Below are 125,020 nucleotides of genomic sequence, written 5' to 3' on the forward strand. Positions count from 1 at the left end.
GCTGCTATTCTGCCTCTACCGAGACTCTTTCGGCTCTTTCCGAAAGATTTTGGACTTAAAGCAAGGACTATTGAAAAACTATACGGTCCACTGCACCAAGTAAGCATTGTCGGAGCCAACTAAATCTCCACGTCTCGATGTTTTAAAACTCAGACTCGACCTTCCCGTTACTAGGATACTAAAGCCGATGGCAAGAAGGGGGAAAGGCAGTCCGAAGCAAGCCGCGTCCGTGAGCGGCGGCCCTTGAGCCTGTTGCGCTTGCGCAGGCTCTCCTGGGGGGAGGCGGTCTAAAAGCAGCTTCAGCCTTTCGGAGCCGAACCCGATACTCCCGCGCAGTTGTTGACAAGAGGCGCGCGCTTGTGGAAAGAAACGAAAGGCGCTTGCGCGGAGAGGCCCAAAACCAGGCAGGAGGGTGGGGAGGAGGAGCGGCGGTCTCGCGTTCGTCGCTTTCTTTGCTCCCTCCTCCCTGCTCAGCGGCGCTAGGGAAGGAGAAAGTAGGACGGGGGTCCCCGTTGGGCTGGGCGCTTTCGGGGGCTGCGCTTGGGAGGGCTGGAGCCGCGGCCGGGAGGGAGGGATCTGAGAAGGAGTTGTTGCTTTCGCCGACGCTGACGCCTCCTCGGTGAAGCGCCTTCTGTATTTCCGCCCGGGACGAGTCCATTGGTTACAAAATGGCGGACGGGGAGCTGAATGTGGACAGTCTTATCACCAGGCTTCTAGAAGGTGAGTGTTGGCGGTTCGGAGGGAACGCCGAAGGGTGGGCTGGGATCCGGTTCTCTGGCTTGAAAGACGAAGGGGCATTTTTTTTTGAAGCGCAGGGAGCGAAGTTCTTCCTCGAGGGTCGAAGCGAGGCGGGGAAGCCTGGCGAAGGGCAGTGCGGGTGCGGTATGCTTATAAGCGGACACATGTACTCTGCCTCCGGGGGCGAGAAGATGGTCGGATGGCCTTGTTCCCCTTGTGAATGAGCTCTGGTAGAAGCCTCTCTAGAACCTCCCGCCGCTTTGCTCGAGCGCGGATGGGAGCCTAGCTCTTCCTTACCTCGAAGGGGCCTTTACCGCCCACCCGAAGCGAGGCTGGGGGCGCAGAATCTCCCAAATAGGCAAGATTCCCCACCTCCTCAGCCAGCTTTTCTGGATAGCAGCCTTCGCGCTCTCCTCCAACCGCCACTACTACTGCTACCTCTCAGTTCTTCAATTACTACGATGAGTTAATTAGAAAAGCGCAATGTAGGGAAAAGTAGGAGCCGCTGCTTAAAATAAAATGGAATTAAAGAATCGTCAGTTTCTATCTCGCCACACCCCGTTAGCTGTTGCCGACTTTAAGTAATATGTAGGCCGTGGTAGAGAGGAGTTACCCTTTAAAATAATTCAGACGGCTATACACTAATCCCCAAAGAATGGGTGGTATTATCTGGCATCCAGCACGTGAAATGGACCTCAGTGCATGAAAGCTGAGGCTATAATCTCGGGTGCTATATAGTACCATATATATACTACAATACCATTACAGTTCTGCAGTACAGTATTGGTAACATTATTATTCATACTTTTTTCTGTTGGTAGTGTGTAACTGCTACCTAAGAGTTTCTATGGTTATCCAATATTTTACTGTGCTGAGAATTTGTATTAACTTTTTACAACTTTGCAGCTACTAAGTATATTTACAAATATCTCTGACCCTTTTTTACATGCCATGCGTGCATTTTTCTAGTTCTGTCTTCCTGGAAATTTCCTTTATTTCTTCGCAATTCACCTAAAAAATCATATTTTTGCTTAGATGCTTTTTAAATTGGATAAAATACTTAGAGGATTGTACAACATAGAATAAAATGGGGTAATTTGAATTTCAACCATAATGTTTAAAGCAATTTGTACAGTAAAAATAAATTTCCATTTCAGTAAAAAAAAACTATGATAGTCACTTTTATTTATTGCATGATATGCTGGAAACTTTAGTGCAATTTAAAGCATAGCATAACTATATTTTAGAATTTTTGTTGCCTTTCTAGTTAATCTTTGTTATCTCCCAGCTGTTGTGAGCACAGCCTGTCAGAAAAGGCTTTCATGCATGAGTCTGCTGTAATAGAAAGTTAGCAACCTGCTTTGCAGATGCAATTTTCTATGCTCTGTGAGTGAAATATTTGATATTGAGGAGGAGGTAACTTTAGCACCACCTATATTTTGTTATTCTAAATAGTGTTGTTTAGAAGCTTAATTCAGCTGTTCTGGGGTTATAGATAGGGATAAGATGCCATCTACTGAGTATAGGCATCACATAGCACATGATTTAGACATGAGTAGACTAAGGGAAGCTGAAAAACAGAAACCATGACAGCTTTCCACAGATGTGAGAGAAAACTGACTATTATCAGGCAGGCAGCATAAGGATTTTGGATTGATGCAATAAAATGTGTGTTTAGGATACTAGTTATATTTTTTGGATGAAAGGTAATGTGTCTGTTTAAAATAAAATGTAGGTTGTGAGTAATTACTGCTAACTGAAGATACTTAACAGCAAGATATTTTACCTAATAAAAGATGTTATTGTAAGATTGACTTTGATAAATAATTTATTTTTTTAACTTTTTAGAACAGTTGAATCTACTTATTTTTTATATTTTATTACTATTCACATTCATGGCTGAATTTATTTGTTGGAAGATGCAGTCTGAGAAATTGGGAAACTTTTTTTCATGGAACTGTAAGGAAAACCAATGGCACTCTGATTTGATATTTATTAGTGGTACTGCATTAAGATAAGTTATATCGGGAAAATGACTTCAATATTTTTTGTTTTACAGTTTTGATTGCCTTTTCTGCTCTTCCAAAATAGGGCAATCAAAATGTATGAGAGACTGAAACATCACTTGTCTAACTGAAGGGTAACTGAAGAATGGAGTGTTATAATTAGAAAAAAAAACTTGCAGATAATAGGGAAGAGCATAATAACTATATCCAGAGGGGATTCTCTCATAATTTTAAACTTGAAATACCATGGGATTGTTTAAAAGAAAAAAGTAGGGAAAAATTGCTTCATAGTTCGCAATGCATGTTGATAATGACTTAAAAGAATTAAATTCCTAGAGGGTAATTTTTTTTAACAGCTATTAACTATAATGGGTATGTGTAGTTTTTCTTTTCACAGTCAGTGTTCTTTTGGCCATCATAACAAGACAAAGCTGTCTTCCCAGACCCATTTAATTGATAACCATAAAACACCACATGTTGAGCTAGGGAGATTTCTGGTTTGATTCAGCAGGGTTATTTTTAAATATATGCCAGATATAACATATGCACTGTCCTATAGCAGCTTTGCTTTTTTAAAAATAGTTTTAGGCATAACTGCAACAATTGTGTTTAAGGAAAATAAAATGGGGGGGGGGATATTCTTCCATTATGTTTTATAGGCTAAATAGCTCAGATATATTATGCTGTTTTTCTAAGTCAGAATATGTGGTGTTTAAATTTTGGTTAGTTTGGTTCGTGAGAGGGGAAATAGAAGGAATGGTGCCTCCCTTGAGTTGGTCTAGCTAGATGGCTGTATATTTTATACAGAAAGCAAAAGAACAAGTTTGCTTTCAAGTTCAATATTAGTGGTTAGACTCTGCTGGTATTTTTTAAAGTTAGTCTTTCTACTTTCAGAAATTTGTCTCAATTTCATATCAGCAAATAGTTAAGAACATTGGTTAGGGTTCAAATTAGATGTAATATTGATTTCTAAAATTATGAGTTATAAATTATTTCATAGTGACTATTGGACTTTTTGAAAGCTTTATTGCCACTTTGTTAAGAACTAAAATCTTGTTTCTAATAAGTGGTAAAGTTTGTACAACCTATTGAGTTAATTTAAGAACTAAAATATCAACAAGGGCAATTCATTGAAGTTTTTAGGAAGCAATAGTTACTGCGGGACTCCAAATGCAACATAATTTTCTGTCTAGCTTTCATTACATTCATTATCCCCACTATTAAGAGGAAATAAAACATGCTTTTTGCAGAAAAGACATGGTTAAATGTTGTGTACAAATCCAATGATTATCTGAAATATTCTAATACATAGTTTTGTAAACTTAATCTGAAATCTGTTTTCATCAACATTTGCATGTATTTCCTGATATGTGAGAAATTAGCTTTGAAAGTCAATTCATATTAATACAATTGTTTATACTTTCAAGGATACACTTCATAACTCATGTTCTCTATAGCTTGTAGTATTGTAAATATTTAAATGCTGTGCATAAAAAAACAAATATGCTTTTATGCATATTGAAAATGGCAAAACTTTACATAAACTTTGAAAATAATCAAAACAAGTGCTGGATTCTAGTTTAGAAATATTTAGAGGCATTTTTGCTGTGACTTCATAATATAATTGATTCACCATTTAAAAAAAGAAAATCTCATATTGGGAAAAGAGTAGGTGTTATGTTTTCTGAATGTTTGGACTTGGTCTTCCAGTCTCATCTGGCATGATCGGCGGAAAGGGTTAGAATGGTATTTAGGAGCATCTGGAAGTTATTACACATAGTATTCTGTCTTAAACTAGCGTGAGCAAGGCAGTTGCTTGTTCAGGTTTCCTGTCCCTATAAATTCTCTTAATGGTACTTAACAAGTAAGTGTTGTCTTTGTCTTAACTCTTCTGAAATACTGGGTTTGTAATAAAATAACTGATTCTTGTAAAAGTGAACATATACAGTACAATGAATCTTTTTTAAAAGAAGCCAATTGGTGGGTTTTTTTTAATCTGCAGAAGAATATTCTGTTCAATATTCTATTATCGTATCTGACTATTCCTGCCCAATGTGTTGGCCCTGTTAGGCTGGTGCAAGACTGGTACTTTTTTGGATAAAAGATAAAAATACTATCCTTAATGCCACATAGTTCAGGATCCTCATCTTGCTGTACTCCCCTGAGAGGGTTTTATTTCTTTACTCACACTTCAGAATATATTAATTTTGGAATATTTCAGGTTTTTATTTTAGGACTAGTGGACAGAATGTTGCTTACAAAGCAGCTTTTTGGCTTATTTTCACTTTTCTCTATAGCTAATAGTTTCAATTCAAAAATTAGTATTTGTGCTGTATCTGAAACAAAAGAATTAAACTGCTGTATTAAACTGCAAGGGATGCAGTGGCTCAGTGGCTGAGCTTGTCATTCAGAAGGTTGGCAGTTCGGTGGTTCGAATTCCTAGTGTCATGTAATGGAGTGAGCTCCTGTTACTTGTCCCAGCTTCTGCCAACCTAGCAGTTCAAAAGCATGTAAAAATGCAAGTAGAAAAATAAGGACCACCTTTGGGAAGGCAACAGCATTCCATGTGCCTTCGGCGTTTAGTCATGCAAGCCACATGACCATCTTCAACTTTGAAATGGAGATGACCACCGCCCCCTAGAGTTGGGAACAACTAGCACATATGTGCAAGGAGAACCTTTACCTTTATTAAACTGTAATTATGAATGGCAATAAAATATGCCCTCATCAATATATGTATTTACGAAAAGGGCTAGATATTGTTTAGCAACAAGAACTTTATTGTGAGTGTCCTATAGGTAGTACATTAATAATGACAGCTTTTGCTGAAGTAGTTTTTCTTAGGTAGATTGGGAGGATGAGTTGGAGATAATAAGTAATAGTTCATAGATATAAAACTTTTATTTGAGTATAACTTTTTTATTTCAACCATTGTATAAATAAGATGATTTTTCTGTTGACTGCTGCAAACTTTATTTTGATGGGCAAGATTTCATTCATGTAAAAACTAACAATAAGTCCAATTAAATTAAGTGAAGTTTTCTGATAACCCTATGATGTCTTTATGTTTATTTTTCTAACTTTTTGTATATGTACGGCAATATTTCTGTATGCTTTATTTAATCCCGTTGGATTCCAGAGTTTTATAGAAATAGTTTAAAGATTTTTCTCCTGGAGGTTGAAGAATAGTGTTGAAGCTTTTTTTGTTTTTGTTTTACTCTTGTAATTAGATTTTAAACTTTGAAATAGGTCACATGTTTTTGAGGTATAACTTCCATTTACTTTCATGTTAAGATACAGTATATAGAACTAGCATGATAAGTTTGACTAGGATCAGAGACAACCATGAAACTTATTTGTTAATTTTGGACCAGTTATTTTCTCCCAACCCTTTTTACAAATTTAATGTTGAAAATGAATAAAGCATAAAATAAATAAGGTCACTGTGTAAAAACTGCATTAACCTCTGGGAGGAAAGTTAGGACAAAAATCTAAGAAATAAATACATAAGTAAAAATAAGTATGGAATAGTTTCTTTACATCTGGGATTATTTAGCCAATGAAATATCATCAGTCACATAGGCGTCCAAACATTTTTGTTGGCTATTAGTTTTTAAAGAATAGAGATAGTCCTTGACTTAAAACCACAATTGGGACCAGAATTTTCTTTGCTAAGCAAGATGTTGTTAAGTGAGTCACACCTGATTTTACAACTTTATTTGCCAGGGCTGTTAAGCGATTCACTACGTGTTAAATGAATCATGCAGTTGTTAGGCAAGTCTGGCTTCCCCCATTTGCTTGTCAGAGACTGCCTGGGAAGGTGCAAATGGTGATGACATGATCCTGGGATATTACAATTGTTGCCAAGCATTTGAATTTTAATTATGTGACCATAGGGATGCTGCAGTGGTTGTAAGTGCGAAGACCACTTGTACGTTACTTCTAATGTAGTAAGCATTTCATCTGACAAATGTCTTTTCTTTTTCAGAAGTATTAAGTTCTTTAATTCTGCTATCACATTTAACTTCATAGGCAGAGTAGTTTTTAACATATCTCTGTTGATAATTTATCAAGGTCAAATTTCTTATCTGGCTGACTGCAAAAACATATCATTACTGTTAGTAAACTATGACCACTGGAAGATTTTTGGAGGTGGGGAAATCTCCCTATATACTATGTACTTGAAAAAGGGAGTAACTAGTAAATGCTTAGCTATACTGTGTCATATTTTCTTGAGGTACTCTTTTTATCTCCAAAATCAGTTATTGCCTTACTGTCAATGAAACATACACCTTATGTTCATAGTTTCTTACTTTTAAAAAAAATGTGTATGTTCATAATTTTGGATTGGCATTAAAATATAAAATACACTATTCTCCAAAGTTGGTGGAGACAGCATCCAGAGTGGGTTAACTCCGTCCAGCATCCAATGGAACAACTATGATGTTACACCTCCTGTGTAGCTCCTCCCAGTTTTAGACTTCGTCGATCCAGGACTGAAAAACTTTTCAGTCTTATCAGATAGATATCAGTCTCCTCTTGAAAACCTAAAATGGAAACAAGTACCCTTCCAGGATATAAGAATTATACAAGATATAAGAATACATTACAGATAAACTAGAGACGCTATTATGAAAGAATTCCACTGACTCTTGTGTATAAATGCAAGTCCTGTTTATAGTGAAATCAATGTTCTTGCCTCTGTTTCTCCTGTCCACACTATGTAACAGTTTAAAAACCAGGGTGAGGGAGCAGGAGAGATGGCTTTCACCTGGCTCTTCTCCTCTGTTTTGATAGTGGAGTAATCTAGTATTAGGTTGTTTATTTATGACATCTGAGAACTGTTTCTGAAGAAAATAAAATGAATAAAAAGAATGGGAAAATTACTTTTATATCAGTTCAGACTCCCATGAGGCAATAGCTTTATTTAAAAATTTTGATACATTTTGGATGCTCTCATAAATATCTGCTCTGACGTGTTCTGCATAAAGAATCTTTCCCAAATCAATTTTCCAGCTTATAAATTGGCAAGATTTAAAGAAAAATAAATTGTCTAAGTATTTAATGTGAAGCAGAGAAGGGTATGAGTTCCAAAATAGAAAACACTATGGATCCTATAGTATTATATTTCTTCTGCTGTTTTGCATAAGACACATTTTGTTTAGATACTGGGTAGTAGCAGAAATGGGACCTCTGCTATATAATCTTGTATAATTGATCACTTGTATAATTGAACTATATCCACATCAATATGATTTGTCAATAGTACTAGCATTATTTCACATGCAGTTTCATGCTTTAAGAAAGTGGTCCATTCCATAGTAAAAACCATTGGATTTGTATTCTTTTCCATGGCTTGCTGTTAATACACTAATTTTATGGGATTTACGTTGATTCCTCTTTTCCTTTTTCCCATACCAGAAGAAGTAGGGAACTCCTCTTTGGTCTTCTGTGGTTGAATTAAAAGAAATGGTAGCTTTGGCCAGAAAAAAAATGTCATGGATTTATCTGGAAACACGAGACAATTTTAAACAGCATAAAATTAAACAGACATTACAAAGGGTTGTTTTTTTAATCTTGGTTTAAAAATAGTATGATTTCTGCAGAATTGTATTTCCTTCAGCCCAGTAAATCAGTATTTTATACCCAAATAGTTTGGAGTTCTGGAACATCTGAATTAGATTAACATCTGAGGCATAGGGATTATAACAAAATGGAATTAACATTTTTTTTCAAAATTTGGGTTGTGAGATTTGAAATCAAGTATTTTTCCTAATTTTTATTTGTGGGAGGCCTCATAATTTTATAATGAAAGTGTGACAGATGTCAAAAGCTTTTCTTTTAAAAATTGAACAGTCTTTTTGTCTATAGTAGCAGTTTCTGCATTCTGGCAACCCTCTGAATGCTATATTTGCACTTCTCCCAAACACCATAATCAGGTTGAAGATAGTATCACTATTTGGAGCAATACAAAAGAAGAATTAACTCAGTGATTGCAGTAGTTGCAGATTCAAGGAATCTTGATTAAAATAAAATTATAGAAACCCCTACATTGGGGTGATATGGTTTCTGAACGGACTTAAAAACCTCATTATTTCTACATCCATATGCCTCTGGAAAAGTAAAGAACATAGGCATAACTACCTTGTTAAGCAGGGAAGTTTGATTTCTAGGCAGTCCACAGATGAAGAACCTCTAAATTAAAAACAATTTCTAGCTATGAAGACGCTGCCTATTACTAAAAAATTCAGTTTGAGTTCTTCTTAAGCTGACAAAGTACTGAAGATGTTCAGTGCTTTCAAGAGCCACTGAAGCTATTGGATTTTTTTTTACACAAGGCCTGTTTTCAAGGGTTCCTAAAAACATTGTGTGTCTTCAGTGCTTCATCCACTTGAGAGAAGTCAGTGTGATCCACCATTTTTAGTAATACGCAACGTTTGTAAGAAGTTCCAACTTAAATAACCAATTTGGGTTAAAAACAGGAAACAAATCGTTCTTAACCGAGGAACTGCATTTTTTCCTTGACATTTTAAGAGATTCAGAATTTTAATGTTTTAATTCTTCGACTTGCAGTGCGAGGATGTCGCCCTGGAAAGATTGTACAGATGACAGAAGCTGAAGTTCGGGGTTTGTGTATAAAATCACGAGAAATTTTTCTTAGCCAGCCCATTCTCTTGGAGCTAGAAGCACCACTGAAGATCTGTGGTATGTGCTGATTTCTTTTATGTTTTTAAAAAAACTTCAACTTGTATGACAAAATTTCTCAATATTGATGATGGATTTAAGTTATATAAAAAACACAGCAAAACATTCCAATCTGAAAGGATGATTGGCTAAGTAATCACTTAGTTTTAAAATTAAATAGTCATTGGAATGGGAATTAAAGGGTAAACTAAGAACTAAAATGTGTAGCATTCTGTGCAGTTATTTTGTATCTATATGTTTGGGATCCTCTGAATATACTCTAAAGAAGTGTTTTGTCTTTTGAGCTAAACATCAAGAATGGCAGATGGTTTTGAGACTTTGAAGGAGTAGCAGAATGTCATTATAATAACTCACAATAATCTTCATTTTCCAAAATTAATAGGTAGTACAGAGAAATCTGTTATTTACATTCGTTTTTTCTAGTGGTCAGAATGATTGTCATGTAGACTGACATGGTACAAATAAAAATGGAAAGTAGAAAATATGTAATCTTAAATGGTATTTAAAATGTTTGGGTTTACTGGGCTTGAATTTTTGTTAGGTGTAACCAAATGCTAATACAATAAAAAGAGATTTACTACCTTTTTTGAATTATGTAATATTAATTTTAAAACTTCTGTTATGTATTTATATTAAAAAATGTAGAGTTTAGAAAAAAACTTGGAAAAAAAGAGGTCCCTTAAATATCATCAGATCTTTAAATCTCCATTCCTTTAAAAAAAACTACTTATGAAGAAAAATAGGAAGGCCTCAAGGCTTTCAATAAATCTTTTTCAAAGTTTATTAAGGACTTTTTAAAAATAAAATTTATAACATCAAGAGGATATGACCCCAATCAGCTGGGTGAGGTCAAACAGTAAAGATTCATGTTCCAGAACTTGACTCACAAGGAAGCTGGAAAAAGAGGGCAAATCTTGCAGCCCTTTTCTCTACTCTCACATCTTTTTTAATCTTTACCTCCCTTCTGGGATAATTAGCAAGTGGAAATCGATGTTTGTATTTGAAAGGAAGAAAGTAGAAAAAGTAAGCATACACAATAAGGAATAGACATTGAAATAAATGCCTTGATACCTTGTTTGTGGCTGCTTAGGATATAAAAGAAAACTTTGGGGTGAAATTGATTAAGATCATAGTGACCTGACTGCTAATCAAGGTTGCAGAGCGGAGCTAACTTTCTGTTAGCACCTTTCAGGGAAGTGCAGCCTGTCTGGCAAAGAGAAGTAATTTAGAAAGCAAGAGCTTTTCCAAGCAATCTCTGTCCTCTGCAAGAGAGGAAATTCTGGGAATGGGAAAATGGGGACCCTAAAAAAAAACAGTTTAGGCAATTAGGTGGGGACACAGGCTCCTTGAATTACTTATTAGACTTTTATCCTGTCTTTATATTTATAAGTAAATAATCACCAGGAGTCCACTCTGACTCAAAGGCACAAATAAAAAAGGAAGGATGAAATTTATTTTGTTTGCAGAATGAAGTTTTAATGGCATCATAATCATTGCTGCTGAGGAAGATTGAAGGATTAATCCAATTTAGATGAAATCCTAGTGTCCTTAGTATTTATAGCCATCTGCTGGCCTCCCCTATTTTTTCATCCTGTTATGAGAAACAAAATGAGAAGAATTTGCTTTTATTTCCACATATTCATGTCCAAACTAAATTATGATTTTTATATGGGTTATCTTAACTATCCAGGATGTGAACCATAGTGTGAAGCTGATGTGCTTCAACACATCGTAGTTCAACATACAGTATATTGTCCAAGTTCTGTTATAGTAGTAATTGTAGTTGAGTAAAAAATAAAATACTTTCAAAGCATAGATAAACATTATTTTATATTCTTGTATACATCTGCCAATAAAAATACATGGGCAGCTGTATACAATAATATAAAATATCAAAGTTAGTATATCCTTATGATATGATTAAGAACAATTATAAAATGTCAAATGCTAAATAAAGTATGAAAATGCCCTAGCAAAAGGACTGCCTATAATTGTTTATCTGAAGAACGTGATATGAATGTGGGAGACTCATCAAATTGAAAATCAATTATGGTTCGCTCATGTCCATAAATAGATTCTATTTATAATTTACATGTGTAATAATATCACAGTTTTGATTACGTAGATTTGATTATGTGCTGGTATTGCTAAAGGAAAATTGGCACATATCTTATGCATATGGTTGATGTTAACTGATTAGCAATTATAAACAACTGAACATTTAATACTCTTTATGAACGCTTCCATAAAAGGGACAAGGAAGATGTTCTATGTTAATAATTTAGTAAACTTGTATGGTGCCCAGCTCTCAAGACTCTGAGAGGTTCACAACAAATTATAATAAACCAATAAGACATCAAATAATGATAAAAGAAGTTTAGTTGAAGCAATGAGTATTGCTTTCCCTCACAAAAGGGCTTGGTAAAAGCCAGATCTTTACAGCTGTTGTAAACAGAAAGTAGGGCCATTCAGATCTTGGGGGAAGCCTCATTCCATATTCAGTCTAATGGGCAAAACAATTTTGAAATTATTTGCAAGATAAAAATTCAGATAGACAGAATCTTGAATCACCCTTGATGTTTGCTATATTAATTATTGGAGAACTTGAGAAGCAAAATTCTGTTTTTTATTTCCAGTTGTTTAGATAGTTGTAAACTGATATAAGCCTCATGATACTTGTAATACAACTTTTCTTAATTATTTTAGGTGACATTCATGGCCAGTATACAGATTTACTTCGATTATTTGAATATGGAGGATTTCCACCAGAAGCTAACTATCTTTTTCTGGGAGATTATGTGGACAGAGGCAAACAATCCTTGGAAACTATCTGCTTGTTACTTGCGTATAAAATAAAATATCCTGAGAATTTTTTTCTCTTGAGAGGAAATCATGAGTGTGCTAGTATAAATCGCATCTACGGATTCTATGATGAATGTAAGTAAAATTTTCTGTAAATGATTCTCTTTTATGAAATGACTGCAATATTTTGAAATGCTTAATACATTTATAGTATTTATATCTTCAAGTTTGTAATGCATCCTCTTGCAACAAGAAGTTAGTGAAATTGTTGAGCAATTCATGTCATATAACTTTGGTCATTCTACAGTGTAAATATTATTCCAATTTTATTAGGTAAACGAAGATTTAATATCAAACTCTGGAAGACATTTACAGATTGCTTTAATTGTCTGCCTATTGCAGCAATAGTAGATGAGAAGATTTTCTGCTGCCATGGAGGTAAGGAAAAGTCAATTTTTATATTGATGAAATTATTTCTTTGTTGAAAGTTAAATAAAAATATACAGAAACATTTGATTTCTTTTCAAACAAAAGGTGAACCATATGATCAGCCTATCCTCTAGAATACCAATATTTTCCAAGAACCTGTCCAAGAATACGTGATAAATCAAATTCAGCTTCCTCAGGAGGAAACAAAAGCTTGCAAACAGGGCATGGTAGTTTAATTCATTTTCTTAGTTGTGAAGAAAGACAGAGGTTATCAATACAATACAATAGCAGAGTTGGAAGGGACCTTGGAGGTCTTCTAGTCCAACCCCCGGCCTAGGTAGGGAAACCTATACCTTTTCAGACAAATGGCTATCCAACATCTTCTTAAAGACTTCCAGTGTTGGGGCATTCACATCTTCTGGAGGCAAGCTATTCCACTGATTAATTGTTCTGTCAGGAAATTTCTCCTCAGTTCTAAGTTACTTCTCTCCTTGATTAGTTTCCACCCATTGCTTCTTCATCTACCCTCAGGTGCCTTGGAAAATAGTTTGACTCCCTCTTTTTTGTGGCAACTCCTGAGATATTGGAACACTGCTACCATGTCTCCCCCAGTCCTTCTTTCTATTAAACTAGACATACCCAGTTCCTGCAACCGTTCTTCATATGTTTTAGTCTCCAGTCCCCTAATCATCTTTGTTGCTCTTCTCTGCACTCTCTCTAGAGTTTCCACCCATTGCTTCTTGTTCTACCCTCAGGTGCCTTGGAGAATAGTTTGACTCCCTCTTCTTTGTGAGATATTGGAACAATGTTATCATGTCTCCCCTAGTCCTTCTTTTCACTAAACTAGACATACCCAGTTCCTGCAACCGTTCTTCATATGTTTTAGTCTCCAGTTCCCTAATCACCTTTGTTGCTCTTCTCTGCACTCTTTCTAGAGTCTTCACATCTTTTCTACATCGTGGCGACCAAAACTTAATGCTGTATTCCAAGTGTGGCCTTACCAAGGCATTATAAAGTGGTATTAACACTTTATACCCAAAGGACTCCGGGCGGCTTACATACTGAATATAAAAAACATAAAAACAATACAATTTAAAACAACAATCATCCCTCATAAATTCATTCTAGTCGGGGCCGGACCTCAATAGTGAGGTCAACAGCGCCAGGCCTGCTGGAACAGCCAACAGCCATCAGAGTGGCCTTCAGGATCACTTCATGTGATCTTGATTCTATCCCTCTGTTTATGTAGCCTAGAACTGTGTTGGCTTTTTGGGCAGCTGCTGCACACTGTGGCTCATATTTAAATAGTTGTCTACTAGGATTCCAAGATCCCTCTCACAGTTACTACTATTGAGGAAGGTACCACCTTTACTGTACCTGTGCATTCCGTTTTTCTTGCCTAAATGTAGAACCTTACTCTTTTTACCATTGAATTTCATTTTATTAGATAGTGCCCAGTGTTCAAGTTTGTCAAGATCCTTCTGTATCTTAAGCCTGTCTTCTGGAGTGTTGGCTATTCCTGCCAGCTTGGTGTCGTCTGCAAATTTGATGAGTTCCCCATTTATTCCCTCATCCAAATCATTGATGAAGATGTTGAAGAGTAGTGGGCCTAAAACAGAGCCTTGGGGTACTCCACTGCATACTTTCTTCCGTGTAGATGCAGTTCCATTGAGCACTACATGTTGAGCGCGGTTCGAATCCATCTGGTGGTGATGCTGTCCAACCCACATTCTTCTACTTTATCTAGTAGTATATTATCCAATGCCTTACTGAAGTCCAAGTAAACTATATTGACGGCATTCCTCTGGTTCACTAATTTTGTCTCTTTGTCAAAGAATACAATAGGATTAGTCTGGCATGATCTGTTTTTGACAAACCCATGTTGGCTTTTGGCTATTACTTTGTTTACTTCTAGGTGTTCGCTAATTTGTTGCTTGATTATCTTTTTCAGAATCTTTCCTGGTATTGAGGTCAGGCTGATAGGTCTATAGTTTCCTCGATCTATTTTTTTTCCTTTTTTGAAGATGGGAACCACATCAGCTCTTTTCCAGTCCTCTGGCACTTCCCTGGTGCTCCAGGATCTCTGAAAGATATAGTTCAGTGGTTCTGAGATCTCATCTGCCAGTTCCTTCAGAACCCTGGGGTGTAATCCTTCCAGTCCTGGTAATTTGAACTTGTCTAGGGTAGACAGGTGCTCACTTACCATTTTCTTCCCTATTTCAATTTGTGTTCCTAATCTGATTTTTGTGGTACTGTTTTTGATAGGTTGGACTGTTTTATCCTGTTGTGTAAAGACGGATGCAAAAAAATGAGTTCTGCTTTCTCTCTGTTGCTTGTCACCTTCTTGCCACTTTCTCTCAGCAACGGACCAATTGTTTCCTTAACCTTTTTCTTGTTTTTAACATGTTGGAAGAAGCTTTTTTTGTTATTTTTTACTTTTGTGGCAAGCCTTTCTTCATTGTGAGCCTTAGCTTTCCTTACTCATCTCTACAGGCTCGGGCTGTTTGTTGATATTCTTCCTTAGTTATGTCCGCCTCTTTCTACTTTTCATACTTAACTTTTTTGTCTTTCAATTATCAGAGAGTTCTTTATGCAGCCATACTGGTTTATTTTGTGAGCTGTTATTTTTCTTCTTCATTGGTATTGTGCTAGACTGAAGAATCTGAAGAATCAAATTGATTTGTTGAACTATAAGATTGCACTCTTAATTTTTGCTAGATCCATTTACTATTTATTATTTTATTATCCTTTAAGCCACTTCGCAAATATTGTAGCTAGGACTTGTAAGCAAAAGGGTATACATGATGCCTGTGTTTCAGAAATCACCAAAGTGTATGTTAGTTGAGATGATCTAGAAATCCTAGGACAGCATAACTTTTGGTGTGAGCTGAAATTTAAATTATCTAATCCCATCTTAATAACTGTACTGTTCTGATGATATTGCCAGTTTTATTGAATGCTTCTGTAATTCAATAAGGAGGAGCATTTGCTAGGCTAGATCAAGTCTGGTATGCTGAGATAACATATTTGTTCAACTTTATGACTCCTTGAAGAATACAGATAGAGTGCCTAAAATCTTTCTGGAAGGGTAGGTAGACCTCAGTAGGGAGACTATGAACCTCCAGAACCATCCACATTTCTCATGGGATGCTAAGCACATTTCTTCGAGTCATTCACAGTAGAAGTCTGAATTTAAAGCACTTGGCTCAGTGGTAAATGAATATGAAGAAATAGATCATAACCTAATATTTTAAATTAAAACAAGCAGGTTCCAAATAAGCTTATCCTTAAATAGCTTCATCAAAATTCCAGCTTATGATACATAAGTAGCTTGATGTGAATTTGTCTCAGAGTTGGTGCCCAGCAAATGAGCTTTAACTACTAACATTTCTTAACACTGGCCTTAACTGGATAAGAAATTGTAGATGAAGTTCATATATATGAACATGCAACTAATATATTGTATAATAACAATTTCATAAAAGATGCAATCTTAAAAAAATCACCAAAGATTGGTACAATTATTTCACACAATATAAACTAGTTAAAACAAAATCCTACACTTTCAAAGATCTTATGAATACTTTAAAAAAAAACCCAAATCTTTCTCTGGAATTAAAATGATCATTAAAACACAGTTACAAGGAATGCATTTGTTTAACAATATTTTTTGTTAAAGATAGTTTGTTGGAGAAAAATCAGATTTCATAAATACTTGGGGGGGGGAGGAGTTCCTAGTGTCTTGCATTTAGTTCAGGAACTTAAAACGTTCCAGTGAACTGTCATCCTGCACGACCAACTGGAAATATATGGACTGTTTTTTCAAAGGATATGTTAATATACCAAATGGAGGGTTATTAGAACATCTATCATAATGAGGCTACATCCAGCCTACAGATTTCCATTTAGCTTCTGATGACAAACAGCGACCAGTAGATATTTGAAATAGCTGTTTTGTTTCTATGTCTACCCATAGAAGACTCATTCTAGCTTACAGTAACAGCAAAAGAATGGGAAAGTGTAATCATGATAATGTCGACACAGTTTTATAAAGTGTTAATGAGATAACTTAGAAAACTTGTCCTGCTTAAGTGGTACAGCAGCAAGCACTTGTTCTACCCACCTACACTTTCCTATCTGAAGAAAAAAGCTTGCACATGTACTCAGGAAGATAAAAACTATCTTTAAGATACCATATAGTTACTTTGTTTTATGTTAAAGAACTGAATTTGGAATAAATATATGGAAGACAGCATTTGTCGGGAAAATGAAAATATCAGATTAGTTTCTGATCTAGAACAGTGTTTTTCAACCTTTTTTGTGCAAAGGCACACTTTTTTCATGAAAAAAATCACGAGGCACACCACCATTAGAAAATGTTAAAAAAATTTAACTCTGTGCCTATATTGACTATATATAAAGTGTTTTTCCCACGGCACACCTTACACTATGTCACGGCACACTAGTGTGCCGCGGCACAGTGGTTGAAAAACACTGATCTAGAACATGTATTTGTATAGGCATAGAATTGTATACAGTGGTCTTATTTCATGAATGGAATGCAGACAGATCAAATTCTTCATCTTGTACATCCTCCCTATCCTTCAGACCTATGCTATATAATTAAGAAATTCCATAGAACTAGGTCCAGGCTTATTTGCTTTGCACTTGAAAAAGTCTATTAGCATATTTGGGTATAGTTTAATTCCTTGTGCAAATTCTTTCTAGTATGTCCAATGAATAATTTATCTGCTACTTTCCTATTCTAGTAAATTTTCTTGTTCTATAAATCTATGTATGTAGTATGTTACTTGGGACTATGCTAGTCATTTTTAAAAGAGTTAGGATTTGCCTTTTGACAATTGGGAAGTAGTGTTTTGTATCCAAAGTACTATTCAGGGTGATTTAGAAATAGTGATGGTTTTTTTTAAAGTAGAAGTCATACAATCCATTACTGCATTTCCCTCCATAAGTATATTTGTTGAGAAGCTAGATTCCTGTAGCATTTTAACTTTTTATTTATTGATTCTTGTTCTTAATTCCTTCGATTATAGGAAATTGTATGTTTTAGAGTGATCTGTGCATTTTTTGAATAACAAAATGTTTCATTTGTATCATGTCTTTATTATTTTCACGAATAACTCAAGGCGGCAAACATATCCACCTTTGTCCACCTATTTTCCTCACAATAACAACCCTGTGAAGTGATTTGGACTGAGAGAGCAATTGGCCCAAGGTCACCCACCTGGCTTCCATGGCCAAGGCATGGCTAGAACTCATAGTCTCTATCCCATTGCTTTTAAAAAAGTTTTAGAGTTGACATTTTTCTAGGAAAATATAACTCCAACCAAGCATATTCATTTGAATTGTTTTATGGAGGAAACTGCCTAAAATTTTAGTTTATTCAGAATAAATTCTTAGATTTTCTGTGCTCAGCATTTTTCCCACCTAGAAAATAGTCATTATGTGGAGATGACTGTAAGTTTTTTTAAAAAAATGTGGCATACATTTTCAGTGTGTTGCAGGTACATAGATCTGTTTCAAGACATGCAAGACATACCAAAGTATCAGAAAAGCTTGAAATAAAATAAAATATGTGTAGTCTAACCCTATGCTTGCTTACTATTTGTACTCCCTCCCTTGAATTACTTACTTGTTTTTCTATACTGTTTTGAAATGATGCTGCTACAGCTGCATACCAGATCTAAACCATCAGAGACAACCTTTTACTTACTAGTGAAGTTTGAATGGTGGCAATAACTCGTGTCTAGTCACAGGAGTTCCTTGCAGCAGTACAAGTCCTTTCTGAGATCCAGAATGCCGCCTGCAGCTTAACTCTGTTTCCTCAAGATCACCTCACACAATGTAAGCAGATAGTAGCAGAAAATAACCCTGCTGCTGTATAGTGGCACAGAAAGAAAATTTAAAATAGCATTCTGGTCCCGTTGCACAGAACACTTAACCGTACAGTTCAAAAAGGCTGCGATTGTTAAAAGTGTTTGCCAAAAACACAGTTCTTAAAATGCCTGTTCTTTGGTTTTGAGCATAGAATACTTACATGTTCTGAGTTTTAAAATGTTGAATGGTTTTATATATGCTTAATCAAAAAAAATAATAATAATCAAATTCCTACTCTTATGCCAGTTCATTGAACTATAACTGTTCTCTATCAAGAGTTTCATCTTATATTTATCTGTAAAGTATTGGAAATGGATCAGTTAAGAATTCCTTTCCTGTTATTCAGACATGCAAAAATGGTAGTGCTGCTCTACTTAAAAGTATCAGCATTAGTAACACTAGTTACAAAAGTTACTTCAAAAATCCTATGGCTAATTAACTTGACTGTGTTTAACTGAAAAGTATAGAAAATACATTTTTTACAGTAAACTTAAAATCTTTGTTGTCATAGGATTGTCACCAGATCTGCAGTCAATGGAACAGATCCGAAGAATTATGAGACCCACAGATGTTCCTGACACAGGTGAAGTTTTTTAAGGATTAAGAATATGCTTCTGCAACTGCCGTTTTTAGGAGCATATTCTCAAAATACTTAATAATCTGGTCCTAAAACTGTAATATTTAGACATTAACATACACCACCTAGAATCTTATGGCAAGGGGACTAAAAAGTGTTATTAAAGTTAAAGTTTTAAAAGTTAATTATAGAAAATGCACTGTAGACATTTTCTAGTTATTAATGCTGTGGCTTGACAATGGGAATTTTGTCCCACTGGGTTTAGTGAGTACTAACTATGACATAGTCCCTCTCTATATATTAAATTGCTGTTTAGATTTTAAAGAAGTAGCCTATTTGTATAAGAAATGTAGTCAAACATTGTTTATCAATTTGGATTCTCAGGGTTGTTGTGTCTTAACTATTAAATTATATTACTTTTTAGAAAGTGAAACCAGTGAGTTATAAACTAGTGCTTAGTGATTGTAGCCTTGGGAATTAAAAATACGTTTATGCTACATATATATAAATAAATTTAAATACAATAACCGCAATAATCAAAAATTGCATGACACAATATTGACAAAATTTCCATCTGCCAATAACAAATCTTACTGATTCACACATACATGTCAATACATTAGAACAGGGGTGTAAAACTATTTCATTAAGGTTGTGTTTGACTTCAGGGGGCCGGGATGGGTGTGGTGTCCCAAGTGCTCTGCCAGCGAAAACGGCCTCCTGAGCTCAGTTTTTGGCTGTGACGGCCTCCTGCAATCCTTTCAGCGAAAACGGGAGGCTGGGAGGGTAACCCACGGCTCTCCCAAGCTCCATTTTTGCTGGCAGAGGCACTGTGGGCCAGTCCGTCACCGTTTCCAGGGCCAGATCTAAGCATTCCACAGGCCGGGTCTGTCCTCTGGGCCTTGAGTTTGACCCCTGCATTAGAATATCGTAGGTTCTTGGGAAGAACTTGATGCAAATGAAAGCCAACACCAACTAAAGAAATGGCAGCTATGAGTTCATATTGTGGCATGTGTAATGTTGTTTGTAAGTCTTAATGAATGTATACTTTTTTTCTTTTTAAGGCTTGCTTTGTGATCTGTTGTGGTCTGATCCTGACAAGGATGTGCAAGGCTGGGGCGAAAATGACCGTGGAGTTTCCTTTACTTTTGGAGCTGATGTGGTCAGCAAATTCTTGAACAGACATGATTTGGATTTGATTTGTCGAGCTCATCAGGTATGAAAACATTACTGCTAAAAAGATTGCATTTTTTATTCTCAGAATTTATGCTTTGGCACGTGTTTATTTTTTTGCATTCAGTGTATTCTGGCATGTAGATGAGCCAGTGTAAATTGGATTGCAGATAACTATCACTTCTGTTAATACAAATACACTGTCACACCCAAAATGTTCCTGTGAAATTACGGTACAGGACCATAATCATTGATATACTATATTCTCATGTATGCCTTCATTTAAAATGCATTATAAAATGTAGCACTTTTGTATAGGTGGTCTTGCTTACACATGCATACATACTCATTTTCTTTTATTCTTTTCATTGTTTTGCTATCTAAATTTTAAAATTAAAAATCCTGATTTTTAATAAGTTTTCAGCTGTTTTTAGACAAAATATTTTTTAACAAGCAATCTCAAATTATAGATATATTTACAATTATATTGATAATGGTTTCTGTTCTTCTCACTGGCAGGTGGTTGAAGATGGCTATGAATTCTTTGCTAAACGACAGCTGGTTACTCTATTTTCTGCTCCTAATTACTGTGGAGAATTTGACAATGCTGGTGGCATGATGAGTGTGGATGAAACTTTAATGTGTTCTTTTCAGGTAGGTGTTTTTGATATTAACCATAAGTTATAAATTTAAAAGCATTACTATGTGCCTAAAACTAGAATAGCAAAACTTAATTGGAATCACTAAAGATAATATTTAATTGAATCTTGATTGAAGATTAGGATTTTGGATTATAAAAGCTAAGCTCTAATTGGAAGCACTAATTATTATGTCCATTATATCAAACCAAAATAAAAGGCCTGAAGATGTGAATCCAAGCTTGAGCTCTGTCAATGGAATCTTTTGATAATGTAGGTAAAATAATACCCTAATTAGTGCAAAGCACAAACGGGATTTGGTGTTATGTTCAGAGATAGTCATTTACAAAACGCTGAGCTCCCATCTCTTTCTGATACAGCAATCAATAAATGCAATTATTTTTTAAAATTTCAGTTTAGCAATAACATTGGCAGTTATAGAAATTGAATGAATGAATGGGTATTTGTAAACCTCACTATTACAAAATGTTTTGCACTATAGTTTTATTGTATGCAGCTCATGTATAAGAGAGAAAAATATACTACTACTCTGTTGCTGGTCGTGGTGTATTAGAGCATGGATAAAATCAACCTGATTTGTTCCGAACTCCAGATAAATTTCCAAAATGCTTGATGTTTTTTCTACAGTCAAAAACTTAGCGCCCAGAAATTGTTCTGTTTTGTTTAACAAATCGGAAATATTCTTAAATAATAGTTTGTGGATAATGACAACTCAAAATCCTTTTAAGCAAAGCTGAATTCTTGTTTGGTATTTCTTTAATTTTATATCTAATGGACAAGGAAATAACATGTAACAAGTTTTGTAACATCTCGGGCCTTGTGAACATATCAGGGAGTCAGTCTACAGTTAGTCATCACTTAACAACCATTCATTCAGTGACTGTTTAAAATTATAGTGGTGCTGAATGAATAATGCTCAACTCTCCTATCTCTTGCCATCCCTGTTCGTTTGGCTACCCTGTGTTCTCTTGCTACCCCCACTGCAGCCAGCCCTGGCCCACTTGTGCACCCTCTGCCTCCAAGCAACAGCCATCTCTGATCCTGCCACTGGCTGCAGCAGTCCCATGCTTCTCTGCTGACCTGCTTGCAAGTGCCCAGGACTTGAAAGTTCCTGCCATTTTCTCAATTGACTTTGATTGTTGAAAACAAGCTGGAATTCATGAGGAGGTCCTCACTTAAAGACAGCAATGGGATTACTGTCACTAAGCAATGTGGTCATGTAACACCAGTCGTGCTTTATGACTTCATTACTTAGCACTGAAAATTCTATTCCCAATTATTGCATTATCAAAGGACTCTACCTGTAGTATTTTGAAGGGATATATGTGTTTCTGAGCACCACTGTCTGCAAAATGACTTCTGCAGAGTAGAATAAATAATTGTTGCAGATCTGGTAGTCATAATTTTGCAAGACATAAGCTGTACAAGGTGACAGAAAACAGTCTAAGATTATATAATCCTAATTAAGGTCATATCAATTCAAAATAATGGGCTTCTATTCAAGTCATTGTCCTCCTTTTGCTATGGATTTGTGATCTTGGGCAAGTTATTTGTTTCTATTCTTTTCAGTTTCCTAAGTGAAGATAGGTATAGCTAGTTCAGTCATGGCAGCCATTTTATAGTGACATAAAATGATTTTTTGACATGCAAAATATTTCCCAGCTCATAAAGACTGAACTCTTTTTTCTCTTAAGATTCTGAAACCTTCTGAAAAGAAAGCAAAGTACCAGTATGGTGGACTGAATTCTGGACGTCCAGTTACTCCACCTCGCACAGCTAATCCACCGAAGAAGAGGTGAAGAAAGGAATACAGTAGAAAATCATCAGATCTGTAAAGGACAAAACTCCATATATACAGTATATAATAAGTGTGCACTGTAAACCATCCAGCCATTTGACACCTTTATGATGTCACATCTTTAACTTAAAGAGACGGGTAAAGGATCCTTAATATTTTCTAGTTGACAGATGTGCAACACTGTATTGTAATAAGTATACACCAAGTTCCAGTAATCAACATAAAGTAAATCAGATCTAAACAAATTATTTTGGTTGCATACATGTCAGTTTTAAAGTTGACCAACATCCCACTTTAAGCTTAATGTAATAGTTAAATCAGATGAGAGCATGACGTTTCATTTGTGTAATGTGGTCTTACTGTTGCTTGATTGCTTTTATTTCTATTTTGTAGCTAGAATGATGGCAAGGTATCTTAGTAATGTTCCCTGGCTAAAAATGAACTGTGGAAGGGATTTGAATAGCCAGCTGTTGCTGTTCATTCTCTTCCAGTAATCTTGCTGACTAAGTGTTTCCCCCTCTAATAGGAGTCTGGTGATTAAAGACAAACCAAGCTCAAGCTAGTTCTTACAGTAATGTTCCTTTTCCAAAGAGACTAGAAATCAGTGTTTTTTCATAACACAAAACTTGTTATTTAGTCTGCCACTTTGTGCACTGCACCATTTTAAACTAACATACTCATAACAGCACTCATTCAACTAAAATAGGTCAAAAGTTGTATTCTTTGTTGGTCATGGAATATCTTGCATTAGATTTTATTAGCATGAAACATTTTTCAGCATGCTTGGCTTCTTGATAATGCCACACTTGCATTAAAGTACATTCTGCATTTCTCAGAAGACGTGAAGATTCTTCTCCGACAGCCTTGGAAGTGCTATTTCTCTTCCCTTTTCTTCCCTGCCAACACTCCAGGAGGGTTATTTAAATGTATATTGATAAATAAACAGTAAGGAAACTAAAGCTAATGGTGGTTGAACTGTCTAATATATCTACATGATTGTAAGGCTTATCTTACAAAGAACGATATCTTCTGGATTTTCATGATCAAAATTCATATTCATGTAGAGATTTCTGCTTTGTAGTGTACATATAGTAGCAATAATTTCTGTACATGATCAAGAGTTGATGCAGTATTTCTTTTCCTGCTTTCCTTTTTAAGGATTCATATTACTGATAAGTGTAAGGTCATGTGTAAAGTTTGTAAGACAATAAAAATTGAAAGGTAAAGATTTCATTGAATAGGATTACAACCTTTTATTGGACACTGAAAAACTTGTAAGATTTAAGAGGTAAGGTTACAGTTTGTACCATTCTGTGCGCAACAATAAATGTAAAACTTTAATTTTGCCTTTGCAAATGTTACACTGAGGATTTGAATCTTGCATTTTATAAATAGCACGTATTATGCAAGTGATTTCTGCTAAGTGAAGTTCTTTAAATTTAAGCCTCTTTTCTAATTCCATTTTGTTTTAAACATTAAATGTAGTTTTTTTTCATTTAGTAAGTTGTTTAATTCATTTGAAGTCTGACTGTTTATTCCAATCCTTTTAAATAATTCATTAGCTTTTAATGGCATGCATTAATTGCTATGTGGGTAAAAGGTTGATACTAATGCTAATATAAACATTCAATAAGGGTATTTAAAAACAGTGCTATTTTTCTGTTTTAAAATCACAGAACTCAGTAATAAGAATGGTGCAGTGCCAAGTTGCTGAACAAATGTCACTTCCAGAACAATGGCTAATTTTCAGTTGCAGTTATCCAGCACAGTGATAAAAAGTTCTCATCTGACTTCAGACAGGTGAACTTGAGTCATTAGCTAGATGAGAAATTCATGACAATAACCTCAGTAGGAATGAGAAAATGGAAGCAAAGCTTACATAGCTGCTGGTCCAATAATGATCCTTTTTACTTATTTAAGTGTTTTAGAACATTAATTTGTACATCTGAGTTTAAACATTATTTTTTTGGGAGAAAATGCTGTTACATCACTGCTTATCTAAGTATGCAAAAAATTATTGAAAGATGGTAACTTTTTACTTATCAGTATCCTGTAACAGAAATCTCTCTTGTCATTAATATCTGGTAACAGCACAATTCTAGTATCTGTGCAACAAATAATATAATCACTAAAATCACCACTTATCATCTTTTTCTTGCAACATTTCTGAAAGAATAATTTATTGGAAGCGCTTAAGGGCAAATCATGTTCAGTACATAGAACTGGTTCATGAATATGAAATCCCCATTGATATATGAGCTCTGACATGCCATAAGTTCAGTTTAAAGATCAGTAATGTGTCATTTCCTTTAAAAATATTTTGGACATGGGTGCATATCCTTTCTGTATAACCAGAATGGAAGTTGTAATGTATTAAGCATGATTTTAAATATTATTTTATTGTCTGTCTCTCCCCCCCCCCTTTTCATTCATTGCTTGCGTAAAAGGAACACAGTTCCTTTTTCTGCAATCTTTCTGTAAAGCTGGTGTCACTTTCTAGTAGCGTTTTTCCACAGTTTTATTTCTAAGTAGATTCTACTTACTGTGTGGAGTTTTCTTTCCTGCTATTGTTCCATCAAACTGTCATATAAGCAATTTGCTTAAAGACAATCTTGTGCAATGTGGATGGACTGTTAGAAGATTCCAATATGAAAGTAGTTCACAGGATAGTTTTTGAACAAACTGTGTAAAAGACTTTTTTCCACACGTGTGAATGGACATTGTTTAAAACCCATCTTGTGGATGCAAAATATCATATCTAAGCTGGTTGTGTCCTGCCAACTTGGAGGAATATTGAGTTTTAGGATAAATACAACTAAACCTCTTGATTCTGTATTCATGTCTCTTATTTGCACATTAATGCGTTTCAGTTGTACACGTTGTCTCAAATGTATCTGCTGTTAAATTTTACAGACATGATGTTTTGGAAAGGAAGAACACCTCTTTAAATGCCACTAACTTTGTTAATCCAAAGGCAAGATAATCATAGAATCCAGTTAAGTTCCAGCTTCACTAGAATAGATTGGTTAACTTTCCGTGCAACATCCCATATCTGCTGAATGTTGGTACTAACCAATATCCATATTTCATAGTGGTCAGTATTGAAGAGATAAGATTAGACAATTAAAAAGGCAAAAGAAAGAAGTGTTTCCATGCAGTGCAGATGCTAACACATATCCAAACATTTAAGAAATATGGAAACACACAAAAGTACATTATCTTTTGGGTGACCAAAAAACATGAAATGTACAAGTGATCCTCCCCTGCAGATAGAAACTTTATAGAAATATTAAAATATATTCACATTGCAGATTTAAAAAATCCTAAGTTATTTTGTAGATACCCATCTTATGTAGACACAAAAGATTGGGGGAAATTTGTTTGCAATACTTCTAGCAGCTATATAGTCCAATATCTTTCTGCAATTAACCAAATACTTTGGAAAATAAAGCACAAGGCTTTCCATCCTTGAACATGAGTTTATATTGTTTATATATGAATCAGATTCATTTCTCTGTTTGCAGAATTTTCTTTTACTTTGCACTTGCTCACAAATGTATTAAGAAAATGGACATACATATTTTTGGTTGCTTTAGTGTCTGCCAGGACTCGAGGACATCCAGAGTCTCATCTAACCCATCGTTCAATTACTTTTTTGGAAGCCTGGTAGAAACCCCACATGTTGTTTAGACATTTCCTTCGCCCCCACAAATACAGATTTGCTGGGATTGCCAATACCAATATTTAGAAAGGTGTGAAATTAAAATTGTGGAATTACCGGTAAGTAACATCAGTTAAGTCATTAATATTATTACTTCTTGATTTGGAAGACACTAAAGTATGTGCAAGCTACCAGTTTCAAATATGCATATTGAGAGAGTGCTCTGATTTTTGTTATTTACTTACTACATAGAGCTATTTTGTATTTTAGGTGGAGAAGAAAGATATAGAAAAGGACCAGATGCAGACCAGTAGCTGGAAAATTGTAATTAATTGTAAGTCACCAGGGTTAAGAATATGAGATGGGAAAAAAAGAAAGGAAAAGTAATGTTGAAAAAAAAATCCCCAGTGCATCAGTATGGAAGAAACAGCTGGAAAGCTACTCAAAATCTTGGCAACTACTGCAATTTAAGCTGTTCACTTCTCTAAAAAGAGTGTATGCAGCCTGCTCCCTGTTTTTTCATCTGCATGTTCATATAAAAATATGACCACTGCTAAAGTAAAAAAGTACTAACCTTAGAAACTGTCCTGCCTGTTTTTTCTACCTTGTTTTACAACCATAGTGAAATAGACAGGTTCATGCATCACATGTAATTTAAAACTTGAGAGGAATGAGGTACCTCTCTGAATTACTGAAATGTAAATTCAGCCAATTGTGAACAATTCAAACTTTGAACAAACCATGATTTAAAATGAGCCATGTACTGTCTCTTATTACTAAAAACCTTTCACCAAATAAAAGTATAATAGAAAGCAACCATGCACAAATAAGAAATGCAACATATAAAAACAGATTTAAAATTTATAGCACTTCTATAACTAATTCATATCAGCACCAAGCAACCGTAGTGCTTTTAAAAAATAAATTTCCTGTTAATGACTTGCTGGTTAAAAAAATTCTAATTGTTTTACAGCAATAGGCAAAAAAGGTATACTGGATTATTTAATTTACCAGTTTTTCAGTGAAACTGGAAATAAAAGTTAAGCCTATCTAAACACTCCAGTAATTCTTAGCAAGAGTTTTCATACTAGATTCCCAACTGAAAAAAATACTGGGGTGATGAACTATATCTTCTCCTCTCATCTTAATGAGCAATATCAACAACTATTATGATATATTTATCATTTAGATGGATTGATTATATGGCAATTCTGTCTTTCAATTTTTTTGGCATTACAGACTTCTCAAAATTCAGCTTTTAACAATGAAGATTTCCTTGTCTGTTTTCCTTTGAACAAGTACCTGATGATGCACTGGAATAATAATCTAAAATTCTTATGCTTATTCAAGATACAACCTACCAATTATGGATTCTGACCATAGAAAGTCAAACCTTTAGGTCCAATACTATTGCACATCTTTGAATTCCAATGTATAATAGGCCAATAAAAGAAATCAGCATGCACAGATGATGAAATTTTCCTGAATCTCAGTCTATAATATATAACGCCATGATGGTGAACCTATGGCACGCATGCCCAAGGTGGCATGAAGATACCTCTGCGGGGATGTGCACTGTCACCAGCTGCTCTTCCGGGTTCCAGTGCATGCATGAAGACCAGCTGGCTGGTGTGCATGCACATGCCAGAACCCAGAGGAGAGCAGCTGGCCTGTATTCATGTGTGTGATGGGACCTGGAAGAGCAGCTGGCCACTCCTGGGTTCTGGTGCGCTCCAGTTCCGGAACCCTGCCGAAAAGGTTAGCCATCACTGATATGGTGTATTGGAAATTGCATGCATTAAGAGGTACACATTTATTTGTGAAACCTAGGATAAATTCAAATCAGAATAATGCATATTATATACAATATGTGTTCATAAGAAGTTACTTTTTTCTGCTTGCTGACAATCCAATCCTGTTATTCAAATATCAACTTAAATTTATGAACTATCTGTTGGAAATCTGTTCATGTCCCAAGCAGCTTTCAGCTGGGTTGTGATTAGGAAAATGATCACCTTGCAACCCAGCGTGCTTTATTTGGGTCCAAATGATGGCAAACCAATGGATAATTTCATAAAGAGCCATCACAGAAGTAGAAAGGGGCTGAGCTGACATTTCTATTAAGTCCCTGACTTAAGTGAAATGTAGCAATATATGCAAATAACCCTGGTTATCTTGATCCTAGCCATGTTTTTTCAAACAAAATATTAATTACAAATGTGCATCTAATTTAGCTAAATTCAGAATCTAAAATTCAACAGTTTTAGAACGATTCAAAATGTCCATACAAAATTGGACTTCAGCTTTAATTTCTTAGCGCTTTAAATGGATTTTACAGAACTCATCAATCCCTATGCTCAAAATGGTGAACCAACTTATTGCAAGGAAGTGCCAGTTTTTAATGCTGTATAATTCTGTCTTCCTGGGGTAGAACTGATCTATGGGATCTTAGATAAGATTAACATTGGGTGTTTACTTGGAAAATGCTGGATATTGAATTTATGAGTGACAAAAAAAAATCAAGTGTTTTCATTAATTATTCCCGAGTTCATGTTTTTTGTCATAAAAATTGGTGAAGAATATCACTTTTATATAAATTGCTAAAATATCGGGTGGGGAGAAAAGAGAGAAAACTTTTTTCTCCTCTTAAACATAAAAGCCTGGCCTGAGTTCTTGTCTTTCCAAAAGTTACTTAAATAATCTATCTGAACTTTTGCAAAAAAAATAAATAGCTGTAGATCATTGATGTAATCCCTACCATTTCTTCATTTTTATATTATGAAATACTATGAGTCCAACAGCCCATGGACTCCATCTGAAATTTGACAGTTATTTCTTGGAAGACATCTACAGAAATACTCTAAATTTCTCAAAGAATAACAATAAAGGACTATTATTTCCTTTTTTTTAAAAAAACCCTACATTAACAAGTATCTGCGGAAAGATTAAAGACTCTCAAAGGCTACAATGCTTGCAGTTTTCATTAAATTATTTTGAGGGGGAAAACATAAGTATAATGATATACAATGCAAGGAACAGGCCAAGGATAGGAGGAAAACAATATGAAACTTGATCTATTTTCTGCAGGCCTCTTTTGTTATTTTGTTTTTCCAGGCAGAATCTTCTCCAAAGACTCTTTATTTCCACATTAGGTATCTACAGTATTAATACATAAACTTGGATGTTAATAATTTTTATTAGTGTTTCCAGTGAGCTCTGATTTTATTTCAAGGAGTGTTGAATTATTTTTTCTCCTTGTTAAAGGCATTTTCAACAGTCTTCACCATTCAAAGGCACTGATTTCCCCCCAGCTTTTCTGATAATTTTTTCCTATTTTCATTCAGTTTTTATAGCCATACATTATATGTTGAAATCCATGGCATTATATATCTTGCCATCTTTGGCATTGTGATTGTTTCTACATGTATATTTTTTTGCAAAGATTTGTCGTTTCCCACCCATAAAACAAACATCGATGACAAAATTTGGTTATTGTTTTTCTCAGGTATTCACTTGGTTCAGTTTCATATGTTGCATTAAACCAAACCCATTGTGGTTTAATTTAATATAGAAATCTTCAGAATAAGCACATTTGCCAAAGCCCATAATGCAAAAAGCAAGCCCTATATAACTATGTTTGACCTTTCTTGTTTCCCTTAAATTCACAAAAAACTGCCTCCCAAATTGTTTAGAAGCTGTCCAGCAAACTTTCTGGGAATTTACTTTTAACTAAACCATAACTAGAGTACTGATAGACAATATGCAAATAAAAAATAAGTATTGCATTTTGTTCTTATGTAACATTAAGATACAACAATTTACATGAGCTACAATGACCAGTTTCATGCACTACACCATATCAAATGGAAATGACCGCATAATAGTTAGAAACTTAATTTCTGTAATGTGTATAGTATTTGCAAATTGATTTTGCAAGGGAATTAACTGTTTGATTTTGGCAATGGATGTATGCTGCCCCCTGCTGTCCGGCTAATTATGAAAGCTGAAATTTATAGAACATACTTATTTTGGAATGAGACATAAACTAGGTAGAATCATTTTAGTGACCAAAATTATATTTGGCTAAGATTATTCTTTTCCATAATCATGTAGCAAATTCTTAATCTGATACGTATTTTTCAGGAAAAAAAGGTTTCCTTATATTTTACATATTTCTTACTTGAAGAAATAGAGATTATAAAAATTTTTAATGATATACCCCATGGAACAAAATCCATCAGACAATGACAAATGTAAAAGAAAGGGAACAAAAGTAAGACCTATAACATGGGTTAAGTCAAACTAATATTAAATGCATAGGTTACAAATGAGACATGTCCTAGTTTTGTAAACAACCAAGGGACTGAACATAATAATTAACAATTAAGGCAGTATAATATATATATATATATTATCCATCCTAATGGAGAATTAACAACAAATATAACAACAATAATTGACTAGGGACATATCCCTTCTGCCATAATAGGAACATTTCAAAACAGGTGTTATTCCACAATACTGTAGTGATCAGCATCCTATCACATTCCAATATACTGCTTTTAGATAGAGGTATGCTGAAAATAAAGAATTAAGGCAGACACTTCTAAATAAAGTTCAATTCACCAATAACATAGCTGTTGGTTTGATATGAGATGTGGAACAACATGTTGCCTGGATAGGAATTTGGCCAGGAGAGCAAAAGATGGTTGTGCCCCATATAATTCCTTAGGGGAAAACTGTATAAATGTATCCTAAAACACAAGAAGACATTATATCAAATGTCTCTGGTATTTTCACCTGACACCATAGATTCTAAAGACATATTATTCTGGAAATTGGTAAATGCCAATTTGGATGAAGATAATAACAATGCAGAGAATTGAGTGATCAAAAAGGAATGGGTGATCCATATATATTAGATGGCTCCCAATAGTGGGTTCCGGATCCTGTTCGAACTGCATGCGTCTTAGTGCCTCTGCGAGCCTCCACGATGCTCCAGCAGAGCATCGTGCAGGTGCTGTACGCACCATGCGCATGCACAGAAGCACCAAGACTTAAAAGATCGATAAGGAGTTTGGATGGGTGGGCCCTCTGGAGCAGGCTCCATTACACCCATACCAGGGCGTACCGCCTGCAACCCACCACTGATGGCTGCCCATCCTACTTAACCTAAAACTTTGTGACAGTATACCCTGGATCCCTGGCTCTTTAAAAGAAATTGACTAGCTGATCCTGGCATTGCTATTAGGCAAAGTCCCCAGAGAAGAATATATCTTTGGTGGTTGTTAAAAGTGTTATTGCCTCATGGAAGCTTATTTTGGCTAAACTAATTAATAGCAATAATTCTTTTGGCCTACATTCCCTGGCCTGGAATACAAGGATAGTGCTCCCCAATATACCAAAATGGATGAATGGTACTTTCCCTGGGGAAGTATAAACCAATTATTCTGATTGACATCATAGCTAAACTTACGTAAAACATTCAGCTAATAAATTAAGAGGATTGGATCTTTGATAACAAAGTGGGTGCAGAGAAACAGGCAAGGTTAAGAGCAACATATTAACAATTAATTATTGTTTTATATTAGAGTATCTGATAAATAAAAATATAAAACACACCCACAGGTTGAATGTTGCCTTTTGGATTTTTATGCAACTTTTGATTCTATTGGTAGAATTAAACCATAGATGAAGCTAGATCAGGTGAATTTGGATAGAACATTAATATATACAAATACTCAAATTAAGTATAGATTCACCTCAGTAGGGAACCTGAAAAATATCAAGCTTTTTAAAGCTGTGAAACAAGGATATGTACTTAAATCTTTACTTTTTAATCTATACTTTCCAAAAAATGCATTGTCTTCTAATGCTTTGTTTTAAATCACAATCTGAGCATTTTATATTATATTGCTATGTTGATATTATGAAATAATTGTGTAGTTAACACATTTGCCACCCTTATTTGATGGTTAATAGTATTAGCATACATTAGCCACACTTTCACTGCCTAAGTGTAGACCTAAGACTGGGAAATATTTTTTTTTCCTTCTCTCACCCATCCTAGAAATGATCTGTTTTAGCTCCTTATTTACTCTGATTATGTTTTGCTATGACCCCACTCTTTTAAAACTAAGCCATCCTTATTCTGGATTGATGAATTCCTTCTGTTTCAATTGGCTGTGAATTATAATGCCTCGGTCCTGATTGGATGGAAATTTAATGGGGGAAGGAAGGGTGTTAATAGCTCCTCCCCAGAAAACCTCCACACTGAAAGAAGTCAGTGTGAGGAGGAGATTTTTGATTGGCTGAAAAAGGCAATGACCCCCTGTTTTTCCTTTCCCGTGTAGGGCCCTTAAGTCTGAGGTAAATGTAGCATGCAGGAAGTTTCCAGTTTTCTTAATAACTACATGCTGCTAAATATGAATCTTTCTTAGTCTTTGGAGGAAAAAAATAAAATATAACTAAAGAACATTGAGCATTTCAAGCCCTTTACTGTGACAAATATCTTTATTTTTGGGAGAAAGGCTGCCATTTTACTGTGTATTTTAGGGAGGAAGGGGCCACTTCTGAATATTTCTGCCCCTTTCAACACTTTTATTTTCTACAGGTGAATACCAAGTATGAAGAGGAATATTTCTGTTTAAAACATTGGGGAGTGCCGGTTTTTAAAAATCCCCTTAAAATATTGAGGTAAGGGAAATTCTAGGGTGTCATATTTATAATAATATTAAATACTTATGCAGCATTAGGTCCCTTTGCTTGTATGCTAGGCCATCTTTTGAAATAATCTGTATGCTTTTAGGAATAAATGATAAGCAGCAAGCCATATTCCCAGAAGCCCTCACAAGCCTGAAAGACACAAGTTAATACATTTTACAGTTTCATAATTTTTTTAAAAAATAACTAGTTATTAATCCCAACACTTTGAAAGCCTCTTGAAAAGGCAAACATGGTTTTTCAAATCAGCAGTCATAAAAAATGATACAGGGTTAGATTCTTTTTTTATCAATCCTATGAGGATACATTACTTTGTAGTATATTTTCATGACTTATCCATGCAAATACACTTTCCTTGCACTTGGTTTTTTTTTCTGCTGAAGGATTTAAAAGGCAATGGAGCTAAAAAGATGATTAGAAAAATAAGTTGAATATCTTATTTTATTCACATGGGATTTAGTTGTAATAGAACAAAAGTGCTCTGTAATAAAGGCGCAAGGTCTTACTTTGGGAAATATATTTCTGACTTAGTAATGCCATTTTAATAGTGCTGATAGCTTTTTGCTATCTTTTTGCTTCTCAACTTTGTTTAATTAATATTAACACAGAAATGCGAACCTCTGCCTTTTAGAAAGTTAATTAACTACAATTCTCAGTTTTTAGTTCCAAATTATGTTAGGGAAGTTACCTATTCTCTTTTATGAAATTAAGGTACAGAAAAGTTTACTGCAGTATGAAAGACCTCAAATTAGAAAAGGAAGAGAGAAAGAGAGAGAGGGGGCGGTATAAAAGGAGAAAAAATTTGCTTTTCACTGGATAAGAACATTTACATATTATGTTTTTAATCTGTAGGCTTTCAATTACCCAGTGGTGCAGTTCCATTGTCAGGATATAAGGTAAGCAGCACACCCTAGTGTTATTGATTTGATTCTAGATAAAATATTCCTAAATACTTACTATTTTCATTTCACATCAGAAATTAAGACATAAGGAAGTAATTCAAGAAAAGTTTTAATGCTATGATTAAAGGATTTTCTTGTAAAAAAAGGACAACAGATTAGTTTTTTAAATGTGATTTTCCCATATAATTTATTTGGTCAACAAATATCTCAGAACAAAAATCTATCAACTTTCTTTTCCTTCCAAAACCACTAAGAATATCCCGAGCATTAGTTTTGGGCCATGAAAACATGTAGACTTACCCTAAATTTTCCAAAGTATTTTAATTCTGGTCCACCAAAGAATCCAGAATTCCGAATGAAAAGCGGTCAACTTTCCTTTCTTCCCTTCAAAAACCTCTAAGAATCTGTTCCAAGGCATTAGTTTTGTTTGGCTGTGATTCCGTGGAGACTTAACCCTAACCCTAGCACAAACCTCAAATTCATTTTTAACCAAATGGGATTTTTTCATGTATTTTGCTGTGATCCACAAACAACTCTGAATGAAAAGCTGTCAACCTTCCTTTCCTTTCAAAATCTCTAGGAATACCATATTTTTCAAAGTATAAGATGCACCTTAGTTTTTGGGGAGGAAAAAATTCTGCCTCTGCCTACAACATCCATCAATATTCATCTGCCTAGCATCCTGAGTAAACAGCTTGGTCAGCCTCAGCACATTAATCTGATTCAGCATTAGCAGTTGATTGGCGGGTGGATCGGCCTCCCAGAATATCCCCAATCAGCTGTTCCCAGAGGTGAACTTTAGCAACAAGTTCGCTGGTTGTGAGCGCGCACTAATGTTATTAAGCTAATGTGGCTTTCCCATTGACTTTGCTTGTCGGAAGGTTGCAAAGAGGGAAATCACATGAACCCAGGACATAAATATCATAAATATGTCATAAATACGAACCAGTTGCCAAACATCTGAATTTTGATCATATGACCATGGGATGCTGCAATGGTCATAAGTGTGAAAAATGGTCATAAGTCACTTTTTTTGTACTTAATTTTCCCTATGGCTATATTGAAAACAGTATATTTAAATTAACAATTTTTAATAATATGTTTTATAATCTATTTTTAATGTTCACTTAAAACTACTAAGATTTGTAGAAAGGATTGAACATTCCATGTGAAGGTTCTTTCCCAGTCAAATATGTTGGAAAGGCAACTTATATTTTGAGAAGGAATTCTGGAAATTACATACAATAAATAAGAACTAGAAATCTAAGTCAGAACACAATATAGAGTAGGAACAGTTTCCTACTATGCTTTATAATCATGTAGAATTACCACCACCAAGAACAAGGGTAATTCTGCTTTTAATCTAAAATAGGTAATTGAATTGCAAATTAGCACATATCAAGATAGTATTGATAATATCAGTGGTTACCCATTGTCCAAACTTATAATTATACCCATTAATAACTGTTGATATGATCAATACAATTAGTTTAAGTTACTCAATGACAATATATAATAACATTTTAAAACACCAAATACTCTGAGTAACTTGCAGAAGTGAGACTAATACACTATAATATAAAATTCAATTAATTGTACTTTATGTAGCAAAATATAGAAAAGATATAACATTTGTCACAGGATATGAATAAAGATATAGCATATGCATAGTGTGTTTTTCAGAATAGCCTTTCTATAACTTTAATTTCAGCTAAGGATTTATTTTTATTTCAACAGGTAACTTCATTTAGGAAAATGAAACATAATCAAAGCTGCTGTCGAACGCCTCCCACTATTACCATTCATATAAAACCAAGTGAATCTAAATCATATCAACAAAAAAGACACTTGCCCTTAAGCGCCCAAAATTTAAAGACTGCCGGGAGACCTCTGGAAAAAAAATTAATTATAATATTAAGCCAAAACAATCAAAAGGTTCATGTTTAATTATTCAGCGTCAGGAAATGACAGCTTTCTTTAAACTATTTGGTAGGTTTTTTTGTCCATTAATAGAATGTTATATCTATGCATACACGTACATATGTGTATATTGATTATGTGCTATGAAGCCATTTATCCACCATGAAAATAGATACATAATATTTCATATTTTAATAAAATATGCAAACTGATGTGTGTGCATGAGAGGCAACTCAGAAACTTTCACCAACTTCAAACTCTTCATCACTCTCATTTTCTCATGGGAACTAAAATATAAATAAAATTTCCTGTGCTTATAGAATTCAATGAGAGTAATGACTGTTTCTTCAATCTTCATATGTGTGGAAGTTGGAAATCAGATAAGGCTGATAAATGTATGTGCTAAAAAAAGTTTGTTTTGTGTTCATATCATTTTTCCTTGGTCTTGGTTTTCTTTAGATACAACATCCTCCCCCCCCCCCAAAAAAATAGCTGGTGACTTTATAGTCAAATTAGAATTTATAAAAAATATAATTTTATTGTTAAAAAGCTTTTTTCCAAGAATGTGTCCTGAGATTATAATTAGTTTGTCATTGATGCCTTATTTTACAGATGATGATTTGATACAAGATTTCTTGTGGATGGACTGTTGCTGTAAAATTGCAGACAAGGTAGATTTATTGCTTTTGTCGTTATAACTTTAAAAATCAGAGGATTTACTGTATATTCTGTTGTCATCTACTAAACCCTATTGTTTCATGCTAATTTCAACTTAATAACTCAATTACTCTTTTAAATAATACACAATTAAAAAAATATTGTGATTAGATGTGATTGACTCACATAGATCAATATTTTAATAATATAAATCAACATTTTAGAAATCTAAATAAAAATGTGTTAATACCTCTTATTGAGATATAAATGAGAACATGGCCCTAATTCTTAAAACATGCATACTGGACATTACTATTTAGTAAGTAGGAGGCTCATTTTAATATAGTCTAAGCTACTTGTCTAAATAATCCTACAGCTTTATTATTTATTCATTTGCTGAATTAAAAGTCTGAAGAAATATTTATTCAAAACCCAACTGTAGGCTTTAAAATAATTTTAACTCTGATATTAAAATGCTGCAATGAATAAAATATTTAGAGTTGAGTTCTGCTATATGACATATGGTAAGGCTTAAAAAACAGCAAAGAATTTGAGAGGAGGGCTGTAGGTATTGGTACCCTATAGGATTGTGCAGAAAGTGACACACTGCATGGCATACTAACAATTTATGTGGCAGGCTATTATATAATTAGGAGCACTTTACCCTGCATCACTGGGACAGTAGCTGAAATTTATTGGCCCATTTTTCTCAATATCAGTTTTACATCAGTCTTGTATTTGCTAAATTTCCAGTATAACTGAAAAATTACCTGATCCTTAATCTGTTGGCTACGAGCGATATCTCTAGCCCTGCTTTATGTCCTATTAATGAGGTAAAGACAGTGAGAACCTGAGTTTCTGTGGCAGGGCATGACTGAAAAATCCAATTGGAGGTGTGATTCACCTGAATTTTAAAACCATTCTGTGCTTGGCAATTAATTAAAAATAAAAAAAAAATTTTTTTTTGGTTAATACTTTTTTTTCTGTTGATTTTATCAAATGACTTTTGTCATTTGACCAAAGGGAAAAGAGGAACATTAACATTCTACTTTCTTTCAACAGTATCTTTTGGCAATGACTTTTGTTTATTTCAAGAGGGCTGGCTATAGTATAAACGAACACACCAGGCTTAATTTCTTTGTTGCTCTGTAAGTAACTCTAAACTTTATAGTTGTGATTAAAGTGCAAGAGAGAGAATTTATTATTTGAGAGAAGAGTAGTTATAACAAAGCCTTGCTGACTCCAATGAATAAATATTTAGATTTATACATTTACAATATTTATAATTATATTTATAATATTTATCTTGAAGCACTTTAGGATTAATAGGCTGATAGAAATTTAATTTGTAAAAGGTGTATGAGCCCAGCTTGCTTGTCAAAACTAAGTTGAAGAGTAACTGATTTCTGCAGATTTCTAATATTTTAAAATGAAAGTTAAGAATGGAAATATTTATATTTTATATTCACAGAAAATCTCCAAAATATATAGTCATGGTGTGTAATCTTGTTTTGTAAAAAAAAAAAATGACTAGGGGCAATAGAACCCTATTACTGGTAATTCTCTACCAGAGTGGTTATCTAACTTTCAATTTCTTTTTCAATATATATTCAGTATATATATTCAGTATATATTTTTGGAGTTTTATAATCCAATTAGGTGCTTACACTTCCTGATTTGAATAGGCTTCACATTTCACCTTAAGTATAAGGCGCAAACTTCATTTAATTTTCTAAATTTCAGTGGGAAAAATTAATAAATGTTTACAATTTAAAAACAACCTTAATGAAAATTCTTTATATGCCAAAACTAGAGACTACTAAATTTTAGGAAAATAAGTATAACATTAGGCAATTATATTTAAAACCCACTATTTGTGTTTTAAATATATAATTGTCTAATATTGTACTTATTTTCTATTTGGTCCACTATTTGGACCAAATAGTATTTTTGCACAATTTGCTTCTGTCAAAGTGAAAATCTATGAAGTCAGATTTTGGCAGTAATTATAAGCATCCTTAGAATGCTATTTGGTAGACAAGACTCATGACTATGTTATGGGATTTGTTTTATCATAATTTTTAAATAGGAACAATTGCTGATGTTCATGCATAATACTAAATCAGGATATAGTATACACTTTTTTAAAGTGGTATTTTCCCTTTATTAAGTAACAAATCTTAATTATTAAGCTATCCAAATCTGGAAGGGCTGGAAGATTTCATGCCTGCATTCCTCTTAATTGTGCCATTGAATAGCACAAAAGGGTTGTATAGCCACCATTAAATGAGAATGTTGAACTCAGCTTTAAGTTGTCCACAGTAAAAGCAAACTATTGATTTGATGTCAAAACAGTATTTTATTAAGAAAAAAATCTACATTTTATATAAACTTCTGAAAATTACTGAAAAGTTAAGTAAGCTTTATTCTTCTCCCTAACAATTCAATAATCCTTTAAAGAGAATCATCCACATAACTTAGTACATTTTATTAGACATTCATAAAATTATGTGTGGGGTCAAGAAAAAGGGATAAAATATAAAATACAGAAGAATCAACAAATATGTCTTGGACCATATGATTTCTAGTAGATCACTAATTATAAATAACTAAATATACGTGTGGATTTATTCACATATATTTCTATGTATTTACCCACATGGGCTGCAACAAATGAAGGATACCAATTCATGTCTGACTAGATGGTATCTGACACTACAACCATATCAAATGTAATATTGTACATCAAGCAACAGCAAAACCTCATTACTGATTTCTTATCACTGAATGGTAAAGATGAGTACACTAACCACATGAAAAAAAATCAAATTCCTTTCAAAAGAGATGGGGTATGTGCACAAGGAAGCTGTTTGAAAGAATTGCAGGCATCTATACTCCCTACTTTCCTTCCCATCTGAGTTTTCTCTTAGCACCAACACAGCAAGAGTTGCCAATAAAGGTGCAACCTTGGCAAAGGTATGAGAGTTTTGAAGCTCTGCACCCAAATAATAAACAGAGTAGAGCAGCTAAATGAAAGAAAGTGTTTCTCATTTAGAAGCAGTGGATGATCCAAAAGGAGGAAAAGAAGTATAGAGCCCCAGCAAGACAAAGCACAATGTAAAAAAGGGTTCACCGACAAATGCGTGCATGACAAAAGCGCGCCAATACCGCGGCGAGAAAACCGTGATGTCAAAATCACGCCCACATAGGTGCACCGACAAAAGAACGCCGACAGAAGCACACCATCAACAAACAACGTGAAAACAACCCTAAACCTAACCCTAACCCTTACCTTAACCCTGATCGCGCTTCTGTCGGCGCGCCTTTGTTGGTGCACTGTCGACGTCGTGGTTTTATCAGCATGGTTTTGTCGGCGTGCTGTTGTCGGGCGCACATTTGTCAGGTCACGGTAAAAAAGATGCAAGAGCTCTATATGCTGGCTATTAAAAGAAAAAAGAGAAATTTATCACTGGCATATGTTTGTTTTTTACAAAATACAACAGCTTCCCAACCCTTAGGGGGATACAAAGAACCCGTTTGTCCAGGGTCCAGTGCTTTTGTGTCTTTCCTGAGTCTGGGTTAAGCCAAACAGTTAAAAAAAAGAACCTGTGAAAATATTGCTTTAAAAGACCTAAAAATCACTATTAAGCTGTAGGGTAAGAACCATCAAGCAGAATTATAAACCATGAACAACTTCTCTCCAGGCCTTCGAAAAGCCGTTAAAACCTGGCTGTGTCGGCAGACCTGGGGTTGATGAGTTCCCTTCCCCTCTCGATCTGTGTGGCTGTGGTCGTTTTTAAATGCCTGTATTGTAGTTTTTGTGTTTCCCTTTTCCCCCTTGGGTTTGTGCGCCGCCTGAGTCCCGCTGGGAATAGGGCGACATATAAATAAATGAAACCTAAACCTAAACCATTAACAGTGCTAGAATCTGTCCTAATTTAGATACATCTGTAACAATTGAAAGATATGCTTATCACATTAAACTGTCCCACTTTGGATGTAGTACAAATCCATGAATTAAGTCCCTGATCTGGAATAGTTCCAATTTAAGTTGAATTCTATACCAGGATGACTTGTAACACATTAAATTGTTCTAAATATTAAAACCTACTCCCATATCTTGGTTATTTAATTATTCTTACATTGAGGACATCTGATAAATAAAAGTTTCTTAGTTGAGAAATGTCCTCAAGAAAGTATTGGTTTAGGTGAGGATCCAGTTTATTTGAACTGAACTGAATTTAAATTAACCACTATTATAAATTCTCTAATCACATAGTAAATATCATGAGAAGGGTTGTAAAAATCTCCATAAATAAATACATTCCCCCTCCCCAACTCTCACATAATATAGGTGCATGGGCCCTTTCCTGACAAAAGACAGAAATTCCAGGAACAGGTTTTAATGTTTCTTCTATGTCTTTCCCAAACCCCTGTGATTGAAGAACCCATAAAGTAATTCCTTGAGTGGATGGTGTAGCTGTCAGTCAAAATTTACATTTGAGTTTCCATTTATAGAAACTTTACAGAAGATTTACAATGCATTGGTTAAAAAAGGGGAACTCTTTCTGAGGAAGTAGCAAAATTCAGTATTATCTAAATTGCTTTGGATTTAAGATACTAGTTCTACGACAAATCCAGAAAAGTACTATTAGCCATGTCATAGGGCTCTACAAATTTGTCAAGAGATGCTTTGCAATACACAGGAGTATTTGAATCAGTAAACCAGAAACATCTTTTTCCAGGTTTCCTTGACTGTTCCATGAATTCCAGTTTCCAACTCTGCCTGTATTGTTGAAACATTTATTTATTGTATGGCACACTCATATCATATTTTGATAAAAAGAGATAAAATATGAAATAAAAAATCTAAAATATTATAAATGTATGTCTATATTACAGATATAATTTTTTTACTTCATTTGTCACAGCCAGGAAATCAGCAAAGTCTCCATTATAGCCTCTATTTTGGCATTGTCACTATATTTTGGCTAGATTGTTTTTTGACCCCGCAGTCACAATTTAATGATGGTATTTTGCCCCAGGTATAGAGGGCATGTCATCTATCATAGCCACTGTGCAAATTCAGTTCAGTGTTTATCATATCGTATGGGGCTTAGCACATCCAGGTGTTTTTTTTTTTCAAAATGCAAGGCAAATTTCAACATTGTGGGAACAATTTTATTTTACATATTGTGTATATCAAAATCATCTTCTACAAGTACTTTAGCAATTGAAATAGCTGGATATCTGGAGCTCGACCAGGCAGGCTACATCTCTCAGTATTGGTAGCCGAGAGTTGTAAGTAATCTTCAAGTATTTGTGATGACCCAAGGCTGGGCATGGAAGCAACACAGCCAGAACAAAGGCTTAAGTCCCCTTTATTGAGTCTTGTTAAGAGTCTTGTTAATTTTTTACTTTTAAAATAGTAACAGAAAATGAATAAAACACAAAGATAATTACAATGGGTACATTCTCAAAGGAAAAAATGCATAAGATGCTTTAAAAAGGTGAAAAATACAAAAAAAACAAGTTATATCATTAGAAAACAGTACAATTCTATATACTTAATATAAACACAATTCAAGTGTGTATATTTTTTTCTAATATACTTATATAACTCTCATTCTTTTTAACATACTATATTTTGTATAAATGAGTTCCATATTCCATTATACTTGTCCATATAAAGTCTATATCTCTAATCTTCTCATAGGCGACAAGTGTAATCAGGTCTTCAATGTTATGAGTAAATGAGGCCATACACTTATCTTTTCAATGCTGTAGTATCAATCTTTTAGCCATAGTAAGGGCACATGGACTCCATTTAGGTTCTCTGGTTGTCAAATTCCTTGTAATAGTTTTGTAATTCAAGTGAATATTTTCCTCTAAAAATGTTAGCTTTTGTTACACATCATATTTATAACCCACTTCGCAGATTGTTGGGGACAACATGCTGACTCTGTAAACCACTTAGAGAGGGCTGTAAAGCACTGTGAAGCGGTATATAAGTCTAAGTGCTATTGCTATAACCATGGGGGCCCTATTCAGGGTCACTCAGTCACCTCTTGATTTTACTGTTGCAATGCAAGATTGCCCTTGAAGACCCCCCTTCCCTACCCTGAAGGTTTAGCTGGCCCAGCTTGCACTGGTAGGTTCAGTTCTGGTACTCCAAAATTTCCTGATATTGTGTGCACTGTAGTGGCTCCCAGTCATCTTTCAAGTACAGTTCAAAGTGCTCGTTATCACCTTTTAAGTCCAGGCCAGTTTATTTGAGGATCCACTTTTCCTTGAGGCTGTCTATCCAGCTTACCAAATCTAAAAGAGCATGTGTGCTCCAGGTCCCCTCTTACCCCATCTGGTAAGACTGAGAGGTGTTCCTTCTCTGTAGTGACACCTGTCCTATGGAATGGTCTCTTGCCTGAAATCTGAAGGGCTTCCACTCTCTTAGTTTTCCATAAGGTTATAAAGACCTGACACTTCCCTCCAGGTGCTGGGCCAGAATGTGAACTCAGCTGGTGTGGGCAGCTGGTAGTTATGCAGAGGTGGGCTCCAGCAGCCACTACTGCCAGTTTGCTCGTGGTTGCATGGGTACTTTGTGCGTGTTTGATGCATGCATGTGTAGTACAATAAAAATTGTTCTGTGCATGAGCAGAAGCAAAAAAAAAAAAAGATAGTGATGCCTATGGGAGAACAGGTTTGGGGGTGTGGCAGGCCTGGGTCGCGGCCGGTTCCAGCGACCCAGGCTGCCAGACCACTACGGGTTTAGCTGAACCCGTCTGAACCGGTAGGAACCCACCACTGTTATTATGATACTTTTATTGGAGTAGAGTGGTTTTTAATTTTGTATTTCTGTTCCTACATATTTATATTGTTCTGATTGTTTCTAGTTTCCTAGGATTATATTTGAAGATGGCAGCAATATAAATCATTTCAATACACATATAACATAAATATCAATTATCAATTAGAAATATCAAAGCCAGATATTTTAACTTGAATTCCATTCAGCCTTGTTTCTGTATTCTGAAACTGCAAGACTTTCATTTTTTAAAAAACTGAGATTTTCAGGATGCCTGAATTTTATCTATTTCTGTATTTTGCCTTTTGACTTTCTTTGTACATATAGTTCTGAGTTTGATACTCTGAATATTAGGTTAAGATAAGCTAATGTCAGAAATGATAATCTATTTTCCTAATATGAAATATGCTTAAGGATGTTTGTCCAAACTTAATTGTTTTGAGCAATCTATAATGACATGGGAATGGGGGTAAGAAAAAAAGATGGGAGTTACAGGTAAACATTTGATTAAAAATTATGTTTAATTGTCATATACATGTTATTGTAGATACCTTGCAAATACAGTTGAAGAAGACGATGAAGAGTCAAAATATGAGATTTTCCCATGGGCTCTAGGAAAAACCTGGAGAAAACTCTTCCCAGATTTCTTGGCTTTGAGGGATGAACTGTGGAGTAAGATGGGTTATAGAGCTATAGTAAGCAGGCGTTGCTGTGAAGAGGTAAGAAAAGTATGTTTCATATTAAGAAAGAGGTTGGATCAATTATATAACAACCTCTGTTTTCTAGTACAGCACCTTTCCTTGTTTTCAAAACTCTAGTAGTTATTTTTAAATACGTGTCAAATTATCATTACTCATTTTAATTGCTAGTGATACCATGTTTTGAAAGCACTCTAATGAATAATTGACCTTTATCAAAGTGATTGCATGTTTAAAAAATATGATACTATCACTTATTGAAAAATATGAAATAATATACGAACTCAGTGTACATTATATAATTAGTTACTAGCTGTTTTTGTTACACCAGTTCACCAAACCTCCAACTTCCTTGAGTAAGCACCCTCATTGTCATCTAAAATAAGGCCTGCTACCCTTGTATCATCCTCATATTTCACAATATGGTTGGTGGCAAACCTAGCACAACAGTCATGGGTCAACAAGACAAACAACAGCGGACTTAAGACATAGCCCTGAGGAGAATCTGTGCTCAAGAAAATAATGTTAGAAATATTAGTCCCAACTGGACACATACTCCAGGCCTATCAATAAGAAAATCAAGAATCCGTTGCACAAAACCTAAAAGGCCCAGTTTTGGATACTAGATGGTGAGGAATGATTGAATTAAATGCTAAAGTCGACAAACAGCATTCACACATGTTTCTTTCCTCTTAAGTTTGCCAGGCTCAGATGGATAACAGAAGAAATAGCAGAGCGATTTGGACATTAAGCAAACTGAAGCGAGTCAAATGCTGCAGGGAGGCTGGAAACAATAATGTCCTTATCAGCCTCTCAAACATTTCATAATGATGGATGTAAGTGCACACTGGATGATAATCATTGCATTATAAGTTTTCTACTGGTTCTGCCAAAAGGGATTTCAAATGACTCTTATTTTTTACTGTTTCTATTACTTGGAAATTTGTACACAGTGCAAAATAAGGAGCAATTCTATTGCTGACTAGTTTCCAGCCAATAAGTGCCTTTGTTGCTCATTCTCCTAAAAACAAGGCTAACCCCATGTTCATGCCACCCTTCATGGCTTGCATATGATGGTCTATCATTTCTATTAATTTGGCTACTATCCACCTGATCTGATGATACCACGGATGTCTAGCTTGTAGTCATCCACGGGCCACAGAATTGAGATTTTCCACCTGGTATAGCGTTCTCACATTCCATGTCCCAATTCTTGTGTGATGTTCTGGCTGAGAAAGATCATTTTCAACTTCTGGCACCAGACCCCATGGCCAGTTTGCTCCAGTGCTGTCAAATAAGCAATATGACTTGAAACAGAACTCTTGCCTGGCTGATTAAATTTCTTGAGATTATTCTTCCCTGTTTTTGTTACTTTCGCCTTATGAAACATCATAGAACTGTGCATTGACATCCACTGGGCATGCAACTTTACTGATTTTAAGAAAGCATTTTAATGTCCACTGAAGAAGCTCTCTGGCAGATCCTACATCTATATGGTGTATTGACAGTCTTCATTATTATCTTTATACCTACAAGCAAACTGCTGAATTAAGACTGAAAATGGCCATCCAGACTCCTTCCAAATTACTACCAGAGTTAGACAAGGCTGTATTCTGTCACTGCTCCTCTTCCTTGTGGTCCTTGACTATGTTATGTTACGAACATCATGCATCAGGAAAGGCAGTCATTATTCTGACCAAGACTGTCTTGGTGACCTAGAGTTACAGATGATATTGTCCCTATTTGAAGAAAACAAGCCAAAACTACAAGTGATGACTGCCTTAGATGAAGCACCTAAATTGGACTCAGGATAAGTGCCGAGAAATTGAAGATCATGTATGTGAGCTCCACCTGCACAGTACAGGAATCACATTTAGATCAGTGACTTGAGAATATAGCAAGGTTACTTCTTTGGATAGTGTAATAGCTCAAAATGTGGAGATGTGGAGATGGACATCAAGTGATGCATGGGAAAAGCAACAGCTGTATTCCAGATGCTGAATAAAATCTGGTCCTCATCATCTATATCATTGAAACTTAACTCTGTTTGCTTGTTTCTGTAGTGATCCTGACATTCATTATACCAACAAGATTTGGAAGGTGTCAGCAAATATTAACAAGAGACTTGATATCTTCCAACAAGATGCTTTCACTGAATCCTAAAGATTCATTATTTTGGCCATATTACTAATGAAGAAGTGCTCCAAAAATGTTTCAGCATGCAAAAACACTCGAGCTTGCAGGTCACGTTCTCCATCATAGATTTAATGACCTGGCGAAGAACATTCATGGACAACATCATATGGAAGACGCTGTAAGTACTTGCCCAAGACCAAAAATGCTTTGAGATCCCTTGCTTCCCTATATGCTACACAGCACAGGAGGATCTAATGCTAAAAAAAAGAAAAAGGAAATGTGCTGTTTTGCCTACAGGTAATCCTCAAGTTACAAATGGTAATAGAGTCTGCCAATTACATTCAGAACCTGAGAATTTGTTCATTGGATCATCACATTATATGTGATCCCTCCTGCTTTCCACAACACATTCATTAATCGAATGCACAGGTCGTTAAGTACACATGAGATAATCTCAGAGTGGAGAAGACCATGGGGGGTAGTGCAGGCCACTTACTTCCAACCACCCAAAGTCTTCCCTCGCCCATTGAGATATCTTATACTCTGCTTACAATCCCCTGGGGTACCCATATTTGCTCCCCCTCCCCATCCTGTCCCACCGGGTCTCCACAGGCACTGGGCCTGTTTTGCGAGCCACCAGATTCCACTGGCTCCACCCTACCCCATTATCTCTGGAGGTCTTATTTTTTGAAGTTCTCCAGTTTCAGAAAAAGGCTGGTCCACATGGCACAAAAGCAGCTACCTTTTACTCAGATGCTGGTGAAGCTGTCACGGATAGTGGGGCATGGAATGAAGCTGTCAGGACTTCCCTAAGTGCTCCATGCAACCTCTCTTCTACACTTTTGATTTTTTGGTTCATCTTTTCCGAACATAGATGTAGCATTCATGAAAGTGGTGCCTGTCCTTCACTTTCTCTTGCTCTATACTTATTAGACCGATTTTGCTATGAATAGCAGTTTTTTGATGTTTTTATAATTATGTTCTTGTTAATTAAGAAAATGAATCTTGCCAACTAGCCTTCATAATTTCTGTGCACTGTTTGCTATATGATAGTTCTGACGCAATCCTTTCTGAGATAAGAGTCTTTGATACAGGTAATGGCAATTGCCTCAACACATTATGTATGGCAGCGGGAACGGTCTCTTTACCATAGTGGAGCTATAAGAAACAGTTGCAGAAACAAAGTACAGTTGCCTCGAGGACCCAATACCACACCTGTAGACTGTTCACTTTGTGGAAAAAAAACACGATATATAGGCTGGGAATTATCATCTTCCTCCTCCACTGACACTCTGGAAATGATGGAGCAACAGATCACTCCTGGTTTGCTTGATCCAACAGATAAAATGCTCCTTGATCCATCTTATCATTGTCACTCCCAAGGTAAGTTAGTGAACATAGAAATAAAATATTACTGTAATGCTTAACTTCTAGTCTAACTATAGGCAAGAAATCAAAAGGGTTGTATGCTAGAGATCACATATATGTCTCTCTTGCTGGCAATGTTTTGTGTTTACATGAAAACTACAGAGTGGGTTTAAACTTAATGAAAGAACATCTAATGCACCAAGAAATTAGTGTTAATGAGCTGAAAGAAAGAACAATAGAACGTAGTCTAAGCAACTATATAGTTCACTAGAAAGCCTTTTTACAATTTTATTTTGGCTAGCTAAGTTTTTCATTCTGTTATTCCTATTTATGTAATCTGTTCTGATTACAGTTTACGACCACAATTGAACACAAATTTGAGTTAAGTGAGAAATTTGTTAAGTGAGTTTTGCCCTTTTTTATGACTTTTCTTGCCACATTTCTTGTGAATCACTGCAGCTATTAAATTAGTAACACAGTTGTTAAGTAAATATGGTTCATTGAGGTTGCTTGTCAGAAGGTCACAAAAGGCGATCACATGACTCTGGGACACTGCAACTGTCATAAATGTGAGTCAATGGTCAAGCATTCAAATGTAAATCACATGACCATGGAGATATTGTAATAGTTGTAAGTGTGAAAAATGGCCATAAATTACTTTTTCAGTGATGATGTAACTTTGAATGGTCACTAAAGGAACTGTTGTAAGTTGAGGACTACCTGAATACAAAGCATGCTTGCTTATCCATAATAACACCCTAAGCTCACAAATATTCTTTTGACAGATGACCGGCCTCAGAATGGGAAAAAAAGTAGTCGAGATAAATCCATGGACTGGTTTACTGGAATGAAGAATAACAAAACTTAACAAGTTTTCAAAATGAATAGCAAATTAAACACAAATACATGTCAAAATATTTGTTATCTAAATTCTTTATTGTTAAACACACTAAAACATACTGCATCTTAGTCAATGTAAGCACATCCGTTGTTTCCCAAATCATACTCATATATATAAAAAAATCTAATTTGTTATTTCTTCTTAAGTATAGTCTTCAAACTGGCACATACCATCTGGAGCAGTGTTTGGATTTAGTGCATTAAATTTCCTCAGCTTGACAAGGAATACTATATGAAAGGGGAGAAAAATAATGTTTTAACAGTCATTAGGATTTTGTTTTATTATTCATTCTAAAAATGCTTTACAGTGCTTATGAAAACCATAGTAATAATGAAATGTATAGCTTATAACATTTTTGCTAAGTCATTCTTACCTGTGTGATTAACTGATGTGGGAAAGGCTCTAGCAACATAAAGTGTTCTATATTGGCAGAAGCAAGAGCTGTTGAGATAAAATAAAATATATAAATGACCAAAATTCCTTAATTCAAATTGTTCTTGAAACAAATTTGCTATCGGAACTTCTCATCCCTGTGTCAATTCTCATCCCCCCTCTCCACCCGAGCCATGGAAACCTTGGCAAAATTTCCCTGTTTCGTTCTTTTCCCATAAGGAGGAGGACATGAATTTTATTTTATATTGTCATCTCTGAAGGAAAGCACAGATCAGACATTGGTATTTAGACAAATCAACCATCAATAGACACAGAGAAATAAGCCATATTTACACACTATTCAAAAGAGACAACCAAAAGCTAAGATGGAACAAAAGGAATAGAACACATCTGTATCCTCTGGCAACCAAGACTCATAAAGCAGGAATTAACACCAGGCAAACAATCAAGCAAACAAAAACAATACTGTAATCAAAGAACTATCAAGGAGACAAACTACATCTCACAACACTGGTAGGGCAACAAGCTCTGTATACAAACAGGGAACAAACTTCAGACTCGCTAGCATTGATATTACCTAGTTAGGTTAATTAAATGTCTGCAAGCAAACAACCATGCTCAGAGACCATTTAGGTCCCCATAGTTCATTCATAATGTGTGATTCAAGAAGTTGTTGTTTATTCAGCAAACTACAGTTAAGTAAACATGATTTAGTATGCATAAATCCCAACCTACCTCTTCTGAACAAGACATATCACTAAGTTACAATATTTCAGTTATAACAAAGAACCCAATTTATTTCCTACCTCATTTCCTCTCTCTTCAGCAGAAACCTCATTTCCTAATGATAAACAGTTTCATCATTGATGTTTAGTTCAGATGCTGTGTTTTTAAGAACATTCTTCTTTTCCCATGTAGATGGGCATATTAGCAATCTCTATGCGTAACTTCCAAACCTTTTCACAAAAAAGGGCTAATTTTCTGATCCGGATAGCTTCCATCAATTCAATAACCTGCGTGATACTCGTATAAAAATAAACAATTATGTATATTGCAATGAATTTCTAAAATGTATTTTAAGATTTATTTTGTAGCCCAATTTTAATGCATATTTATTCCATCAGGTATCACTGTATTAGTGACATTCATTTTTCAGTACTGTTTATACAACTTAGGCATACAACATGTTAAGTCATAATGTGAATTATTTGCGTTTGCTTAAACTATCATGTAAAGTCAGTCATTATGGTTTACTAACACTGGTTAAATCACATCTTATCATGATGTGTCAACCTTACTTGTCATTTTTGTTAAAGACAGAATTATAGAATTGGAAGGAACCATAAGGCTCATCCCATTCCAAACTGAAATGTGCAGAAAACGAATTAAACCAGTCTTTAGAGGTGATTAACCAGATTGGAGAAATCCACACTTCTATCAGTAGAGTGTTCCATTATTATATCTTATAATATTGATTTTTTTTTCCTTATATTTGAAATCTAGCATAGGTAGTCCTTGAGCTATGGCAGTAACTAGAACTGGAATTTCTATTACTAAGTGATATGGCTATAAATAATCCTAGCAGTCCCCACTGCAGCTGTTAACCAAAACCCATTGGTAATCAGGTGAAGACCAACCCTGATTCAAACAATTCTCAGTTTGTCCAGCCCTAATCCTTGGTGAGTTAAGGGTCTGCCTTCTCTTTCTCCTTTTCAAGTCCTCTCATTTGCTTAGCCCCCCCCCCCTCCCACTCTGCCTTTTTGGCTCTCTGCCCAGTGGGGAGAGGTGGTGGTGCTGGGGCTTCAGAAGACTCATTTGGGTGCTCCCACCTCAGGTCCTCTCTTTCACTCCCAATGCTACCAAGAAGTGCTTCCCTATGGTCTGTGTAACTCTAGCCACCTTAGTGCCACAGTGCAAAGCCCCAGCTGCCCTCACACCCTATGTTCCGTAGGTCTTGCTACGTCCTGCTGACCTTTGCTATTTTATACCGCAGCTTGACATGACGGGTCTGGCTCTAGGTGAGGCAGCTGCTGGTTATGTCAGGCCTTCTTGCCAAGGCTTCCATTCTACAAATAACATGAGGAGAACTAATGGGCAGGGCTCTCAAAAGAGACCTAAGGACGGGTTTTGCTATTAGTGCTTTTCAGCCAAGTTGATTTGAAACCGTAGCTGAGACCAATTGGGGTATACCTCCAAAGAAGAAATTAATTACAAATTAATAGGATAGTGCCAAGCAGTGGCACACATAGAAACCAAACTTCTTTCTAAGCAGCATTCTTACTTCATCTTGGAACTGTAAAGATAAGTCCTACACACTTGGACTGAACAGTTCCCAGATATTAAATTCTGAAAAAGAACAAATCTGAGCACCATAAAGAAGCTAAGAAATAACCTTAAGAAGAAGACATTGCAGGAATAAAGTGTGTTCCCTTTGAAGAGAAACAAGATAGTCAAGGAGCAATGCTGAACAGTACTAGCCTTCTCTTGTGTTCTTCAAGATAAAGAGGCCTGCTATTTCACTCCAAGATATTTGTAGTTCATGTCTGCTCTATTGGAATCTCATTAATTGGCCTACATACATCCTATAATATTATTGTAAGAATATTTTTTATTTTAATTACAAACTGTTCCTTTACATAAAAGGAAGCCAAAACAACAATAACTCCCTTCTCATTCTCAACTGGGAAACAGATAAAAGAACATGTCTGCATTTTACAAAACTACAATTGAACAATCTTGATAATATTGGAGGTTAATAACATGAGACAGACCACCTGAATATTGAGTTAATATACAGATTGAAAAAGAAGCGGCCTTAAAGAAGAGGTCTTAAAGGTGAAAACTAATCAACTAAGATGGCAAGGGGATTGAAGATTAAATCCTAAAGATTTGTTAAAAGAACGGTATAATTAGCCTAATGAAAACGTTTCATGCAATTTCTGTTCCTATTTGATCTCATAAACACATGCATCACAGCCACTTTGCTGCATTTTTTCCTGCAACATTGAAATGGCCCTGTATGTATACATACATAAAGCAATGAGGTGCAGCTTTAAGGCAGTAGTATTAGTCTGGCCAAATATTTGTCTGCTTGAAAAGTTTGAAAGAGGTGCTTCATTCATGCATGAAATAAAGTCAAATATTTTGCACAATTGTACTTTCTAAGCACTCAAAAGCAAAACCTGGAGATTTAAGGAATGAATACTTACTTTGCAAAGTATACAACACAGACTCCCCCTTGTTTAAGACTTGGGAAAATTGCAGGCAAAGCATTCTGAGGGGAAAGCATGTCCAGAACTACCTATCGAAAGGGAAAGAAAAACATTAATATTGAAGTAAAATGCAACAGGTTTTACTGTTGATTTAATGAGTACATGTACTATAAGACTTGTGACAGTGAATCTGTTTTTAGCATAAAGTATATCAATGTTTTTAGCAGCACACAGTCACAAACCATAATGTCAGATTGGCTGGATTATGAGTTGATGATAAAACTAAAGGTGTTTGCTTATAGTGCTAATGGCATTATCTGTTTTAAGTCCCCAAGCCACTTTGAACAGGAAATTCTGACTTTAAGAAAATAAATACAATACTTACAGCATCAAGTGTTACAGATTTCAAATCCTCAGCTGCAGTCAAATATCTTGATTAATGAAATCCACATTATTTGGCCACTCTTTACCATGTCCTATTTTCCATGCTTTGCGCCATTGCCAAAAATTCCTCTCTGCCAATTTGTGATGTTGTTTTTTGATTTCATAACTTATTACATGTCCTTGTGACCCAACTGGAACAGATAATCAAGTTGATTTATTTTTATAAATAGCCTCCTGCAGGGAAAACCCAAGATCTACCACCACTCTCTTCCTGTTTGACTTATATTCCCCCCCATACCCTTTCCTAATTTTAGCTGCCCTACAATTCACCTTTGACTAGCTACTAGTCAACAACCCTTAGTTGTTGATTTAAAGGTCCTCATGATGATATATAGTAAAATAATCCATCAGCATAATATCTGCATGATAGCAAGTTTTTCCACTACTCTTGAAATTATTTACTCTTCTTCAGTCCTTAGGGAGCTGTTGTATTTCACCAAACTGTGGCATTGGTAAGAAAAAAGATGACAATAAACAGAAGGAAAATGTGTGAAAGTTTCCGACAGAAATACCTTAGAAAAGTCATATAAACAGAATCCAATAATTGCATGACAGTATTATCTGTTAAACATTTCCTCATATTTCAAATGTTCATATTTCATCATCAAGAGGCACATAATTTTCTACTTATTTCGGACAGCATTATAGTGGCATATTCAGCCAACATACTAAACATGAACGATGGATTAAATATCAAAATTTCTAAGGCATAACCCAACAATTTGTACTGCATTATAAGAATTATTTGATAGCTATGAAGAATAGAACCTGCTGGAAATCCTGGTTTTAACCCCTGCTTCCTACTAAATTGATAAAGTGACAGGAATGAAATACATTTTTTTCTGCCTGAAACCTGGCAAAATATGACCATTTGTATACATTAAGATGTTAAAAAGTCTGAGTGTAAAGAAACAATAAAAGATGGAAACTCTGTCAGCTGACACCAATAATGAAAACCCTGTTCAAAAACTGTTATTTTACCTGCTTTTGATAGAAATAAACTCATGCTTCCAGAACCAGAACCAGCTTCTAATACTGTGTCCCCTTGTGTGATATCCATTAACAGCAGCATTGTATTGGCATCCTATAGGTTAAAAGAACAAAGATGACATATTTTAAAGCTAATATTCAAGTAGTATTAAGAGGGATGTTTCTTTAGTCTGTCCAGTTTCAATGCAGATCAAATTAATATTCAGTATAACTGAACAGCAGCTGTGACAGATGTTCACACGCAATTCCTGCAGAGAACAGGAGTGAATATAATCTTATATATATAACCACAAAAGTAATTCCAATCAGAATCTGGAGGTTCCACTACAATTTCTGTTTATAGCAATAGCACTTAGGCTTAATACCACTTCACAGTGCTTTACAGCCTCTCTAAGCAGTTTGCAGAGTCAGCATATTGTCCCCAACAATCTGGGTCCTCATTTTACGGAACTCTGAAAGATAGAAGGCTGAGTCAACCTTGTAGTCTAAATTACCTTATAGTCTAAATTAGCCCAGGTATTTTCCAAATAAATAGATCAACTCTGAATTCTCACCAATTGCTATGCAGGTTGGACAATTCTGGGAGGAAGAAAAGTCCAAATGCCTGAAAAATGTCCAAGTTGGGGGAGGATGTCTTAATGATAAAATGAAGCACTAAAGGTGCTTCCTTTTCTATCAGTTTTGAGCTTATTATTGCAGTGCTTTGCCTGCAATTTTCCCAGTCCAGAAAGGCTCATTGGGCTACAAAGGGAATCATACAAGCGGGGGTGGGGGGGTAAAAATATGGGGAAAGTCTGATGTGATAGCTAAGGAAAGAAATAGGAAATATAGAGGCATAAAAGATTAGGTGGGATTGGGTCCTAAGAAGCCAAAAGTCTATTTTATCAATTCTGTTTTCAAAATGAACCCACAAGATCTCAGTGGAGCCAAATGGGAACGGTAACATACTTATGAGTCCCCATAATGGGAATTGGGGAGCGCCGAACAATTAATATATACCTTCGGAGAGATGATGGAAGGCATTCGATCCATTAGCAGCACGTATTCTTCTAGGGATGGCCTCCGAATCAGCAAGATTTTACCCTGGGACGTTTGGAACAGCTGTCCGGGCAGTCTGCCTACGATCTCAGAGAATCTAATGAAACCCAAATTAGTATTACACATTCCAGTATCAGTGAGCAAACACTGGATCTTCCATTTCGAGCCGTGTTTTCGATGACCCTCTATTAGAATCAGCTCCCCAACTCGGAAGGGACAGTTCCTCGAAGGTGCATTTTTACTTTTCTCGGCCAGAGAGCCTCGAGCCAGCTGGGAATCTGCTCCAGGAAAGACTCCTTCCTCTGCGACGTCCGTTTCGCATTCCTGAGACTTTGATTCCTTCCCCTCCGCGCTTCTCAGAGCTCTGATTTCTGGCGAGAGGAACTCGGGGGGAATCCTCCGACTCAGCCTTTCTAAGGGCGATAGCGACCCTCTCCAAGCCCTGTTCCTCTCCCTCAACCTAAAGGAGTCCGGCTGAGATTTAGGGCTAACCTGTTCTGGGAATCCCTCCCCTTCGTCTCCGTCGCCCGCCGAGCTAGAAGACACCCGGCGACTAACGCCTTGGGAACCGACTGTGGGCTTTCCTTGCAGCTGGTGCCGGTACGCTTTGGAATGACCGATGATCATCCCTGGCACTCCAGCCCGGAGGTGCAGCCCTTTCCCCCCGGCGTCGCGTAAGGGTCGATCCTCTCTCAACTTGGTCCAGAGCGATGCCCAAGTCCTCCCTTGCGATGCCCCCAGACCCAGCCTTTGCCAGCAGCAAGCCATTAATGCTTCGGTACTTCGAGGAGAACAGATGCCGCCAATTCACCAATCGCTTTCTTCTATTTTACGCTTGGCTTAATGGAACCCGCGCCGTTCTATCACTCTGCCAAAGGTACCATGCTGGTTGCAAGGCAAACAGGACGCAGACGGGAGTTTTTTCTTCCCGGGCGAGCTGCGGAGCCAATCGCAATCCAGTCAAAAGGGCCTTTCCGAAGATCTACCGTAGGTTTTCCCTTCAGCTTCCGGTTATGAATGGACACCTCAATTGGGGGAGGGTGGGAAGTGCTGAAGGCAGGGAGGGTACATATTAATAGAAATACTAAGCGAAAGGAGGCGGATGAAAGAACGTCGTTCGCTATGAGGTTTGGAACAAATGAGACTCTTCTCTAAGATACTGATTCTCTCAGTACCCCTTCAATTCTGCCCCTCTGTCCTTTCCCAAGAGAAGCAGAGGTTTAACTGGCTTTATTTTCTTCACTACTATCTGCATCCCCGTGACGGGAAAATCTGCCTGCTGAATTTCACACAGTAATACTCTAAGAATCGTGTTCCAGTATTTCCCAAGAACGAATCTAAATTGCAGCACGCGGATCCTCAGAATAGAGGAAATACAACAAACTCAACATTTTCTTTCATTTGAACTTAACTTATGCATAACTTGCCGGAGTGGCGATACTTGGCTTCTGCTTTTAGACCTAACCAACAACTAAACGTTAAGCATTTTATCTTGTTACCTTAAGTTTTATGTATTTATAGTGGTCCTACCCGCATATGGAGACCTGTTAACTGCAATTGAGAACCGGATATTGAGGTATAAAACCATTGGATCTTAGCCCCGTGGAGAGAAAAAGCACAAGGGATGATGCATATGCCCTGCGCCGGCTTAGTCTCACGTGGTTCTCCATAGAAGTCGTGTTGGGATGTGTCTTAATTCTTCTACTGTAATAAATTATCTTTGGCCTTGCCTCTCGTCCCATTTTCTTTTTTCGATTTTCCCATGATTGGTTTGTCTATTTAGAAGGCTAATTATACCCCTCCCACACACACACACCCTGCTTGTGTGTAGTCCAACTACTGACTGCATAAAGGAAATTTGACACTTTCTGGACAGAGACTCAATAAAGCCTTACATGCTAATCTATGTGTCTGGTTAGAAATTGTCTGTATATTCTATATATCTATGGTCACTAAATTGATGTAATTGATGCAAAAAAGAAAGAAGTGAAGAGCTCTGACTCCTCAATTCCGTTGAAATGAAATGTAACAGAGCCTTGTAGTTCTTATTCTTACTCTGGGTACAGCATGTAATTCCATTGTGAAAGGATTAAAAGATACCTATAGATGTCTGTCAACAATTTTCTCCCCATAATTGGGACCTAATTAAGTCAAAGGCAGAAGTGAAACTGATAAATGAGACAGAGTTGCTTTGTATGTCTGTTGGTATATTTCTGGATAAAAGCTTTTGGGGGTGGCACAGTAATCCACTGCTTTATAAATCTTGCCTGTTTTGGGTGGGAAAAAATATTCCTCCCAATCATGCAGTTTAGTCAAGAGATGAGCATAACGTTTAGAAGAAATAATCAGAAGGCTAATGGATGGTATTTACCTGCCTGCTGTCCTTTTAAAGGACTGGGTCCATAATATTTAATTTCCAATTAATAAATACAACATAAGCTTTATTCCTGAAAAAAGTCTAGAATTATTTATGTGATTCTATATTTTGTAAATCATAATCAAGAAAAGATGCACGTTTTCAGCTTTAACTTTCAGCTTTAAAAAGTTCTTTACAAAGGAATGTGTGTGTGTGTACACAAACATATAAATGCAGAAAGAGTAAATGAGCTATTAAGGAATTTAAAGTGTGCTAGCTATGTTATTTCTTAAGAATAAAGAAATAACATGAATAGTACATTTTAAATGTGAAAGGATATCTTATAGACCTAGAGATGAACAGTTCCACTATGATACAGTGGACAGAACATGGAATTAAAAGCACATTCCTGTCAGTGTCTACTCATATGCATCCCACCAATTGGGATTTACATATCCCTGGTATTCATTCCAAACAAATGAATTTAGGACTAACAAAATAGACAACTTGGAGAAACGTGGCTGGTTTGTGGAACCAATACATTTGCATTGTCTTTCTTCACATCTTTATTTCTCCATATTGCTGATCGTTTAGAAGAGTGCTTTTAAGCCTTTCCTGCTCTTTGAATTAATTCTCTTCTTGCAGACATTTCACCTTAAGGTAAAATGTCGGCCAGAAAACAATCAAACTCAGAGAGCACCCAAACAGCTCGTCTCAACCGAGACCCCTTTTAAGATCTGTGGACTTCAAGTCCCAGAATTCCGCAGGCAGCTGGTTTCGGCCGATTGTAACTGAACTCTTTATTAGAGGTCTTCAAACTTGGCAACTTTAAGACTTGTGGACTTCAACTCCCAGAATTCTCCAGCAGCATAGCTGGCTGGAGAATTCTAGGAGTTGAAGTCCCCAAGTCTTAAAATTGCCAAGTTTGGGGACCCCTGTCTTATTACGATGAAACGCTGTGAACAATTACAGTCGGATTGCAGCAGCCCAATTCAAATATGAGGCTTGTCCTGATTTCTAAATCGGCTTCCAGCTGTGTTGATCCATTCTTGGGTGAATTCATTTTTGGAAGGAAGCCGAAGGTTCATCAGCCGGAGGCTACAGAAACAGCCTCCCGACGTCTACCCTCAAGCCTTTGGAACGTGAAGATGACGTACTGCAGCGCGTCGGAGGTTGCGAGTGCGCATGCTCGTGGGGGGAAAGGCCGACCACGTTGCTGCGCGCCTGCCCTGCTGGGAGCAGAGAGGGCCGGGCCTGCAGCGAGCGCCATGGCCGCGGCGGCAGCAGGAGCAGCAAGAGGAGGGCGAGGAAAAGGCGCTTCGGCGGGCGAGCGGGAGCAGGCGGCGGCCTTCGAGAGCCCCATCTACGTGACAGGAAGCCCCTGTGCCTTTTCTCCCCACGAGCGGCGCTTGCTGGCTCTCTCTGGGCCCGACGGGAGGCTTCGCGTGTGGGAGACGGCCAGTAGCCGCCTCCATCACGAGTACGTGCCCTCTGCCCATCTCAGCGCCGCTTGTACCTGCCTGGCCTGGGCACCGCCGGCCGTCGGAGGAGGCCGACCGCCTCCCAGCAAGGTATTCAAAGGGTGGGCTATCGCAGCGGCGGCACCGTCGCCTGGGTCGCGTTTGCTGGGCCTGGGCCTTATTCCCGACCATGTGGAAGCCCCCATGCCCAGCAGCGAGGTGGGCCTGTCACTGAGGGCGGCGAGGGTGGAGTGGGAGAAAAGACGATGGTGGTATATGTGGTTTTTTTTTTTTTTTTGAAACCTAATTGGGATAAAATCACACCCCCCCCTTCGCGTGCAAATTGGAGCCACGTGCGATGGGAGCTTCGCAGCAGCGCTCTGCTTTTTCTTAGAGACGGAGGATCGCCCGTGGACGGATCTGCTGGCAACTTTTTTCTCCCCCATTCCGTCACCTCGGGCCTCTCCTCAAAGCAGCCCCGATTCCCCCCCCCCCCGCTTTCCCCCACCGAGATTCTTCAGGGCCGAAGCTGCACATGTGTGCTCTTCCTGGCTCCGCCCCCACCCGACGCATGGAGGATTGAAGAGCCGAAAAGAAGAAGACGCTGCTGCTTTGAAATGCGTCAGGGTTCACGCCACGACCTCACCCCTCTCAAAAGGGGATTTAGTTCTCTTTCTTCCTCCCCAGCGGGACCTTTCCTACAAATTTCGAAAGATAAAAGCATCATCTTAGGAAAAAAAGGAAATCCACGTCGAAACCTAGTTATTTGAGCATTACCAAGCACATGCTATGCTTCCAATTTGGAGGAGCCGCTTCTATCTTTCCCAATTTGTTCTTAACTTTGGCTTGGCATCAGATTCTGGGGTGGCACATAACAAAGCTCCCGTTTTGCAGCAATATGTGTACTTTTAGTGCCATCCAGAAATATGTCACCAGAAGTGGGTTTTGGTTTTAGACTGGAGTTCCTAAAGGCATCTTTTAGGTTTGGTCAACGTTTCAGCTTTAATCCTAAATGACCTCTTCTGTTACTCCAATTTAGATGGAGAGATTTAGAATGTAAAGCCTATGTACTATTCTGAGTTGGCTATCTGACTCTTGATACACTCTACACATCTACTTCATTTGTGTTCTTTTATTTTTTCATAAAATATATGGGCCTTTGAAAAGGATTTTACATTTCTTCACTCCATCAGTCTGTAGAGTTAATTGCTAAAAGTCATTTAAAAGTTATTTATATCTTTATAAATTCAGACAATTAAAATCCTTTTAAATATTTTAAAGCTTTTTAACCAGACTTATTAGTTTTTCAAGAACATGCATCTGTTTTTATTTCAATAGATATAAGTAAAGGGACAAAATAAAGTATTTGTTAATAGAGTGAGAATGTGGGAGTACTGCTGCTATGTTGAGGTTGCAATCCTATATGCATTGCTTGAAAGTGAATGAAAATGTGTAAATTGTTACTGAGAGAAGCTTGTTGGTTTATCAAAGGGGATTTAAATATGTAAATGAAAAGGAACATTTGCTGAGTAAATATTCCTGAAAAGGAAAGGATTGTAATGGAAAGAAAAGATGTTTCATGTTCCTGTATCCTACTTTTTTTCACTTGAACTTTACCTGTGTATTATCACTTTTTAACTGTTGCAGAACTTAAAAGTTTATCCAATTACTGCATCATTTCAGGCATGCAAAGTTTATGCTACCTGACAAAAATGTCATCCTTGTGCAAATATTAAAATCCAAAATTTTAATTTCATATTCACAACTCAATACAATTTTCATTATACTTGTCTCAAATAGTCAATATATTGGTCTTCATTTACTGTTGGATTGTACTTCTTACAGCTATCAAAATTAGGAGATACGGTAAATTTTAACATTTTAATGGAGGGTGACCTACTCCACAAAACACTCACCAAGAAAATTCTATGGAACAAGTGTCAAACATCTAGAGTGCTCAACAATAGATAAGAGGAATCACAGTTAATGAGGCAGGTAGTGGCGAAAACAAATATCTGTGTTGTAAAGAGATACATGTGATAGCCATGTGGAACACCAGAGGAGTAGGTAAATTAAATATTGTCAAATGTGAGATGATCAGATTGGAAATTGATCTCCTTGGTGTTAGAGTTACTCTGGTCAGACATTGGTTTTTTTCCAGTCTGAGTACTTTACTGACATTCAGGACATGATATTGGGAAAATGGATTGGCGTTTATTGTAAGTAGGAAATTTGCTATAGCAGTGAAAAAAGCTTTTCAGCTGTCAGTGACAGAATTATGACCATCAGAATTTGCATCAAGCCCCTCAACATCACAATTGCCCAAATCTATGCCCAACGACTGCTGCAGCAGAGCTTGAAATAGGGCTTTTATGCCCTGGTCCAAAAAACTGAAACAAGTGCCCAAAAAAGACATCATTTACAACTTGGATGACTTTACTGTAAAAATTGGCAAACAAGTGGAGATAGGTGAAAGGGTGAAAGGAACGATGAAGGTGATTGTTCGGTACAATTTTGCCAAGAATTGTCAAATTTAGGATCACAAATGTACAGTTCAAACAGCACAATCGCCACTTATGCACCAAATGGACTTCACCATAATCCGATTGACCTATGTCCTATTGTCCTATCCAAGTGCTGATTGCGGTTCAGATCACAAACTGTTGATGGTAAAGATTAGTCGTATTATGCAGCATCAAAAAGGCAGTGCTTCCAAATAAGTTTGATGTCTCCAAACTCTACTACATATACAATGGAGGTGAAAAATAGGTTTGATCTATTAGACACTGCTGATAAGACACCTGAACAGTGACAAAAAATTCAATCGATTATTATAGGAATTGCAGAATGTTTGCCATTTAAGAAGTCAGAGAAAAAGTGCAAGTGGCTCCCAGATGAAACCATCAAAACAGCTGAGCAAAGAAAACCAGCTAAGGCAGCAGGCAAGGGGGAAGAAGTAAGAAGAGTAAATACAGCTTTCCAGAGGGCAGCAAGAAAGGATAATGAAATTTATAGGGATGAGCAATGTAAACAGTTTAAAATGGACTACATGAAGGGTCACACTAGGAATGCATTTATGCAAGTCAAAAAGATCGGAGCATCATTTATTGCCTATAAAGGGATAATTAAAAACAAGCAAGGGTTAAGAACTGTTGTACCAAGAAGGCATCATGAAAAGATGGCAGAAATATACTGAAGAATTGTACGCAGGTAGAAAAGGCCTACCCTCAGGATGATGAGGAAAGAGATGTAGAAACAGAAGGAAGAGATCATATGGGCTACCTATAGCAATACTTAGACTTATATACCGCTTTATAGCTGTCTCTAAGCAGTTTACAGACTCAACATATTGCTACCAATAATCTGGATCCTCATTTTACTGACCTTGGAAGGATGGAATTGTGATTGTGAAACAACATTTTGAGCATTTTTTAAAATCACAATTGAAAATATATTTCAAGTTGTGGTTTCCAATTCTGATATGAATGTAAACTAAAGTAGAGAAGCCATTGACATGAACAAGATGTAAAATCGTAAGACTGAATTATGTTTGTAACAGTCAAACTGAGTGGGAAATATGTTTGAAACAGATTAATGTTATGCATTTTAGTTTAGAGGTAAAATTTTGAATGAGATTTGAAATGTTGGTATATTTGAAGCAATGTATATGAACTTTTATACATGTTTATGATCTCTGAAATCAGATATGGGTTTTTCACAGGGTGGGTTGGAGAAATTACAAAGTAGAATTCTTGTTTTTAATTCCAAACGTACAGTAAACCATATAGGAATTAAAGAGCTGGAATTGCAACTCACATAGAAATAATTTTAATTTGAAACGTACAGGAGATAAATATACTTGCAGTGATCAATGCAGAAGGACACAGAATAAAAGGGCCTTGTAGATCTGTGGTGAACAGTAGCAGGAGGAAGCAGAGTCTACGAAAGATTCACTTGGAGAATTAATAGGTTCTGAAAGAAGTGATGACTCAGTTAGATATAGAAGAAGAAAAAGGAAGTTATTTAAAAACTCATTAGACAGTTAATGTTGCAGAAATATGTTATTTCTATTACTAAAGCAAAGCACCTTTCTTGGTTGGGAAAAAAACTGGATTTGAGTATTTTGAACTGCCTAAGTACTATTAATAAGGATGTTATTATATCAGATTAAATCAATATTTATGGTCACTGATCATCATGCATGATGAATGTTCATGTTTGCTCAGCAGAATTGAAGGTTCTTTATATTAGCTGGATTTTAACAAGATAAAGATGACTGTTAGGTTTGAGCTTGGATTATGTTGATAGAGCAATTCAGCACTTTTTTAAAAGTGTACATAGGCATGCTGATTCTGTGTTTATACTCCCTGGCAATTTTCAATATGCTTTTATTTCATATCTCTTGTAAAATAGTTATTTAATATCCAGACTATTTTAACTATTTTATAGGAAGGTCCTCAAAGGAAGAAGAGGAAATCTGAAGTTGTAGAAGCAGCTGAACAGTTAGATCTTTTGGCTATTGGTACTGCTGTTGGTGGCATTTTATTATACAGCACAGTTAAAGGAGAATTACAGAATAAACTAGTAAGTATGATGTTTAGCAACATTATTTTTCTGTTAAGAGACAATTGATTTAAAGTTATTAAAAGCTGAGGTGGGCAATGTCTGGGATAGCAGTGGTTTTTTTTTAATCTGTCTGAGGCTACAGAGTGGTGGTAACACTAGCAAAGTGGTTGGAATTATTTATTTAGTCCTTCCAATGTGCTAGGAGTATTAACAATGTAAAAAAAATACTCAAAGATATTTTTCTTTCTGGGAGAAGTTAGGAGACATAAGGTGGAAATAAAACTGGTGCTTTCAGAAATAAAGCAGCTTAAGATAATGACTTTGCCTCTTACAATCTTTCTAGTGGTACAAATGGGTTAGTTTGGGAGGGCAATTTTAGGGGATTTAAAGGTGATTGTAAGTCAAGGACCACCTGTAAAGCATTTTGGTCACAACTGGTTTGATGAAAGTATCATACTTGCTAATAACTTTTCTTTTTACCTAGAATGGGCATGACAATAAAATAAACTGCATACGGTGGCATCAGGACAATGGTTGTTTATATAGCTGTTCAGATGACAAACATATTGCGGAATGGGACGTGCAGACATGTAAAGTAAAATGGTGAGTCTGGCCTAGTATAGAAGTGTCACCAAATTTCTGTTATTCTAGGTCGTGATAGGTCAGATATGACTTTGTGACTAACAATAAAAATCCTCAGATCAATTTATCTTAGGTAGAATTAAGTAATGTGTAAAGACTGTGTAATGTTTTTTCATCTCCAAATGCTAAAATGAATATTATTTGATTATTAAATAATATTAAAAGAAAATTTACAAAACAATGATAAAATAACATTACGGATCTTACACTGTCTCAAACATATAGCAATCCCATTAAGAGACTGCCTCTCAAGGTAACCCAAGGCCTAGATTAAGAATCAGTTTTTAAGGGCTTATTTGAACAAGGCCAGGTTAGGGGTAGTACAAACTTCTGGGAGGGATAAAGGCAGGCCTTCTAAGTCCCATCAGATGATAAAGCTTAATTGAATACCCTGAAGCATGTCAGTTCTGTTAGAAAACAAGATCAGGAGACAGGTAGTCCCTAAGAATCTCAGAATTAAAATAAAATCGAAAGAAATAACTTACAACATTTGCAATCACTGAGGAAATTCATATCCATTCATCCCCATACACATTCTTATGGAAATTTCTGAATTAGTAAAATTTGATTGCTTTTTCTTTTAAAGTGTTTGGATCCTAATTTAATTTTTACTCAGCAGCCCAATTCTTTTATTTAAATTTAGAAATGTTTTCAATCCAATGGAACAAATAACTAACACATCTTGCATTATAATGTAATGATATGCAAATATTTATGGGCTATTAGAACTAGAACGCTAATATTTGATTTTTAAATCTAGGTGTAAGAAATATTTGCTTGAAAGGGAAAATAACTTAAAATTGCATGAGAAAAAAGTCACATTACACATAGCATCTTTTTGAGATGTAATATAAAGTCCAGGACTAAAACTTGAACCCTTTCCTTTACTGCTTATAAAAAGTAAAGATCATAAACAGATGGTATATAAACCACTTTTTATAAGCAGTAAAGGGAGAAAATTGTATAGAAATTATTCTTCAAAGTACTGGTTATATGTACGGAATAAAACAATTAACATCTTGCCTAAACAAGCTGGCCTATTTCATTTATTAATTTCAAAAGTGCAGTCTTCAAGTAAAAAATACCCTGCTGTGATGATTTCCAATTGGTTTCACTCACTTCTGATACCTAGTGAGGATACTTTTCTCTTGGCTGTCTGAGCAGGCTGTCTTCAAGTGAAAATTTAATATATTAAAGCTTACCAAATACCATGGTAAGTACATAGTTGGAAAAGTCCAGAATTAAACACATTTTTCTTCAATTTCTCAGTTAAAATAAAAGTTGCTTTAACATATTTTTAAAGATAATGAAAATAGACACATAATATTTTTTCAAACTTCTCTATATAAACTATAACAAATGGGATTAAAACATTCCTAGATGTTAGAAATCCAATTACCAGACTTTGGTATCACATGTATTTCCAGAAATGTCTTGGGGCCCTACAAAGGCCCTACATTGAGAACAGCATTACCTTTAGTTAAATGGAGTGGGCATGTATAAGAGTCATTTTGTTAATAAGCATAGTTTTCAAGGCAGTCATTGTGTGTACATGCTCTCAAAATTATGAATGTTCTTATCCAAATAGCTTTGTCATGGAAAAGTAGCTTAACACGTGCTTTCACTCTTTAGTTTAATTTTTCTGGCTGCTCAGAAGTAGCCAATTTCAAGGAATATTTTGGGTTTAGATTCTAAATCAAAGTCTTAGTGATTTAAGACATTTAAAGTCCCGCTTTCCAACTTACAGAGTTATATGTATTTTCTTTTAGCCTTTGTTAAATAAATCTGTATTACAGTAATTTTTAATTCATTTTTTCTTAAATTCCCTAGTAAATGGAAAGCAGATAACAGCAGTGTGAGCTCATTGTGCATCAGTCCGGATGGAAAAGTACTACTTTCAGCAGGTCGAACTATCAAACTGTGGGACTTGGAGACCAAAGAAGTCTATAGAGTATGTATTCAGGGACACAGTGAACCGAAATGATCTTAACTCCTTAATCAATTGCTTTACTTCGTTTTGTTTAATAATATCATTAGCATTGTTGGAGACTGCTGGACAGTTTGCTGTGATGATACTTTTAAAAGGTGGTTTCAGATGGCTGACAGTTGAATGAGGACATGAAATTCCTTGGCTGTGTCTGAGCACTGCCCCATAGCAGCATTTGACAATGTTAATCTGAATTCCTGTAAACACTATTGCTGTACACAACGTAACAGGAATAATGTCTGGTTTGGTGTTTGTTAATTATGAAAGCATTAATGATAGTTAAACCCGCTACTTTGGAAAAAATAATTATTTTTATCATTAGTGTTTTATGATAACATTGAACATGAGCATACTCTATGTATCGTATCATTGGATTAAAATGTTTACCAGTTTCTTGTTATTCTTAGACATTTAGTTGATTTTTAAATCCAAATCCTATTTAATATTATCTTCCGTTGAAATCTGAAGGAATAATTGGTAGAATCAATTTATCACTTTTTTGAGTGATAAAGACTGAGTCTACTGAAATTCAGTGTTTGAAAGCCTTGTTGCAGCCCAGGAGAAGTAATTTCATTCTTTGTGGTAGAAAATAAATTATCTGTCAAGGTTCCAACTAATGAACCCAAGCAATTCAGCACTTTGAGACTTTCAGCTTTCTTAAAGAACTGTTTTGTTGAGTATATCATTTCTGCACGAATGAAAACAAAACCAGTTCTAAATATTTCCTGCAGTTTCAATATAATTAAAGAATAGATAATTCCCTCCCTTAGGGTCATAGGCCACAGTGTACAATTAGGTATTCTGGTATCTTGGCAACTCCCCCCCAGTCTCTGGCCAGCACCTGTTGGGATGACCTTGGTTCCCACAGGATGATCTATGTTGCTGTCTGGTCTGACATTCCAGACTTCCCACCTCCCAAGCTGAGAAATGGAAAGATAGCTGCGTCTGTTGATAGTTGATAGTATCAATTTTTCACTTTTTATTTAGCTCGACAGAAAACTTAAATTCCTGATTGTGATTATGTTTAAAAAGAGTTCCCTTCCATCCATATTGCTTCTATTTTGAAGCTAAATTCATTCTCTACTTTAGGAAAAATAAGTTTCTTGTGTGACACTAATTTAGGGATAATGGATTCTTGTTGGGATACAGAATCTCAACTTTGAATTTTTCTATGCATTTTAAACACTATGTCTTCCTGATCAGTCTAAATGACATTTCTTGTTCAGCATTTCACAGGACATGCTACAGCAGTCTCAATGCTTAGGTTCATCACAATGTGGCCTCCAGCTGAAAATCAACCTTTTGATGGAATTACAGGCCTCTATTTCTTATCTGGAGCAATGCATGACCGGTTACTCAGTGTGTGGTATGTATTTTTTTCAAACTCTTAACAATCACTGTTTGATAATAATCTTTAGTCCAAAACTAAGAAATAAAAACATGAAATAAATGAGGTTTGTGGATCACTACAGTGTATACATATAATATAAAATTAACCCATTGACTTTTGCATATCATCGTAGAAAAGAATTTCTCAGCTATTCTGTGAATATTCTACATACTGCTTTCTGATTGTTTTATTCATAGCAGGCATAAAAACTGCTTTGAGAAGTTGAACTCTGTATGGGGTGTGGATAAAATGGGCAAGAAGAAGCTACTTTCCCCTTCCTAAAATGCTAGAACCAGAGATCACACAATGAAATTCAATCTTAGAAGAATTGGGACAGACAAAAGAAAACAATGCTTTACATAATTCATTATTTGTTCATACAATTCATTACCGTAAAATATAGTCTTCACTACCAATTGTCTAGCTTTCAAAAAGTGTTGGCAATCTATGGGTATTACCCTAAATGCAGTATGATTGCCTCTTGCCTCTGAAGGCCATCTACATGGAAATCAGTGTGCTTTTTGTGCAGTTGGTTGGCTACTCTATGAACAGACTGCTGTACTAGATCAGCTAGAGGTCCACTCCAATAGGGCATTATTGTATTCTTATGGTGTCCAAAATCATTTTTACTTATGTCTTTTCATTTTTTAAAACCTGTCCTGCTTTTTCTCAAGGCAGGTGAGATCAGACAGGAAAGAAAAGAACGCTGTGATGAGTTTCACAGTAACAGATGAGCCAATCCATATTGACTTGACAATATCAGAAAGCAAAGAACAGGTAAGAAATAGAGCTTATTTTTTCAACATCAATATTTTAGTGCAGTTGAAACCACTTTAGAAAAGTATGGGGATAAATTAAAAGCTAGTGATTTTTTAAAAACTGGTTTAACAGCAAATGAAAATGAATTAATGATCTCGTTTTGTGCCACCTGTAGATTTGGTTTTCTTTTCCTTAGAGCCATATTTCTAGATGATCCATAATATTCGGTATTGATTTTATATACAGTTAATCCTCGACTTATGACCACAATTGAGCCCAAAATTTCCATTGCTAAGCAGCAGTTATTAAAGTGAATTTCTCCCATTTTAGGACCTTGCTTGCTATGGTTGTTACTGAATCATTTCCGTTAAGTTGGTTGTAAGTCAAAGACTACCTGTAATATTTGTAGTTCTGTTAATGATTTCTACTATGTTAATTGGTATATTTAATTTAAAGTTCAATATGGACAACATTTGTACCTTATCTTTTGGTTTCTTTTTTGTTTTTATATTTTATTAACCTCCTTTTTCATATTTATTTAATTTTTTTAAATACATTTTTAAAATGGTGGAAATGAAAAGAATGAATTATTATCTTTCTTAAACACAGAGATTTAGATCACACATAATGTCATGGCAATATGATTGGTGATTTTCTGGCGATGTGATAAGTAAATCATCCCAGAAAAGAATACATAGTCCTTTTTTAATAACGCACGATCATAGTTACAGTTAGTTTATAAATTCCAGCTTTTTATGTCTGAAAGGGACTAATGTGTATTTCTATTTTCTTATGTACGTTGTCCAAAATTTGAACAATGCCAGCAAGAATGAAAAGGAAGTTAACCAAGAATTGCCCAAAGAATTTGTAGCTATAAAATTCTTTACTTGGCTTTACATATATTCATCTAAACTGGTATTTTCATTGAAATGAATTGTAATGAAAAGTACTTGAATGTAACGTTTATAGATACACATGAAATTGTGTTTTGTTTCATGAGAATAAGAAGTATTTTTTTTATAATCCCAGCAAAACTTTCAACATATTTCATTTGCTGACAACAAAAGTTAAAACAAAACTGCGTTTTGTTAGTTAGAATATTCAAAATGTCTGTTTTAAGTCTTGGAACATTTTGAGATAGACCGCTTCAAATGAAATATAAGCACTTTTCATCTTATTGTCATACATTGTGTTATTAACTATTGAGCTTGCTATACACACCTGCACAATGTATATAGATAACATTTATTGCAGTGGTTTCCAAACTTGGCAACTTTAAGACTTGTGGACTTCAACTCCCAGAATTCTCCAGCCAGCTCTGGAGAATTCTGGGAGTTGAAGTCCACAAGTCTTAAAGTTGCCAAGTTTGGGAACCACTGATTTATTGGATAAAAACTAAAATCATTTAATATCATTTTTAAAATTCTTTCAGTGGGTCAAAAAGTAACCAGGAGAGCAAATTAAAAATAGTGATTGTAATGTGAAAAAATATATTTATTACAGTTTTATATACATATGCACGAACATTATTTACATGAATAATAATTCATAGTATTTAATATGAAAACAGCTAATTCAATTGCTAAATTTATAATTAAATTTGCGCTACATAGCAAATTCCTTAACTAGTCTATTTTAGGAATATTGCATCACATCAACCTCCTTAACTAGTCTATTTTTTCCAAAATTTAATTAATATTTATAGAAATGGGAAACAAATGCAAGATTATTATAGAACAAGCCCAAATTATATGAATTAAAAAATCTTCAAATTTCTTATATCGCAGCATAAAAAAATCTGTTTTGCATTTCCCAACATTATTTTGTGGGGCCAGTAAACATAAATACTGTTATGATTAATGATGTTCATTTTTAAATTGTAAGTTTATTTCACATTTTAAAAAAAATACGACCTCATTTTATTGATTCTCCAAAAATGGAATATTCACGTTTTTCATTCCACAGTTGAGATATACTGAATAATATTGACAGTCTTATCATTTTTTAAATATTTCATAAAATTATTTACTTCTGTTCAAGCCTTTATCACTAAAAGAAGCTAAAATTGCAAGTACCTTGGAGGCTACTGGTCCATCCAAATTTTACTGTTTAAATTGGTGCATGTTTTAATTGCATATATTACCAGGTGTATGTTGTAGGTTAGTCCAATTCAACATGCAGTGTCTTAAACATGTAAACAACATTTAGAAATCAGTTTATTTAAACTGTTGGGCTCAAACATTCCAGTAGACATGGCCACTTCCATAACACTGTTAAGTGGAAGGCATCTTCCACCTCACCCCCCAATATGCTATAGTGCCAGCTTCTTCCTCTACTCGCAAACAGAGCTCCAGTCAGAAGTCTTGAAAAATGACAGAGGGTGTGAGCCAGTGGCATTCATAGAACCAGATAATGTTGAAGTTAGGCTGCTCTGCTTTGCAATGTGAAAAGTTTGCCATTTAATTTAATGTTGTGAGATGGAGAATCTGCACCTGAAGAGAGGTGTCTGTGTTGGTAGCTACAAGTATTGCATTGAAGACTACAACGTTAGTTTATGCTCTTGGATTACATGAAGTTGTTACTAAGATGAAAACATTCAGCTCTTTCAGGGTTTGGCAAATGTTTCCATGTCTGTGAATTTTAAAAGGGGAAATTTTGATTTAAATCAGTAATAAATCATATATTTAACCTGATTTATTTTAAGTCTCATTCTATTTAAGAAAAATGTATAGTTGGATATACTGGATTATGACATTTTTTAACTTGTTGGTAAAATTATGTTTTTTCTAGCCAGTGAAGATAGCAGTGGTATGCAGGGATGGACAACTGCATTTATTTGAGCAAGTTTTGAATGGGTAAGTTAAGAGTAAAGAATCATATTTAAAAACAAATAAGCCTGTAGAAAGAATTATTGAGATAAGTTTCAATGGTAATAAAATTTATCCCATAATAATAACCTTTCACTGGTATGTCTAAATGTTTTACAAGCTAAAGCAGGTGGCCTATGGGTTCCATTCTTTATAAATCAAGTGTGGAAGTCCATTCACATAAATGCCTTTTCTTTCTCTTTCCCCATTGCATTCAATAAGTGGCCTTCTCATACCTGTGGACTCACTGTAAATTCTGGATTCACTGCAGCAGGTTATTTTGGAGGGTGTGTGTGTGTGTGTGAAGAGAGTAAAACAAAGCACAGGAAAAAAGCATATTTTTTCTCAGATTCCATTTTCTGTGAAACTGGATGAAACCTTGCAAAATTGGATTAATTGAGTTTAATAAATTGGCCCAATTGGCCTTATCACTTTAGCCCAATGATTTTTTGTTAACATATTAGAAAATAGTAGGTACCGTGTTCCTCTAACATTCCTGTGTAGAAGTACAGTAATTTCAGCCAGTCCATGTTGACTTCCAGTCCAGTTATGATTCTTAGAGAGTAGTAGTTGTAGTTAGTAATATGAAGTCCAAACAATTTTCTCAGTTATAATGTGATCTTAGCGTAATTTTTATCAAGATGTGATTGTATATGTGTGTATATCTTAACCAAGTCCCATACAAATACTTTATATAACTTATTGCATCATACAATATTACATTTTACCCACTTAACTGATTTTACATAAGCTTGTATTCAAGCTAACCATACTATGATTATTAAATATGATAACAATTATTTCATAATAAGTGAAACCATTAAGGTACACAGTATAAATGTTGTTTATAAGTTTAACAAATTGTTTTTCTGTAGCTATTGCAAAAAGCCCCTGACATCCAAATGTACAGTCCAGATAGCAACACCTGGAGAAGAAAATGATTCCACACCAAAGCCAGTTCCTATCTTAGCAGCTGCATTTTGTTCAGATAAGGAGTCATTGCTACTTGTGTATGGGAATTCCTTACATCCTGTTATTGAGAAAGTGGTATGTATGGCTTTCTTAAATTCCAAGGTGGTATTTTATATTTATTTATTTATTTATTTACACACACACACACACACACACACACACACACAAATAAAAAAACAAATATAACAAAGGCAACAGTAAAAAAAATATTGGGTTTCTGTCGTGATGGACTCTTGTGACGAGCCGATTGACAGATGATGGAAGCAGTTAGCTTCCTCCCATAATTGGGGCTTACCAGGGGTTGTAAAAATCTAATAGATACCTTTCACCCTGGCTTCGCTGATAACGGATAAGAGCCTGTGGCCTAATGGCTAAGAAGTCTGCCTAGTATGTAATATAGCCCAGGTTCAAATCCCAGGAAGGGTATGGCTAGCTGATGAGAGCTAAATAGCTTGAAATAGATCTATACTAGTCTCCCTTTATTTATTTATCAGCACAAATAAACACACACACACACACACACACACACACACACATATATATATAAGTTCTAGATAAAATTCATTTTTTTCTAGGTAACATGCATTTTAAATAAAATTCTATATTTTATGTATTTTCTTCAAGAATTACTGATTTCAGAATAACACCCCCCCCCCCAGTAAATCTATATTCTTAACTCTGCACACAATATACAGCTACATGCTGTTTAGTAATGATATTTTGCTAGAACTATTAGGGCATAGATTTAATGTTTAAACAATTTAAATCTGCTTTAGGCCTTTCGTAAAGCCCTAAAAACCTGGCTGTTCCGACAGGCCTGGGGCTAATGAGCTTTTGTTCCCCCCTTGAATGGTATGGTTGTTGTGTGCTTTTAAATTGTGTATTGTTCCGTTCGTCTTTTTATTCCTTATTTGTACCCCCCCCCCCCTGACTTGGGTTGTGAGCCTCCCTGAGTCCCCTTCGGGGAAAAGGGCAGCATAGAAATATAATCAATCAATCAATAAAAAAAAGAACACCCACAAAAATATTAAAGCTTGTTTTTTGTCAACCTCATTTAATAGACTTTGAATACTATGGAAAGACACATCTGCTTTGTAAGGGACATTCAGAAGACTCTGACTCTGAAAACAGAAATGGCTGTAACAAAGGTGAGATTTGATATCAATATTTGATCCCTAAGTAGCTATAATAGTTATTATGAAATGAGATGGACTTCAACAGGATTAAAATATAACAGTATCCCAGTTCTTTAAAAATACATGAATAAAACCTAAACCAGTTTGCCTCCTTTACTTGTGATAACAAGCTTATTCTGTGCTTGGTTGAGTTAATCCAGTTAAACATCTGTATTGCACTTCAGAATGCATACAAGATAGTTTTATGCTAGCTTTACTCATATTTTGTTTACCTGCATGCTTGCGTGGATGAACAAACCAGCGCTACAAGTTAGCTACATGGCTTATGATATGCTAATCCATGGAACAGAGAATGCTTATGGATCCTTGGGTGTGCTGTGATGACCTCCTTATTGGTTTCATTTTTTACTGAATTTCTTTGATGACACCTTCTCTTGGCTGGCTGAGCACATCGATTGGATAGAATAATGGGTAGAAAGGAATTGCTGTCTAAAGCATTTTGGCCTGCTATTAATAGAATATATTTTTTTCACAATTTTCTGACTATAGTAAAACTTCAGTGGATTATTTTATAGAAGGATTATCTCTTGAATTAAAAATGTGCATTCAGTGTTTGGACTGATTTGTCAACATCTGACTTTTCTGTTATTTAAGGGTAAAGTCCAAAGTCAATTTTGTTGGTTCTGTCTGACGTCTCTTAAATATAATCCATGATTTTATTGTGTATTCTGCAAATAACTTGTAGCATCTTTAGTAGTACACATAACACTGGTCATTTTCAAAGAAAATAGGACGCAGGCCCACAGCAACTACATAGCAAAGATGGAATTTTAGGGACATCGATTTCTTATGAAAATTATGTTCATTATTCATAGGTTATATTTTGAAACTATTTTCTGTAATATACATAGTATGTAAATCGTATCCAGCAGTGGGAGTCAGCAGTTCTATGTGTACTGTAAAATAGCTACTGTGGATTCATAATTGAATTCCATAAGTGATAAATATAAATGTGTTATGCTTTTTTGAGGATAGAAGAAAAGGCATCCAAATTCCAGAGAATTTATTTTTTCATAATGTTTCAGTGCAGATTAAATACAGATAGTTCTAGACTTATAACAATTTGTTTAGTGACCAAAGTTACAACGGCCCTGAAAAAAGTGATTTTTGACCATTTTTCACACTTATGACTGTTGCAGCATCCCCATGGTCACATGATCAAAATTCAGATGCTCTTTAATTGACTTATGTTTATGGTGATTGCAAGGGTCATGTTTTGACAAGCAAAGTCAATGGGGAATGTAGATTTGCTTAACTGTTACTATCTTAATAATTGCAGTGATTCATTTAACTGATAAGAAAGGTCATAAAATTGGGCAAAAATCAGTTAACAAATGTCTCACTTTGTGACAGAAATTTTGGGCTCAATTCTCATAAGTTGAGGACCACCTGTATAGGAAAATAATTGAAGGCCTTATGAATTTTGCTACAAAAGGCACAAAAATATTTGGAAAGGTGAAGCATATTTTCATCAAATTTTCACCCATTTAATCAATATATACCTAAAGAATCCCATCAAAATTTATTTAGCTTTTATCTCCTTGTTGGAACAAAACCATTATTTGAACTATAAAATATTGATCTTCTGTGTTTGAATATGAACTATACAATTGCATTCTCAATTATTAATTATTAATGAGTTCAAACTGTGTGTGTAAGTATATCAATTGATGAAGCATTGATAGATGTTTGGTATTTATGTATGCCTTAATTGGGCTCTCAAATTTATGATTATGAAGAAATATGCACTCTAGTAGGGGAATTTGGGGGGAATTTCTATAGGATTGTAAATTGTCATATATGTATATGAATTAGCTGTTCAATGCAATTTTTACAAAAAAAAGTTTTGAGTTTTAATTAAATTATTTGGTTCAGGTGTTGAGTTTGATAAAAAATATTAAATACAGAACGTAGTAGTACTTGAATACATATAAATATCTTTCTTCCATTTAAAATTAGGTGAAAACTCCTGTAATCAACTCAGAGGTCAAAACATTAGTGCCTGGGATTCCTGGTCATAGTTCAACTGTGAAATCTTCAGTATGCAGGGATAAAAATAAAAGGAAGTCAGATGGCAAAGAGGTAATTATTCTCCATTCAGTATTATACATTCAGTATAATACATTCAGTATTTAACCCAAGCCAATTGTTGATATTAATCATCTGCTTTGTTATGCTTTATACTCTGAATTAGACTTACATTTTTTTAAAATATAATTTTCAGGCTGGGTTCTGAGAATTTTTATTTTGCTCAGAGAGGAAATACAGACTTTACAACACATTGATTTTTCTGAAAGAAAGTGTTCCCACCACTGGAGAATATTAGGTGATTCTAAACATTGTGTTTTTTTCATGTAGGCAGAGGCAAAATCCAAGGATGTAATTTCACATGAACAAAGTAGGTGGCCCAAAATATTGAGAGAAACTTCTGTGCCTGTTAAGCCAATGCCATCCCTTTCTCCAGTGGGAAGAAGGTCATTACCCTCTTTTATCCACTTCTGTTAATGGAAGGAGAACAGTAGAGTAAGCCTGGCTCTAGATCCAATCGTTGTTTAGAATAAGAAATTCAAAATACAACATACATAAGAAAGGTGGTGTGTAGATCAATAACTGAAGAGTCAAAACTGATTTTTCGGTTAAGTGACAGAAATGTGCTCTGTGATGGAAATGAGATTTGCATCAGCAAAGCTTGACCAAACCTCTTCTCTTTGTATGTATTGGATTACAAGTCCCACTACCTATAGCTAGAATGAAGACTGGATAAAATTGTTGAACATCTACCATTACTCTTGTTTTTGAGGATTGGTTTTCTGAATTCAGACATTTAACCTCAATTATCTCTGACTCTGAATTTTACCATATCCTTAAATCTGGAAGCACAATTCATTTTGTTACATGCAGTTATAGTATTATAAAGGAGAGATGCTTATCACAGGTAGCACAAAATTGCTAACTTCTTGTGTATTTTTTTTAATGTCTAGGAGAGTATTGAAGATCGCCTTAGCGCTATGGATATTGATGTGATGAAAATAAAACAGCCATCCGGAAGCCTTCCACAAACTGATAATTTTGCAGTGCTTTTGGTTCAGGGTTTGGAAAGCAGTGATCCTGTGATTTTAAATGTAAGTATTAAAAGTAATACGATACTTGGGGAGGATCTCTATAACATCGCAAAATTATCAAAACTTGAAATTTCATTATATTTGGAATGTTGCAGTATTTTGTGTCTTTATGATAATGTAGTAAATACTATAAAATAATGACACAGAAATCTTTTAATAAAGAATTTTGAAGGACTTTATTTCTTACTTATCTAAATGATCTAAATTAGACATGTGAGTTTTCAAGCTCAACTATATTGCCTCTTTTCGAAGAAAAACAATGAAACTAAATTTTATATCTATGGTAGGTCCCCTCCGAGATCTATAAGGTCTGGGTAGTTTGGGTGTCTCCTGATAACACGATTCCATCATTGATCCCTTTCTTTTTTAACAGAAAGTGCTTCAAACCAGGAAGGAAGCAGTAATAAAGAAAACAGTAGCCAGAATTCCTGTATATTCTGTTATTCCACTACTGCATGAGGTAAAAGATTTAACATTAACTACTATAATTCTAGCTTTTCTAGAGTACCGTATATACTCGAGTATAGGCCGACCCGAATATAAGCCGAGGCACCTAATTTTACCACAAAAAAACTGGAAAAGTTTTTGACTCGAGTATAAGCCTAGGGTGGGAAATGCAGCAGCTACCGGTAAATTTCAAAAATAAAAATAGATACCAATAATGTTTTTGAATATTTATTTCAAAGAAAAACAGTAAACTAGCGGTGTATTCAATGAAATACTTCACTCACCTCATGATGCTGATGTCCCGCTGTGATGATGATGTCCCGTGCAGCCGCGGGAGCGATGTCCCGCCTCCTATGACACACGGCACAGTGATTCCTATCATTGGATCACTGTACCAGAGGAGGTGGGACATCGCTATGTGGCTGCTTGCCATAACAAGGAGGAGGTGGGACATCGTTGCAGAGCGGCAGGAGGGGGAGGAAGGGGAATCATAAGACAGCCCTGCATTACATTAGAACGTGAGGAGGGGGATGGTGCGGTGCGCGCTGCGCGGCAAACTGACACAGAGGGAGGGGAAACTCACAGGGGCGCTGGGCCATTCACGAGCCTCACCCAGCGGCATGGCCCCGGCCCTTTTTCTCCTCCATTTCGGGCAAATTTTTCACTGACTCGAGTATAAGCCGAGTCGGCTTTTTTCAGCCCAAAAAGTGGGCTGAAAAACTAGGCTTATACTTGAGTATATACAGTACCTATAGTAAAATTTAAATTTAAAATTATTGTTCTAATTACATAATAAATAAAATTTATATATTTGTAATCTAATGTATGAAAAGGGATCATCTTTGATTTTCCAAATGTTTGGCTTGCATTAAGAGTCATTGTGTAACACACACACAGAGAGAGAGAGTCATGTGATTCCTGTATTTATTGTGTACTTTTGGCCATGTATGTCTGTAAAAATCTGCATGGGTATATATGAAAAAATACAAGAAAAAATCTTAACACTGACTATAGAGGTAGGTGGGTTGCTTCTGGTAGATCAGCTTATGCTGCAAATGCTGCATAACACAATGGCATTCACAGTGAAATTTAATCCCTACAAATATTTTGAAATAGTTTAGACTATTTGAGAATTCATATATCTGCATTTTGTTGAAGAATGTAGTTTATATACAAATCTGAATGGATCTCAGTCTTTATATTCTCTACTTCTGTTTCAGCTAACAAAAAGGCTACAAGGGCATCCATACAAGTAAGCAGCGATTACCTAATATTCTCTCGGATAATAATAAATAGTGGGGGAGAGGGTTCAGTTGTAGCAGGCACTGTTTAAAATATTAAGCTGGGCTATTTTAAAGCCACGTGGAAAGGGGCGCTCTTTATATATCTGTTTGTTTTTAATTTTAACTAGTAAATGGTTCAAAGATGGCTTGGAAAAAAATCCTTAGAAGTTCTGTAAATGCAGCATGCTGTTCATTAAACCAAATTAATGCTGTTCATTAAACCAGACTTTTGCAGGAGTCTAAAAAGAAAACATGGCAATTTAAGAGATACATTTACTTTAAAATGGATTTCTTAAAATGTAAATCTGTATTGGATTATATAACTGTAGATTAGAGCTGCAACATATCTTTATACGTGAGATTCTAAAAGGTTAAAAAAGATAAAAGTTCATACAGTTGTACATTCATCTGTTATAGAAAAATAAGAGGGACTCTTAATTTTCTTTTTGTTGCTGCCTGTGAACTGAATATCCGATAAGTTATTTCATGAATACTTTTATCTATAATATTTATCATTAATGTGTGAGACTTTATCCATCTTTGTATCTCTATAGATGCAGTTTAAATTTATCATTTTGAAATATGAAACTTTTTAAAAAAATTCTGACCCTTTGTATTAAATGAAATATTTTTCTGTTATTTTCTAGTGCTTCACAAATGGTTCGATGGTTAAAACCTGTTCTAACTATGCATGCCTCCTACCTTTCAACGGTAAGTACTTTGATACACAGGGATTTTTACAATTTTGGTTTCATCTGGTGGATGCATGAAAGAAAGGCATTTCCAGACTGATAAAGGAGAATATTTGTAGTCCAGGGTAGAAATGAAAAGTCCTCGGTGCTCTCTGAGCTTGGTTATTTTCTTGCAGATGTTTCATTACCCAAATGAGGTAATATCAGTCCTAGCACTGATGATGTTATCTAGTTTAGGTAATGAAATGTCTGCAAGAAAACAACCAAGCTTAGCACCACAAGGTTCCTAATAATTTTCAGAGCATCGAATTCTTCTTTACTAGTCTGACTATATTGCATAGGCTTGTTAAAATAAAGGAGAATTGATTCAAATCTTCTAGAAGAGCAAAAAACAAAGAGGAGAGGAAATTAGATTTCATGAATTGCCTTTTGCTTCTGCAGTCATTGTATGCAGTTTTCTGTGTACAGTTGTCCCCTTCTCATGTTGAATTTATGCTGCTTGAATTCTTTTGTTTAAAGTGAATTCCTTACACAGTTGTCATTGTATAACATGTTACTCTTGTTTCAAAGTTCACTAATAATAAGTGAATATCATATTAAGAGCAGAATATGGCAATATGATTTTTGCCTCTAAGATGACAAAATTGACAAATTTGAAATAGGATGAGGTAAGGTGTTTAATTGTTCAGATGACACATTTAAAAATTATGTAGTAAGATAGGCAATCACTAAACAGGGCAGTCTAAGCAAGTTCATCCCCGAACTGACTTCGAAAACCAGCTGAAAATCAAGGCTGAAAATCAGCTGGCCATGCTGGAGCTGACAGGGCAATGCCTCACCTACCCTCGTAAATGGCTCTGCGTGCCACAGGTTCGCCATCACGGGCCTAGGACTACATTTGCATATGTCTTCATAGTTCTCTGTTGACTATTCTCTCTTTTTTCTCTTTATCCCCATCACAGTTGCCAGATCTAGCCTCCCAGCTTGGAACATTATATGAGTTAATGGAAAGCAGAGTAAAAACTTTGCAAAAGCTATCTCGCTTGCATGGAAAACTGTATCTTATTATCACTCAAGTAAGTTGAAGTTAATAATCTTGCTCCACAGAAAGAGTGTTGTTATGAACATAGAATGGGGGAATGTTACTAATAACAGTGAGATCTTCTATCAAATGTGGGAGGGTTTGCCAGAATTTATAACATGAAAGAAGTCGTGATCTTTCTCAGTGATTTGGGGGGAAATGAAATTACATATGATCAGTGTTGTAGCAGTCTTACTTAGAAAGTTTTTCATGTATGATAATTTTCCGTGGAATAGTATAGTTATCATGCATGATTTTCAAATATAAAAGGTGATTTCCAACATTAAGGGTAGCTTCCTGTTGACCATTTGAGAATTTCTGTGCGTTTGATAATTCAACAATTCTTATAAAAAGTAAACCAGTTTTGGAAAAAGAGAATATGTTAAGACATCCAGGGAACTTGGATGTCTTCAATCTTTAATTGAAGGCATTGCTTCACAAGCCTTTTATCCCACTAGAGACCTGTATAATTTTGTTTCAGTAGAACAGTTTTACAGATTCACTGAGAATACAATGATGAAGGCGCACAAAATGTATTTGTTCTAATTTTCAGGGATTAAAATAAATTTAGAGTTATCTTTTCAGGTGAATGTTAAAGCACAAGAACATATGTATTCATCTTAGTCTTAGTCTTAGTTTATTTATATGCCGCCCTTTTCCCTGGGGGGACTCAGGGCGGCTTACAACTCGAAGGGGGGGGGAAACAAACATTTAACACATAAGACAGTACATCATTAAAAGCACAACATTCATACTATTCGGGTGGGTTACAGTCTTTAACCCCAGGCCTGACGGGATAGCCAGATCTTAAGGGCTGTGCGGAAGGTCTGGAGGGTGGTGAAGGTACGAATCTCCACGGGGAGATCGTTCCATAGGGTCGGAGCTGCCACCGAGAAGGTTCTCCTCCGCGTGATTGCCAGTCGACATTGACTGGCAGATGGGACTCGGAGGAGGCCTAATCTATGGGATCTAATTGGTCGAGTGGAGGTGATTGGCAGTAGGCGGTCTCTCAAGTACCCAGATCCACTACCATGAAGGGCTTTGTGGGTAACAAGTAGCGCCTTGAAGCGTACTCGGAGATCAACAGGTAGCCAGTGCAGCTCGCGGAGGATAGGTGTTATGTGGGTGAAGCGAGGTGCACCCACAATCGCTCGCGCGGCCGCATTCTGGACTAGCTGAAGTTGCCGAATACTCTTCAAGGGCAGCCCCATGTAGAGCACATTGCAGTACTCCAGCCTAGAGGTCACAAGGGCACGAGTGACTGTTGTGAGAGCCTCCCGGTTCAGGTAGGGGCGCAACTGGTGCACCAGGCGAACCTGGGCAAATGCCCCTCTGGTCACAGCTGACAAATGGTGTTCAAAAGTCAGCTGTGGGTCCAGGAGGACTCCCAAGTTGCGGACCCTGTCTGAGGGGTGTAGTGTTTGACCCCCCAGCCTGAGAGATGGAATACTTGCCGAATTAGTGGGAGGGAAACACAACAGCCACTCGGTCTTGTCTGGGTTGAGCACAAGCTTGTTAGCCCTCATCCAGTCCCTAACAGCTTCAAGGCCCTGGTTCATCATGTCCACCGCTTCATTGAGTTGGCACGGGGCGGACAGATACAACTGAGTATCGTCCGCATACTGGTGGTATTTGATCCCGTGCCACCGAATGATCTCGCCCAGCGGTTTCATGTAGATGTTGAAAAGTAGGGGGGACAAGACCGAACCCTGCGGCACCCCATATGTTAGGGGCCTAGGGGTCGATCTCTGCCCTCCAACTAACACCGACTGCGACCTGTCCGAGAGGTAAGAGGAGAACCACCGCAAAACAGTGCCTCCCACCCCCACCTCCCGCAGTCGTCGCAGAAGGATACCATGGTCGATGGTATCGAAAGCCGCTGAGAGGTCAAGGAGAACCAGGATGGAGGCATGGCCTCCGTCTCTGGCTCTCCAGAGGTCATCGGTCAATGCGACCAAAGCGGTTTCTGTGCTGTAGCCAGGCCTGAAGCCAGACTGGAATGGGTCAAGATGTTTCCATAAGGCTACCTAATTATATATTTATTGATAGGCAGAACATAAATCTAATGAATTAAATAAAACAAGCCTATAATGACATTTTGTTGGAAAAGAAATAGATTAAAACATTTTTATCTTCAATGGCTATTGTTCGCTGTAATTTACTAGCAGCTGCCATTTCTTTTCTTGATGCCAAAGTTGATTCAGTTCAGTTGTAGTGAAATATAAAACTTGTAGTTTGTACAGATGTTGCAGAGTCCTATTAATGCAGAAGCAAATTCATTTTTTGAGTAGAGAGACAATCTATTAATGCCAGAAAAAAGCAATCACTTTTAATATTTGGGTTGGAGCTTCAGTTATCTTTTTTTTACCCTGCAATATGTACTTCGTTACTATCCTATGCAGCACTGGACAGTGGTTGTGCTGTCACTTTCAGCTGCATTTAGATAGAAGCTTTAGTTAGTTAGAGCCTGTTTTGTAATGTTGATTCTAGTCATAGACATTAAAAAGTTTAGGTCAAGTGACATCATTAGTTTGTAAGATGCCTTCATCACTTGCGATTAATATATATTTTGTGTTTTTGGAAAGATGTTTGATACAATAGTATATAATAATATTTTTACTTAAAACATACAAATGTTGCATTTACAGTGTTAACAATTTAAAATCAGGTATTACTAAACTTGTGAAAATATAATTTAAAAATTAGGTTATTTTATTGGAATTAAAACTTCATTGTTTGACAAATTAACAATAGCGTACAGAATAGCACTTTTCAAAAATTGTACATAGTTAATCATTTCTATTTGATGTACTGTAATTTGAATTCAACACAAGCTGTATGGCCTAGCTACAATCTCTGTTGATACCAAATACTTTTTTTTTAGGTGGCTGCATTAGAACAGGTTCAGGATGTGCCTGATATTGATCAGACTGCAAAACTAGTATATGAAGAAGGTAAGCAAAAGAAATTTGGTACTAATCAATTTGGATCAATTAGAAAATAAGATAGTGTATTATTAAAGGAGAATATTTGTAGCTCAGGGTTGAAATGAGGGGGTCCTTGGTGATTGCTGAGCTTGGTTGTTTTCTTGCAGATGTTTATCCAAACTAATTAACATCAGAGAGCACCCAGGACCCTTTAAAATTGTGTATTCTTTTTTACTTTCTGGTTCTATTTTTTTAGTTGAGCATCTTTTCAGTTGAATCTTCTCACTTAAAATTGAATGTGTCAGGGTAATGATGATTTAAAGCTGACCAGCAAATGTAAGGCTGATGCAACTGTAAGGCTGATGCAATGAGGATAAGATTTAAGATTGTGAAGGGGTCCATACAAGTCTATCATTTTAAGAGGTATCTATATAAAGGAGGCCATGCGAGGGCGTCTCTCTCTCTCTCTCTCTCTCCCTCTCTCTCCCTCTCTCTCTCTCTCTCTCCCTCTCCCTCCCTCTCTCTCCTCTCTCTCTCTCTCTCTCTCTCTCTCTCACACACACACACACACACACAACATGGAAGTAAAATTGAAAGTCATGATCATGATGCCTCGCTTAACAGCTATGGTGATTAGTGTGGACATGTAATATTTCTGCCAAGGAACATAGCACTTAGTGACAGAATTGCCAGCCCCAATTGTGGTCAGTACACGAGGACTGCCTATGCAGACAATCACCTGGATTAAAAGTTCTGTTCCTGTTTTTAACTTGAATTTGTATGCAAGTTTGAATTTGTACTTAACGAATGGGCCGCCTATTACTAAAATGGCAGATGACGTTCTCCTTCCTTAAGCTGATGAACCTCTGAAGCTATGTAATATTTTCATGAACTGCTTGGAACCTCTGAAGGCAGGCTCTGCATTAAAAATGCATGGCTTCAGCGGTTCATTAAAAAGATTGAATGGTTTCAGTGGTTTGTTGGCTCAAGGAAGGACAATGATGTCTACCACTTTTAATAATGGGCAGCCCATCTATAGGAAGGATGTTCTTAATCCAGGATTGCCTATATAAAAGATGGAGATTGTAGGCTCAAAGCAGAAGAAGTACAGGTTCCTTACCTCATTTACTAAATAAAGTGCAATTTTAAAATGCTTAAATATTCGGTCAAAACACAAAGTGAAAACTGTGGAGGTTTTATGGTTGGCTTATTTAAGGTGAGTTGCTAGTTTGCAGAAAGTATCTAGGGGTTCTTCTACCGTGTGCTATCATCATGCCCAAATTTGACACTGTAACGTATGTGCCCTACTTCAGTGTATATTTGCACTGACCAGAGTTGCTCCATGAAGGATATGGGCAAATTGTGAATGTGATAATATAAATTTTAAAAATATATTTAAAGATCTGTTGAATAGTGCTATACATTTATCTCAGAAAACCAAATGGGTTTGTTGGAATATATATCTAATCTGTCCCATGTTAATATTACAAAGATTCAAAAAAGCATGTGGCCATCGGTCTTTTCAGGATCCTTGAGTTCCTAAGACCTGACTTCTTAGGAGTTAAAAACAAATACAGGTACTCCTTGCAACTATAATTGGGGCTGGCAATTCTATCCCTAAGCAATGTGGTCACTAAGTCATACAACACTTGTGATTTTACTGCCAGCTTTGCCCTTGAGACCGCTTGTCAGAAGCCGCTTGTGAAGCCACTTGCAAATGGCAGTCGTGACCATGAGATGCTGCAACAGTTGTAAGCACCCACTGGATGAAAAGTGCCCAAACGTCAATCATGTGATTGCAGGGACATTGCAACAGTCGTAAAAGTGAGGACTGATAATAAAGTTACTTTTTGCAGTGCCATCATAATTGCAGACAGTTGCTAAAGAGGGCAATTACAGGTAGTCCTTGACTTATGACCACAATTGAGCCCAAAATTTCTGTTGCTAAGCGAGACATTTGTTAAATAAATTTTGCCCTATTTTACGATCATTCTTGCCACAGTTGTTGAGTGAATCACCGCAGTTGTTAAGTCAGTGATTGTTGTTAAGTGAATCTGATTTCCCCATTGACTTTGCTTGTCAGAAGGTTACAAAAGGTTACATGACACTGCCAAGCTTCTGAATTTTGATCCCATGAACCTGGGGATGCTGCAATGGTCATATGTATGAAAAATGATCATAAGTTACTTTTTTCAATGCTGTTGCAACTTTGAACGGTTAGTAAATGAACTGTTGCAAGTCAAGGACTACCTGTATTAAGCAAGGACTCCCTGTAGGTATACTGATGAGATACACTCAAAGATCTATAGATGAGAAGTTCTCAAACAAATGTTGGGTTGCCATTTTCTTTATTTGCTGGGCCATGTTTCTTTTCATTAATTACAAATATCACACATTGGTACTCTTTATCGACAGAATCATCAGACGATGGTTCAGATGACGAAATGGCTGCAGAGAGAGATTCAGATGTAAGTAAAGTTCAATGTCTTTCTTCACATACTTAAGAGGTTAAAAATGATTATGGTGAATGCATATTTTGTGATGTTCTCTGTCTCCTACAGGAAAATTGGGATGAAGATGAAGAGAAAGAAGATGAGGAAAACAATGAGAGGGATGAACAGTCGGACGATGAGCAGGAAATGACAATAGAAAAAGAAATCAACGGAGATTCAGATTTGGATCCAGACAATGACAGTACAATGGTATACCGTACAATACAATAGCAGAGTTGGAAGGGACCTTGGAAGTCTTCTAGTACAACCCCCTGCGTAGGCAGGAAACCTATACTGTTTCAAACAAATGGCTATCCAACATCTTCTTGAGGACTTCCAGTGTTGGGGCATTCACAACTTCTGGATGCAAGCTGTTCCACTGATTAGTGAAGAAGAATAGCATACTGTTTAAAGAAAGAAAACTTGTTGGGAGCTGGCTACCAAAATGTGTCACTTCTGGATTGCCATGCGGGAAGCCACTTGGATTCATACAAGGAGTGCACACTTGATTCCTAATATATCTGATGGCTTATTGGAAAACTCTTTGTTTCCAAATCTGGAGAGCACGATGCCATGGTTCTTCAGTTCTATATTTCTAGGGATCACAGTGAAACAACTTTCTTCCATATAGCAAGCAAATTATTATTTTTATTTGGATATTTCTTTTACAGCTCAAGTCTAATAGCTTATCGATCCCCATTGGGTGATGACCCTATTGCCGCTTGTTTTAAGTTCTGATGGATTGAAGACCACTCTTTATCTTCTTACCCTGCTTTAGTTAAATACTTTCTTAGTTGGCATCTTATTACAATTTTTTGGAAGAAACTAAATATTTTTGTAAGACTCAAAAACATTACTTTGAATTTCTTGGTAGTTCTTCCTCTTTCCTCCACAACAACATCCATTCTCGCATAAGAGAATTATTCATACCTTGGCAATGATACATTGCAAACCAGGTTTTCAGACTAAACTGACTTTTTTATATATTTGTGTGTAAATCAGTCATTTTTCATGTACTTAAAAAAAGGACTTGTGTTTAATCCTAACGTTTTTGGTTTTTTTGCGCTTGTATATAAATTTATTTGCTGACCCAGGGAGAGTTCTTTGGAGGCAGAAAAATAATGAAAATTGGGAGGGCAGAGACTTGTGAATAACGTTACACAAAACTTATACATTTATTTTGAATTTTTAATCTTGGGAAGAATGGGGTTGCTATTAGCTCAATTAAGCTGAATATAAACAATTGGGTAAAGTTTTTGAGCCATTCATCTATAATGTACAGTTTAATTTGTTGGAGCTGTTGCAACTTAATGCTGCTCTCCTTTGTAAAGTGAATAAATATACCTTGTCTTATGAAGTATTAGTCTGTGATATATGGAATATAATGAAATGCTTGTAACTGGAATTTTGTACTGAAGATGCACCAAGCCCTTTTTTTTTGCTATCATGGAGCAAGTTTGGAATAAATTCTAGTTTTTTTGAGCTACCTTGTTGCATTGTAAAGGTAGTTGTCCCTTATCAACAGTGATTGGAACTGGGAACCCCATTGTTAAGTAATGCAGTGGTAAGGCACAATGACACTTGGCTGCACCAACTTAACAACCACTCTGGTAGTTGCTATTGCCCTTGTTAGCTGAATCCCACGCGGCTGCAGCATCTCTCAAGTCATGTGGTGGCTATTTTTGACCTTCAACTGGTTTCTTCACTGATTTTGTTGTCCAGAAGACAGTTGTGAAGGTTGCAAATGCCTGGTATGTACCTGGGATCCTGTGTGTGACATAATTGTGAGCCAGATTCCAAGTGTCCTGAATTGCAATCACATGATCATGGAGATGTTGCAGCCGCTTCAACTTTGAGGACCTGTTGTAAGTATCCCTTGTTCAAGACCATCACAACTTCAGTTGCTGAACAAGTGGACAATAAACAAATACTACTTGTATTTTGTCCTTTTTCCTCAACTTGCATTTGTTCATATTGTTTGCCTGAGCTGCAATATGGGTTGCCATGTAGTATCAAGAGAAACCAAAGAACCCCTATATACATAGTTTTAACTGAATAAGGTGGAGATACTTTACAAATATATCAGCATGGCTGGCTGAGGAATTCTGGGAATTGAAGTCCACAAGTATTAAAGTTGCCAAGTTTGGAAACTCCTGAGATATATCATGGAAACTTTCATGTCAAGCCATCTTATACCACTGCAATGGCATTTTCAAACAAAATGATGTCCCACAATATCCTGTCTTCTCTGCCATTCAAACTAGGAAGGTTATAGTTTCAAACTAGTTTGAAAATTCTATTAACATTTACTAGAGAATAAAATGCAATGAAAATGAAGATTAAAAAGGGGGAGATTAAAATAGATGAAAACGTAGAAAAAACAAGATCAAATAAATTCTCTTTGTTTAAAACAGTTTACATTGCATTATTAACCAAATCCATTTTTTCTTTTTTTTCCCATTATGGGAAAATTATATATATATATTATATATATTTGTTTACACTTAATCTTTCTAAACATATTAAAATCATACCCATTGAAATTTAACATTTTTAATATTCATTTTAAGACTAACATTTCATCTATAACTTAAATAAGTTCTAATGCATCTTTTTAACATCCTTACTCCTCTTTCATGGATTTTTTGGAACATAGTTCAAGTGAATTATTTTGTTTAAATACTCCCAAAATAATTTTTGCAATCAGATGATGTCAGCTTCCCACAGCAAACAATACAAAAGCAAAAATTATAACTCAATGTCCTAGGTGGCAAATTGATGAAAACGGTGAAAGAAAAAAATACACACTTATTTTAGGTCACCTCTAACAAACCACCTCTTTATCCTTCAACAATAATGTCCCCAAAATAGCTCTAATCTTCAAATGGAGTAACAGGTTGTGACCTTTTAGCTTAGTAAATATAATAAATACAGATAGTCCTCGATTTATGACCACAATTGAGTCCAAAATTTATGTGGCTAAGAAAGATTTGGTAAGTGAGTTTTGTCCCACTTTATGAATTCTTGCCATAGTTAAGTGAATCACTGCAATTGTTAAATTAGTAACACAGTTAAGTAAATCTGGCTTCCCCATTGACTTTGCTCATCAGCAGGTCGCAAAAGGCAATCACATGACCCTAGGACTTCAGCCATTATAAATATGCATCAGGTTTTTGAATTTTGATCATGTGACCATGGGTATACTGCAATGATCATAAGTGATAAACAATCATCTTTTTCAGGGCTGTTGTAACGATGGACAGTCATTAAATGAACTTTTAAGTCGACTACCTGTAAAGTATTTAAGAAGTGAAAGGCACAACTTCTGTGCTCTGCTTGGGGAATCCAAGCATGGGTTAACTTTGTCCATTAGCCTAGAGACTGAATTATGCATATTGATGGCCACGCCTCCTCTGACTGGACTGGTTCAGTCTTTTAACTCAGTCCAGCCTAAAGAGATGCAAAAACATTTCTCTAGGTTATTAGACAAAATCATTATTAATCAGCTTGGATTCCCTTAGAACTCTGTGTAACAGCTTGAGCTCTTTCCACGGAACATCAGATATCTCTGCATATAGGTTCGTTTCCTTTTGTTTAAGGTAGCAATTGGATGTTAGCGTTCCTGGAGCCTTTGGGGCCAGGAAAGCTTTTTCCTTGGAAGCGAAGTCACTTCGGTGATATTTGTTGGAAGGTCGGTTTGCCGCCTTTGTTTGTCTTGCCGTGGTTGGGGATCGATTTGCCGCCCCGTGCCGGCCACTGTACCCATTCTATGCTGTTTTCCCGAGGTTTGCTTTGTGACGTGTGGAATCTGGATGCCCCGTCACCATATAGCTGGGTTCGCTGTCTTTATCTTGGCCATTGAGCGCATCTGAGAGCCATGGCTGCGGTCACTGGCGAATTACGAGACTGGCCATTTTGGAGTCCATTTTGCGCCGAAAAACAGTCAGGCTGGACTCGGTTTCGTTTTCCCACCCACAGTAACATAAAATCACCAGATTTCTTGCTCCATGGAGGTCAGTTCGCCACCATTCTACCGGAGCACATGCTTGATCTCTTGCGGTCTCCTGCTTCGATTGCGATCGGCATTTGGTCTATCATTGAATGTGACCTTGAGCCCTTTCAACCTAGTTTATCATGGCAGATCATTCTACTACCGGGGGCAGCGCCGGGGCTTCCACCTCCCCTCTGTTGTCCTCCGGTGCCACTGGGGCTTCAGCCAGAGTGTATAGAACTACCACCAGGGCCGCCAGTCACAGATCCCACACCACTTCAGCGGCTCCTGCCAGGGCCGCTAAGCATGCCAGTAAGACTAAGAATGTCTAAATCCCTCAACCCCTAGGCCACCTCCCATCTTGCTGCCGGAGGGGCCTTCTACCTCCAGCTTAACTGGGATTCAGGGGTGGTCCCCAGACCTCCCTTATCCTTCAGGACATAACCACTGAAGGGCCTGACTCAGGCCTTCAGGGCTCATCTGATGCTTCTGAGTACAGCCCAGGCCCGGCTCCTTCCCGATCAGGGGCCCCAGCCACCTTTATTCCCACTGCCTCTGGCAGCAGACCGGAGGACAATTCAGAATTTGACCTCTCCCCTGGGCTCAGGACATGATTGCCACTGCCATATCTAGGGGAGTCTACGCAGAATTACAGCACAGGAGTCAGCGCGCTAGGAACTTGATTTCTGCCAAAGATTTAGCCACCTCAAGCTGATCCCTCTTCTTTGCTTTCCATCTACAGTGAGGGATCTGTTTTGGGGGAGGACGGTAAAATTTTGGATCTAGAGTTATCAGATGATGAAGGTCTGATCCAGGATAAAGTTCCCTTCTCGGGCCTCTTCAGACTGCCCTATTTAAATCCCTACTTTATAAGGCCAAGGCCACCTCCAATTTGGGGGAAACAACCACTCCGGCCAGCACTGAAGTGGGTCTTGACCCCACAGAATGCTTGTTGGGGATTCAGGGTACTCCCCCCTCTCCTATACCACCCTATCTAATAGATCCTTTTCTCAGTCTCAGGACAGGTTTCAGGACAGAGCCAATACTAGGGACAGAGGTAGAAACCAGCATCAATAGCAGACCCAGGCCTGGTGGCCTTTTCGTGGTGCCAACAACTGGTCCTTTCGTGGGTACCGGTGACTCGCTAGAGGTTGGTCCTATTGGCAGGTGCTTGACTACCTTCCCCCCACCAATGGGAAGCCACAACCTCAGATGCCTGGGCTCTTCAGACTGTGAGACTGGGCCTCACTCTGGAATTCCTGGCCATTCCCTCGAGATGTTTCATCAGATGCCTGGTACCCAGGTGTCAGGTAAAATGGCGCCTGATGGACACAGAAATTCAGCACCTCATTTCCATCAAAGCCATAGAACAGGTGCCAAGAGGGCAGGAGGGTCTAGGATTTTACGTCACACTCTTCCTAGTTCTCAAGAACTCGGGAGGATGCGAGCCATCCTAGACTTGAAACAGCTCAACTTCTATCTAAAGTACCAAAAATTCCAAATCCAATCGCTCAAAAGCATTCTAGCATGCATTCGCCAAGGCGATCTCACCTTCATCGACATCAAGGAGGCATATTTGCACATGCCAAAACATCAGGCCCATCAAAGGTTTCTGCGCTTCCACTTTGCAGGGTGTCATTTCCAATATCGCGCCCTGCCATTTGGCGCATCATTGGCCCCGCGAACCTTCACCAAATTGCTATCAGTGATCGCAGCCTCGCTGAAATCAGTTCCCGTAAGAGTCAGTTGTTATCTAAAACAACATCTTGGTCTTATAGTCTTCCCGGGACCTACAGCTGACGATCGACACCTTGTAAGATCACCGCTTTGTACTGAACTTCCCAAAGAGCCACCTGCACCCGACCATGTCTCTCCTGCATCTCGGGACAGTCATCAATTCGGAAGCGTGTGTTGTGTCCTTCTCTCAAGAGAGAGACAACAGAGCCTGCAGTCCCTGGTGAGTCAAGTGCTCAATCAGAGGTCACCTTCCCTCGTAGTATTTTCCCAACTTCTGGGGAAAATGATATCGTGCATAGACATCCCTTGGGCAAGGTTCCACGGACGACCACTTCAGTGGTTTCTCCTCCCCTTTCAAAGGGCTCATGCCAGTCACACTCAGACCAGGACTCACTTACCCACCAAGGTGTCCCTGTCACTCTGTTGTTGGATGTCGGCCAGCATCCTCAAGGGAAACCGGATCGGATCATAGTTACAACAATTCGGGTGGGGAGCCCATGCCCTGGATTGAATGGCACAAGGTCATTGGACTGACTGGGCGCTGAGGAACAGCTGGAGCCACGTGCTATTCACCTAGCCCTCCGCGAGTTTCAAGACCTGGTGACATCTAACCATGTGTTGATACTCGCCGACAACGTGGCCTCTAAGGCACATGTAAACCACCAGGGGGGTACGCGATCCAAATCTCTGATGATGGAAGCAGAATGTCTGCACCACTGGGCGGAGAACCATCTGTTGTCAGTCCGAGCAACATATATCGGGCACTGCAAATGTCCAAGCGGATTGGTTAAGCAGGGCCATGGTGGATCAGGCGGAGTAGTGGTTGCACCCAGCCCTGTTCCAAGAGCTTTCCCACTGCTTTGGGCAACCGCAGGTGGATCTGTTCACTCAACCTGACAACACATACCTGCCGTGATTCTACACCAGGTTTCAGGTACCAGGGGTGGAAGGCACCGATGCCCTTCGCAGTGCTTGGCCAGAGGGCCTCTTTATGCCTTCCCACCCCAACCAATTGTACTGCTGGTCATCCAGAAGGTTCTAGCAGAATGGGCGGAGGTACTACTGGTCGCACCGATGTGGCTACGATGTCCCTGGTACGCCGACCTCATCCATCTGTCAATTTCACGCCCATAGAGAATTCCGGACGACCGGCTATCCCTCTCGCAAGGATTCCTCATCCATCCGAATCCACAGCTTTAGCTGTGTGGCATGTGAGCGGGTGATCCTGAGTCAACAGTATTTCTCTGACAAAGTCATCTTCACGATCTAGGCGGCTCGCTGCCCATCAACAACACGCATCTACGAGGCTACCTGGCACACCTTCTGCAGATGGTGTCGAGCTACAGGTGCAGATCCAACGAAGGCAACCATACCGCAGGTATTAGACTTCCTACAGATGGGCATGGACAAGGGGCTAACACCTAACACCCTCCGCCGTCAAATTGCGGCTCTGTCTACTGTGATTGGTAGTGGGCAGGGCCACCTCCTATCACAACACCCGGGGGTGCATAGAACCTTAGTCCACCCATTGTTAATTGCTACCCCACCTGGACCTTTCCCTGGTGCTCAAAGCCATTACAGTTGCTCCATTCGAGCCTATTCGGACCATCTCCCTCAGGTTATTGACTCTTAAGACTTCTCCAGGGGAGAATCTGGATGGACATCACTGGATTGATTTTCAAGCTGTTACCCCTGAGGAAGTGGACAAGGCCATGGGAACTGTAAGTGCCTCCACATGTGTACTGGACCCGTGCCCCTCCTGGCTAGTTGCTAACAGCAGGGAGGTGACACGGGGCTGGATCCAGGTGGTTCTTACCGCCTCCCTTCGGGAGGGGTTCTTTCCCCCCGCTTTAAAGACGGTGGTGGTGAGACCCCTTCTGAAGAAGCCATCTTTGGATCCAACTGTTTTAAACAACTATCGTCCAGTCTCCAACCTCCCCTTCATGGGGAAGGTTGTTGAGAAAGTGGTGGCCTTTCAGCTCTGGCGGTCCTTGGAGGAAACCGATTATCTAGATCCCTTTCAGTCAGGATTTAGGCCTGGCTACAGCACGGAAACCGCTTTGGTCGCGCTGACCGATGATCTCTGGAGAGCCAGGGATGGAGGTCATGCCTCCATCCTAGTGCTCCTTGACTTCTCAGCGGCCTTCGATACCATCGACCATGGTATCCTTCTGCGACGACTGCGGGAGGTGGGGGTGGGAGGCACTGTTCTACGGTGGTTCTCCTCTTACCTCTCGAACAGGTCGCAGTCGGTGTTGGTCGGAGGGCAGAGATCGACCCCCTAGGCCCCTGAATTATGGGGTGCCGCAGGGTTTGGTCCTGTCCCCCGTCCTGTTTAATATCTACATGAAGCCGCTGGGTGAGATCATTCGACGGCACGGGATAAAATACCATCAGTATGCGGACGATACACAGTTGTATCTGTCCGCCCCGTGCCAACTCAGTGAAGCGGTTGACGTGATGTGCTAGTGCCTCGAGGCTGTTAGGGTCTGGATGGGGGTTAACAAGCTTGCACTCAATCCAGATAAGACTGAGTGGCTGGTGTGTTTCCCTCCCACTAATTGGCCAAGTTTTCCATCTCTCAGGCTGGGGGGGTCAAACAGTACGCCCCTCGGACAGGGTTCGCAATTTGGGAATCCTCCTGGACCCACAGCTGACTTTTGAACACCACTTGTTGGCTGTGACCAGGGGGGCACTTGCCCAGGTTCGCCTGGTGCACCAGTTGCGTCCCTACCTGAACCAGGAGGCCCTCACAACAGTCACTCGTGCCCTTGTGACCTCTAGACTGGACTACTGCAACGTGCTCTACATGGGGCAGCCCTTGAAGAGCATTCGGAGACTTCAGCTTGTCCAGAATGCAGCCACGCGAGCGATCGTGGGTGCACCTCGGTTCACCCATGTAACACTTATCCTCTGCGAGCTGCACTGGCTGCCTATTGGTCTTCGGATATGCTTCAAGGCACTAGTCATCACTTATAAATCCCTTCATGGTATTGGACCTGGATACTTGAGAGACCGCCTGCTGCCAATTACCTCCAATAGACCGATTAGATCCCACAGATTAGGCCTCCTCCGAATTCCATCCGCCGGCCAATGCCGACTGGCGACCACCCGGAGGAGAGCCTTCTCTGTGGCTGCTCCGACCCTCTGGAATGAGCTCCCCGCGGAGATTCGAACCCTCACCACCCTCCAGGCCTTCCGCAAAGCCCTTAAAACCTGGCTATTCCGACAGGCCTGGGGCTAAAGAGCTTTTGCCCCCCCCCCTCGAATGGTATGGTTGTTGTGTGCTTTTAAATTGTGTATTGTTTTGTTCGTCTTTTTTATTCCTTATTTGTACCCCTTCCCTTGACTTGGATTGTGAGCCGCCCTGAGTCCCCTTCGGGGAAAAGGGCGGCATATAAATGAAATCAATTCAATTCAATTCAATTCAATTTAGTAGCCATCACATTGGCCAGACGGGTGTCAGAATTGGCAGTGCTCTCCATTCGGGATGACCTATGCATCTTCCATCCAAGAAGGGTCGTATTACGTTTAGACCCAACATTCCTTCCAAAAGTCAACTCATGGTTCCACAGGTCACAAGAGAGCACTCTCCCAGATTTCTGCCCACATCTGTCTCACCCCTGAGAACGGCGTTGGCATCACCTCGATGTCTGTCGTTCACTTCACCGCTATGTGAGATGCACCGCATTGTTCAGAAGGACAGAGACTCTGTGTCTTTCCAACCAGCCACCATGGGCCAAAAGGCATCCTCTCATACTATCGGCTGCTGGTTGAAGGCATATATTGCCCTCACCTACGACTGTCAGTCCCGACCAGTTCCCAGTCGCATTACTCCCCATTCTACCAGAAGTGCTGCCACAATGGCGGCAGGGCAGTGACCTGGTCATCGCCGTCGCCCTTTATCCATCATTACAAGGTGGACGTTTATGCCTCGGCTGAGCACGTGCTGCAAAGGGTGATTTCTTTGCCTATGACACCAGACCAGCCTCGCTTCCGCCCCTGAAGTTTATTGCTTTGGCATATCCCATGCTTGGATTCCCAAGCAGCGCACAGGAGAACAACCATTGACTTACCTGAATGGTCCTTCTATGTGCACTGCGAGGGGAATCCAAACCCGCCCTCGGCTTCGGCTGTTCTGGGCCTGGATCTACCTTTCTCCAATTACATCCTGACTTACCTTGACTTCTAGACCTTTTTGCATCTCTCAAACCAGCTGAACCTTCGTGCAAAACTGAACCAGTTCAGTCAGAGGAGGCATGGCCATCAATTTGCATAACTCAGTCTCTAGGCTAATGGACAAAGTTAACTCATGGTTGGATTTCCCTCGCAACGCACATAGAAGGACCATTCATGTAAGTCAACAGTCATTATTGTCAGTAATGGATGCTTTTTAAATACCTCCCAGCTTATGGATAACTCACCTGGCTGCTCCAGAGCGTTGCTTCAGAGTCTCCTTGCAAACCACCACCATAAGAAAGATTTTGAGTGACTGGGTCTCTCCCTAATCCAGGAGAGTCATAAAAATTTAGGGAATTCTGTTTCTTTGTAAATTTATACAGCATAAATCTTCAAGCAGATGGCAGTACAGAGCTGACTTTGGTAGATGTTGAAAATTTCAGGAGGTCTAATTTAGTTAATATTTAATTGTAAATAATTTAGTTAGTATTTAGATGGGAGACTACATGAATTCCCTGGTTGATCAACCAGAATGGAAAAGTAAAACATGAAGACAATATCCAGCCATTCTAACTGCTGCAATAAACTTACATTGACGTGTTCTGTGGTAGGTAAGGATTGAATTTAAGAAAAATCTTTAGTTTAAAAACAAAACAAATAAACCCACCTAGGGTGAAATATAATAATTTGCATTCAGAAATTGTCACAGATTCACATCCAGCATTGTAACAAATGGGGTGTATCCATAAATCTAATAAGATAATGGAAGAAAACATTTGGTTGCATTCACATATTTGTATAATGTACCTTGCTTTCTAATGCATGCATATGGTATACAAATCTCTTTATTTTGAATATATTATGACACATTGTGTTGTGTGGATTTTTTCCCCTTTTGGGAGGTGTTTCTCCACTTGTTGACTTTTGGGGAATTAGTTTTTAACATTCAGGTTCATTGATGCCCAATGGGTGCTCTAAAATCTTATTAATGCATTAGAAATATAATTCTAAAAGTGGCCATCGGGTGTCATATATGTGCTGCAGAATAATAGTAAATAATTGGCAAATGCTACAAGGTGCCAGTAACATGAAGTACAGTGAATTGGTTCTTGCAACATTAATATATTCTGTTTTATATTACTACTTCTTGGTTGCTTTCAAAATACATTGTGGTAGTGCTAAGCCCACGAGAGGACCTGATATTGCTGTAAGTCGAATAACAAGTGATATCCGATTTGCTTAAAATGTTAACCTGCTAATATTGCCATCACTGTGGGAAGAATTTTACATTTAAGAGCATTATGGTCCGAATATTTGAGCGACATGTGTTCCATGGGGAAAAGCAAAACAAAACAATGCTCATCTATAAACAGAGTGGAAACATTGTTTTCGATTCAGCTTTTTCTTTATTGGTTTACAATCCATGTTCCATAACAGGATTTTAAATTTAGTTCTTACTCTAAGGACCAGAATACTGCTTTTCTCCAGAGAGTAACTCCAGCTTAACAAGATTTTTAGTTTCAGAGGCTGGCACATTCAAAACCAAAAGAAGTAGCTTCTCCATGACTTCCTGCTTGCATACTTTGAGCAAAACAAGATCAGGATCGGGGCACAGCAATTATTTTCTATATAGTAAAAAAATTGGCTACAACCTTTTCAGAGGTGGCATTCTGCCGGTTTGCCCCGGTTCAGGCGAACCAGTAGAGGTGGCAACGTCAGGCTCCGCCCACCCGCCCAGATGTTATTACGGACACTCTGCGCATGTGCAGAAGCACCTCACGCAAGCTCTCCAGATTCTGAACCGGTAGTGAAGATTAGAGCACTTCATGCCTGAATCTTTTGTACTTAACTCGCATCCACAGATTCCCCAGTTCATCTCCATATGAACTTGGGAATTTCACTAGCCATGGGATCAGATATTTCTCTGGCTGGCCCTTTCTTGGCTTTGTTTTTGTGGTGTATGTGTGTGTGTGTATTGTCTTTGACTTAGTTTTGGCTCTGGGCAACTGCCTGGGCAAATCCCTGCAGTTTTCTTGGCAAGGATTTAGAAGTGGTTTGGCCTTGCCTGCTTCCTGGGGCTGAGAGAGAGGGACTGGCTTCAGATCGTCTGACTGACTTTGTGCCCAAGTCAGGAGTAGAACTCAAAACTGTTTTCTAGTTGGGTGCCTTCACTACCATACCAAACTGGATCGCATTATTTCCATTCCCGGTCTTAGCTTTTCCCATTTTACTTTTCATTGGGCATTGAAAGCTCTATCTGATCAGCACTATTTCACAACAGTGTAGGCATTCATAGACCTCATCAACCCTTGTATTTCTGTTGCCTTTTCTTGTTTTCTCCATTCTTCCTCTTCCCACCACCCTCCTCATTTACCCATTTATGGCAACCCAACTGAAGTTTCCCTATTGCAAATAACGGCCTCACTGCAGATAGACTGTGCCAACTGCTTGAATCCCATATTCCCTACATTGCTATATACCCTAATGGTCATAGTAGGGCTAATATTTCTTCAGGTATTTATTACAAAGAAATGCTTTTGCTTTTGTTAGTGCCATCTATCATCTGGCATCTGGATTTATCGTCTTTTGTTTTGGGGAAGGCTGCAAAGCAAGGCTCACAGGGCAGCTGAAAGCAAGAGGATTTTGATATTGTATTTTAAGCTTACCCATATGCAATTGAGGGTAGGAGTGTTATGTTCTTTTCCTAACTTTAGCTGGATGGATTTTCTTCTGAAGTACAAAATGTTTGGGAAATTATTTTCTCATGTATCTTGAGCCTCATCCCATGAAGCTGCCTTTAAACTGATCACACGAAATGACGATGGAAAATGAGATCTAATATTTAAAGCATTCTTGCCACTTAATAAATTTAGTAAGTTTACATTTTGGCTTTTGGTTGTATTTCAGCATACTCTTGTGTTCTAAATACCTCTTCCTAAAGATCTGTCAGAAGCAATGTTCAAGTTCACACATTGTTTTAAGCTGATTTTTTTTTGTTGAATCGGCTACAGTTGGGTAACTCTTATTTTGAAAAGTATTTGATCTATAGTGCAGATAATTTTATTTCTTTTATTTTCCCCCTTTTTTAAAATATCTTTAAAAAAATTATTTTATCTAAATTGGATTTCAATTTTGGCTCTCTGTACTGAGTAACACATTAACATAGAAATACAGGGCATTAAAGTGTTAAAATCAAAATTTTGACATACTTTTACAACTTCCCATACAGAAATAGGACCAGAGGCAATGCATAAAATTTAGAGCAGAAGAAGCAAATTTCTTTATCAAGACAAAATATCTACATGGATTTTTCAGGTGATGGCAGGGATCCTGAATCTTAATTTGGGATCTGCCTGCTCTGAGGATTAATGAATAGAATATATATATTTGGCTTCTGTAACTGGTAATAATTGAAACCCATGGATTATATTGACTTACTTTTCTATAACTACTCAAAGTTGTGAATACCTGCATTTGTTTGGTTATTAGAACAGGACAGAGATTGAACCCCAACAAGAAAACTACCCTGTTATAGAACCTAAATCAGAAGCCAAATGTCCTTCTTAAGAACCATCTTAGCTTTATTCACAAATGTCAACATCTTCACAAATAAAACAAGGCTCTGAGTTTTTTTGTTATTTTTACCTGTCAACCAAGTCTTACTCTACATATATTGCGTGCACAAAGAACAAGGGAAGTAGGTGTCAAACCCGGAATTAAAGAATTTTGCGGGCTGCAGATACTTCAAAGTTGCTTGACCCTCTTATTCATAAATATTCAATTCAAAGGCATTCTTTTTCTCATTCTTTGCAGCTGCTGAAAATGTTCCGGTGCTTTTTAGAGCAACACTTACCTTCTATGTGCACCTGTATAAACCATCACATGTTCTCTCTTACCAACTAGGTCCTTTGTGTACTACCTTCAGGGAACTCTAATCTTTCATAACTGGTTTATCTTTTGCTCAATTTAATATTCTTCTGCTCTACAAATATTGCTCTCTTTTTTTGCTATTCCCCATAATCTAAAGGCACCAGATAAAAGAAACAAACAATAAGGAATGCAGTACTCTGCTGAACAGATTTTGCCCCTTTTCCTTACCTTGGAATTGATATTTGTTTTCTGTAAATGCCTAATTCCCTGGTGCTTCTTATCTGAGTAGCACCATTCTACCTGAATAAATGGGACTCCTGAGTGTGCACCACATGGGAGAGACAAATGCAATGGAACCTCTGGTCAGAAGCAGACACTCTCCCACTGATTTTATAACTGCATAACCTGAAATCACTATAAGCCATCTAGAAATGAAAAAGCAAGGACCGTAACTTTATTTTGTTGGGTGGGGGTAATACAGGGGTAGGCTTCAAAAATTTTAGCAAGGAGTTCTCTGCTCGGTTGCTGGGTGGGCATGGCCATGGTGGGCATGGCCTAGTTGGCCTCCTGCACCATGGTGAGGGAGCATTTTGGCATTCTGGGGTTCAGAGGCTTTTCTCTGGGAGGGCGAAAATGGCCTCCCCAGGCTCTGGAGGCCATCTAGAGTCTTCATGAACTTCCGGTAGGCCCATTTTTCGCCCTCCCCAAGCCTCCGTGCATGTCCTGCATTTAGAATAGCATAATGCTGGGAAAGATTGAGGGCAGAAGAAGAAGGGAATGACAGAGAATGAGGTGGCTGGATGGAATTCACCAAAGCAGTAAGTGTGGGCTTGAATGGACTCCAAAAGATGGTAGAGGACAGGAAGGCCTGGAGGAATGTTGTCCTTGGGGTTGGACATGACTTCACAAGTAACAATAACAACACTTGCAGGTGCAACTGCTTAATAAGGTACACAGAATATATACAGTACCACTGGTGGTGGCTTGAGGTCCCCTTTCTTCCAAAGGAGTAGACCACAGTACAAATACTGATAGGCCTCCCTGAAATTGTAGATTTCCTTAACATCAGAAAATACCGGATTATCTTCATGTTTTCTACTTAACCAACCCTAATACCTCCAATTTTTACATGTGCTTTGTTGTTATTGTTTAATTCTATTTACTTTCTTCAAAGAACAAGATAAAGAACACAAGACTACATCTCCCAGGGTTAAAGTATTCCTTCACATGTAATCAAATTAGGCAGCTGCCCATTCACTATCTGTAGTAAAACTTACTTTATGTGTCTCATAGAACATGTGCCTTCTTTTTCTCTCATTTCCTTCACCAATTGTTTCTTTTTCTTTCATGGAACAACAACTACAGTATGTATGTTTCTTCATTCATGTGTTTGTAGATGCTGATAAGTATCTTTAGTTTCCATTACATCTTTTTTTTACTGGCAATAAAAATGACTTGAGTCTATTACTATCAACTTTCACTCAGAGAGAGGAGCCAGCCTGAGTGTGCTCACCCAGTAAATCCATTCTTAATATTCTGTTACTGACCAGGGAGGGCAATAAGAAATGATTTATAACCATGACAACAGTTGCTGTGAGAGACTGGGAGCAACAAGGATCTCTTTCATGCCTGCATCAATGAGTTTGGGATAAAGAGCTCTTCTATCCAGCTGGAAAGTCCATGTGTGCCACTTTTATATTTTTATCAAGGTAAGTTCTATTGAAATGGTCAGGCACACGCTCCCTAAATAGCTTTCTTGGGGAGAGAGGCTTTGTGACTGCATTAGAGTTGTATCATTCCATGAGGCTTCTTGATCCCCTTGCTTTCTTCACCATAAGGGTAAGGGAAATTGGGTTGTTGAAGTGGTTGCATTTGCAGAGAAAAAACAGTTACTTCTCCAGTTAGATCCAAGTTCAGGACAAGGAGAGCTTTCAAATGCACCCGTTTTCTGAAATTATTATCTGAGGTCATGAATTTAAGGTCATCATGTTAGTCTGAGGCATGGAATTGCCTTGGATTCATTTTAAAACAGAAAAAAAATGGTGGGGGCTTGCTCAGCATTCTTCCTGTGATTTTATAACATAGAAGAGATTCATTGCAGAAGTATGGAGGACTATTAAGGAAAATTAGGTTCATTAGGTTGAGAAAGATTTGGGAAATCATCTAGCACAGAGGTCTTCAAACTTGGCAACTTTAAGACTTGTGGACTTCAACTCTCAGAATTCTGGGAGTTGAAGTCCACAAGTCTTAAAGTTGTCAAGTCTGGAGTCCCGTGATTTAGCACAATCCCTGAATCAGAATCCCTAATCCTCAGGCTGTCTCTACAGCAGTATTGGATAGTGATAGCAATGATGATGATGATGGTCTGATTCTAGTTCCAGACTTACCATGTCACCTTAAATGATACCAGAGATGATGTTTTAGAGAAAGGAAGTATTACTCATTGGGATGCCACCAATTTGTGGGCAACAGAGCAGATACTTATTTGTTTTTGCTGGTGGTTAATACATTGGATTGTTATGCAGAACAGCTATCCCACTTGCCACACTCCCTTCCATGTTGCTAAGAGCAGTTCTCTAGAGCAAAGTTTCTCAACCTCAGCAACTTTAGGATGTGTGAACTTCAACTCTCTGATTTCCCCAGCCAGTTCGCACATCTTAAAGTTGCTGGAGTTCAGAATCACTGCTCTACAGCCTGGAGATTCAGGAGATGTCCTAGCCCTGTCTAGATTAGCCAGGGATTGAACCTGGTATATGAAGCACAATTGTGAGGTACAATTCTGGCCGTTAAAGTTATGTTCTCAGCTCTAAAGGAAAGGTTAATATCTGAAGCACCTGAGAATGAAGCAGAAAGAGTTTTTTCTCTTAGACGTGAGGCAATTCCCTGGTCTCCTGTCCCTTCACAAATGTTTGAAGACCTGGCTTTGCCAATTCGCTTGGGGCCTGCAAAATATAGCACATAGCCCTTCCCTACCTTTTTTATTTTGATTATGTTATCCTTGCTTTTAACTGTTGTTTTTATTATATATTATATAGACATTCTATAAAAGAGATGGCTGATTTCTAAATATGATGGATGGATGGATGGATATATAGATATATAGATATATAGATATATAGATATATAGATATATAGATATATAGATATAGATATATAGATATATAGATATATAGATATATAGATATATAGATATATAGATATATAGATATATAGATATATAGATATATAGATATATAGATAGATAACAAATTTCTTTGCTAGCATAGAATATGGACCCCATTCTAATTTTGAACAGAATCAAGTCTCCTTGTAAACTGAATTACAGATTTTTACACATGGATTGTACAGCAAACAATGCTCAGCAAATTTCAGCATGCATTACAGTTTAAAGTCTCCACTTTGACTGGATATTCTTTGGTCCTACAATGAATGTTTTGAGGGGAAATTAGCATTATAGGAAATAACCGTTTTGAAAGAGCTTTGTAACACTCCTTTTCTTTCTCCCTTTCAAATTAATCCTTGAATAGACTTTGCCTGACACTTGGGTTTTTATAACTCTGAAGGTGTCATGATTTGTGGACCCACTCTATCTAATTTTTGGTTACACATGGTTGGTTGTGTCATGATGCAAGGTAGGTTACTGATTGCCATTGCAGTTCGGATTAGTATCTACCCAGCTCTGCCTTTGGGGTGTTTATCTGATTATAGAGTTGCTGTATTTTGTCAGCCTGTTTTATGAAACCTGGTGAAATTAAATGTTATTGATTACAAAGCCAGAAGTAACTGCGAAATCAGCAAGAAGGAATTTAGTGAGAGATTTGTCAAAGAGGGAGACTGCAATAACTAAAACATAAACTTTTAATTGAGTGTGCCAGGAATTAATTTCATTAAGATCAGATATGGTGGGCTTAAATTTCTGTGAGTAAATCCAGGATTGGGATGATATGGTAGACTGGAGGTGGTCTGATGTATTTATTCTCATTGTGAAGCATTTGATCAGCTTTCCTTAGCAATTTCTTTCTGTACAGGGAATTGGGCTGTATTTTGAGGTAAACTTCAACCTCCTGATGTTTGGAGATGATAACTCCCTTAATTCTCAGCCAGATCCTGTTGGATCAATGTCTTTGATAGTTTGAAACTAAAAACTTTAAATCTTGTATTGTGTTTGTCACTAAACCTTCTGCAGACTATGGACATCACCAGTCTATTACCTATTCTGAACTAAACCATGGGGTCTGCTTTGAAGTGATGCTTTAAGCATTGCAGAAGTTGGAAGACCACCAGCCAGGCAGAGTGTGCTTGCAGGAAGAGTGACTAGCAAGGATCACTAACATAAAAGCAGTTAGTGCCAAATTCTGTGAGTTGGCCCTACACCAGAGGTAACCGGTAGTGGTGATTTGGCTTGAGTCGCAGAACTGGCAGTGACCCAGGCTGGCCACACCCTGAACTGATTCCCCAGTCTCTTCTGCTGTTGTTGGCATGTTTCTGCGCATGTGCAGAACAATTTTTAGTCAACTGCATATGCATGAGTAATGCATGGCATGTGTGCGTGCAGTGAACTGGTACCAACCAACCGGTACAGGAAGCTAGCCCTGCCCTACACATGTGAAGAGGAGACTTATGAATAGCTACTTGGCAGATTTGTTCATAAGGAGATCTACAGTAGTCAGGAACTAGTTTTCTATGAGGTCATTTAGCCAAAATATTTGAATTCTTCAATATATCTTCAAGGCAAATGTATATACTACATTTTTTGTCCCATTCTTCATTTCAGAATTTGAGTTGACACAATTCAACTCTGCCTCACAAATGCAAAGTAAACTAAATTGGCTGTCTACTTCCCATTATATTTAATGTTTGGCTAGAGAGCTAAGTTCCAGTTTCTAAAAACCAATCACTGGCCATGAACATACAAATTAACCAATAGGAAGGCACCATATCAGAGGTGGTATTCAGCCGGTTCTCTCCAGTTCCAGTGAACCAGTAGTGGTGGCTGCAGGAAGCTCCACCCACCCACCTCAACGGAATGTGCGAGCACTGAACATGTGCAAAAGGTGGAGTGCAGGTGCAGTAGGTGGAGCATGCAAGTGAAGCACGCATGTGCATGCTCACATTTGCAAACCGGTAGGGAAGGTAAGTGAATCCCATCACTCCACCATATAAATATGAAGCATGGAATAGTCCAAAGCACATATTCCCCCGAGGATGTGCTCCAGCAAAAGTCTGAAACCTCTGGTCCTGATGACTAATCCTGATTGGATCTTGCAACATTATCCTGGGACACATATATTGCCTTTATTCTAAAAACCTTGTCCAGCATTCTAACCAACTGTAGTGAAAGCGGCCGAAAATCTCAAACTTCTTTTCAGAAATCCATTAGACCTTCATACTTTGGGTCCATTTTTTGTAAGGACATGGTAATTTCTGCTACCATCATTATTGTGAAAGATGTGTCCATGGAGTGGAAGCTGGTGTGATGGATTACAGTGAACTGGTAGTTTCCCAGGAAGGAGAGAGCACATTCCAGAAAGATTGTGGGGAGAAAGAAGAGGCAACTCAGCCCAGAGCTAGACAGAAGATAGATGGAGAGAAGAAGGATAGCCACTTCTTAGAATTTTCCATGATATATCCATTAGGTTGAGAGTACTAAGGATTTAAGCAGGCAAGATTCTGTCTATTATGTGTCAGCAAATAAAGAACTGGACTTGGGCTGAATTGTTCTATGTCATTCTTAGCTTAGCTTGACACTTATTTTCCAGGTGACACCCATTGCTGGCTTTCTCCTGTAACCCGGTGTATGATAAAAGTAGGACTGTCACAACCAGTGCAACCTTTCTGGCAATAAGTAAGTTAAAAAATGCCAAAAGTAAAATAATTTCAATGGTGCCACTTGGCTATATTAAAAGGAGGCACATGGCTAATGGATTCAGTCATATCTTGGGAGAAAAGCCAACCTCACCAACTCAAGAAATAGACAATACTAAACTATTTTAATATACAAAATGGGTATTCTCCTTTATGTCTTGAATATAAAAATGCAAATAATGTAGTATATATGCACTATCATTAGCATATCACCTTTTTACAGCTGGAAACATAGAATGGTTGTAGTGCAATGTTCCAGGCAGACTACAAGATGATGATGCTTCTGCTACAAATTTCCCATATTATGCTACATTTAGCAGAATATTCTAAATATAATTAATACATTCATGAACACATAGCTGATATGCATAGAAGGCAGAAATACTTACAGTTCCTGAACTTAATTAATGACTTAACTTGTTTATTAGGAAAATATATATGGCCACCTAATGAAGATAGGACTTTTTGTGGCTACCAGTGAACAGAATATAAATAATAATATGCAAAAACCAAAATAATAAAAACATTGTGCAGAGATGCTCCCAGAAAATACTACAAAAATTAGACACTAAAGGGAACTAGAAAAAGAAGCGAAATAAGGAGAACACACACTCAATTCACAAATACAAAATAAAGCAGGATATTTTAACATTGGATACAGTGAAGGACATTTATATAGACTCAGCAGTTACGGTAATTTTAAGAGTCCCTTCCTCTACATATGTTTAGAAGCTATATGGAAGAGGAACAAGTTTTACCTGAAAAGAGAGAGTGATCTGAAAGTGGATTTTAAAATTATGGTCTACATGGAAAAGATAGTATATTGGACACACACACAAACACATAGAGAGAGGGGGGAGGGAAGGAGAGGGAGACCGATGTTTTATTAATTAAAAGGGATATACCAATAGTAAACCAGTGATTTGGATAATTTTCCTATATTGCAAAAGAGGCTTTTTAAAGCTTTGAGTAAATTTGCATAATTTTCCTATATTGCAAAAGAGGCTTTTTAAAGCTTTGAGAAATTTGCAAAAATGAATAAAGAAAAATGAAAATGAAACAAGTTTTGGAACATTATTTGAAGGGATTAAAAATCAAGATTGTTAGAAGTAGGTGGAAATATAAAGGTGGTTTATTTGATCAAGGTTTAATAGATATGTTGTTATCACTGGTAATCCTTAATGGACTTTTGCTGACATAAGGATTGAAATGAGGCTTTAGGGATTTGTTTATACACAAGATATAGGATATGGGAAGAAGAGATCATTTTTGTAATATAAGAAAAGGTTATAAATTACTAAAGTTGTTTATATTAGTGATGAAAGGAAAATTATTTCTTTACATATTTCATTTCTTTACTGTATTCTTACTTTTTCTATTTTTCTATTTTTTTATGCCTGGTGGGAAAATATTAATAGTTTTAATTATAATACCAGTAATAAAAAAGATAATAAAATTTAAAAAGCAAATAGAAAAAAAGAATAAAAGATTCAAGAAAGCAAAAAATGAGCAAAATGATTCCTTGTCTCAAATTCCTTCAAAACTTTAAGAAGACTGTTCTGTAAGTATAGCATGAAAAAAATTCCAATTGCTCCATTGAATTGCCATTTTTATTTCTGTCTTCATTTTTAGAGCCTGATTCTATTTTTTTATATCCAGTGATAAATGCTTGTTCATGTTGTTCTCTGTAATCATTTCAGACAGGTTTTGTTCCACATCTCTTTCTATAACAGCTTCTAGTTTAGCAGTTTCTTCAGGGAATATAAACACACAATATACAGGCGAATTCACTTCAAAATCCCATTGCCATCCTTCAACAATAACTCTAAATACTGTTATAAGTTACTTATTCTATTAGGTCTCCAAATATTGAAAATAACTTTTCTTTCCCATGAAGATACATTTATTCTTTAAAGCTGTAATATTCAAAATCAAATATTCTAACTTTTTCTGAGCCCTTAATCTTGTCTTGCTTTTCACTGTTTATTTTGAATTCATAAAGCTTTTAAGTAAGGGATGCAGTGACTCAGTGGCTAAGACGCTGTGCTTGTCAATCAGAAATGTCAGCAGTTCAACAGTTCGAATCCCTAGTGCTGGGTAATGGAGTGAGCTCCTGTTATTTGTCCCAGCTTCTGCCAACCTAGCAGTTTGAAAGCATGTAAAAATGCAAGTAGAAAAATAGGAATCACTTTTGGTGGAAAGGTAACAGTGTTCCATGCACCTTCGGCATTTAGTCATGCCAGCTACATGACCATGGAGACATATTTGGACAGCTCTGGCTCTTCAGCTTTGAAACAGAGATAAGCACTGCCCCTAGAGTCAGAAACGACTAGCACATATGTGCGAGGGGAACCTTTACCTTTAAAACTGTTAAAAATACAGTTTTATTGTCTTTTGTTAAGGTTCAATGGCACTCACTCAGTGTTTTTAGCCTTGTGGTTTTGAAGGTGTCTAACTTCATTAAAGAAGTTAGTTAATAGGCAATTTCAGCAGGTGGTTAACAAGGAAGTACAAACTTAATGTCCTTTAAAGGCTCTGACAGCAACAGGAGCGCGGATGGAAGATTTCTTGGTATCTTGATCCTTCCATCCTCTGGAGACTGCTGCTTTGCAATCTCCTCAGGAGGAGCAACTGTATGGAATTCAGCATAGGCAATCTATCATTTTCTCTTTCCCCAGAGATGGTCAAAGGATTGGTCTCCTTGTTCTTAACTGCAATTTTCAGCCCTATGAAAGATGGAGCCATCTTCAGTCAGCCATTTCACTTCAAAGTTTTTTTATTTCTTCAATTGATTTCTTCATTATATACAGTATATAACCATTCATTTTAGGTGACTTTAGGCCGAGTGCCGAAATAGGAGTGTGCACACACGAGAGAGAGCATGCCGGAAATGGGAAGAGCAGCCTCCCAGCGTCTGTGCGCATGCTGGGAATATGATCTTCCAGTTTCATAGTAGCTTCTAAACATCTATAGAGGAAGGGACTCTTAAAATTGCACGTGTGAAGACCAGATTGCTGGTGCGCATGTGCGAGTTGGAAACCGGAAGAGCAGCCATCCTGTGCGCATGCATGCGCCAGGAAAATGGTCTTCTGGTTTACGGGACATACATGCACACCATCCACCTGGTCTTCCAGTTTCCTGTGCTCCCACATGCGTGAAGACCAGTTGACTGGCATGCCGGAATCCAGAAGCGCAATGGGCGACAACTTGCATGCCCAGAGAGATGGCTCTGCGTGCCACTTCCAGCACATGTGTCATAGGTTTCTCTCTGTTACAGCTAAGTGTTGCAAGTGAGCTGTTTATGTGGTCCTGGAACTATATCAGAACTTGAATAATCTTAACATGGTCACTGTAAAATGCAGTTTAGCAGCTTAAAAGGAAAGAAAACTCTGAATTTGAAAGAATCATAGTAAAAATGATACAAAAGTTTATATAAGCTGTTTACACTGGGTTGGCGCTGCTTTAGCATCCAGGTTTAGAAGGCATAGGTCAGTGTTTTTTAAACTTAGCAACTTTAAGATCTGTAGACTTCATGCCGTTTGGGAAGTTCTGGAAGTTGAAGTCCACACATCTTAAAGTTGTGTGGACTAACACAACACAAATGGATGCCACCTTCAACTTGCCTCAGTTGGAGGCAACTAAGAGAGAAACTAAAGGGATTGGGATTGTAATAAAAGGCAGAATAAACTTAAACAATCATGAGATAAAAGCAAATTGCTTAGGCAATTTATCATAGGCACTTTATTGTATAAAAGGCAACTCAGAAACCTAGAAACAACTATTCCAAATCATTCAGAGATATTTCACCTTCATGAACTCATTTTCATGGGGGGAGGGGGATAGAAAACCTTTTTTCCAATTTCCAAGATTTAATATTTTACCACAAGACCTCCTTTAAAATACCATAATGGAGTCAACATAGTTCTTGCTCTCTTGATCTTGCTCAGTTGTGTGGGCTTAACAGCAGCCTGTTCTTGGGTTCATATTTCCATTTCTAAAAAGTCATTTTCCAGTTTCTCCAAGAACAAGATAGAATGGACATTTGAGGTGCCTCCTACTAGAGAAAGGTAATGACCTGACATGTTCCATATTGGTCACCTGATGATGCCATAGACCACCTTTTTTCCACCTTGGCAACTTTAAGAAGTATAGTTGTCAATTCCTAGAATTCCTCAGCCAGCCTGAATTGTCAGATCCTACAGAAGTGATGACCGTATGGGATCAGAGAATATGCAAAATAGTTACTTCCCCTGTACTTCTGCCTGGAGGAAGATGCTAGTTCTTTGATCCAGCAGAGCATTCCCTTCATGGAATTGGAGAACCACAGCAGAACACTTTCAGGTCTTCTCCTACCAGTAACTGACACCCATAGAGATATTCTCCATCCCGCCATGTTTCCCCCTCCTTCTTCTAATGAAAACAGAATTTTTATTGTGCGTTGTTACTAAAGTAGAATAGATATTGAAAGAATGGGCAGCCAATTTTTCCTTTCAGTTCATGAAAACACTTAAATACAGCCAAAAAGAGGAGCCTGTAGCAGTGCTGGCAAACCTTTTTGGCACTGAAATGGGAGAGCGCGCACACTGGGAAGCACCAGAAACAAGAAAAGCAGCTCCCTGGCAGAAACCGGAAGAGCAGTTCCCCGAAGCGCATGTGCACACTGGGAAGCTGAGCTTCCAGTTTCTGGTGCTAGCACACACGTGAAGACCAGCTGGGTGCCATGCATGTGTGCAGCAAAACCCAGAAGAGATGGTTCTGCGTGCCACTTCTGGCATGCGTGCTATAGGTCTATAGCAAAGATATCAAGCAACAATTCAGATCAGAAAGCTAATGCTCCATAAGTATTGAACTGATCAGATTCCTCCCTTGATGACTTGGGAACACCATCTGGGATTGTGGGTGGCATTATCATACCAAAACATCTGGAAGACACCAGTTTGGGAAAAAACTAAAATGGATCTTATTTGTTTGCATTACAATAAACTGACTGGCACTCCAGTGAACTTTTCAGATTCTCAGAAGCCTAAGCACGATAGTGCAATAGAAAGTTTCTTCATGCGTACACATAGATATCAATATATTTTATTATGCATTTGGAGGAAATCTCTTTGTCTTACAGGCAGAAATATTAGACAAGAGAGTAAGACTCAATGCCAGATTTTCTGTAATGGAATCGATACAAAGAATGACCAACCTTTATGAAATTCATGTAATTTTCCCTGTTGAAAGTCTCAATAGTAGGGATTTAGCAACTGAAGCACCATGAGTCAGATTTGTATTTGTAAGGATGCAATTAATTTCCAGAATTGCCACTGAAATGGCAAAAAGGATTAATTTTAACTAACAGCTACTAGGAAGAGACAGCAGTGGCTCACCTGGCCCACTTCCTTTTCTACCTTCCTATCCTTCATCTCATTATAAAGCATTCCTGCAGAAAAGAGCTGTTGGCAAACCAAATAGATTTTCTTCTCCCACTGTGGCTGTCTTGCTAGAGGCAAAATGCCTGCTATTATTCTCTATCTTTTCAGCAGTTCATCCCCAAATTCCATATAAATCTATCAGCAAATGGATAATTGCAATAGTGGCGAATATCTATAGCTCGGGTATAGGATGAGGGTGACGGTTCATTCTTCAAGCTTGTGGGTTGGATTCCGAACTTTTCGTTACCAGGCTAGATAACAACTAATTTCAGAGGTCTGGGGTGCTGTCTGCATATATTTAAAAATATTTTGGTCCAATCATCTACAGTACTTTTTGTCTTTCTTAACTTCCGTGATAGTTTTAAGTTCAGAGTTTGGCAATAGCTTTTTTTTTTTAACTCAATGGTATGTACTGTGGTTGATGGCCCATGTTAATATGAAAGACAAAGGCAAATTGTTGTGTATGGATTCGACCTTGAAGGCAACAGTTGCATACAAGATGGAACATAGTCTTTCCAGTTTACAGGGGACAGATAATTCCACATTCCTGGGTTTTAGAAGTACAAAGTGAAATTGGAAACTGAATGTCCGCTGGTGAGTCAAAGGTTATTTTTTATGGACTATATAGTTGAATATAAATAAACTTCCCAAATTGGTTTTGTATTGCAGGGTGTTGAGTTTCATCTTGTTGCAACAGCTAACATAGCCAATCACTCTGCTGGCCAGGGATAAAAGGATCTGTATCCTTATGCTATTGGGTAAAACCACATTTTGAAAAGCTAAAACTTTCATAAGGGTTCCACATTCCATTTCTCAATACATTAAATGGAACAACACTGTAGTGACTGGATCCATGTTATGGGATACTGTTTATATCTGACAAGAGACATAACGTGAACAAGATTCTCCTTCAATCCATAGACATTCATATTAACCACATGATGACCCCTATTAGGGCAGTGACATGAGTTTATGTACCAAAAACATTTCTAAGATGCAGGTCTATTATGATGGTCTAAAGATATTTTATATGTATTATAAAGGTTTAGCTCATGATCCTTTAAAATGGTAGAAAAACTAGGAACTTATTATCCAGTCTCTACAATCTACTCTAATCTAGACATCAGCATTAAACCCCTACTTGTTAAGTATATTCTATTTCTAAGCCAGTCAAAATTAGATTCTTCCATTGGTTGCTGAATCTCCAGAAATATACTATACCACTCCTTAATTAGTATTAATGAAGTTTGTTCTGTCTGATTTTCCCAAACAGGGTCTCCCCACTTCTGAAGTTAGCCAAAAGAGCAGATAAGGCTAACTTTCTTCTTGGTTTTTCAGGTTGTGGCGCAAGACAGAAATGGTGCTTTTGTTTATATGCTGTTCATTCTTTGTGCAGTCAGATTTATAGCACTGGGAGCAATGTGGTGAAAGCTTGGCAAAGGCCATATTTATATTTTTATATATATATATATATATATATATATATATATATATATATATATATATATATATATATATATATATATATATATATATATATTTATATTTAAAATGGTAGTTCAGGGTCCGTATTTCCTGCTCTTTCCCAAATTTACAAAGTTTGACAATGCAAAATTACTAACTATTTGGAATGGAGTGTTGTTGATCAGCAATTCAATCAGGGAAGATATGAAGTATTAGAGCCAGTTTGAAGAAGGATTAAAAAACAAATATTTTCCAATCTTAGTTTTCCTAACTAAGAGGGACTTCATATGAATTTAATGTCCATTCTATAGTGGTCACATTTACATGAATAGATCCTTAATGATTCAGCAATCTCATTTTTCACATTCCCTAATTTTTAGCATTGCTTTGTAAACAAAAAGTGCCTTGTGTTCCGTGTAATAAATATTGGCTATAAATGGCCATGTACTAGCAACATCTCAAAACAACAACCGGGAACCATTTCTTAATGTTTATTAATGTTCCAAGCTTAACTCTGTTTGGAACTGATTAAAAGTCTATTTTCTCCCTTGCCCCTTCTGTCTTAGCCAGAGCGAACACATTCTTTCCAAGAGAAATTGGACACTGTGCAATTGGCTGCAAAGCTAAGCTAGCTATGCATTTAAGACAATACGAACAATTAACTGGATTAATGACAGAGGAAGCCTAATGAGGCTCTGTCCAGATCATATGATTTCTATGTCCATAAGCCAATCAAGTGGCAAGCGATTAAAGCATAGCTGGTGGGAAAGGTACCCTTGAATGTCTTATACAGCCCTTGTCTTTCCAGTTATCTCCCATCACTGAACTTGCTGTATTTACTCAGTTCAGAGTTTGGTCAATGATCTGTGTAGAATAAAGACACGGCAAGCTCATTCTGCCAGTAGATGAATCCAGTGTACAATGTAAATCCAATACAGCTTAACTGGTCCTTCTTCTTTCCACTCCTGTCCCTGCCAACATTTTCCACTGTTTGGGTGACCCTCTGTACAGCGATATGGGGATCGGAAAGAATCAGAAAAATCAAGACAGGGGAAGCAAAAGGCAAAGGTAAAATTTCCTCTCACTCTTATGGTTGTAAGGAATCAATCACATCAACAGCTTTTGCCCCTCTTTGCAAGGCTTTTCTTCCTTCAGTTGCTGCTTGCTTCCTGAGCGGAATTTATAATGTTCTCGTTATTTCTTCTCTCCTCCTCCTGTTCTTTTTGTTCACATACTTGGTTGCTTTGTTAGCTCGTCACTTCAGTATAAAGCTTTCTTGTTTTTCTTTCCTCTGCGTTCTTTTGGGAAAAGGCATTATTAAAGCTGCAGCTTTAAATGAACATCTTCAGAGTTGCAAAGAGCCCTTTTCCAAAGGTTAATTCAAACGTCTGGCAAGACATGGTTACTGGCTTTGGCTCTGATTATATTGCTGCCACAAAGATTACCCTTGATGAAAAATTGCCCTCGCTCGAATTAAAGATCACTAAGCCAGGGATATCCATGGGAGGCAGGGGATCAAGATGATGGCTTGAATCACGTAGTCATGGATACCCTCTTGACTTACCTCAGCCCTGATCGGAAGTGGAAGAACAAACTTTGTGGAAAAATCAGGAGTGTTTTCTACTATGTTACCTGTGGACTCTGCTTGATATTTCAGCTAATATGTTATTTTCCTGCACACCTCTCTCAAGAACACTGATATTAGCGCCTTAACAAAGAATGTCCTTCAGCTGTATCTCAAGCAGACATGTTCTTACACAAAGAATAGGTACATGTTCTCACAACCACTTGGCTATAGGAGAAAGTCTAGCAACAGCCATGGTTATTTTTTGCCAAACATAGGATTATTTATGTAAAAGATATGGGTGTCAACTCCAGTTTTAAAAAGATAGCTGTTACAGTACATTTCAAATTAGTGCAACAGTTGAATCTATCAATAAAAACATACATTTAAACATGATCTTGTTGAATGAAAAATGGATGCAATTCTGTTTAGCATTTAGTACACCATGGTTATGCAAATTTAATTGGAGAAGGATATTTGTGATAATACATCAGAAGCTGGATCATACAGAATTCTGGCTTCTGTGAATTGGGGATGAACAGATAATGCAAACATATGCATGGATGGGAATTTTATTTTCCCTGAACAATTTAGGAGTGTATTTTAGCTATCTAAAGCATAGCATAAACAAACAAAACTGATATTAAATTGGAATAAGACTCTGAAGGAAAAGAGGAATGAATTTACTTTCCCACGCTTTTTAATAAGCATGGATTGTACTATCTTTCTTGCAGTGTAAATTAACCTTCAATGTTCATCTTTTGATCCCTCTGGATCTGCAGATTGTATTTGGAGAATAGTAAAACCTTTTTCATTCTATTGCTGGTGATTTATGGATGCTTCCATTTAATTTTATTTGGCAACAATAACATTAGTGGGGTGATATCCCACTAACGGCTTCTGAATATGTATTTTCAACTTCCCAGCCTTGTCTACATCCTTAATATTTCCTGGTTCTTTCCTATTTAAGTGCCCGTGGTCATGTGATCAAAACTCAGATGCTTGGCAACTGACTCATATTTATTTAAATGTGTTTTTATTTTCCATTTTCATTTCGTACAGTCACATATATACTGTGCATAACCGGGGCCATAAAACATTAAACAATAAACACAGCCATTCCTCTTGTCAACAATACCCCCCAAAATACAAACCCAATGTACCAGTTCGACCCTCCATACACCCTTTCTTTCGCCCCCCTCCAACTTTCTTTCTTCCCTCCAATATTCCCCTCTACCCTACTTCCCCTCCCCCTCTATCACTCCTCTCTCCCAGTACACTCCCTCCCTTCCTTCTCACCCTCCCTCCCATCCTCTCTACCACCCTCTCTACCCCTCTTTCTTCTAGCCCTCTACTCCTCCCTTCGGTGTATTTCTACTATCTATTAATATATTCAGCTTGTCCTATTTTTACAGTGAAATTAAAGAGCAACAGTATACAAGTGCAATCGCGTTACTATAAAATCTAACACATACTATATATCCCCCTCCCCCCTCCCCCCTAACATCCCAACAACTGACTCACATTTATGATGGTTGCATTTCCCTGGGTCATGTGATCAGCTTTTGCGACTTTCTGACAAGCAAAGTCATTGAGGAAGCCAGATTCACATAACAACTGTGTTACTAACTTAACAACTGCAATGATTCATTTAACAACTAAGCAAGAAAGGTCTTAAAATGGGGGCAAAATTCACTTAACAAATGTTTCACTTAACAACAGAAATTTTATACTCAGTTGGGGTTGTAAGTCAAGGACTAACTTTTGTTCTATTCCATCACTGACCAGATATCTGCAGATTCTGTACATTCATCCAGCTATTCATACTTTTTATTATAGTAGGGAAATGTTGGTTATGAGGGTAGTATATAGGGGGAATCAAAGGAGATTAAGACTTTTTCCTTATTAGCCCTGTAGTAAATATTAGAAATTATATTTCTAATCTATTATTCCAGAATGGTTCTTTCTGTCAAAAGTTCATCTCCTGCTTTGCTACATAATTAGATGGCACAGCCATTTGCCAGTCTCCCCTGCAGGACTCCATTTGGCTTTCAATGATATGTTATTGTTTTTTGTTGCTCCAGATGTATGAAACGGATGTGTGGTATGAGAAATCAAATGAATATTCTTCCCTCCTGGTACTGTTTATTTCTTTTAATTAGGAAAATTCTCTCTGTGTCTGTTTCCAAGTCAGCCTTAACTGATTTCAAGAACACTTGATGCATACCCACGCATATAAAATTACAGCCTTAGTTCTACTAAAAGAAACTAAGTGGCTATAAAATGCATATCTAAAATAACAGTAAACACTGGGAGGTTGGAGGAACTTCCCAATAACAGAGAAGTAGCACTTTACCAGAGCAAATGAAACAATTCCTATAACCAGCAGCAAGGTAATTAAAAAGTAATCAGTGCCACTGATCACTGAAGGCATTTTTTTGACAGCAGGATTCTTGCTCTTCGGTCCTTCCAAGTCTCTCTGAAGTTGGAGCCCAGAGAGCAGGCGAGGAAAATGGAGTTAATCTGTGCTCTCCCTCTAGCTGAGCAATCAAAGTGTAAACATTTATTAAATCACTACCTTGTTCCAAACTACTACAGACTGTAAAACAACAAACATCCTCTTACTCTCTACTCCGCATGCAAAATAAATATAATAAATTACTCTCTGCCCAGTCTGGGTTTCTGTAGATTTACCTGGGTGTGGAGTGTGTGTGTGTGTGTGTGTGTTTGTGTGTGTAGTTGTGTGTGGGGGAAGGGAACATTTTGTATAAAGCTGTCAAAGCACCATCCCTGTGTTACATTTAAAGCCTTTTGCTACCTGTGGTGGTAAAAGATATGCTAACATTTTTGGCAAGTTGATGCTTTTGCCAGTAGCTATAATCATTCAAGTTGCTTTGGCAGCTACAGTGGAGGAAGGGATGATACTTGTCATGGGAAATTCAGAAGTACAGAGCATAACACTGAGGAGAAGAACCATGTTTATTGTGCTGATAATTGTACTGCATTGAATGTTAGATGCCTGCTTTATAAAAAAAGAGGGAGCCTGCACAATGACTCCCTTTTTACAATCCTTTAGTCCCTTAATAAGGGGTACAGCTGGGGCTGCATAAAAAAGCATTTTTTAAAAAATAGAAATTGAGGGTTACAAAGAAGGAAATCCTGGGGATCCAATTTTCTGGAACCTTTTGAGGGAGCTAAGCAGGGCCTTTTCCCTGTACCTGCTGAGGAAGCCCATTGTTATTGGGATGGGTCTTGAGGTAACACATAGATTGATGTTTTTTTAATTTACAATGCTATGTTGCAACTTTTTTATTAGGCTGCCCTTGGCTGCCCTTTGAGCCAGTGAGCAGGCTGCTGTTCTTTGGTTTAGATGGGATTGCAGATGGCAGGGAGGGTCAATTTGGGTCTGACTGGATTAGACAAAGAGAGAGGAGTTGAGTTTCACCCTGATCACATCCAAAACACAGTGAGGAGAAAAAGTGCAGCCTTCATTTTGTTTGTTAGATTTCTTTTTCTTCACTACAAAATGTATACAGTAGACATGTATCTCTAGAAACAGGTACAAGCAATTCTTGTTATTTGCAGGTTCTGTATTTGCAAATTCACTTGTTTATTAAAATGGATTTGTACCTGCAAAATCAATACCCATGGTGCTTTTTTGGTTATTTGCAGACATGCAGAACAGCAAAACATTTGAGTTGACAGATGCATACATCATCAGGTGGTTTTAAATTCACTAATTCAATATTTGTGGTCACCTAATGCAACATAACTACAATGAATAATGAGAAATGACTACGTCAGGAACAGGGTATTGATGGTTGCCTTATAACAACAACAGCAGCAGTGACAAAAAATTATTTTCACCACACAAGCAGTTGCTTGACAAATCCAGGTGCTTGGCAGCAACTAGTTCCTGCTGGAAGACAGGAGGGAATTGGGCATAATCCATTTTAACTTCTCACTGTTTCTCTTGCTTTAGCTACAGTCCTGGGCACTGGGGGAATGTTGCAAGAATCTGCATAGAGCCAAAATTGCTCAGCTTTGCCAGGTGTATTTTAAAATGAAGTCAGCAGTGTTGCTATATAAATCTGTAAAACCATCAAGCCACCTGGTCCCTTTTAAGGACCCATAGCAGAACACTATCAGTTGGAGCTGGGGGTGGAGAGGCAGGATGACAGAAGAATTCTTATTACGACTTATCTGAGCACAGAGCTACTATATGACATTCCTTTCTCTTTGGTCATTCCTATATATTTCTTGGTGTAGAATTCATCAATCTAGCAGCCAAACACTAATGACTGACTAAAGAATTAATTTCAGAGAGGCACAAATACCCACATGTGTATTTGTGTAGGATAGTTACGTTTTTTTCTCATAAGATATTTTTGTAAGATATAAGCTTTAAAAATAAACAACTAAATGAGTCTGGCTGGGATGAACTTTCTTAGGGACAGATTCTAGAACAATGATATCATAACTGAAAAAGCTTTGTATCTCATGCTACAACATGGAGAATCTTTGGCTTATACAGGGCAACACATTTCTTGCCATGATTAAAAACTTGAGAGTTTTTAGCTTAGCAGATTTTCAGGCCTTTCATGCTGCCGTACTATGATGACTCTGATTTCTGTGGGTTGGTGAATGGGGGATAGATCTTCAAATACGTTTCCAAGATGTTAAACAATAGCTACATGATGAAAATGAAAAAGGACACACATATCATTGTGTGAACCAGGAAAATAAGATGATATCAACAAACAGTATACAAACAACCAGAGTTTTTAACAAAAAAATATAAATATAAATATGTGTGTTTTTAGTCATGGTACAATTTCAGAGGGAAATGAAATAACTAGGTACATTTAGTCTCCAGAAGAGATGACTGAAAGGACATATGATAGTGTGGGAAGTTATCATCCAGCCCTCTCCCAGAAAAATGAAATATCCTAGGAAATATTGAAAAAGCAGAATGTTTCTCTGCCAGCTTAGATAACTTCTACTACCTCTTCCAACTCTCTCATTCTAGATTTTTATGTAAAAGTGGTAAGCACTGATTCAATAAGGCACAATCATCAATCTGTCATATTATCTACTTCTTTGTAGATAATTATTTGTGAGATATGTGACAAGAGAATTGCAAAAGAATTTGTTCCCTCAGTAATACTTTAATCTAGTCAGTAATTGTTATATAAAAGAAAGCATGAATGAGGAAAGGCTGTGAGGTGGCAATTTTGTCCCCTCAGTAAGCAGAAGGAGTCTCTCTCTCTCTCTCTCTCTCTCTCTCTCTCACACACACACACACACACACACACACACACACACACACACACACACAAACACACACACAAACACACACATGAGAATTTAGTGCATCTTTGCAATGTACATTTGATCATGTTATTGGTTCCTGGAAGCAAAGGCACACAACCCCCTTTCCTATTATTGTTGAGAGTTTTTCAGAATTAAGGTGCAGCCAGGTTACTCCAGTGCTTGTCTTGCAAATCCCAGGAGAGACAGGCCACAAAATTTCTTCCTCACGCCACCGGCATCTCAAGACTCCTTAGAAAACATGGTTGCTATGCAGCCTTGTTTGTTCACGGTAGGTGACACTGTTTGCTGCCCGGAATGTGTAACCTGCAAGTGCAAGCTTATTAGCCTAGTGCTGAAGTGGGTTGGCCTTGAAAAGATACCCACAGCTTTTGAAAGCTGCCGAGGAAGGACAAAATTTTTAAGGGGAAAGGAAAGCACTTGCACCCACCTTCTGAGGCTCTGCCACACACAGCACATTTGTTCAGGATCCTGACATAAAAGACTAGAGCAGGTGAGTGACAAGAACTGACTTCACTGCTATTTGAGGGATCAGCCCTTTCCTCTAAGGCTGTTTACTCTGCCACAAGCACACAGCCTGTAGAACCTGTCATGCAGCCCCTAAGCTATTTGGCATTCATTTTTTAATTAAGGGATAAATGCTGTTCCAGATCTGGTACAAGGCTTCCCAGGCTAGTCAAACCCTCCAAAGAGAGGAGTAGCTATTTCTGGAAAACTGAAAAAAAGGCCGTGAGATACTTATAAGGAGTACTGTAAGAGTGTAATGTAGGACTGAAACTGAGGAGGACATGACAAGTTCGATGAAATAGCTGGAAATTTGTAATGGCCTCTGTGAAAAAAAGTGACAAGATAGTGGATCATAGGGTAGAAAATAATCTCAGAGTAATTTACCAGCCATCCAATAGTTTTATCTTTTTGTAAATGGTGAAGTGGAATACTGGAGGGAAAAATCATTGGGTGGAAACATAGATGTATGGGCTTTTCCAATGTGGCTGAGAGTTATGGAAGCTGAAGTCCATAACCATCCCAAAACAGACTTACAACATCCAGGATGCTGGGGAACCTTCATTTAATATTCATAAGTTATATTAGGCAGTGTTTGTTTGTTCTTGTCTTAATGTAATGCACAAATTTACCAACAGTGGATTAATATTATGCATAAGTTACTTTGGTGTGATCAATAAACCAAATCTGTTAAAATATGTCCAACTGCTTTCCTCAAACGTGTGAAAAGTAGAAACCCAACCACTCTCTTGAAAGCTAGTTCCTGAAGATACCTTGCATTATAGATGATTTGTGGCATTATTTTTCTGGAAAAGGAGAGAACATAGGGGTCTTCAGCCCATGGTACCAAAATTCCTAATAAAAAGTAGATAATCTCAAATTCCTTTCTATTTGAATTCAAGAAAACTAAAATTTAAACAAACAAGGATAATTTGAATTATATTGCCTTGAACTATGAAGTTCTACCAAAAACCTCATAAGCTTCCTATTTTTGTTAGAAATTTGAATAATGTTTTGATGATTGTGTTACTAAAATAATAATTTTGCAATTTCTGATAGTCCAACAATATGGATCAATGTTTTTGGTTTTTTATTGGGAAGTTTGAAAAACTTGGCATGGATGCCATCATCTCATGTTGTTTGTTGCACTTTGGCAATGTAAACACATGATGTTTTCTGCTTCTTCAAAAGAGTCAAGTCTCTTATTGTGTCTAAACCTGGGAATGGCTTCTCTGAATCCCTCTGAATTCTCTAATCCCACCATTCTTATATCTTTCAAGCTTTTTCTCAAAGTCTCTTACTTTCCATACTTTACTGCAGTATTTAGCAACTTTAGCAACTTTGAGACATGAGGGCTTCAACGTCCAAAATTTCCCTGCCAAATGACTCGCTGGGAATTCTTTGAATTGAATTCAAGATATCTTAAAGTTGCCATAGTTGATAAACATGGCCTTATTGTACCTGGTGCTTTGAGAAATTCTAAGTGCATGAAGGAACTCCAGACTATTCTACTTTCCACCCATCTCTACTTCCTGTGCTATTTCTCTCTCTTGAATGTAAGAATTCAGGTTTCTCTGAAAATCCTTGTTGCGTCAGTGCTGCGTAAGTATAACAAGTGAATTGAATGAAAGCGGAATAGTGATGTATTATTCTGTGCATCTTGCGGTGTCCCTGGTAGTAAATCCCAGCCCTTCTTTGGAAAAACTGATATGACCCATAGATACAGGCTGCAAGATCTGTGAGGCAACACTTATTCTTTCCTTCTGGAAATTCCTGAGAAAGTTTTTAAATTTCTGGCCATTCTCCTGCCATTGGCAAGAAAGCTCCAAGATTTTCAGCTCCCATGGGGTATGAAGCAGACACTCCCACTGCACATTATTAGGCATGTTTGCTGGTACTTTTACTCCCTCTGGATTATTGTCTTGCTGCTTGCTACTACCACAGCAGATCAGTGCCTCAGCTCTGATGCTAGAAACTGCCTGGGAGGGTGGAGAGGGGAAGATGACAACCTTTTCTAGCCTAGAATCTCTTGTCCCCAAGTACAAAAAGCAAATAAGAAGCAGAAGTGGGGGGAAAAAATAACACCACTGATCTTCTCTTTGATGGCAGGGGGAAAGCAACAAAATATCTGAGCAATTTAAGATTGGCAAACTTTTTAATCAACTAATCAATCCATCTTTCATGAATAGTGTGAGTCTGGTTAGCTGTTTCTAAACAGTTGACCATTCTGTAATGATCTGGCTTCACAAAATGTGTGAAAATCTGAAGTTATAGACTTGAGAGATGTTGAAATCATTCTTGGCTCACTCACTTAATAAGTGTGACATACTCACACTTCCCTGAGAAAAGACCAACTAGAATTTTCTCAGGCAACCCTTTTTTTCTTTCTTATAGTCTAGTTAAACTGAAGTGGCAGAGCTGTGCTTTAGAGTTTGGCTATACATATTTTAGAGTTAGTAGAACATAACCATTCAATAATTCTTCCAGGATGCCTAAATAGACTGTGTCAAATCTTACTTCTGAATTGTAAAAGAGAACTACTGATCCATAATCTTGACTCTTGTACTCCTTTGACCCAAAAGCTGCATTATTACTTTTGTCTGCACATTTATAGGTTATGCCAAGAAGTTGGAACGGGTTTTCCCTGTCCTGGTTATGGAAAAATTAAGCAAAATAAATAAAAAGATTTCTGATTCATGTTAATTTAAATCTCCGTGTTAAGAAATATTGGGGGGGGGGGAAAGCTTGCTTTGGGTGTCATTTGGATTAGTCCTAATATATGTATATTACTCAATGTGGGTTTTATTTTTTTCTTCTTCCTTTTAATATAAAATATCTATATATTCATTTTGCATAATGTATTTAGCTTTTATTAGTAAATGGGAGGAGCAGAGAATGATGCATGCTGCCTTCAGATCCTACAAAGACTGCTGTTATGTCCTTGTCCCTCTGAATGCCACCAGTACCTCTTCCTGTTGGAACTTGGCTTTCTTATAACATTAGAAGCAGACAATTTGCATTTTAGGAGAGTCAAGATCAGTGGGTTGCTTCTGTAGAATCATAGACCATTATTTTTCCATAATATATTCTGTTTCAAAATGCTCAACTGTTTATTTTTGCTTCTTTCTTGAGTGTTCTATCTCGACATCTTTCCTTTTTACCTGTACTCCTCATTCCCTTCCTTTAGATTTTTTAAAAAAGTTTTACATTCCAATGTGTTATAAGTCACTCTGCTTGGTAAATGGAATGGCTATATTGATAAGTATGGCTTGGCCAACATTCTGGCTAGTATTATGCTGACTTAACATTTAGTTTAGCAGCAGCATTACACAAGATATGAGATGGTGCCTACTCATAGGACTTAACTAGCTGTACGAAATTTTATTTCAGTTCCCCCCTTTTTTTTCTTATCTTTTCAGTGAGTTCACAGCTATTTCAGACTGTTCATATCTGCAAAGCAAAGTTAGTAGCCAGATGGACTCTTTAGCCATTAAGCAGCAGGCAGCTGTCCCCCTATTATTATCTGGGATTATAGTCGCTATGTCCAAAATTGAAATCTTATTCTCCCATGTACAATGCAAGAACATTCAGTATAAAATAATCAGGAGAGATTAAATGTTGAAATTGTCGCTGCAATTTTCATTGTTAGTGAAATATATTTTTAAGTGAACTCTACTTAGCCCATTGCAGAAATTATTTAATGAACATGGATTTATGAGGCATAGAAAGGGAGGTTTCAGCTTGTGGAGTCACGCATAAAGAAATAGGTAGGAAAGTGAAATCATAAAGGTAATGTACAAATGGCCCAATTTTTGCAGTGAAAAGGTAATTACGTGGGAACTTGATTTTTGCCCTTCCTTCTGTGTCCACTTTAGAGAGGCAACTGAGAAGTGACATATTAAAGTAGGGGTGTCCAAACTTGGGAACTTTAAAACTTGTGGACTTCAACTGCCAGAATTCCCCAGCCAGCATGGCTGGCTGCGGAATTCTGGGAGTTGAAGTCCACAAGTCTTAAAGTTCTCACGTTTGAACACCCCTGTATTAAAGCATGCTGCGGTTCCTCAAGTAAATGGCAGGCTGAATGCCAGCAGGTCTATGCCCCAGCATTGATAGACAAAGCGATGCAATCAGGCTCAGGAGCTTTTGTGCTGATCTTGATTGTACAGTTTAGCTCAGAACAAAAAGTTCCTCACTCATGCAGATGTCAAAATGCAAAGCACTAAGAGCTCACTGCTTTCAGTGTTTCAATGGCAAATTCAAGTATGAAAGGTTTTCCAGCCAGACTTGAAATTTAAACATTTCTTCACACTTTTGATATTAATGGCTGAATGTCTCCCTTTTTCTCTACTCAAAATCTATAATTATTTTGCACCAGTTTTAATTGTTTTAGAACTGTTTGGCACGCAGGGTTACTTGGTTGAGATGGATGGCAATAGAAATTAAATACGGTAAATAAAAATAAAATATAATATGTAACTGTACTAGCCTACATTTGAGCTCGTTCCCTATTTACTGGTATGCCTGGCTCAGCTTTGAGAAAATATATTAAATACATATCCAATACAATGGGAGCGGCTTTAAAGAAAATAGAAAGTGAATAGAGCGATTTGATATTCAGCATACGATGGGCCTGAATTTGTGGTGAACATACCTGTATATCATCACTAAATACTGAAATAATAAGAAAGAATGTATATGTTTGAATCAGTCCTCTTTCTCACGAAGACAAAAAGGCCCAACTCATAGACCAGTGTTTCTCAACCTTGGCAACTTGAAGATGTCCGGACTTCAATGGAAGTTGTTCCCATCAATGAGCGTCTTCATGATAAGATTCTGATCTAAAAGTCATTGAAGTGAAAAGAAGCATATCATTGACTACACGGTCCCTAAGAAGAATGAATGAGAATAGACTCTCTGTCCTTGCCTCTTTGTTTAACTGTGAAAGCTTGTTGTACAATCCATCAGCCACCTTTCAGAAACACACCTTTCTGTGTGTCTTGGCCGCAGCACTAATGGAGACAGTAACAATATGTACTCTGGAAACATTGGGCAAGGTGTTTAAACAATTTGCAACGTCCTAAAGTTGCAACTCCATAGACGTGTCAAATTACAGCGAGAGTTTGGATTCAAAACCACTCAGTCTCTCCCCACCCTTATTCAAATTCATGCTTCTGCTTATAATGTGTCTCCAGAATAGTTAACTTGCTTTATGTAATGTCTTGGTGTAGCTACCCTTTTAAAGAATCATTTGTTCTGGATGCTCTGACAGAATTAAGAATATAAACAAGGTTACAATTTTCTTTATGGGAATGCTTTGAATAAGTAACATTACTGATTCTACTGTACTTCAGTGCTAATATAAAAATTTAGATATAATGGATTTTTGTGGCTGAGTTTGCATTTTTAATAGTTCTGTGCTTTGATTTTTTTTTTAAAAAAGAGAATGATAAGTCATGAAAACTCTAGCTGGGCATTTCAAAAGGTAGTTACAGTTATACACAATTATACACAACTTGAAAAGAGGATTGTGCTGAATAACTTTGCTTCCAATATTGGGTGTGTTACAGTGGTGTGATTCAATTTTTTTTACTAACACTTCTGTGGGCGTGGCTTGGTGGGCATGGTGTGGCTTGGTGGGCATGGTGTGGCTTGGTGGGCGTGGCTTCATGGATGTGGCAGGGGAAGGATACTGGAAAATCTCCCTTCCCTCCACACTCCAAGGAAAGGTTATTGCAAAATCCCCATTTCCTCCCGATCAGCTGGGACTCAGGAGGCAGAGAATAGATGAAAGCAGGGCCAGTCAGAGGTGGTATTTACTGGTTCTCCGAACTACTCAAATTTTCCGCTCTACTGGTTGTCCAAAACTGGTCAGAACCTGCTGATTACCACCTCTGGTGCATTGGGTTTTAGTCTCCCATTCAGCTTGCTCCTGGTAGCTCTGAATGTTACAAGCTCTTACCATGAAGGAGGTATTTACATTTTACCAAAATCTATTCTCCTATATTGTACATTCTTTTAAATGAGTTCTGGGCTCTTTTGCTTGCAAAGAATATATCTTTTCCCTTTTCTGGGTGAGGGTCATTCAGGAATGTCTCTTTCTCTCTTTGTTTTCTTTTTCTCCAGGCTGAACATATCATATACACTCATGAATAAGTCAAAACTTATAAGGGCCAAAATATACCCAAAAGATTTGGGTCTCCCTTATCAATGGATGGGATTATCTGCA

The 125,020-nt window shown here is 37.3% G+C and overlaps 4 protein-coding genes and 3 non-coding genes across 7 annotated transcripts; 6 read left to right on the plus strand and 1 right to left on the minus strand.

The window, feature by feature from the left end:
• The first annotated feature begins 330 nt into the window (after positions 1 to 330).
• PPP1CB (protein phosphatase 1 catalytic subunit beta) lies at positions 331 to 25,613 on the plus strand. Its single transcript, XM_032215564.1, has 8 exons — positions 331 to 720; positions 9,318 to 9,449; positions 12,156 to 12,386; positions 12,585 to 12,689; positions 19,090 to 19,161; positions 20,220 to 20,371; positions 20,848 to 20,982; positions 22,682 to 25,613. The coding sequence occupies exons 1-8, from the start codon at positions 669 to 671 to the stop codon at positions 22,784 to 22,786; spliced, it is 984 nt and encodes a 327-aa protein (XP_032071455.1). The 5' UTR covers positions 331 to 668; the 3' UTR covers positions 22,787 to 25,613.
• A 7,375-nt stretch (positions 25,614 to 32,988) lies between these two features.
• On the plus strand, positions 32,989 to 48,541 carry SPDYA (speedy/RINGO cell cycle regulator family member A). The gene is given in 9 exon segments (XM_032216661.1): positions 32,989 to 33,142; positions 34,022 to 34,065; positions 35,809 to 35,905; positions 35,908 to 36,060; positions 36,604 to 36,662; positions 37,711 to 37,796; positions 43,998 to 44,169; positions 47,379 to 47,667; positions 48,438 to 48,541. Coding segments are annotated over 7 exon segments (921 nt in total). The 5' UTR covers positions 32,989 to 33,142; positions 34,022 to 34,065; positions 35,809 to 35,826; the 3' UTR covers positions 48,521 to 48,541.
• A 25-nt stretch (positions 48,542 to 48,566) lies between these two features.
• Positions 48,567 to 55,587, minus strand: TRMT61B (tRNA methyltransferase 61B). Its single transcript, XM_032216662.1, is given in 11 exon segments — positions 48,567 to 48,780; positions 48,927 to 48,973; positions 49,730 to 49,790; positions 49,793 to 49,879; positions 49,882 to 49,902; positions 49,905 to 49,969; positions 52,156 to 52,247; positions 52,544 to 52,587; positions 52,590 to 52,733; positions 53,584 to 53,686; positions 54,592 to 55,587. Coding segments are annotated over 11 exon segments (1,575 nt in total). The 5' UTR covers positions 55,399 to 55,587; the 3' UTR covers positions 48,567 to 48,676.
• A 2,601-nt stretch (positions 55,588 to 58,188) lies between these two features.
• On the plus strand, positions 58,189 to 86,226 carry WDR43 (WD repeat domain 43). The gene is made up of 18 exons (XM_032215992.1): positions 58,189 to 58,557; positions 62,896 to 63,030; positions 63,497 to 63,615; positions 65,485 to 65,605; positions 66,868 to 67,007; positions 67,706 to 67,808; positions 70,581 to 70,645; positions 71,533 to 71,704; positions 72,691 to 72,777; positions 74,785 to 74,907; positions 75,807 to 75,947; positions 76,321 to 76,407; positions 77,615 to 77,646; positions 78,325 to 78,388; positions 79,332 to 79,445; positions 82,335 to 82,404; positions 84,793 to 84,845; positions 84,939 to 86,226. Exons 1-18 carry the CDS (start codon positions 58,255 to 58,257, stop codon positions 85,098 to 85,100), a joined length of 2,091 nt encoding a protein of 696 aa, XP_032071883.1. The 5' UTR covers positions 58,189 to 58,254; the 3' UTR covers positions 85,101 to 86,226.
• Positions 64,741 to 64,818, plus strand: LOC116508558. The gene has a single exon (XR_004255374.1). It is a non-coding gene; the product is annotated as a small nucleolar RNA SNORD53/SNORD92 (small nucleolar RNA).
• LOC116508561 lies at positions 65,716 to 65,800 on the plus strand. The gene has a single exon (XR_004255376.1). It is a non-coding gene; the product is annotated as a small nucleolar RNA SNORD53/SNORD92 (small nucleolar RNA).
• On the plus strand, positions 73,138 to 73,215 carry LOC116508560. The gene has a single exon (XR_004255375.1). It is a non-coding gene; the product is annotated as a small nucleolar RNA SNORD53/SNORD92 (small nucleolar RNA).
• Positions 86,227 to 125,020: the final 38,794 nt, after the last annotated feature.

Source organism: Thamnophis elegans, chromosome 4 (genome assembly GCF_009769535.1).
Source record: "Thamnophis elegans isolate rThaEle1 chromosome 4, rThaEle1.pri, whole genome shotgun sequence".
In the NCBI taxonomy this organism is placed as follows: Eukaryota; Metazoa; Chordata; class Lepidosauria; order Squamata; family Colubridae; genus Thamnophis; species Thamnophis elegans.

Excerpts from the sequence above, each read along its gene's own strand:
- PPP1CB (XM_032215564.1), top strand. The coding sequence starts at position 669 with ATGGCGGACGGGGAGCTGAATGTGGACAGTCTTATCACCAGGCTTCTA. Across the intron at positions 9,450-12,155 it reads AGCACCACTGAAGATCTGTG|GTGACATTCATGGCCAGTAT; the intron begins GTATGTGCTGAT and ends TAATTATTTTAG. Across the intron at positions 12,387-12,584 it reads CTACGGATTCTATGATGAAT|GTAAACGAAGATTTAATATC; the intron begins GTAAGTAAAATT and ends CAATTTTATTAG.
- WDR43 (XM_032215992.1), top strand. The coding sequence starts at position 58,255 with ATGGCCGCGGCGGCAGCAGGAGCAGCAAGAGGAGGGCGAGGAAAAGGC. Across the intron at positions 75,948-76,320 it reads GTGATCCTGTGATTTTAAAT|AAAGTGCTTCAAACCAGGAA; the intron begins GTAAGTATTAAA and ends CTTTTTTAACAG. Across the intron at positions 78,389-79,331 it reads ATGCCTCCTACCTTTCAACG|TTGCCAGATCTAGCCTCCCA; the intron begins GTAAGTACTTTG and ends TCCCCATCACAG.